This window comes from Phacochoerus africanus, chromosome 3 (genome assembly GCF_016906955.1).
Source record: "Phacochoerus africanus isolate WHEZ1 chromosome 3, ROS_Pafr_v1, whole genome shotgun sequence".
NCBI classification, from domain to species: domain Eukaryota; kingdom Metazoa; phylum Chordata; class Mammalia; order Artiodactyla; family Suidae; genus Phacochoerus; species Phacochoerus africanus.
In genome coordinates, this window is record NC_062546.1 from 191,047,167 (window position 1) to 191,169,062 (window position 121,896).

The 121,896-nt window shown below is 41.3% G+C and overlaps 1 protein-coding gene and 1 pseudogene across 2 annotated transcripts; both read right to left on the minus strand.

The window, feature by feature from the left end:
* Positions 1 to 8,453: 8,453 nt before the first annotated feature.
* On the minus strand, positions 8,454 to 9,178 carry LOC125121997 (proteasome subunit alpha type-2-like; annotated as a pseudogene).
* Positions 9,179 to 42,266: 33,088 nt separating this feature from the next.
* AP1S3 (adaptor related protein complex 1 subunit sigma 3) lies at positions 42,267 to 120,159 on the minus strand. 2 transcript variants are annotated; one of them, XM_047773633.1, is made up of 5 exons: positions 119,990 to 120,159; positions 61,983 to 62,161; positions 59,838 to 59,946; positions 50,288 to 50,425; positions 42,267 to 44,574 (listed from the first exon to the last, which is right to left on the minus strand). In XM_047773633.1, the coding sequence occupies exons 1-5, from the start codon at positions 119,990 to 119,992 to the stop codon at positions 44,539 to 44,541; spliced, it is 465 nt and encodes a 154-aa protein (XP_047629589.1). In that variant the 5' UTR covers positions 119,993 to 120,159; the 3' UTR covers positions 42,267 to 44,538. The 2 variants fall into 2 exon arrangements, with proteins under 2 accessions (XP_047629589.1, XP_047629590.1); XM_047773634.1 differs by lacking the exon at positions 42,267 to 44,574 and adding an exon at positions 55,154 to 55,285 and having other exon boundaries at positions 50,363 to 50,425.
* Positions 120,160 to 121,896: the final 1,737 nt, after the last annotated feature.

The window sequence follows — 121,896 nt, forward strand, 5'->3', positions numbered from 1 at the left end:
GCCATTTGTTATATATTTATTTGAAATATTTGATCTGGAGTTCTTATCATGGCTCAGTGGTAATAAACCTGACTAGTATCCTTCGCCTCACTCAATGGGGTTAAGGATTCAGTTTGCTGTGCACTGTGGTATAGGTTGCAGACATGGCTCAGAGCCTATGATACTGTGGCTGTGGCATAGGCCAGCAGCTGTAGCTCTGGTTAGACCCCTAGCCTGGGAACCTCCATATGCCATGAGTGTGGCCCTTAAAAAATAAAATAAAAAATAAAATAAAATAAAATATTTGATTGATCATTATTACCTAAAAGTGTTGGGAGGATGTAAAAATTACTTTTGATAGATAGAAAATCAAATAGCTGCTCAAGATTTTTATTTTCCATTCATGATATACATGCCTTGATATCTCAGAAAAGTAACCTCATCTGGTGTAGAAAAAAAGTGATAATTACCTAAGGACTTACTAATTTTTACACTAAATATTCACAACTGCTAAAGTATTATAGCATTTCTTTAAATCAGGAATTGGTAAATTGGCATTTTCTATAAGAGATCAGATAGTAAATATATTGAGTTTAGTGAGTCATTACAGACTGTCATAACTACTCAGTTCTGTTATCATAATACTAAAGCAGCGATAGACTGTATTGAAGAGAAAGGACTTAGCTGTATCTCAATAAAACTTTATTTACAAAAACATGCGGTAGACCAGAGATGGCCCATAGACATAGTTTTCTGATTCCCCTCATCTAAACTATTACAGGTGATCTTACATGTACTATCTTTCATTAATCAGGTAGTAATGAGAAAATGAAAATATAAAACAGTAAAATTTAGGTATGAGAATAATCCATAGGACTTTAGTTCTCAGAGAATAACATGTCAAAAATTTTCTCCTTCATAGTACTGTCTTGAACTAGCAGACGGATTCAAGGTAAATTTTGGCAGAGAACCAAGAGCCAATAGGACACACTAATCTAAGAGAGGAATCCATGATGACTTCAAACTTTTCAGCATAAGTCAATGGTGATGATATTTATTAAAATAAAAAGACTAAGTAGGAATATATTTGTGGCCAGGGATAGAATTAAAAGTCCTAGATTGGAATGTTGATCTTGAAATGTCTATAAAATATCAAAAAAGAACTGCCAGGAAGGCTGCTGAATGTACTGAGATAAAAGGTTTTGACGAAAAAGATAAATTTGGAAATCATCAGCTCATAGATGGCATTTAAAGCAATAGAAATGGATGAGAATACATAGGCAGAGAATGTAGAAAGAGAAAGCAAGACAAGAAAAGATCTCGATGTACTCTCTGAATCATCCAAGAAAGAACTATTCATGTTCAGAATAGTTAACCAGCTCTAAGAGGACTTTATTGTACTCCCAACCTTGATAAATCTATAATTCATAAGAGGCAGTAAACCCAAATTTCTATTCTTCTTTTCAAATTTATTGAATCACATGGCCTTTTCCCCAAGAGCTATCTTGGGGTACATGGTCATCTAAACAAAATTTGGAAAATGCTGATAATTGTGATTCATGTAATGTATTTAATATAACATTTTTTATAAATTAATATTCTTATACTTATCACCTATGGTCTTCCAGTCAAAAAGTTAATTGTAACCTTCCCAGTATAAATAAATTCAGCCAATTTCAAATAATCTCTGCCATTCAGACTTGCACTGCCATTTACTTCTATCTACCTAACATAATCAATGCCCTCCCTTTTGAGGTGTTACTTGCCAGTATGTAGGTAAATTTCCTGCAGTTTAATAATGTGGAGAAAAGACAAAAAGAAGTGATACTTTCTTTTCATCTTCTCAAGGGTTTTATTCTTCACTTGTACAAGAGCACTCTTGTCAAAAAGAGAGACAGAGATCCTGCCACGGCTCAGCAGAAACAAATCTGACTGGTATCCATGAGGATGCAGGTTCAATCCCTGGCCTTACTCAGTGGGTTAAGGATCTGGTGTTGTATGAGCTGCGGTGTAAGTCGCAGATGCGACTCGGATCTGGTGTTGCTGTGGCTATGTGTGGCATAGGCTGGCAGCTCTAGCTCCAATTTGCCCCCTAGCTTGGGAACCTCCATATGCCACAGGTGCAGCCCTAAAAGGCAAAAAAAGAGAGAGAGAGAGAGAGAAATATCATATAATATCACTTATATGGGGAATCTAAAATACAACACAAATGAACCTATCTATGAAACAAAAACAAACTCACATAGAGAAGAGACTTGTGGTTGCCAAGGGGGAGGGGTGTTGGGGAGGGATGGATTGGGAGTTTGGGATTAGGAGATGCAAACTATTATACATAGGATGGATAGACAGGGTCCTACTGTAAAGCACAGGGAATTATAGTCAATATCATGTACTAAAACATAATGAAAAAGAATATGTATGTACATATACAAATGAATCACTTTGTGATATAGCAGAAATTAACACAACATTGTAAATCAACTATAGTTGAACAAAATTAAGGGAAAAAAACATTCTCTACTTTCAGGAAGGCAATAGAAAAAGGAAAAGGGAATATTGGGAAGAACAACAGTGCTCCAACAATGAATTTATTGCAAACAGCCATTCCATTTTCTGGACAATGGGGAAAGAAATAGTGTAGTTCTACTTTTGGTAAAACTGAGTGGCTCCTGTCAGACAAACTCTCCAATAAATAACAACTACAAATTCTGGACAAGGTATAAAACACAATTAACTGGAGGTACTGAAGAGTGAACAAAAGCAGGCAGAAAAAATGAAGTAAATCAATATTTGCAGATAGAAAATTACACTGGATAAAATTCCAATTTTTATAGCTTTCTGTAGGATAGCAGTCTCAGGGATAAAGGAATTGAATTGAAATTTGAGCTGCCACCTACTGTGGGAGAGATAAAAATGTTCAATTTCAATTCAACCAAGTTACCAACTTGATTTTTTAAAAAATCAATATTCTTCAAAAGAACATAATAGAATCAAGCATTTCTATAAATGTCCGGGAAACAATACAAAATTGCTCAACATACAAATAAATAGAAAAACAGCCCATTCTCAAAAGAAAAGACAATATAGCCTGGTCCTAAGATGACCCAGATGTTGGCATTAGCTGACTAGGTTTTTAAAGCAACTATTATAATTATGCCCAAGGATATAAAGGAAAATATTGTCATAGTGTGTGAAAATTAGGATATCTCAGAAAATAAACTATAAAAAGGACTCAAATACAATTGCTACACCTATAACATGTTATATCTGAAATTTAAATGTTATTGGATGGGCTTAGCATCAGAGTGGAGATAAGAGAGGAAAGATCAACCAACTTGAAAACAGATCAAGGGACGTGATCCTACCTAAAGATGAGTAGAAAAAAAGATGGAAAATAACAAAAGCCTCCGGGAATTGTGGGGCAATATAAAAATGTCTATTAAATGTGTAATGGAAGTCCCAGAATGAAAGGAGAGATAGCATGGGATAGAAAATATTTTTGGAAAAAAAAGTTTAAATTGTTTTCCAATTTGGTAAGGGTAATAAACTTACAGTGGACACTAAGCAGAATTAATACCAAAAGAACTATTTCTAGACCCATTATAGCTGATCTGGTGAAAATCAAAGAGAAAATCTTACCAGTAGACAAAGAAAAATAACACATTGCACGCAAAGGAACAAGAATCAATGACTCCTTATCAGACACAATTATCTTTAAAGTGCTAAAATTGGAGGGAGTTCCTGCTATGGCACAATGGCTGCAATGTCTTGGGTTGCTGCAGAGGCAAGTATTCTATACCTGGCCCAGCACAGTGGGTTAAAGGATCCAGCTGTTGCTGCAGCTGCCACATAGGTCTCAACTAGGATTCAATCCCTGACCCGGGAACTTCTGTATGCTACAGATATAGCCATAAAACTTTAAAAAAAAAATGCTGACTTTTTTTAATAGTGGATGCAAAATTCCAGCAAAATTATCCTTCAGAAACCAACAAAACTAAGATTTCATGTCCTGTAGACCAGCACTGAAAAAATGTTAATGGAAGTTCTTTGGCCTGAAGAGATGGAAATCTAAATCTTCAGGAAGTAAAAAGACTGTTAAAACTGAAAAACATATGTTAATAAATATTACAGATATTAATATATTATTTTCTCTTATTTAAAAATACATATGACTATGTAAAGAAACACACTGATCCAAATATCTGAAGAGAGACTGAAATTTTCATTTTTCATCTAAAGTTTATCAAGCTTAGATCTTAAAAGTTCATCACGTTTGTCCTGGCATGAACCTGACATTTGGATATAATGCAATTATTATTTTCTGACATTAAATATATTTTCTATGATTTACCTGTCACATTCATTCTATTTGCATTTTTTTTCTTCGCCTTTGTAGAGAAATGTGTCTAGCGTTAATAAGCTTAGCAAGTTTCTAGACTAATAGGATTATTCTTAGAACATCTCTTTTGAAACGGAGTCATTTTCCAAATGGACTTCCATTTAGATAAATGTCTGAGTTGTGACTCAATGAGGCAGTAAGCAATGAACACAATCTTGGGTAGTGAGAACTCCACAAAGTATTCTAGAAAGTGTACTCTCTTCATGAACTCTTCTGATATTTAAGTTAAAATAAAATAATGATAAAAACATATTCAGATAAGGATTAATTCTTAGAGGAAAAAACACACAATGTTCCAAAAAGAAAAGCATAATTTAAAAATTAAGTGTATTCAAGGGCTGGTGGACGGAAGGAAATCATATACTATTTAAAATCTTGAGCAAAAATATCAAAAATAAAGTCACCGAAATCACATCATACTCAGAATCTTTCCATAATTTCTAGAGGAAAACAAAAAAAAAATTATTTTCCCAATTCTTGAATTGGCCTGCTGGAGAAATTCTGGTGCTTTACCAATGCCTCAGCACGTATATACCAGCAATTAAACTTGTCTCCTGTCTCAAAATGTTTTTCACTCCTAATTTCCCACTCCCCAGTATTACCATCTTCTTTGTCTCTGATACCAAAACTAAAAATGACTTTAGTTTCCTCTCATCTCTCATAAAAGGACTGACCTTGTTCTATTTTTAAATTACAAAGTTCCTGAAAACTATCCTTCGCTTTCCTTTGCCCCTGCCTCCAATCTAATTCAGGCAATAAAATATCACTTTGGACCAAGAAGCCTGGATTTGGGGATAATGAATACAGAGGGGGGAAAAATTGTCTAGGGTCTAAATTAACTGGTGTGTATCAAGCATTTGAATTAACTCATCTCATCTTATTACATGTCTATGAGGGAAACGTTATTACCCTAACTTTAGAGAGAAGACTAACACAGAGAGAAATTAACTTGCCCAGGTCACACATCTATGTAGAGTAGGGCATAGGCTGAAATCAAACTAAGGTATATGTCTTAACCAATATGACTGTTGCCTTCCAGGGCAGAAGGTAACCTCATGCATCATCATGCCTTTATTCCTGGGCAGGTCCTCTCCCACCAACTAAGTTCAAGATGCAAAAACATGCTAGTCATAGAAATTCGTTCCCTAGATCAATACTTGGTTTATTCTGGTATCCCCTCCTTCACCCTCATCTTTGGAGGAAAGATAGAGATACAACCTATCTGGCTAACTGGCAATACTTTCTTGTGGAAGGGGGTAATCTATTCTGTATCCCAGTAAGTCAGCTTCTGCTGGATTGGCCCTATTTTTATTGTTTCCCTGCCCTCGGTTGCTAACATCACTCCGATCCAGATGAAGAAGTTTAATATGCAAATTTTTTTAAGCAGCTGGAATTTAAAAATGACCCGCTAGACCTGGAGGAAGATAGAAGAGTTGCTATTGAAAACACCACTACCACCAATAGAAAGGTATTCCTGTGTGAGCCTAAGGATGCAGAAAGAGGATAGCTGAACAGGGGGGGTTTATGGAGCTGCCAATGATGCCTTCATAACAGAAATATTTTGCATTGATTTTTGGAGTGAACCTTCTTAGTGTGAAGTTCATTTTCAAGTGTGTTGTGGATGACCTTATAAATCTGATAATCCTCTTAGCACAGATTGGGAAGGGGGTCCCAGAGAATGGGCTGGGATAGCCTGAAGGACAAGGAGGATTTGTCCCATCTGGAGCCCAGGAATGGAACGTTTTGTCCAACCATCTAGTCATCATCTCAGCAACCAGTGTCTGCAAGCAGCTTTAGCCAGATTCACAGCTTAAGGGGCCATACTCCTGGGTGACATTGGCAGTTTCTGAGCTTTTAGCCTGTCAAAATCCATACTGGCTGGCACAAGAACAGAGATTCCTTTTAAAATTGAACATGTCAGCCAAATTAATCCTATTAAACTCAAAATGACCCTCCATTGAGAAAAGTGCATTAAGATTGTTGCTATATTGCAATTCCTTCTCTACTATAGAAATCATCTAAGGAAAACAGAAGGGGGTTTTTTAAATGTCATAGAATGCCAGAGGTAAGGTAATCTTCAAAGACTATAGGCTGCCTTAGTAACCATCTCATCCAACCATTTTATTTTATAAATGCTTGGCATAAGGAGAAGAAAATTCATCCAAATGTGTGAAAACTACCCAAGGTTTTTTTCCTTAGTTGAAACATAAAATACATGTAATATATTATACTACAATTTGGTTTACAAAGTAAAATAAAATAATCAATAAATGTGGATAATTTTTAGCCCCTTAAAATAAATCTCAATGTAATCTAATCTAAAGCCTCTTCTAAGTATAACTTGAAATAATTCTTTAGGTAAAGCCCTTTTTTTATTTTTTATTTTTTTTTTTTCAATTTTCTTTTTTTAACTTTTTATTATAGTTGATTACAACATCTATCAATTTCTGCTGTACAGCAAAGTGACCCAGTTACACACTTACACATGTTCTTTTTTTCACATTATCCTCCACCATGTTCCATCACAAGTGATTAGATATGGTTCCCTGTGTTTACAGCAGGATCTCATTGCTTATCCATTTCAAATGCAATAGTTTGCATCTAATACCACTCCTGCATTGATGCAAATGTCACCTCCAGCCAAACTGATCTTCTCACCTTCATCAGAATAAACCTAATAAAGGATTTTCTTTCTGACCTCTAACCCATTCTTGATATTTTTTTCAGGGTTCAGTCCACTACATTCCACCCTATGTCAAGATATATATCTTGACTTCCTTCTCTCTGTGTACTTAACAATAGGTTGAACTTTTAACATAATAGCAAGTTCTTGTACTTCAGGTTTGGGGCTTCCAATATGAATCATACTTAAGGAAAAACAAGCCAAGTCCAGCATAAGATACTCTGTTGCTAACTGTAACCAAACAGGACCCTATGGGGCTTTCCCAGGGCAGGCCCTTACCCCATATCCTCTGCTTAACTCCTCTCTGAGGTACCTAGGTAACAGTATCTGATGCACATTTTCCAAGTTGTTTTACAGATAGTAAAACTATCACCAAATGGAAGAACTTAACTACTTGATGATCATGAGCATGATAGCCCCCAGTCCTACTGGCACCTAAGGATTGATACTTAACCTGTGTGACACAACCCTGTTACCTTACCATCAACCAATCAGAGATTGCACATGAGCTCATCATTCACCCTGACAACCCCCCTCCCTCACTTGACTTTTAAAGTGTTTTACAATTTTGGGTTTGGGGAGTTTGGGCTCTTTGGGGGCACCAGCCACCTGTCTCCTTGCATGGCCAGCAATAAACCCTTCTCTGCTCCAAACTCTGACATTTCAATTTGTTTGGCCTCACTGTGCAGTTGGCACATGAACTTGTGCTAACATAACTACCACTAATAATAACAGCTAATACATAGTGCTTAGTAAGTTTGAGGCAACTTACTAAGTAAATTAGCTCATGTTATCATGACACCTGATTTTATCCAGAGGGTGGTAATATTAAAACATCCATATTGCCTACAAAAAAAGAGGCTCAGAGTTAGGAAATTTGCCAAGATCACATAATAAGAAATAATAGAACCAGAATTTTAATCCTAGCAGTCCCTTATCAGAGTCCTCTTTTTAACTACTATGCAAACCTGCTTATAAGGGTATGGTGGACCATAGTGAGAGACGAAGCTGGAAAGTAATTTGCAACCAAATGTATTGGGAACAGCTACATGGCTTAATATAAGAGGGACATCTCCCCCAGGCCAGGGGCTCAAGGAAAAATTTATAAATGTGTTGCCTTCAGGGCTGAGATAGACTATGGCAGAGTTGTTCTCCAATCAGTTGGAAGACCATAGGGGAGAGAATAGAGGTATAAGAGGGTGTGGGGCACTTTTATCCAACAATTAAATAAAATTTAACAATTTACTGATTTATAAACATCTTTTTAAAAACATCAGTCTGTTAAACTATGTAGAAATAAGGATGCAAAAAAGCTGGCAAAACAAAGTATATTTTATATATCTTTAAGTAGATAGATTATCTAAAATTCTGGGTTTTTCAGTCACTTTATTACTATGCTATGGCAGCCAACTCGTCCTTTACTTCAGCTAGAGCAAATGTTATAAGCCTGGCTATACTGCAGATCCTGACTTCTACGTAATCTGTCGTTGGCCCTCCAAAGATTGCCATGAGGGTTAATTTGGCTGAGTTGCATCTTTAAGTTCCAGATTTTTGCTCTATCTTTTCTCAAGGAAAATTTCCCTGTTCACATAATTCTTGCCCACTGATACGACTTTCCAGGCAAAGTCAGGTCCAGATGGATCTGACTGAAATAAATAGGGCTGTCTGTCAGTCCAACCACAAATAAGTTTAAAAAAAAAACTCTGAGTAGAGGAACACCACCTGACTGGGTATATTCTTGCATCACAGAAGTTACACTCTGTTCCAGCAGAGCTGTGACAACGGGTTCTTGGTTAACAAGGTAGCATTGTTGAGCTAGTTTTCCAGCTCTGTGCACCAGCACTCGGCAATCTGGTCTCATGCCCCCCACACCAAATCTCTATGCTTTGTTATCAGTTCCACTTTGTGTACACCTCACTCATCCTACAGAATGGATTTCTGTTTCTTCAGTTTTCTTATACCACACATTTCTCAGCTGCTTATACCACACCATTTGCAGCTATGATTCCCACTGCAGGGGTTTCTCCTGCTATAGCAGCCAAAGCATATTCAATCTGGACAAGTTTAGCAGACAGGCTGAAAGCAGCCAACACAGAGCTGTAACTGCGCTCCACCATCTTTACCTAGAGACTCCTTTTCGTTGTTTGTAATAGCTTTATTTATAATTGCCAAAAGCTAGAACTAACTCACTTGTCCTCTAATCAGCAAGGAGAACAGAGTGAGTTCACTGATTGGCGAGTAGGCAATCCCTGGGTATCACAGCATACCATTAAAATCTCACACACCAGGAGATCCCTTCATGGCTCAGCAGTTAATGAACCTGATTAGGCTCCATGAGGATGCGGACATGGCCAAAAAGAAGAATAATTCTCTCTGATGACAATGTAATAAAATTAGTAATTATCAATATTTTTAAAAAGCTAAAAGGCCTTTCCTCCTAGAAATCTGAAAGCCACTGTTTAACTGCCATAGGCCAGAGCAGACTAAGAAGATATGACAACTAAATGTAATGGGACACCCTGGATTGGATCTTGGAACAGAAAGAGAACATTAATGGAAAAACTGAAAAAGCCAAGTAAAGCATACAGTATAGTTCACAGTATAGCACAGCAACGTCAGTTCTTAGTTTTGACAGATACACTATGATAACCTAAGGTAATAACAATAGGGGAAACTAATTGAAGACTATACAGGAACTCTGTACTATCTTTACAGTTGTTCTGTAAATAAGAGCTCACTCCAAAATAAAAAGGTTGTTTTAAAAACTTTGAATTGAAAAACACTTCTACCAAGTAGATATAAGGAACTATACAGCTGAAACAAAAGAACTTCTAAAAAATATTATTTTTGACTCAGACATTTATTACTCTTTAAATTATGACCAAATGGGCCTATATATCATTCATAAATCTCTAGAAATCTATTAAGCTCCCTAGCATCTGTATATTTAAATCAACACTGCAAGCCATATTATTAAAGAATTATGGTCACAAAACTGAGTCCTTGAGTCTTCCTCGGCGCTGTCTTGCGGAGGTGGCAGCCATCTTCCACCTGGCATCATGGCCCCTCTCAGACCCCTTGTGAAGCCCAAGATCCCAAGATCATCTGGCACCAGTCAGACTGATATGTCAAAATTAAGTGGAAGTTCCCATTGTGGCTCAGCAGGTTAAGCACCCAACTAGTATCCATGAAGATGCTGGTTTGATCCCTGGCCTCAGTGAATTAAGGATCCAGTGTTGCAACAAGCTGTGGCAGACGCGGCTTAGACCCCAAGTTGAAATGAATAGTGGGCTCGTGTGCACACTGTATCTGTGTTAATAAAACCACGAAACTTATCCAGTTTAAAACAAAACACAAAAAACTGAGTGCTTGAGAGATTTTTATATAGAGCCAAAAATATGGGTAAGGGAAGCCAAAAGAAGAATTACTGTCCCTTATTAATCTTTATAACTGGTCGAAACACTATGATTCAGAATCTGTAGGATACGTTTAGAGGTGCTAGTAGAGGAAAATTTGAAGCCTTAAACATTTTATCAATACAAAAAAAGAATTTAAAAAAAGCTAAATTCTCAACTACTGATAAAAGACCAAAAAAAAAAAAAGAAAAAAAAAACCATTGCCTCTACAGCAAAGTAAACCAAAATGTAACACCACAAGTAATATAAAAACAGAAATTAATGAGGGAGGCAACAGAAAAACAGCATATCTAATCAGTAAAACAAGATATTAATTTTTTCAAACATCAGCAGTATTAGCAAAGCACTAACAATTGAGGGAGAAAGGTCAAACATATAAAATGAATGATATTGGGGAGAACAATCATTGAAATAGAAGAATTTTTAAAATAGAACTATTTTGCCGACCTCTATCCAATACATTTGAAAAACTAGATGAAATGGGAATGTCTGCTGTGGCCCAGTGGGTTAATAATCCAACTGCAATGGCTCCATTCCCTGCAGAGGTGATTCAATCCCAGGCCTAGCACAGTGGGTTACGGATCCGGCATTGCCATACGTCGCAGCTGTGGCTCAGATTCCATCCCTGACTCAGATGCAGCCAAAAAAAAAAAAAAAAAAAAAAAGCAAAAAACAAACAAACAAAAAAACCTGAATGAAATAGATAATTGTGAGGGGAGAAGAATATATTTTCCATAGAGAGTTCAAAAAGCTCTCTATAGAAGAAATAAAGTTTCAAAGTTGCTTGTGTAAATTAAAATAAAATAAATGTTAAAAAAGGAACTTTAAAAAAATTAAAAATATGAATTCTAGATTCCCCTCCTATCTGAAGTTCTTCATTTTTTCATTTTTTTTCCTGTTCTCTTCTACCATTTCCCTCCTTTCTGCCATTTCCCTCCCATCATATAAGTCCATGTTTTTCAGGTTGAACACTGGTTCAGAAAGAATTTTCTTACGTAAACTTCTCTTACTGGCTCCAATTCATATTCAGAGATCTCCCAGTAACTTCATCAATAATGTAATTTCAGTTTATTGTTCTTACATCTAATCCCAAATGGCAAATATATTTTTCATACACACTTCTGAAAATCTTATCCCTGCTTGAAACATTAATTTGTTAAAACCTAGGAAAAATTCAAATTCCAGACAAGAGATTTGGCTTTACATTTGAAATAGGCCTCTGCACAATCAGACTCAATCACATCTTACAAACAGTCTTTGAATTCACACCTTTCATGTTTCCTTCTGAACTTGTCCAGAGGTGGAGGATGGGATTAAGATGGTGGAATAGAAGGACTGGAGCTCAACTTCTCTCCTAAAAACACCAAAATTTACAACCAAATGCTGAGCAATCTTCACCCAAATGGACTAGAAACTTTCAAAAAGATGTCCTACTCTGGAAGACAAAGAGGAGGCCACATCAAGAGGTAGGAGGGGCGATTATGCAATATAAGCAACCCCGTACTTCCCGGGTGGAAAGCCCCACAGACTGGAAAGTAACTGGTTGACAGAGACTCACCTACAGAAGTGAGAGTTCTGAGACCTACATCAAACTCCCACGTGTGGGGATCTGGAACTGGGAGAAAGAGCCCCCGGAGCATCTGGCATTGAAGGCCAGTGGGGCTTGTGTGCAGGAGCTCCACGGGACTGGGGGAAACAGAGACCCCATTCTTAAAAGGTGCACACAGACTTTCACGTGCACTGGGTCCCAGGGCAAAGCAAAATCTCCATAGGAAGCTGGGTCAAACCTGACTGCAGTTCTTGGAGGACATCCTGGGAAAACAGGGGTGAATGTGGGTTGTTGTGGGGAAGGACATTGGAAGCAAAGTTCTTGGGAATATTCATTAGCATGCATTTCTCTGGAGGGGGCCATTTTGGGAAAATATGGCGCCACCCATCATCACTGAGAAGCCCCAGGCCAAACAACAATCCAAGTGGTGACACAGCCCCACCCATCAGTAAATAGGCTGCCTGAAGTCCCTCCAAGCACACAGCTGCCTCTAATGTCACCCAGAGACAAAGCCCCACCCCCAGAGGGATAGGAAGCAGCTCCACCCTCCAGTGGGCAGGCATCAGCCCCTCCCACCAGGAAGCCTACAGCAAGCCCCCTCATACCAAATTCATCCACAAGGGGGAAGACACCAGAAGTAAGAGAGGCTACAACTCTATTATCTGGAAAAAGGTCACAACACCAAAAACCTATAAAAATGAAAAGACAGAGAACTATAACTCGAATGAGGGAGAAAGAAAAAACCCCAGAAAATCAGCTAAGTGATCAGGAGATTCTCAGCCTCCAGGAAAAAGACTTTAGATTGTTGATGCTGAAGATGATGCAAGACATTGGAAACAAACTGGAGGCAAAGATGGATAACTTACAGGAAACACTGAGCAAAGAGATACAAGATATAAAACTTAAACAAGAAAAGATGCAAAATACAATAACTGAAATAAAAAATTCACTAGAAGCAGCTAACAGCAGAATACAGGAGGTAGAAGATCAAATAAGTGAGGTGGAGGACAGATTAGTGGAAATTATGGATGCAGAACAGAAAAGAGAAAAAAGATTGAAAACAAATGAAGAGAGTCTCAGAGAATTCTTGGACAATGTTAAATGCACAAACATCCGTATTATAGGGGTGCCAGAAGGAGAAGAGAGAGAGAAGGGGACAGAAAAAATAGTCCAAGAGATAGTAGCCGAAAACTTCCCTAACATGGTAAAGGAACCACTCACTCAAATCCAGGAAGTGCAATTATTACCATATAAAATATACCCAAGGAGGAATACCCCAAGACACATATTAATCAAACTGAACTTGTCCAGAGGTACCATCTCAGTGTTTTGATCTCTCCCCTCCGAAGCATTTCTCCTTTCCATAAACTATCACTTGAGTGAGTAAACAAGTTTCTATGGATCATTTCTTCACTTTTTGCCATCTCTAGTGATATTATCATCATTGTGATACTGCAGTTTTCCTCTGAGTTTCATCAGGCTTCCAGCTAGTTTCGTAATATGTCCTAGTGGAAATCACTGCCATGAATGATCAAAACCATTTGTGTGGTTCATGATGAATTAAAGTCATTCTTACTTTAACAGGAATAATAAAGTACTGAATGACCTTTGTTATCAAATGATAAGTAAAAAATATTAAAATATTGCTATTTGACGATTCCTTTTGAATTTCCTTGGTTTTTTGTTGTTGTTGTTGTTGTTAAGCTGGACTCAAGAAATAATGTTAATTGGAGGGGTACTATTTTTCATTTATGACAGTTTCATGCTGTCAGCAGAACCTCTCTTTGCTGCCATTTAAAATTTTAAAGAATATCAAGCTTTTCTTCTAAAGGGTTCTTATGAATGCACAGATAATTCTGTACAGGAGTCAGAAGAGACTGTGTCTGTTTAGTTTCAAAGAGGAAAATATAATTATTTATATTTTTCTTAAATATTCTCAATAGAATAAAAGTTTAAAGATGCTAGAAAGTGTCCTAGTTTAATTTTTCACTTCTCAGTGCTATCTCTTTTCAATTTCCTTCCTTCTATGACTTCTCTTTGTTTCTAGAGCTTAAGACAAATTTTGTTTTTCACCATTGTCTAGGGTGAAAATCAGTTGTGAAGGAAATGAGAAGTGTGGGAGTTGACAAATACAAAAATTCAATTCAAATAAAACTGGCTTTTGTATTTTTCAGAGTCCAAAGAAGAGTCATAGTTAGGTTTGGGGAGAATTTCATTCTGCTGCAGTATTGACATCCACTTTTTCAGTAGGTATTTCCTGCATGCCAACCATTGGGAAGGAGTGTGGCTGGGCTCTGGGATTACAATGGTGGGGAAAACAAGACAGAAACCTGACCTCATAAGGTATAGAATCTAGTCAGGAAGGCAGATTAGTTAAATAGGCATGTAGATTAATGCAAATTACCATGCATGCAAGAAAGGAAAGATAGGTGATGCCATGACCACATATCACAGAGAGATCTGGAGGATTCCATGAGGGTCGGAGGAGGCTTCCCTAAGGAAATGCCATTGTGGTTGAGAGGTGACGATGCAGTAACTAAGCACGGGGTAGAGGATGAGAAGTGGGTTCAAGTAGGAAAATGGACTGTACACAGCTTCTGTCATCTGAGGAATCATAAGATGTGCGTCATAATATAACTTCCCAGTCATGCATCAGTCATTTTGTGGGGAAAAATAGAAAAATGGGTCACAGTACTTAGCACAGAATAAGTCCTAAATAAACATGAGTTTCTATTATTACCACTTTCCATTTCAACACACTGCCTCCCACCTCTCTCCACAGCTGTAGCTCTCCCAGACAGCTTCCACACCACTTCCGAGAATGACAGAATTTACCCTCAGCCCCCAGGAAGGAACCCCTGTCAATGTGCACTTTAAGGGTTGCTCTCTGACGCAGCAGAAGTCTTCTGGAATACACAAAATTAGCATATTGGTCACTTAACGAGTACATGTGAAGCAGGTATGTAGTTAACAACAGGGACAACTAGTAATTACTGAGTACGTACCATTGTGCCAGGAATGTCTTATGAGTAGTGAGCTCTTCGCAATAATTTTATGAAGCAGATACTTCTGTGGCCATCATTTTGGCAATGGGGGACAGAGAATAGAGGTAGAAATTTAAAGTCTTGCTCATGAATCGGGCGTAGAGAATGAGAACGGGGAAACCAAAGATGATTTATGGAGGTCCTTCCTCAAGGCGAAGACGGAAACACAAGTTTGGGAGGGAAAAGTCATGAGTCCCACTTTGTTTTTGTTTGTTTTTGTTTTTGAATCTTAGCATTTTTGTTGAAGTAAATTTGATTTACAATGTTGTGCAAATTATAAGTTCTACTTTGACTATGAGGGTTAGAATACCTCTCAGATTGTCACATACAGGTGTAAAGCACAATGTTATATATACAGTTGGACCCTAGAGCTAGAGAAAAAAATGTAAGAGTCATCAACATGTATAGTATATAAAGCCATGGAGAGTCCCCCAAGAGGGTAAAGAAGAAAAGAAGGCTTAGACTATAGTTCCTAGGCATCCCTGGCTAATTTTCCATGCTTCTCTGGGTCTCAGATTCCCTACCAGTTACATGGGAGCAAAGCAATCATGCTATATCCTGTCTCAGGATGGAGGAATCTAGGACTAACACTCTTTCCTTTTATTCATTCTTGATCATTCCTCTACATTGCTTGCAAGTAAGGAGATATTTTTATTCTTTTCCCTAACAGGTTCTCAAGTAGGTTGAAAGATTGATGAGAGCTTTGGAGCAAAACAAAGAATCATCCTTAGAACACAATTCACTTTTCCTTCTATTGAATGTGGCCTGCAGATAAAGTTCCAGAAAGGTCCTTATTCATTTTCCTTTCAGAATGTTCATAATAACGGGGCCAGTAATGTTACTAACTTCTTTATGTAAATCCAATGAATCTAAGTGACATTCCATGGCTCCGAGGAATAAATAAACACAAACCGCTGTATTCCAACCACATAATCATATCTGAAAATTCAGTTTCAACACCCAGATTTACAAGGACCCAGCAGATGCTTTTGTCAATCAACAAGCATTTACTGTGTGCCCGTAGGGTGCCTGGGAGTGGATGAGGCTGCTTTTGTGAGTAAGCTAGCGGCTTCTCTGCTTTGAAAATAGAAATTTAATCACTTGTTCATCCAAACATTTCCCTTCAGCTTTTCCAACGCACTTTTTGTGAATGACAAACAGAATAGCTCCTGCAAAGGCAGCCTGCAAATCCCATCCGGAGGCCCTGAGAGGAAAGATGACTCATCTGCACCTGACGTCAAAGCCTCTGTTCCTTTCAGAGCAGGAGAAAGAGAATGGCAATGGCCTGGGCAGAGTGACCCAGATGCCCTCCTGAGTCTGTGTGGGTCACAATGGCTTCTTCCCCTGCCTGACAACGAGGATTTCAACCCAAAGAAAGCTGAAAGTGTGAAAGCTCCAATTTCATTGTCAAATCGACTGGAAAACTAAAAACAGGAGTTTTTCTTCCTGTCAAGCCATAGCCAGTCTTTATTGTGAGTTTTTTTGCCTTTGGAAAATGTTGAAGGAATGCAGTCTCTTTCATAGTGTGTTTGGTATTGATTTGTGTTGTAGTTTAGGCTATTATAACAAATACCACCAACAGGATGGCTTAAATGACAGACATTTATTTCTCACAGTTCTGGAAGCTGGGAAATCCAAGATCAAAGTGCCAGCAGATTCGGTATCTGACATGACCCTTTTCCTGGTTTTGCAGATGGCTGGCTTCTTGCTGTGCCCCCACCAGATGGGGAGAAGGCGGGGGGAGCTCTAGTCTCTTTCCCTTCTTATAAGCATACTAATCCCACCATGGGAGCTCCGTCATCATGACCTCATCTAAACCTAATTTCCTTCCAAGGGCATCCCCTCCAAGCACCATCACCTTGGGGTGTTGGTTCATATTGAAATATGAATTTGAGAGGGACACAAACATGCCATAAATAACAATTTACTTACAACATATTAAACATGATTGTTTCCAGTTTGCCTTTTACTTCGTGATTTCCAAAGACTTTACCAGGTAATGTATAGGGGGTCTTTCCGCTACTTACACACACTTTACTCAAATAGAGGTTCAAGTGCACCAAGTAACTTCAGGTCACAGTTCAACAAAGCTCTGACGGTAGTCAAATAGTCAAACAAATGCTCCTTGGAAACTTTCTGGCTATGTCACAGTTCAGCCTTCTTTGGTACTGGTCTTAGGGCCTTCCACCCACACTTATCTCATTGTTTAGCCCCCTGGGCCATCCCATCTATCCCATATCCTTCTCTTCTTTCCAGGGAAACTGGATATCTAATTAATAGATCAAGCCTAAATTGCTGATGATGACTAATGGATTACTCGCTCTTCTTCTGAAGTCTCAATTCAAGTCACTGTCTTCTCCCATATCCACGGACCCCTTGATTCTCTGAATTTCTATTTCATAAAGGTTTTTATCATTCCTTTCAGCATTTTCTAACATACTATTAACTTTTCACTGTATCTTACATTTTGTTTCGTGGCTCTTGAGAGAGGTTAGCTCACTTTATCATCATCCAAATCTCTGTTTTGTTCCTTTACTCAGAGCAATGCTTTGCACTAAAGACTTATCCAATAAGAATTTGTGAGTTTGAATAGAGTTCACCTGATGGTAACTTCTGGAACTACAGTCTAAAGGCATAAATCGAATTGCAGCATTTCAGGTATTATAAAAGGTGGGTAAGAAAGATAATTTGGGGTTAGAAGGACTTTGGGGATCCCCTAACATATCCATATACATGCTATGGATATGGGAAACTAGCCCTAATAAATTTGATGCTAGTCCTGCCCTAGTTTAAGCCTCAGTATGACATCATCAGCTGAATTCATACAAAACTGATTAGTAACAGGAGGTTCTGTTGTGGCACAGTGGAACAAATCTTACTAGTATCCAGGAGGATGCATGTTCGATCCCTAGCCTTACTCAGTGAGTTGGGCATCCAGCATTGCCGTGAGTTGTGGTGTGGGTTGCAGACACAGCTAGGCTCCTACATGGCTATGGCTGTGGCTGTGGTGTAGTAGACTGGCAGCTGTCGTTCCAATTTGACCCCTAGCCTGTGAACTTCCATATGTTGTGGGTGTGGCCCTACAAAGCAAAAAAAAAAAAATAGTAACAGGAAACCAATTGTTTATTTACTAAACTATAAAGCAAGAAGGATCTAGTCTATGACCTACGACACTAGTAGAGGGCATTTTCTTTCTAGAGCACAAGTCTGCTAAGGAAAGCAAATTATTTAAAAAATTAGATGCCTGATGAGTATCGGATAAGAGTTAAACAGATATTCTCAAAAGGCTTTGGAAAGCTGATGAATTGCCCTATCCTTCTCTAAAAGGATAAAATTTTGGTCTCTTTAAATTGGAATCCTAATCCTTTGGTAAATCCCCAGAGTCACCAAGACAAATTCTTATTCTCTGACTCCTTTTCCTAAAGTTTAAGTAAATCTGTATCTTCTGAATTCCATATCTTCATCTTATTTCTTTTGTTATTGTTGTTGTTTTTTGTTTTTGTTTTTGTTTTTTTTTTTAGGGTCTCACCCGTGGTCTATGGAGGCACCCAGGCTAGGGGTCAAATCAGAGCTGTAATCACTGGCCTACACCACAGCCACAGCAATGCCAGATCCAAGCTGTGTCTGTGACCTACACCATAGCTTACCAGAATGCCAGATCTTTAACCCAACTGGGAAAGACCAGGGATCAAACCTGCATCTTCATACATACTAGTCAGATTCATTTCTGCTGGGCCACAACAAGAACTCTTCATCTGATTTCAAAACTCTTTGCCTTCTCTCCTGTCTTTAGGGGGTCACTTCTGTGCTGGTTGTTATTATTGCCACTCTTATTGAGACTCTGCCTATTGGACTCCTGGAGGACATCTGCTTGGCATCCTCTAACCCTTTATATTCAATATTCGATGTAGAATTCCTAAATTCATGTGTGTGTCAAGAAAGTGAAGTAGTTCCAGGAGTTCACCCTAAACAGATCCAAACTCTCAGCTGGAGAAAAAAAAAAAAAAAAGGGAGCATCATAAATAATTATTAGAGATCAGAAAAAGGCAGGTGGGTCATAGTTATGAATCCCCTTTAGAGGAAGAGCAGACCCACAATGAACCACATAATAAGTGCTGGAGGTTCAATAGCATTTTGTTTTAACTCTTTAGAGTTCAATGTGTAATAGTATAATAATGACCACAATTATGAAAAAGCTAAAGCACGAGGAGGCTTAATAATGTGAGTAATGCCACTCCTTGTGATAAAGATGAGATTCAAACTAAGGTCTTGCCTGGCCCAGATGCTTCTCCATACTTCCCACCATGGACTGGACTCAAGATTTGCGGTCTCTCAGCTCTAGAAATCAGTCATTGCATTTCTGTTGACTTTCTACTTGTTTTCAGTAGGCATTTCATCTCTGCCAATATTATTATTATTTTTTTTTTGGTCCTTTTAGGGTTACACCCACGGCATGTGGGGTTTCCCAGGCTAGGGGTCCAATTGGAGCTGTAGCCACTGGCCTACATCACAGCCACAGCAACACCAGATCCAAGCCATATCTGTGACCTACCCCAGAGCTTATGGCAATGCTGGATTCTTAACCCACTGAGCATACTAGTTAGATTCATTTCCACTGAACCACGACAGGAACTCCTGCCAATATTGATTTTTTAAATGGAATGAAAGTGAGAGATTGCATGAAATATAGCCTATGTTTTATTAACTATTACCTCATCTTATATATTTACTTCCTTATCCCATCCCTGAAATACGTCAAGTCAAATAAATTTCCCAACAGGGGAAGTATAAATTGACGTTCCAACAACCTTGAATGAACCTTCATTTTCTGGTCTCACAATCTGTCCAACATCGTTCCTAGTATTATTTCTCTCATTCTTCCCTCAATTGGAGGTTTGAATATCGCTAACTAAGCAAGGCCTTCCCCCAAGTCCTGAAGTTTGTCAGAGGCCAGGGCCAGGCCCAGCACAAGGAGATTCCTCCACTAAGATTCTAGATTCCAATAACTCCAATCTCTTTCCTCTGTTCCCTAAGTCAGGGCACTACCTCCTACAGTTACTACCTCTGTGATATAGAGGATTCCCTTTGAGCCTTTTCAACTTTCCCTCCTGTCTAACCAATGCTTTATATTAAATTGTCTCTGCTAAAATGACGGATAACTATTGTCATGATTGAATCCTAACTGACACAGTTACTGATATCAGACATTGGAGTTCTTTCCCACCCACTGGCTCACATGTGTCTTGAGTAGTTGGTATTTCCTGTTCTTCTAAGTCCAATGGGCCCAGCAGCACCAGTGTTGTAGATTAGTGTGTGAGTCTCTGGGATATCAAGATGATCAACATCCCTGCATATTCCACTGTGACAGAGAGTGGGAGGGTTAACACAGCCCTGAGCCTACACTGAGATATACTCTTGGCCCTGTCAGTTAAAAGCAAACTGCTTCCATGAGTTCTTGCAAATTGGGATAGTTACAAAAGCATTTGTGTGGTCAGTCACTACATACCAAGTGCCAGGGGCTATGTGATTTGCTTCGGTAAAGCTAGTACCTCTGGGGTCACCTTCTGATTAAGTTTATGACAATCTACAGGCATTCTGTAACATCTCTCTTCCTTCTGCACAAGCAAGATAGGCAAGAAAAAATGGGGATATAATAGATTTTACCACCCCTGCATTTTCCATGTCTTTGAGGTCATTTTGTGAAAGACTTAGAGGAAAACTTTGAGCATATAGTTGTGATTCTGTCTGTGTGTATTTAAATCTTTTCTGAGCACCTACTATGTAGCAGGTACTGAGCAAAGGATGAAAAGATAATGTGACAAGAGGGCTGCCCATAAGGAGTGTTTTTTCTGGAAGAGCTAGTCCAGTAGAAGTAAATAGACATAGATAAGCTGTAACTCATTCATTAAGTGGTAGGATGATGTACAAAGTTATGTGGTATAGGAGTATTTTCTATATGAAAAAAGCTGACTTTTATTGGAAATATCTTTGAAAAGGCACTAAATACATTCTTTTGGAATTTGTTTGAAGCCAGCATTAGGATAATCCAAGTCTTCTTGTTAGAGTAAGTTAGCTGGGGGGGGGGGTCATTTTCTTTTTTTAAGTCAATTTTTTTTTAATTTTCCAAATTCTCTCTAATAAACTTAAACATGTGTTATAATTTGAATAAAGCTTATTTTAAAATCCTCTCACCCAAAATCCCTATCCTATATAATAGCTATGCAATAATCCCCAAGGCCGGTGTAAGTAATGATGGCAATAACAGTGCTTGTGGGAGTTCCCGTCGTGGCGCAGTGGTTAACGAATCTGACTAGGAAACATGAGGTCGCGGGTTTGATCCCTGGCCTTGCTCAGTGGGTTAAGGATCTGGCATTGTCATGAGCTGTGGTGTAGTTTGCAGACGCGGCTCACATCCCGCGTTGCTGTGGCTCTGGCGTAGGCCGGCGGCTGCAACTCCAATTCGACCCCTAGCCTGGGAACCTCCATATGCCGCGGGAAGCAGCCCAAGAAATGGCAAAAAGACAAAAAAATAATAATAATAATAGTGCTTGTGGCGTTCCCTGATGGTGCAGTGGGTTAAGGATCTGGCATTGTCACTGCCTGTGGCTGGGGCTACAGCTGTGGCACAGGTTCGATCCCTAGCCTAGGAACTTCCACATGCCCTAGGGAAACAAATAATAATAAGAATAATAATAATGTTTGTGATGATGTGACTTCACCACTTACCTACCTGCTGTGTGATCATCCACTGTCTGTCTCAGTTTCCTCAAATGTAAAACGGAAGTGCTAAGACTATCTACTTAAGGAGCTCCCACTGTGGTGCAGTGGATTAAAAATCCAACTGACTAGGATCCCTGCAGAGGCATGGGTTTGATCCCTAGGCTGGCACAGTAGGTTAAAGGATCCAGAATTGCCACAGTTGTGGTGTAGGTTACAGCTGCAGCTTGGACTCAATCCCTGGCCCAGGAACTTCCATGTGCTGTGGGTGTGGCTGCTAAAAAAAAAAAAAAAGAAAGAAAAAGAAAGAAAGAAAGAAGGAAGGAAAGAAAGAATGCCTACTTAATAAGAATGTTATAAGAATAAAGGGCATGAAGAAATACAAAGCTCTTAACAGAGCATCTAGCACATAGTAAGAACTCAGTAAATAGTAGCAATAATAACAAAATCATTGCAGCTAGCATCTAGCACATAGTAAGAACTGAGTAAATAGTAGCAATAATAACAAAATCATTGCAGCTAGCATCTAGCACATAGTAAGAACTGAGTAAATAGTAGCAATAATAACAAAATCATTGCAGCTAGCATCTAGCACATAGTAAGAACTGAGTAAATAGTAGCAATAATAACAAAATCATTGCAGCTAGCATCTAGCACATAGTAAGAACTGAGTAAATAGTAGCAATAATAACAAAATCATTGCAGCTAGCATCTATCAAGCACTCACTGAGTATCAGCACTATGCTAACTATCTCAATCAATTATGTCATCCACTCTCCCAGCCAGATGTAAGGAGGTTGGATTTTAACTTCAACTGCTTCAATTACCCACACTCATCAGAAAAGTAATTGCGCACGAATATGAATAATCCATCACTCCATTAGCTACTCATGTCTTCTTTTGGGTCTTTCTACTTAGAAAACAAAGGGACAGATCACATCTTCACATCATGAGCTTGGACCTTTTCCCAAAGCTGAATAAAAGCTTTGAACTCTTGCAAGGCATCCCAGACTTGCTTTTACAACTTACCCTTTGGAAGAGGAACTTACTTCAGACAGCAATCTCACTAGCAAGTGATCTAATTACTGTCGTGGATGTATTTCCACACTTTTAACAACGCTTCAGTTTTCCATGAAGAAGGAGGAGGAGAGACAGAGAAACAGAAAGAGGGGTGGGGGTGGGGGGGATAAAGAGAGAGACAGAGAAGGCAAGGAGAAAGGCAGAAAGGGAGGGAGGAAAATGACAGAAAAAAACAGTTTTGAATATATTCTGCACTATAAGTCACAGGTGGCGGTACTTTTTAACCTTAAATAAGGATATCTTTAATAAAATATTTCTTGCTCCTGGTTTTATCCAGATAAAACCAGATTAAAAAGATCAGGCTCAAATGGGAACTTGATGGAAACCATGAGATAAACATTTGGCAATGTCTCCGATAAACTGCCTGGGCTCTTGAAGCTATATTTAGTCTTCTGAATTCAAGTCCACATCGTAAATACAGTAACTAAGAGGAGCCTGATGTAACTGATATGCAAGTTGCTGAGTGTCATTGAGGAGTATCATTCACACATCCACACCAGTTATTCTTGTTTTTCTGCGTCATTCCCTCTTCAGGGACAATTTTAAATCAGCTGTGGGCAGACAGTTCAGCCAACTACAAGTAAAATTTTCAATTGTCATAAAATAGATCCTATACCGATAAAAGAAATGAACATAAGGACATCTTATTTTCCTTTTGGGGATATTTTTGTCTCTATCTGCTTCCTCCCTTAGCTCAATAGACAAACTCATTCATCCCAGAATGGACTGCGTGCTAAGTATATACTCACACTTCAGAAAATATTTAGCAACTATTACCATGTATGAAGCCTTTATGCTAAGCTCTAGGGAATAAAAGGACAACCAACACAGATCCTCTGGTCTCTAGGAAATTTTATAGTCTAGAGATGGATACAGATAAATATTCAAGCAGCATGAAAGTGCTAAGACAGGGAAGAACTACTGAATAAGAGAAGTACCAAGCCCAAGTGTATTATCTTTTGAGTAGGGGTGTTAGAGAAGGCCCCCTGACGGTGACGTCTAGACTGAAATAGAAGGATTTAAAACCAGTCCTGGAGTTCCCACTGTGGTGCAGTGGGTTAAGAATCCAGCATTGCCACAGCTGTGGCGTAGGTCACGGCTGCAGCGCTGGGATTTGATCCCTGGCCCATGAATTTCCATATGCTGTGGGTGCAGCTGAAAAAGAAAAAAATAAAACAAATAAATAAAATAAAACCAGTCATTTATTCAACAAATAGTTATTGAGCCTCTGACCCGCACAAGCATTGTTACGGCGCCTGGGGACACAGTAATGAATAAGACAAAACCCTTGCTCTCTGGTCGCTTGTTGAGAGAGACCGATAATAAATAAGTAGATAATGAATATATACTATCGCTTTAGGTACTGATAACTGCTAAAAGAAACTGAAGCAAAGTAAGTAAATAGAATTGCTGGAGAAATTTATAAACAATATAGATAAAATAAACAATAAATCAAGTAAAATTTATTTATTAAAAAATAAAATAATAGGAGCTCCTGTCGTGGTTCAGCAGTTCAGCAGTTAACAAACCCAACTAGCATCCATGAAGACATAGATTCAATCTCTGGCCTTGCTCATTGGGTTTAAGGATCTGGCGTTTCTGTGAGCTGTGGTGTAGGTCACAGACACAGCTCAGATCCTGTGTTGCTGTGGCTGTGGCATAGGCCAGTGGCTACACTCTGAATGGACCCCTGGTCTGGGAACCTCCATATGCTGCAGATGCAACCCTAAAAGACAAAAAGACAAAAATTAATTAATTAATTAATTAATAATAAATTAATTAAATTAAAAGGCAAAAAATAAATAAAAATTATTTATTAAAAAATATAATAATAAAAAAGAAATGGACCGTGCCAGAACTCTTCAGAACAGCCACTTTGAATAGGAGGCATTCAAACATAAATGAGTGAAGTAGGAAGCCAGACAACTAGTTCTTTTTTTACATTCTTTTTTTTTTTTATTGAAGTATAGTCAATGTAAAACAGTATGTAAATTACAGGTGTCTAATAGAGAGATTTCCAACTTCTAAAGGTTATACTCCACTGATAGTTATTCTAAAATGTTGGATTTATTCTCTGTGTTGTACAGTAATAGACAATAGGCTCTTTCTTGCCAAATGGTGCCTATAACATGCATGAAACCTCCCTGGAATATAGCACTGAGCTTGTGCTGCTCACGTGTCCTGGGGGCTTAGCTAGGTGGCTCTGCTGACCTTGGCTGGGCTTGCTCACAAATTGGGGGGAAAACCAAGATGGCCCCAGTAAACCCCAGGGAAAGTAATATGAAAGTAGAGATGTTGGCAGGGGCCAGATTCGTGTAGATGAGGATAAAAACTTTGAACTTGATTCAATGTGTGATGGGAAACTTTTGGAGGTTTTTTGAGAAAATAAGTGCTATGATGTGATTTTTATCACAAAAAGATAACTCTTATTGTTACCGTATGGACTGTAGTAAAGTAAGAATGGAAGTGACCAGCTAAAGGACTTTATGATATCTTGGCAATCAAATTTGTTGGCTTGACAGATTCATAGATAGAACAAATTAGTGGTTACTGGGGAGGGGGAGAAACCTGGGCTTGGGGAAGAGGGAGGTACAAAGTTTAAAACTGAGCTAGGACAGTAAAGACAGAGTTGACAAAAATAGTCTGAATTTTCAAAACCTCTTGAAGAAACACCTGACGTGTATTAGAGGTGGGCTGCAGGTGGTCAGGGAAGGAGAGGGAAGAGCAAACTCTAGAAGTAGATTCTGCAGACTGGACTCACAGGTCAACCCCATAATAGCATAGGGGGGGTTCCCTTCTTAGCCCCATATAGTCATCCAGAGAGGTGACATTGCCCCTTCCCTGTTATTCTGCCATGGAGCACCAGCAGATTAGACATAAGATGGCATGGTCCTCACTGCTAATTGTCAGTAGGAACACCTGAGTCCACACCCAAAGGGATGTCAGCAGGCTCAGGATTAAACCCAGTCTCTCCAATAGCAGAACCAGGACCTCTCCAAAACTACTTCACCACCCTGAGTCTCAACGTCCTCTTCACAATGGAACTAAGAACTAACAGCCTCAAGTGCTGGAAAGGACGTGGAGCAACAGGAACATCTCATTCAATGCCAAATGGTACAACCACTTTAGAAGACAGTCTGATGGTGTCTCTAAAAACTACTCTTGCCACATGATCCAGCAGTCTCACTCCTTGATGTGTACTCAAAGGAGTGGAAAATTTATGGCCATACAAAAAACCTGTACACAGTTGTTTCTTGCATACTTATTCATCTGCCAAAATTGAAAGTAATCAAAATGTCCTTCTGCAGGTGAATAGATAAACTGCAGTACATCCAGACAATGCAGTGTTATTCAGTGCTAAAAAGAAATGAGCTATCGAGTCACAAGGTCATACAGAAAATTTAAATGCATATGACTAAGTGAAAGAAGCCAACTTGAAAAGCTACATATTGTACAAGTCTAAGTACATGACATTCTGGAAAAGACAAATCTATAAAGATGGTAAAGAGATTACTGGTTGCCAGAAGCAGGGTGGAGAGAGAGATGAAAAAGCAGAGCCCAGAGGATGTCTCTGGCAATGAAAATACTCTGTATGATATGCTAATGATGGATGTATGTCTTTATAAATTTGTCCAAACCCACAGATTGTACAAAATCAAGAGTAAGCCCTGAGTAAATCATGGACTTTGGCCATGATGTGTTAATATGGGTTCCTCCCTGTTTAAAAATAATGTATCTTTCTGGTGAGTGATGTAAATAATGGGGGAACTTCTATGTGCGATAGGGTAGGGAGTAAATGGAAAATGACTGTACATCCTTCAAAAGTGGGGACACTGTGTGGACAGGCATCTGCCGTGGTGCCACCCTCGCCCCACTGGAACATCAGCTTATTCTCCATAAAGCATTAGTTCTCTGGGTTGTTAATAAGCACTTTCCGGAAAAATGTTTCTCTCACTCAAGCACAACTAGGAAATACCACATTAAAAGGTGTCTTCACAATAGAAGTTTCCAAAGCCTGCAATAGGCTGAAATGCACGGTGACTCTGCATGAGGGAGGAGAGAATGTGCAAAATTTCTAAATGTTTCTAAAGCACTTTTCATCTTGGGATCTTATTTTCTTGAATATCTTCTGCAGTGATTTGGATGTTTTGTACCTTGGGGAGTTCTGGGGTAAAAGCAATGTTTTCCAAGGACCCCTAGTAAACACTGCACAGAAATAACCTTCAACCCACTCACCTTCTCTGCAGGGAAATGGGTGTGACGAGGTCCAGTTTTATTCTTCAAGCTGTTAGGTGTGATCAGAGGAGTGAATTCTGAGGCCAAGTCCAAGAGGTTGAATACACAGAACTGAAAGGAGCATGCAAGCATTGAGTCAGAGGTCAGAGGTGGAAAGCCCTACCTCTATGAGCCCCAAAGCTAGGGGATAACAAAGAGAAAAGGGAATACAAAGGGAGGGTTGGGCACAGGTTGACAGAGAAGGAGAGACATTCAGTCTTGGCTCAGGCAAATCCTGTGATTATGTGTGGCCCTGTGCCCCTCCCCCAAACTCTGGGTTGCATGTTTTGTTCGAAATGGGGCAGGGCCTTTTAAAGGCAAGGACAAAACTTTCATTCAAAGAGATACAGGCACTTGTATGTCCATAGACAGATAAATGGATTAGAATGTGATACATATATACAATGGAATACTACTCAGCCATAAAAAAAGAACAAAATAATACCATTTGCAACATCATGGATGGAATTAGAGATTCTCATACTAAGTGAAGTAAGTCAGACAAAGACAAATACCATATGATACCACTTATATGTGGAATATAAAATATGACACAAACGAGTCAATCCACAGAACACAAACAAACTCATGGACATTGAGAATAGACTTGTGGTTGCCAAGGGGGAGGGAGTGGGATGAACTGGGAGTTTGGTGGTTGGTAGATGCAAACTATTGTATCTGGAGTGGATAAGCAATGAGATTCCTCTGTATGGCACAGGGACCTATGTCCAATCTCTTGTGATGGAGCATGATGGAAGATAATATGAGAAAAAGAATGTATATATATGTATAACTGGGTCATTTTGCTGTACAGCAGAAATTAATAGACATTGTAATCAACTATAATAAAAAGTTAAAATATGAGGAGCTCCTGTCTTGGCGCAGCAGAAAAGAATCTGACCAGGAATCATGAGGCTGCAGGTTTGATACCTGGACTTGCTCAGTGGGTTAAGGATCTAGCGTTGCTGTGAGCTGTGGTGTAGGTCACAGATGTGGCTCCAATCCTGCGTTCCTGTGGCTGTGGAGCAGGCAAGCAGCTGCAGCTCTGATATGACCCCTAGCCTGGGAACCTCCATATGCCACGGGTGTGTCCCTAAAAAGCAAAAAAAAAAAAAAAAAAAGAAAAGAAAAGAAAGAAAGAAAGGTAAGGACTGATTAGATGATTGAGATGCTTATGTGTATTTTCCAACAGGACAGAAGTGGGTGCCTGTGTACCAAAGCAGAGTGCCTGTGCTGGAGCAGGGAACACGGAGAGGCCTTTGGCGAAGAAACCTGGGGACGGGGAGGGGCTCCAAGCAGGAGTCTGCAGAGAGGAGTGGTGATTCTCAATGTTGCACAGACTTGGCTTAAACTTTTAACGATTTCTCTCCCTCTGCGTCATGAGTCCACAGAGAAGCTCAGTGTAGGATCCTGCGTTATCTCCAAGAACATCCAGAACTTCAAAGCACCTGAAAGACAACAGCCACCTTCTTCTCGTGCCCTCCCAGTCGTGGCGAACTTCCATTCTTCCATTTTGAGCACATTCTTGGCCAACTTAGGAATATGCAGAAGTCCATTTTTAAAAACTCTGTGAGCCAAGAACTTAGCCTTTTATTCAGCTGTTTCTTTGGCAAAGTTCCTCAACGCATTTATTATCTACCCACTCACGAGAATCCCAAATCAACTCCCTTTCTGATTATGGCGTGGATGTCTCAGAAGAATGCCTGTCACCACAACAGCTCAATTCCACTCATTCAGGCACCCATAACTGGATTTAGCTGACATTTATTGAGTAGTTTCTAATCGTCAGGCATCAAACCAAGCTCTTACAAGTTTTACTTAATTTAATTCCCAGAGCAACCTTCAATAAAAAGGGATTCCTCTGCTCCTGCTCAGTTTCACTCATGAAAAAAAAAAAAGAGAGAAAGAGAGAGAGAAGTTAGCCAAAACCCAGGGTCCCATAGAGAATAAGCGGCAGAGCCGGGACTCAAACCCAGCTCCAATTCAATATTAAATGTGTGACGCATGACATTGAAAAGGCATTCTGGTCTAACTTCAGCGCTGAACTAGGCATCTGGAGAAGTGGGTTCCAGCTCCTGTTCTGCAATATTCTATCCAGTAGGAAAGTCACTTGCTGAAAATAAATGCATTTAAAATGTATTTAAGGAGTTCTCATTGTGGCTCAGCAGGTTAAGAACCTAACTAGTATACATGAGGATGTGGGTTTGATCCCTAGCCTAGCTGAATGGGTTAAGGATCCAGAGTTGCCGCAAGCTGCAGCTCAGGTCGCAAATGTGGCTGGGATCTGGCATTACTGTGGGTGTGGTGTAGGCCGGTGGCTGTGGTGTAGGCTGGCTGCTGCAGCTCTCATTCAGCCCCTATCCTGGGAACTTCCATATGCTGCAGGTGTGGCCCTAAAAAGTAAAAAAAAAAAAAAAAATTTAATAAAAACGAAAAAATAAAGAATAATGAAAACATTTAAAAGCTTTCCAATTATAATAAAGAAGTGGAATATAGGAGAAAAAGTACTGGGGGTGAGAAAAATAGATTGCTACTTAACCAGATCAACAAAGGACTCTCACAGGAAGTGACAAACATGCAAAATTGCAGAAGAAAGCAAGGGTATATCGCGTGTTGGGGGCACATCACTGAGGCAGAGAGACTGGGACAAGACCTAGCTCCATGCAGTGGAGTTTGGACATTATATTCCAGGCACCAGGGGACCATGGCAGGGTTTAGAGTGACAGATGGGATAGATCTTATCAAGATCTTTGCTGTGTCTCGCTCGATCCCAAAGAAATCACTGGTGCCAGGCATGGGTTAGAAAATTCCTCTCAAGGTCCTCATTGGAAAGACTGAAATGATTAAGGTTATCTTTTCCCCAAGCAATATAAACTCCAGCTGATGTTTTTCAACGAAACAAAAAGGTGACCCCGATTACATTCCTCAGCAAGGCTCTGAGGCCAGACGTTTACAGAAATAACCATGAAAGCCTCAGAAATGAGATATACGTATAACATGCCTCACAGCATCCAGGTTCAGAGAGACATATAAATCAAGTAAGGAGCACGTGAATCCCACCCACCTACACCATACTCAGCAGAGGCCAAAGGAAAGTGGTCCTGCAGGCTGCCAGAAAAAAGGGAAAGCTTCCTTAAGAGAGAAGGAATAGAACATCTCCCTCATAAGCAGTGCAACCCTGGGTCACCTCCCTGCTACAAAAAGCCAGAGCACAAGTATCGGGAGCTGTCAGGGTCTCTTCCTTAAGTTCAAGGCAGAACATCATCAAATTTTGTCATGTGCGCTTTATCCAACATCTGCATTTAGCACTTAGGAAGGAGAAGGACGTCTGTGAGCCGTGGAGGTCCGTGAGGTCTTCCTAGGGTGGGCAAAATTCACATCATGAACCGGTGACCTTTACAAGCCATCGCTTTATCGGTGATCAAATATCCTCAGGTGATTACTTAGTAGTTTCCTAACTATTCCTGTCTCCTGGGCATTTAAATTCATCCTAATCTTTTGAACTATTGCAAAACTTACTGCAAAGATCATCCTTGTTCGTGTAGATATTCCATGTTTTGGATTATTCCTTAAGGAAGATCTGGTATAGACAAATATGTAGAAAGGGCAAGAACGAGAGAGCAAAAATGTTAGACTTTGTGAGCCATGCAGTCTTCTTCTTCTTCCTCCCCCATTTTCTTCACCTTCCTCTTTTAATAACTGGTTAAAATTTGCTATTCGCATCGTGGCTCAGCAAGTTAAGGACCTGATGTTTTCTATGTGAGAATGCAGGTTTGATCCCCAGTCTGGCTCAGTGGGTTAAGGATCCAGCATTGCCACAAGCTGCAACATAGGTTGCAGATGTGGCTTATATCCAGTGTTGCCATGGCTGTGGCATAGGCTTGCAGCTGCAGCTCTGATTTGACTCCTGGCCCAGGAACTTCCATGTGCTGCAGGTGTGGCTGTAAAAAGAAAAAAAAAAAAAACCTGTACATCCATCCTTATCTGGCTGGTCATACCAAAACATCTGGATTTGACCCCTGGACCACTTTGCCAACCCCTGTATTAGAGTTTCAGAATTCCCAGGGTCAAAGGATATAATCATTATAATGTGATTTACATGGACTTCCACATGCTTCTTCTGCAATGTATGCTATTTGCCTGTGTCATCCAACATTGGGTGTTATTTTGTTTTCAATTTTTTTTTTTTTTGCGGAATATCATTTGAATTTTCCTTAAAGAAATTTTGCTGGGAATTATCATTTCAATTTTACTATAACTTGTAAGAGTTTGGAAATGGAGCCTATGGCCCCAGAGAAATAAAATGCCTCCTTATGCCTTTCTTTTAACTGTACCATGGAGAGGCCGCCTAGCCCCTTCATAAACGTAGCCGTGTCACATCAGACCCTCATCCCACTAAGGATGCTGCAGTCCATGGCTAACCTGTGGCCGTTTCCATCTGTGTAAAAATTAGCTTTCCTTTTGGGGGTTATTCTGAACATGTTAAAGGAAGAGACTCTTTGAAACCTGGAGTTTGCCTATGATTAAAGTTCATCTTGTGTCAATTTGTTCTCTTGGTCTCGGGGGTGACATTAGTCTCACCCTTGCTTGTCCATTGAAGCAAGAAATTCATCCAGGCCAGCGGCAGGCCTGCAGCCCCTATCACAGCTTCAGGCAAGAGTCCAGAAAGGACCCCGCGGGGAAGGAAGAAAGGGAAAAATCACCATGTTTGCCTTAAAGAAATTCTCCTCCTTGAATTGCATATGTTAGAACTAGTATCCAAGTGAAATTTCTGTAATAGACTTACACAGTGCAGACCCAGTATATCCAGTTCCCTTTCTCTCTTTTATTTCCATGAAGCTATTTTAGGCAAAATAAACCCTTTTCCCATCATCACAGCTAGGATAGCTCATCAGCTGCTGATCAGATGATCCAGAAGAGAACCCAACATGAGCACTGACTGAGCAATTACAAGCTTCCAGATCCTGCTCTGAACACACAAGGAAACTGAGGCCAGTGGAATAGACCTGCCAAAATCACACAGCTGTAAGTAGCAGCATCGGGATCTGAACCCTGAAGTCCCAGGTGTAAAATCCACCTTATTAGTCATCTCAGAGATTCTAGGTGCTAATTTCACTTGTTTATAAAATGGAATATGTAAAGAGATTCCTCTGGTCTTAGGAGATGAGAAAGGCCCAGCTCTTGCCTTGTTTCCATGCAGGTCTGCTTTTCCTGATCCCCAGAGGGACCAGTCCCAGCAAGGCTGATGGACAAGTTGCCTCGGGCAGGGTTAGAACCCCAAATCTGCAAAACTGTCAGTTTTACATACTTACCTCTTTTACCTCATCCCCTCCCCTTGGGAACATGGAGAGACATTTAGCCTCAGAAGACAAGTATCTTTCCCCAGCCAACTCTGGCTCTAACCATCTCTAATCTCAGTAAAGAGGAAAGACGCAACCTTCTCCCAGAACCTACTGCCCAAACTTGGCCTCTGTCCACCAGGGCCAAATAGAAAGGTGGAGACAGTTTGCGGTGAAGGAGAAAAAGACAGCTTTATGCTTTGCCAGGCAATAAAGACTGTGCCCTCCTTTAGAGATTAGGAGGTGGTTTTATAGTCTGGGGAGTGGAAAATAGGACCACAGATAAGGATCAGGGTAGAGGCAAGCCTGTATTGTTTTTCAAAGCTGGTATTTAATGGCCCCAGGGCTGGTTCTAGGTGGTTCTCCTTCTTTCTGGAATGAAAAATGCTTCATCGAGTAGTTAACATCTTTCATTTGTTGGGGGGTTTAGTTCTGCAGAAGAGCTCAAAGATATTGGTGTGTGTGTGTGTGTGTGTGTGTGAATATGTATGTTTGTGTGTGTGTCTTTTTAGGGCGACACCTGAAGCATATGGAAGTTCCCAGGCTAGGAGTCAAAACAGAGCTGTAGCCGCCGGCCTACACCACAGCCACAGCAACACAGGATCTGAGCTGCATCTGCAACCTACACCAAAGCTCTCAGCCATGCTAGATCCTTAACCCACAGAGCAAGGCCAGAGATCAAAGCAAGTCCTCAGGGATCCTAGCCATTAGTTCCTGCTGAGCCACAACTGGAACTCCTTGTTATGCATATTTCTTGAGGAGGAACCAGGACCCTGCCCTAAGGCTGCACCAGTGCCTCTTGACTGCTCCTCACTATTCTCTGCATGCCCTCCCTCCCTTGATTAGCAACACTTCCAACCTGCCCTTTGGAACACAGGAAGGTCAAGGCTGAAGCTTATTCCCTAAAAATAAGAAATGGGGACACAAGAAAGGCTTGGGTGTCCAGGAGCCCCACAGGGCTCTGCTTGGTTTCAAACCCACTGCACTCTGCCCCTGAAACACCTTCACAGGCTCTGGTCTCCATAATTGTTTGTTTTCAAGACCAATACTTCTAAATGATTGCATCTGAGTTGGGTTTCGGTTTTGGGTCCCCAAAACCACCCTCAGCCCTAGGACTCACAGGGCTCAGAAGCTATTACAGCATTAGTTACAGTTTATGGCAACAGAAGGATAGAAAACAGAATCAGCAAAGGGAAAGGCATGTGGGGTAAAGTCCAGGAGAAACCAGGCTCAAGCTTCCACCTGTCCCCTCTTGGTGGTGTCACAAGGGAATACACTTAATTCTCCAGTAACAATGTGCACAATGCAGGCTACGTGCTGCCATCCAGGGATGCTCAGCAGCCTCTGTATCCAGGGATGTTACTGGGGATGCATCCTGGAGGTGTGCGGGGGCCCATGGGACTAACCTCAGGCATTCACACACCAGCCCCAACCCAGAGTGAAAAAATGGGTGTTTACTATCCATCACATCAGGATAAACTTATCTGGTCACACGGTATGGCCCAGCCCTTAGGCTTGGAGGAGAAAAAAAAAAAAAAAAAAAGGCTCTTATCAGGCAGAACATTCCAGGAGCTCAGAGGTCATCTCCCTGGAGCCAGCCAGCTCTGGACACAGGTTTTTGCTTAGAATGTTCAGGGTGTGAGCCATCCAGACCTGCTGAGTTAACCCTTTCCTGTACAAGTTGTGGTCACAGAAAAAGATATAACCTCTTAAATGTGTCTATCTACAACATTAGGAAGAAAAACAGATTGTGGGACCCTGAATCTCCATGAGTTCAGGAGGAACCCCAAGGTTTTAACCTTCTTAACTTCCACCTGACGTTCAAAAGAATATACTGATGTGGAGTTCCCCTCGTGGTGCAGCGGAAATGAGTCCAACTAGGAGCTATGAGGTTGCAAGTTCAATCCCTGGTCTTGCTCAGGGGGTTAAGGCTCTGGCATTGCCATGAGCTGTGGTGTAGGTGGCAGATATGGCTCAAATCCCAAGTTGCTGTGGCTGTGGCATTGGGTGGTGGCTACAGCTCTGATTAGACCCCTAACCTGGGAACCTCTATATGCCATGGGTGCAGCCCTAAAAGACAAAAAAAAATGTATATACTGATGTAACAAACATGAAGTGGCTATCTGGGCCTCTGCCCTGAAGACACTCGCAATCTTGAGGTAGAGGCACCCTGCTGTCAATGTACGGTGCCCTATCTCTGAGCTGCAATGTTCTCTGCTCCTGTAGCATCTGATGTCATCCATTAATCCTGAGGACAGGTAAGGGGGCCAGTTTCACAGGAGCTGACACCTGAACTGAGGCCTGGATGGTGACCAAGAACCACCAGGTCAACCGTGAGCAGTGTACTCTCAAGGCAAGAAAAGAAAAGGTAGGATTTTCAGGCCAAGGGTTCAGTACATGCATTAGAGACAGGCAAGCTCCATGCATTGGAGGTTTCTGGGCCGCCTATTAATGAGGTCACTTTTCTAAGACCTCTCTACAAGATCAAGTCTGTAAGGTTAGTTTCTACTGGGTAGTTTATGGCACTTTCCAAAACTTTTTATGCCATGGCACTCATTAAAAAAAAATCCAGGAGTTCCTGTTGTGGCTCAGTGGGTTACAAACCTGATTAGTATACATGAAGATATGTGTTCGATCCCAGGCCTTGCTCCAGTTAAGGATCCAGCATTGTTGTGAGTTGTGGTGTAGGTCACAGATATGGCTTGGATCGGGCACTGCTGTGGCTGTGGTGTGGGTTGGCAGCTGCAGCTCTGATTCAACCCCTACCCTGGGAACTCCCATATGACCCAAGTGCAGCCATAAAAAGCAAACAATAGAAAGGAAGAAAGGAAGAGAGGAAGGAAGGAAGGAAGGAAGGAAGGAAGGAAGGAAGGAAGGAAGGAAGGAAGGAAGGAAGGAAGAAAAGAGAAAGAAAGAGCCAATTTGGTTCTTGGGCCTCCTTTACAATGCAGCTTTTTCTAAATTCTTATTTTACTACTTTTCCATCTGTTAGCAGGAGCATGAGATGAGAGAACCAACAAATGGAGAACTCTTATATTTACCAATATGAAATAATCCATTCTCCTTGATGCTGTCTGTCCTTCCTTACCTGTTCATCTGTCCTAAATTTTAAGGGAAACTGTCTTTCCTGTTCTTTATGAGTAGCACCTTAGCTAGGTCTAGGGTGAAAGGTAATTTATTGGTAGTTACCGTTCCACTGGCAAATGCCACATTCTTCTACAGAAAGCTTCTTTGAAAGGTGTTTTTCCATTTCCGCTTACCAATGTGCCTTCACAGCTTTGTTTTCACATCACTTGCATTTGTACAGTTCTCACACGCCACCTATAAAGCAAGTCAACGCATTTTTGTAACAGAGGACAAAGGAAGGCTGAAGAGGCAGAGAGCAATTAGCATATCACTGTTTTCTACTCCATGAATTAGGAAAAATAATCGGAAAGGGAGCTTCCTTTCTAGCAAAAATTCATGCCTTGGAATAATCACATAGCAGAGTCATACATAGTCCATACGACACAATTAAAAACACAAAACATGGAGTTCCCGTCGTGGCACAGTGGTTAATGAATCCGACTAGGAACCATGAGGTTGCAGGTTCGATCCCTGGCCTTGCTCAGTGGGTTGGGGATCCAGCGTTGCTGTGAGCTGTGGTGTAGTTCGAAGACGAGGCTCGGATCCCACGTTGCTGTGGCTCTGGCGTAGGCCGGTGGCTACAGCTCCGATTCAACCCCTAGCCTGGGAACCTCCATATGCCGTGGGAGCAGCCCTAGAAAAGGCAAAAAGACCAAAAAAAAAAAAAAAGCACAAAATATGCATCATTGGGTAAAATTTGCTTTTTGTAGAACTACATCAACAAACTATTGGGCTCTCTTTCATCTTGCTAGTAAGAGCTGATAATGGGTTTGCCGCCAAATGAATGGCTTCACCATAAAAGCGTAGTGTTGCTTACATAAAAGGTACTCAATGCTGGCCTAAAATGTGATAGCTTAACTTCCGGTCCCAACTCTCTTGTGTTCTTGTTCATCCTTTCACAAGAAACAAAACGTATCCCTATGCACCACCACAAAGTGTTCAGTTTTAATTTTGGTCACTTTACTACTATCAGAGGAACAACTGCAGCCAATTAGTTGCCATATTGAATTTCGTTTTCCATCACCCAGTTTCATTTAGCAGACATTTATTGATATTTTACTGTGTCAGGCACTGATATGGGTCCTGGGAACCCAGCTGAAGACAAAACCGAAAACCGCAGCATCACCTGAAGTTTTGGGACCCTGTCATGCTTCAGAAATACAAGATTTTAATGCCATTTCTAAACTCGAGACAATACAAGAGGTAGTATAGATCTCCTTGGCCACAAATAAACTCTTCCAGTGATATACTCTAGAAATGAGCAGACTTCTTGCTGGTCTAATGAATGTCTTAATGTTCTTCATAAAGTTTCCACTGAGGGTGTAGAGGAAAAAATACCTTTTTAAAGGGGAGGTTTTCTGGTTCCAGTCTAATAAGTTTCTTCCAATATCTGAAAGCGGAATGTCCTGTGAAACCGTTTGTAAGCCAAAATGGCATAAAGTGGAGAAGAAATTACTTAAGGGCACATCTTGCTCACAGATGCAGAAATAAATGGAGATAAAGCATAGATGCTCCTAGACACAGTTCAAAATAATGGAGGCCGGATGCTGAGATGCTGAGTGCAGTTCCCACAGAAGGAGCCGGGTGGCGCCACTGTCTCTGTTAAGGCTCCCTGCAAAACAAACGCTGATCCCTACTTTCGTTTTTTTGCCTTTTTTTGTAAAATCAAAAATCCTCTTCAGGTTTCTTTCAGTTATCAAAAACAGGTACTAATGCAGGTCTTTGATAAAAATGAAGTGGCGTAAAGTGAACTTTTGAAAAGTAAGGGACACCTGTATGAGAAATTGTGTCAGTGTATGTAAGACTTTAACAGGCCTTTTAGTAAAGAGATTCGGAAAAGCAATCCTTCTCTCTCTCTCTCACATACACACACACACACACACACACACACACATCCTTCTCTCAAGGAGTTTTCAGGTCAGCCAGAGATAGGGCATGTACATATTTATAATATAATATTAAAAATGACAAGTACCCTGGGAGGTACAATGTAAACAAAGGGGTTTTAGAGGAAGAAGGAAGGCTGCACTAAGAGAAGAGTCATGAAGGTAACACTTGAGTCGGGTATTAGAGAATCTGGACATGGGGAGATGGAGAAAAAACATTCCAGGTAAAAGGAAAAAGGAGAACAAGCAACAGCCAAAAAGAGTCGTACATCGACCCAGCCCAGGAAAGGGTGAGATGTATGACTTGGAAGTCTGATCATGGAAGGTCTTAAAAGTCAGACTAAGACGCTGCATCAGAGTGCACACTTAGCACAAGGTGGGACGTATATAAATTGGTGAGGTGGGCGGGTGTTGTGGTGGGCACTGTAGAAATCAGCAGTATACAGCCCTCCAGCGTCAGCTGAATCCTGCCTCCAGATGTGCAGGCCCTAAAGGGCCAGTTCTTAGAATGTTCCCAGCAAAGCAAACCAAAAAATCTAATTTTTATATGAAATCATACAATTGATTCCCCTTTTCATAAGTGCGGGCCAAACAAAAGCTGTATGCAGGCTCAGGGGAGCCTGTGGCACCCAATTCATCTCTCTACAAAAGTGACACGATGGGTGGATGGTAAAATTATCTTTCTACTTCTCGGGCAGCCTACTTCCCCAATCTGATTATCTTTTTTAGATAGACAGTTGTGTGTATTAACTCTAAAGGGTGCTATATTTTTCCACTTCTGAAGATAACCTTGACTATTCATATCCTGACGCTGCTGAGAGTCGCTGACATCTGTGTCATGTATCCCGGCACGCTCACCACTGCAACAAACAAGTTCAGGGACTTAAAAACATTGATGTTTATTTTTGTCACACGTAGGAGTCCAGTGTGACTGATCCATCAATCTCATAGCTATGCTTTCTCTGGACCCTGGAATATTTTCCTTCAGCTATGAACCAGGAAGGACAGAAAATGGAGGGTCACATGTGGGGGTGTTTGAGAGCCAGACCTGCTGTTGGGCACACGTTACTTGGACCCACATACCACTGGCTGTGATTCCATTATGGATAAACCAACCTTCAAGAGAGGCTGGGAGAGGAGTTCCCATCATGGCTTAGCAGTTAACGAACCCGACTAGCATCCACGAGGACATGGGTTCAAGCCTGGCCTCACTCAGTGGGTTAAGGCTGTGGCGTTGCCATAGGTCACAGATGCAGCTCAGATCCTGTGTTGCTTCAGCCCTGGTGTAGGCCAATGGCTACAGCTCCAATTAGACCCCTAGCCTGGGAACCTCCATATGCCACTGGTGTGGCCCTAGGAAGACAAAAAGACAAAAATAAAATTAAGAAAGAGGGTCTGGGAAAAGAAGGAAATGATTTGGTAAATGGACATCTGGTCTACCGCATTTTTCAAGCAGTGTTTTTGGTTTCATCCAGCACTCGCTCCTTGACTCACAACCAAACACGAAGGTACAAACTAGGTTGAAATGATAAGCTTTAGCTAAATGCAGAAAATGTCTCTGAATTCAATGATTTTTTTCAAGACTATTAGTCCCTTTTATTCAACATTAACCAAAAAAATGTATTGCTTTTCTGTTCATATGACACCTCCAAAATTCACGAGCACAGCCTTGGTGATTCACTCTCCATCTGTATTCCAAGAGTAGCTCTCCTTTCTACTCCCCTAATGTACCCTTCATCTAAAGCGCACTCATCATACATCACTGGTATCATTTGAAAGGGTGAAAAACACGCTTGAATAGCATTAGGCTCTTATCTCAAGCCAGGAAACGAGCTCATCAAATACTTTCACTAGGTAACACCTTTGATCAAGACAAGGTTTAATTAAGAAAATGATCAGCACTGGAACCCGATCAAAGCACAAGTGGGAATGTTCTCATTATGCTTTCCTCTTCTTGCATAATGAATGATTTCGCTAGCCCACTTCCATGATCCCATCTGACTCCGGCATTCGATCCATTCCAAAGAGCAAGTTCATGAACCTTCTCAGTGGTACATTCAGGGCAAGTGTGAAGGCTCCCAATTTCTAATCCATTCTGAAGCTCTAAACACAATTATGACACTTAGTCTTAGCTTTCAGAACGTCTATACCAGTGAGCTATGGCCCACTTACTTGCTCTGAGTCACTGTTGGCTGAAAATCATATATAGAAAATTTTTAAATAATAATAAGCAATTACTTTCCACTGATACAAAAGTTTGCAAGAGTTGAATTATATTCGAATAGCATTCAGATGGCTGCCTCAGAAAAATTCCTAACTTCAGTAATTACGTAATTTGGCCCATAAAATTCTGCATACGGAATGCATAGAGAGCAGAGAGGGTAAATAAACTATACATATATGTAACACCGCCTCAATGAGTAAGTCTGATTTTTATTTTGTGATTTATCGCTCTTTAGCTTCTTTGTGGATAGGTTAAAAATTCAAATTTTCTTCCAACATAATTTGCTCTCTGCTCTTACATTTTTAATGAGGTGTTCAACAAATAGAGGAAGAACATACACATTGCTTTCTTTACAACTATTACTATTACTATATGAAATTAGTTATTTTAAGTAGAATGTAATTGATTTTATTCATTTTTCTTATTACGTGCCTTGATTTTTCACTCATCTATCATTTCTGTTTTGGCTTTTAATATTATAATTAGACAAATTCTGTCTTGATAAAATATCATTCAAATTTTGTTTCCAGAAATAAAAATGCTTGGATTTCCCATCCTGGCTCAACTGGTTAAGAACCCAACTAGGGAGTTCCTGTCATGGCTCAGTGGTTAACAAATCCAACTAGGAACCATGAGGTTGCGGGTTCCATCCCCAGCCTCGCTCAGTGGGTTAAGGATCCGGCATTGCTGTGAGCTGAGGTGTAGGTCACAGATGCGGCTTAGATCCTGCTTTGCTCTGGCTGTGGTGTATTATTTATAAATAAAAGAGTTTTCAAATCACTACTGAAGTTGGAATTCTCGTTGTGGCTAGGCAGTAATGAACCCAACTAGCATCCATGAGGATGTGGGTTCAATCCCTGGCCGTGCTCAGTGGGTTGAGGATCCAGCATTACTGTGGCAGTGGCATAGGCCTGCAGCTGCAGCTTTGATTCAACCCCTCGCCTGGCAATTTCCAAATGCTGCAGGTATGGCCCTAAAAAGACATACACACACACAGACACACATATATACATATATATCACTATCGAGGCAGTATGAAAATTATCTCACTTTTGAATCAAGTGTTGTTCCTCTTCTGTCTAAATGTTTTATTTACTTCAAAATATTATCAAGTAAACTATGCCGTATCTTTCTACTATATATCCTCTTTACACAGGATTAACTAACATTGTAAACATGCACAAGTATAAAATAAGAAGCTCTCATAAATTATAACCATATCAGGTGTAGTTCATAAAGTTATAGTTATAAGGTCATGCTAATGATAGGAAAATCCCAAAAAACACATACAATTGCATAAATGCTCATTTTACCAGCCTCCATGGAAATGTTCAACATTTTCCAAAGGAATGAGGAAAAATTACCACTTTTGAATAATACTATTAGTTAAACAAATAGAGGGAAAAAGTCCTCTTGGTATTTTCACAAAGATGTGAAAACAATACCATCTAATCTAGATGATAGTTAAGTCTAGATTAGATGATACATAAATGTATATATGTATGTACATAAATGTATCATCTCACATTGATCCGTCCTTGTTAGGAACTATGCTGTTAAGCCTTGAAGAGGCCTGTTTATTCTGTAAAGTAGCAAAACAAACTAGTCCACAAAATAGTAAATTAACACTGAAACCAGTAAGTTATGATGGAAACATTGAATAATTATGTACTGATGGCACAGATGCAAGGAGACAACCCTGGATTCAGTCGATATGTGAGTTTATTCACAAAGAACTTATCAAACAGAAATGCACATTTGAATTCCATGTTAAATAGTAGGGCTGGATTCCATACCAAATAGTAGTTGCAAAAAGTGAATCTAATGCAGCCTTTTCTGATTTTAGCTTTATGTGACAAAATAGATTATCACTGTTGAGTACCATACTACATTATCTATGGGCAAAGTTTTTTAAGAGTTTGTCAAGAGTTAAAATAAAAATTGAAAAAAAAAACTTAATGACCCTCCCTTTGCAAATTATTGAAAAAGTTATTGTATATTTCAGAGCATCTACTGAACTTAACCCAAAATTGCAGGGACCATGTGAAAAAAAATATATTAACATTTGCCCATTAAGTGTATTGATTAGACCTTAGAAAAGTAACATTAAATGCATTCATGAGTGATGTTTCATGGGTATTATAATACAAATCCTAAGGAACTGTTAGGTGTAGAAGAATCTGCATATGTTTGATGGAAAAGCTTTATCATTATTTCATGAGACTTGAAATGGAAAGAAGTCCAAAATAAAAATTCACTTTATTTATCATAAGAAATGTCAACTTGGAGTTCCAGTCATGTCTCAGCGGTAATGAACCCAACCAGTATCCAAGAAGATGTGGGTTCAATCCCTGGCCTTGTTTAGTGGGTTAGGGATTCAGTGTTGCCATGAGCTGTGGTGTAGTTCGAAGACGAGGGTCAGATCCCACGTTGCTGTGGCTGTGGTGTAGACTAGCAGCTACAGCTCTGATTCAACCCCTAGCCTAGGAACTTCCATATGCTGTGGGTCTGGCCTTAAAAAGACAAAAAAAAAAAAGTCACCTTACATTTGTTAAAATGAAAGCAAAAGAGTTAGTAGATTTGAAGAATGATCAAGTCATTAACCACATGTAAAGAGATCAGTTTATCAAAATGTGGGTGAATGGTGAGAAAGAAGACAATAGGAGCAAAGCACTATATTCTGTTCTCTCATTTGCTGTCACCTGCTTATGAAGTTTCTCCTGAATGGTAATTGCCACGAAAATGAAAAGTTATATTACTGTGAATTCACCAGGAATTACGAGTAACAACGCCAAGCATAACATCTGATTTTTTTAAAGGCAATTCTTTTCATAAAAACACACTCAAGTTCCTCATTTAAAAACTTTAAAATTTTTTATTTGGAAGTTTTGTACAAATTAAATATTTATTATCTTTCACTTGACAGTTTTGCTACAATTATATGATATAATGATTATTTTCACCAATGTCCATGTAAGGTGTCCCCCAAATCCCTCAAATGTACGTCTGACTGCCATATTGTTTGTTATGTTTCTGTTCTAAGTGTGCTGCTGACAAGAATTCCGAGAAGCCCTGTCTCTAGCTAGACAGGGTCTGATATGGAATTCCCCAGAATGTGTGTTGAGTACCTCTGAATGAGGTTCAGTCAATAACTTCCTCCAAAAATGATGGAGAACTCCAAAAGAACAAGAAAAACTGAGATCAATTTACCCAAAGTTTACCTTGATGAAATGTTTTTTTAAAATAAAGAGCTCTGCCATATTTAAAAAAAAAAAAAAAAGGCTAAAGCACAAAAGAAGATCTAAAGTCAACCAAGTGCTAAAAATGACAAACTTTAATCTGATGCCATAATTATAAATACATGATTAATTTGAGGAAATATAGCTATTAAGCCCCATAATTCCTTCATATACTAATGAGTTGTTTCCTTTTAATAATGGTTATATTGAAGAGCTGGTCAACTTTTTCCTCATGTTCTTCTGCTCTTGTCTTGCTATTTTTTCCCTAAATATGTCTGGCGAAGTAAATCAGAGAGATCATTTGCCCCTCGTGTTGAAGTCTCCAACAGCAACCACATTCCTCTTAGGAAGAACACTAGACGGTCCCTAACCACGGCAACACGATGATATGAGACCTCAAAACTAACATTGAAAACACACAGGTAAGACATCAAAAGCAGGGCACCAAGACAGAACAGAATAAGCCATTTCCCTAGAAGTTCTGATCACTTTCACTCTTTGGTTATATAGAACTTTCACTCCAGAAAGCATATATGTGACATAGTCACAATAATAACAGTCAACAGCAAATATTTTCTTTGGGAGATGAAGAGAGAAAAAAGGAGGAAAGGCACTTGCTACAGAAGCTGCAATAATATTAAATGCTCCAAATAAGCCTAAAAAACAATGTCTTCAAATATATTGTATATACATGAAAACATATTGGAAACTAAATCTCTCAAGCAACTAAGTGCTTATAACATAAAAGATTATTAAAACAGTAGTAGTAATTATTATTGCTACTGTTATTAATCTTTATTATACTATTTTTATAATAAGGTAAGTTACAGACATATCTCCAGATATCTCAAAATCTAAATAAATACAGTATGTAGAAAACACAACCTTACTGAAACACCTGTTATAGTTAATTAAAAGGTAAAATTAAAACCAGCCTAGATAGCAGCTTCCAAGACATAAAAAACACTTACATCCTATATTATCTTTGGTCATTTCCCTTAATTCCAGCCCTGAAATAATTAACAAACTCAGGACATTAAAATCAGATACACTGTATCTGGATTGAAATTACAGTATTAAAATTTTTAAAGTGTATTAAAAATGTCTAGCATTGTGTATGAACTCTGAACTACCAAGGTAATTTTGATTATACAATTTAAGAAACTAAACATTTAGAAAAAGTATCACTGAAACAAGAGATATTTTACTTTCAAAATCATGGATTATTACAAGACATTTTTTTCATCCTATCAGTAGCAGATCAAACATATTGCAACAAATTTTAAAGTAGCTCCAAAATGTGACTTGGAGTTAAAACACTGCTAACAAATACACAGTCTATTGAGTTATGAAAGCAGTTATTTTAACTTTGAAATAGTCATATACAGTATAATACAGACATGTAATAATGATAAATATATTATGTTAACAACTTTAATTTTTACTAGGTAACAAAAAAATAATCCCTTTTAAGTTATTTTTGGCATGGTGCCAGAGGCTCTGTCAAATAACTCCATGCAAGGCACTGCTTATTTACAAGTTCGCAACATGTAGCACTTGGAGTCTTCAAGTAGTTGTATGGTTAAAATGCAGGCTTGTTCATGTATTCTTCCATTGTCTGAAAGAGAATAGCAGATTAAGTAATTTCCCCTTAAACCACATCCTTTAGCAGACAGTGAAAACTTATTCTTTTTTTTCTTTCTTTTTTTTTTTTTTTTTTTTTTTTTTGCCACTGCATACGGGTGATTGATGTGGGATCTCATTTCTCAGACCAGGGACTGAACCCAGGCTGCAGCACTGAAAGTGCCGAGTCCTAACCACTAGACGACCAGGGAACTCCCTGGACTGTGGAAACTTCTTCATTCTTTATTTTGCCCTTAGTGAAAAGAAGTTTTTGAAAGTGTATATGGGCACAAATCTTTGCATTCTAATCAAGAAAGGTGGCTCAAAGTTTGAATATAATTTGTATACAAATCCGTAGGGCTGGAATTAAATAACTTTCAACAGAGAAAAACTTAAGCTTGACCACAAAATGAATATCTGAAAAGAGAAATGCTAAAGTAACAGCTGCCAAACTATGACGCTGACTTCAGAAATATGTGCCTGCTACAATGGTCATGAGGACTACCTCTGGGCACAGGTACTGAAGAAATCTGAATTGTATTTGTATAACATGTATCTTTACATACATATATTTATAACATACGTATTATTACAACAGATACAGAACATCTTATTGCTAAGACATAAAGGATAAACACACCGTAATTCTTAAGAATTTCTTCCATGTATTTTGTAAAGGCCTTCCTCCAAAGAATACAAATTATATTTCTTCATCCTCCTCATCACTTACCAAGTTTGCTAATATGTCACGAGGCTGTAATTTTTTCTCAGAACTTTAAAAAAATGTTTAAATGAATTACCAGTTATAGGAAGAAGGAAAATCACAGTGATGTTGCAAGCCCTTAATGATGCATGATGGATGGACTTGCTCTTCCACTCTGTTCTGTTGTAAACATACATTTGTGTAACCCAGTGGCCACTGGGTTGAATCAATAAGAGAACTTAAGGGGAGTTCCCATCGTGGCTCAGTGGAAAGGAATCTGACTAGCATCCTTGAGGACGCAGGTTCGATCCCAGGCCTCAATCGGTAGTTCAGAATCCAGTGTTGCTGTGAGCTGTGGTGTAGGTCACAGACACGGCTCAGATCCTGCATTGCTGTGGCTGTGGCACAGGCAAGTGGCTACAGCTCTGATTAGACCCCTAGCCTGGGAACCTCCATATGCCATAGGTGCAGCCCTAAAAAGACAAAAAAGAAAAAGGGGAGTTCAAGGGCCCAGCCTTGGGTAACACCCCTACCTCATCCATGTAAGTCAAAGCCAGTGCAGTCGGCAATGCTCAACCTGTTCTAACGCTTGCCCCCGGGGGGCTGATTCACATGAACCTGCCAGGGAAGATGTCAACCAGCATGGGCCAAAGAGACCAAGATCATACCTAGGCAAAATTGCTCAGAGGATACTAAGGTTCAAAGTCAGGTTTTCTAACTGTTTTCATCAGCTCTATTTAAAATTTCAGTCCTCATACTTGTGCTCCATCATCCATACTTTCTTATAAAGCTCTTATGCTTCCTGGATGAGCACTGGCCAAGAGAAGCCCACACCTTAAGACTTTTGCCCTGTACCTCCTCTTACAGATATTGCCCATGTCTTTAAACTTGGCAGGGGTAACACATGGGCCAGGGGCCCATGACTGTCTCATGGTACCTAGAGTTTATACTATTTTAAAAGGAATGCAAAATTACAAATACCAAATTGGGCATAAAGTTTATTTAGAATGGGAAAAGAGGAATTCCTGTCGTGGCTCAGCAGAAACAAATCTGACTAGCATGTGTGAGGATACAGGCTCAATCCCTGGCCTCGTTCAGTGGGTTAAGGATCCAGCATTGGCATGAGCTGTGGTAAAGGTCACAGGCGCAGCTTGGAACTGGCATTACTGTAGCTGTGGCTTAGGCCAGTGGCTACAGCTCCGATTTGACACCTAACCTGGGAACTGCCACATGCTTCGGGTGCTGCCCTAAAAAAAGAAAAAAAAAAAAAAAAGAATGGGAAAAGAAATGAGAGTACATTATCAATTTTGTTTTAAAGACAAATATCACAAAATCCAGAATAATAGCATATGGGTTTCATTCATTAAATGCCTGACACCTTTCTACAATATTTTGTATATTCATTACATGGCCACAAATTCTTTGCAGTTAAGATAGCTTACCTTTGCAAATTTGACAATATGAGCCCGCAGCCTTGGAAGGGGCCTGGACTAGAGATAGCCCTGGAGTTGTCAACTTCGCTGGCTTCACAGGTCATTGGCCTCAAGTCATTGGCACTGCTTCACCCCATTGGAAAATTCATTGTGCTAAAGACTGCACTGGCTGCCCTTTATGAGCTGGGCTGTTACTCAAATTTACATAAGCCAATGACACATGAGGTCGGTACTTTCTTCAGCTTTCCACTTTAAAGGCGGAACAGACTTTTTTTTTTTTTCTTTTTATGGTCGCACCTGCAGCATGTGGAAGTTCCTAGGCTAGGGATCGAATCAGAGCTGGAACTGCACCTGCCAGCCTACAGCACAGCCCCAGCAACGCTGGATCTGAGCTGCATCTGTGAACCTACACCACAGCTTGCAGCAATGCCAGATCCTTAACCCACTGAGCAAGGCCAGGGATTGAACTTGCATCCTCATAGAACACTATGTCAGGTTCTTAACCCACAGAGCCACAATGGGAACTCCAGGACCAGACTTTTAGGGCTGGCACAAACTTAAAGGGCTCTTCCCTGGCCCTCCGCCAACAGGACTAGGGTATCTCAGGACCCCTCCAGGTATTCATTCAGCACAGTGGTGTTTCCTGTGCATTCAGCACTCTGCATGCCACAACTTTTTACAGCACTATGGTTTGGCTCAGCTGTCTAATGTAGTTTGTGCTTTTAAGGGTAACAGTGTTGAGGAGCACCTAGCCATTTCTCACGAATCTGCACACACACGTACACGGTGTCCCATCTATCCCATCGCTTGACCTAATGAGGTACCATTTGACCCTCCCTTCTTAACTGGCTTTCTTACTCAGTGGTCAGAACAGCTTCTGTTTCTCGCCCCCAACTGGTGACCCCAAGAATCGCAACCTCTTTCATTGAAGGTCGCTATCGTCTCCTTTTAGCATTTCTTTTTCCTTCCAATCCTTCTGCACCATTGTCCACAGGTACTTTCAAAAGAAGGTGCCTCTTAAAATCATCCCCAACCAATTAATTGTTCCTTTCTTTCCTTATTATCAGTGCCGGGCCTCAGTACACTCAGAATAAGCTCAGAGCATTTAGAGCTTTAAGACTATGTATCTTCTTACTAAATATGTGGAGACAGTCTTTTTATTCTGAAAACCTTTTACTGGGTAGGGGTCAGAGAAAAGTCCAGGGCCACTTTGAGATTTTCAGTTGTGCACAAAGGAAAAGCAATATTACAAAGGCCTCCCTTAAACTTTGGCAAGTACAAATATGTGCTTAGGAGCAAAGGACAAGAGGGAAAAAAAGAAAGCAGTCATTTTTTTTCTCTTTATACAATTACACTGCTTGTGCCTTTTCATGCTGAACTTCTCCAACCAGATATACAAAGTCAATTTTTTAACCAGCTCTGCAAATGTTCTTCAACCCAGCTGAAATACCAGCTCCCAAGGGAAAACTGGTAACAGTGTTTCTCTTTGGCAGATGCTGTTAATTAAATGATAGCTTTAGAGAGCAGTCATGACACTCTGCCTACTCACTTTGGGGATGTGGGGGCTGAATGGAGGGTCCCCTGAGACCTACCTATCAAGACCCTTCACTCAATCACCAGGGACATGAATGACCAATTAATGTTTAAGTGTGAAAAACCTCACTCCTGAGAACAAACTTGTGATTGCCAAGGGGGAGGGGGACGGAGCGGGATGGACTGGAAATCCGGGGTTAATGGATGCAAACTATTGCATTTGGAATGGATAAGCAATGAGATCCTGCTGTACAGCACCAGGAACTACATCTAGTCACTTGTGATGGAGCATGATGGAGGATAATGTGACAAAAAGAATGTATATATATATATATATATATATATATATATATATATATATATACACACACACACATATGTGTGTGTGTGTGTGTGTGACTGGGTCAATTTGCTGTACAATAGAAAACTGACAGAACGCAGTAAACCAACTACAATGGAAAAAATAAAAATCATTAAATAAAAAAAACCCTCACTCTTGAAATAGCAGGCGATACCTGCTTCCCAGACTTAAATGGAACTAGAAGCACCAGATACCCTGCAAGCTCTTTAAAGCTCTTATTTCCTACAGAGAATTCAAAATAGCCCAGATGTGTCTTGGCCCCAATTCAAGGAGCTTTCATTATGGAAGTGTCAAAGACCCTGGTAAAGGTTTGTTTCTCCTAGAAGGTGATTCCACAGTAAGGACCCTGAGGACAGAATTATAAAGAACCCCCTGGCATATTTTATGAGAAATTCCAAACCACTGATTTCTCAAGTACTTTGTAAAATTCCCTTCCCGTGGCCTTTGGAGGGAGCCAAGTAAACATCAAAAGTTTAAATGCATTTTTTTTTGAGGTAATAACACCTCTGGAAATAAACACATCAGCTTCCTAGGAGCCAGACACAAGGCTCGGGGGTACCCTGCTTCTTTCTCTGTGTCCATTTACCTAAGGGCTGGTTCCCTAGATGGGCAGGAGCAAGTCATCAGCTCAAAAATTTACCAAAACAGTTGCTGGGAAATCATACCAGTTAATTATTAACTGAGGCAGGCTCTTATTTCAGGGCAACAGCAAGAACGGCTTTAATGCCAATTTTTTAAAAGACAATTTATAATGCTCTGGAATCTTCTGATCTGCTCTCATGAAAATAGAAAGATAGAAAGGCCCAACGATGCTGTGAGAAGAAGAATCTAGAGATGGCAGAGGTAGGACAGGATCCAGGCCCTCAAAGGCATGCTTGTGCAGGGGGCCGGTCGCATCATCTCATTGGGGAGGGCAAAGGTCAGTGGGGTGAAGCCCCTGAGAGGAATGAAGGGGCTAATGTAGGTAAGTTTCTTTCTTAGGGACAGTGCAAACTGGACCGTATCTCGGAGAAAAACCCCAGTGTATTTTATATAAGTATCACAGAGTCAGGAGTGTGAGCGAATGGATGGATGCTTCCGAGTCCATTTATCCCTTGGCAAGCAAGCCACAGAATTCCTGAATTTATTCATGCAAATAGGAATACACAGACAGCCTCTCCAGGAAGGCACGAAATTTTAATTAAAATGATAAATGCCATCTTCAAGAATAAAGCCCTAGAATCCCAGGCAAATGAAATAACAAGACACTGCTAGTCTGCTTTCCCAGGGCAGCACAGATATTTTAATGAAAGTCCTTTTACACCTCCCATAAAATTATCCTTGAAAAGAATAGCACCAAATATTTAATACTCTTTTGACAGGGAAGGATCCTCACTGAAAAGCTCAAAGATGAAGAGCAAAGACTCCGAAGCCCAATTCCTGTGTTCAAATCTCTATTCCCCACTTACTGGGTGACCTTGAGCAGTCATTAAACTTCTCTGGGTCTCAGTTTACTCATCCTTAAAAGGAGGGTAACAATACACCTATCTCTTAGAGTTGCTACCATAACTAAGTCAATGCATGTAACTTAGAAACTGTACCTGACACAGAGTAACCACACAAGTGTCAATTAATATATTATCACCACCACCACCACCAACAATATCTTCTCGAAGAGCAGGAGAAACTATGTACTGACCTCCTGTAACATATCGGAATCCTCAATGGCTTTGACAGCAGATTTCTTGGATGTTTCTTGAATTTCTCCACCCATTATAAATTCATCCAGGATAAAATAAGCCTTTTCAAAATTAAAGATAATATCCAGTTCGCAGACCTGGTAAGGCAAAAACAAATGTTTTGATAAACTTGCAGGAGGATCAGGGGAAACACTGGCCAGTGTTTCAGGCTTTTTCAACAGTGACAATCATATGGCACCCCAAAGATAAGAATATCAGATGGTATTTTAAGGCCAGGAAAGTAGAACTAGGAAAGTCCAGGCCCTGAATAAAAGTCAAACCACATTCTATTAAAGCAGAGCATGTCCTCTGATAATACTGTTTAATGTCACAACAGGAAATTTGAGACTCAGTAGCATGCAGCAGCCCAGCTCATCTTTCCACCTGCACAGATAAAAGCTGAGCCCGCGTTGCATTTCAGGCCTGAGGACAGTGCTTCATTGCTCCAGATCTCTGGTTTGCAAATTTGGCTCCCAGATTTCGAACTCGCAGAATCTCCCTCTTTAGAGGCATATTAGCTCAGTTGTGCTAATTTTTCTCAAAATTATGTCACAGACCAGTGATTCTCAAACTTCCGACTGTACCTTAATCACCCAGAAAGTTTGTTACCACACACCCCAGTGACATATTAAAGGTTTTTGATATATACACTCAAATTGCTTTCTGAAAAAAAATGTATAAATTTGTACACCTACCATTTCACTGCATCTTTACTAATTTAAAGAGTTATCATTAATATAAAAACATGCTGATTTTGACCCCACCCTAAGATAAATAAATAAATAAAAACAATGTTAGCCATTATTGTTAACTAATTGAAGTAACAGCTCTTTAAATTAGGTACTATAATTATTACCATTTTATAAATGATAAAATGAGGCCCAGTACACTGAAATAACTTGATGAAATGTACACAGCTGGCTGTGGCTATACCAGCACTGCAAGCCTTGGGACAGCAACGTGGAAAAGGCAATTAAACACAGCATAAATGAATGCTGGGCAGAGTCACTGTAGAAGGGATGCTTCAGTGAAGGAGAATATAGCAAACGACCTCCAACATCTTAAAAAAAAAAAAAAAACCAGACCTACTGAGTCTCTGATAATGGGTTCTCAGGTGATGCTAATGATGCTGGTATGGGGACCACATATGGAGAACCACGGCCACTGTCACAGCTAAAGCAGAGACTGTAGATTTGGTTACGGGTAGCAAGTGCCAAGTCCACTCCCCATAATCCACATGAGGCTCAATTCCAATGCCTCCACCAGACAACCACTCGGGAACTTTCCTTGCTACTTCCTTCTCATATATTCCCCAGAGCTCCCTTTCCATACACTGTGGAAGGTCTGCTCAATCAAGGTTTTCAGTCCCCTCCCACCTTTCCTGCTCAACAGCATCAGATACGCTTCACCAATCCCTTGCTTAAAAATCTCCTCTCTTTTGCTCCCTGCTGTTGGCAATATCACTCAGAGCCTGGTTTCCTCCTTCACCTCTGATGATTCTTCTCAGGCTCCTTGGGTGATTTATCGCCCCCCCCTGACCATGCATTCATTTAAGAAGTATTTACAAAATGCTTGGGACACATCAATCAGCAAAGCAAACATCTCGGCTGCAGGATGCTTACATTCTACAGACCCACGTTCTTCCTAAAGACGGGTGTTTCTCAAAAATGCAAATCAAAACCACAGTAAGGTATCACCTCATGCCAGTCAGAATGGCAATCGTCAAAGAGTCTACAAACCAACAAATGCTGGAGAGGGTGTGGAGAAAAGGGAACCCTCCTACACTGTTGGCAGGAATGTAAATCAGTACAACCACTATGGAGAACAGATTGGAGGTTCCTTAAAAATCTAAATATAGAACTACCATATCATCCAGCTGTCCCACTCCTGGGCATACATCATCATCTGGAGAAAACCATAATTTGAAAAGATACATGCACCCCCATGTTCACTGCAGCCCTATTTACAATTGCAAAGACATGGAAGCAGTCTAAATGTCCATCGACAGAAGAAAAGCTACAGAAGACGTAGTACATATAAACAATGAACTATTATTCAGCCATAAAAAATGCATGAAATGCCATTTGGAGCGACATGGATGGACCTAGAAATTATCACATTAAGTGAAATAAGTCAGACAGAGGGAGCCAAATATGATATGAGATTACTAATATGTGGAATCTAATAAAAGTGATACAACGGAACTTACAAAACAGAAACAGACTAAAAGATTTCAAAACTAAACTTATGTTTACCAAAGGGGAAATGTGGGTGGAGGGATAAATTAGGGGGCTGGAAGTGACATCTACACACTACTATATATAAAATAGATGGGCAAAAGGAACCTGCTGCATAGCACAGAGAAATTTACTCAGTACTGTGTAACAACCTATATGAGAAAAGAATCTGAAAAGAAATGTATATATGTATACGTACAACTGATTAACTTGGCTGTACACCTGAAATTAACACAACTTGGTAAGTCAACTATATTCCAAGAAATTTTTTTTAAAAAAAGACTGGTGTTTCTCAGGAGAGCCTCTTCTCTTTGCAACACATGCTTTTCCTAGATAACCTCCTTTTCTTCCTAGAGCTGACTCTTGCATGCAGGTGGCTTAACCAACTGAGATGTCTGGGCCTGAACCCCCTCTGCAGCACTAATTCAATATTTTCATCCACTAATCAGACATCTCTGCCTGCATATCCCTTAATCCATGGGCCCATGTACCAAACTGAAGTCAGGCATATTCTTTTCCCTTTAGTTCTGGCTTTGCTTAGTAGCTGAAACCTCTATCTAGTGGTTCCATCTAATTCATTCTCCAGTTACTTTCCCCCTAGCTCTTATTCCTCTTCTTCCTCAGCCACATCCCTCTCAATCCTACGGATTTCGTCCTTGCAAACCCCTAACCCTTTTCCTCTTGTCCATTTTCACTGCCACTGCTCAGGCCTAAAATATCTCTTGCTTAGGGCATATCCGTGACCTTCTAGGTGGTGTCTGTGCCCACACAAAGCCAATGACCATGAATGCTTTGTTAAAATGCTGATCTGGTTCCTTTCTTGTATAAGGTCTTCTGTTCAAGATAGTTTTAACTCCTCAGCATGGCATGCAGGAAACTTTGCAGCCTAGCCCGGAGCCTCCCTCTGGCTTCCCGTGCCAGCGCCCCCTCCACACTACAGCTACACATTCCACAAACTCACCCCCATGCTTTTACGCCTTTGCCCTTTGCACATCCCAGAAGTTCCTGGAATGTTGCCCAAATGTCCTTTCCTTTATTCTGCTGGCAAAATCAAGCTCATTTTTCAAGGCCAAAGTCAAAAGTTATGAGCCCAATGATTCCCGGAAATCCTCTCTCCTCCCGTTGAGATTCTGCATCACTTCCTGTGTTCTCTTTCATCCTGTTGTATGCTTACTTACAGCCACTCCACCTTGCCCTGTGAGCTCAGGCGAAGCCCATGTCTTAGTCATCCTTATATCTCTGGTACCTGGCACACAGTAGGATGCAGTAAATGTGTGCAGGATAAATGAATGAGTCAGCTACCACCACAGAGTCTTTATTGTTACGATCCTGGGGACTAATGGCTTCCCAGATCAATAATCCTCTGATCCTACTGAATCCTATGACTTGACATAAAATGGATGTCAATATTTTAACAAATTGCTCCATATATTTAGGATTTAGGAAAATAAACTTGAAGACTCTCCAAGGAAAATGGTTTATATTGACAGATCCAACTGAATCTAGAAGCATAAGCATAACCACTATAATAAATGGCCAACTCAGAAAAATTAATCTAACTTGCAAAGCATATGGTCTCTTCATTCATTAGAAGACAACATCAAATCAATAAGCATGTATATTTGTGTGTGTGTTTGTGTGTGCCTGTACCTCTAATTTCTCCCTCCCTAGAGAGCCTGACCCATATATATATATATGTATAAAACCAGTCATAGAGTCTATTCACTGGGAAATGCCACTATAATCTAGGACTTTCCCAGACCTTTAGGGTTCCTTCTTAAAAATAACCATCAGGAAAAGGATGACATCATAAAAGGACATGTTCTCAGCTTATAAATCCTTAAAATATTTATGAACCTGACTACTATCCAGGAGGATGTGGGTTCAATCCCTGGCCTTGCTCAGTGGGTTAAAGACCCAGCATTGCCACAAGCTGTGGCATAGGTGTCAGACATGCCTTGGAACTAGTGTTGCTGTGGGCTGTGGCATAGACCTGCAGCTGAAGTTCAGATTTGACCCCTAGCCCGGGAAATTCCACATGCTACAGGTGCAGCCTAAAAGGAAAAAAAAAAAAAGTTGGAGGATAATATGCATAATACAATCCCATTTTTTAATTAAAAAAAAAAAAAACTGTAGGAGTTCCCATTGTGGCTCAGCGGAAATGAATCTGACTAGCATCCATGAGGATGCAGATTCAATCCCTGGCCTCACTCAGTGGGTTAAGGACCAGGAGGTGCCATGAGCTGTGGTGTAGGTTGCAGATTTGGCTCGAATCTGGCGTTGCTGTGGCTGTGGTGCAGGCCAGTGGCTACAGCTCCGATTTGACCCCTAGCCTGGGAACATCCATATGATGCAGGTACAGCCCTAAAAAAAAGGCAAAAAAAAACCTGTATATATCTTCTAGATAAGACATAAAACATATTCAGTTTCTTTAATAAAAAAAGTGGGATTGTATTATGCATATTATTATGTGTGAGAATGTATCATGCATTATTTTGCAATTGTAAAACAATATAGATAAACAGAAAGAAAGCACAGTAGATCAGACATTCGTGCACATCAAAGAAGGTACAAGAAGTAAGCAGTTACCAGAGATCAGAAGAGGCAGGAAGTCAGGAGTTAAAGCAGTAACAGCCGGGGAACCCCAGAGTTCAAGGCAGGTGTAGACCAGGAATCCAGGACAGACAGGAATCTCATTAAGTGAAACCAGCAACCAGAATCCTGCAAAGTGAACTTGACAGATACTAACTCAAGTTCTCTGGGAACTTCTCATACCCCACTGTCTGAGCAGCAACCCATCCTCAAGCCTAGAGGGCTTGCCAGCAGCCACGGGGCAATTAATTTACTGCTTCTAGTTTCAAGGGATAGATATGCAAAGCCACAGAGAACATACACGCACACACCTTGATTATACAGTTACTATTTCCAGATCATAAGGGAGAAGGATGCTCAAGTTCAATCAGCATTATAGAGAATGTTACAAAAGAGCAACTCTTTCATACTCCAAAATGATACTCCACTGGCTATTCTCAGAGTCTAACACCAAGAGGCTATTGGATCTGAAAGTAAGAAGACAAAACATTGCAGAACATGAGACCTGATTTCTTCAGCTATTGTCTAATTACTCAAATATTACTTCTAATTCTACCTTTAGAGCACTGCCCCAATATATCAGAAATGTACCTTGATGCTCAAATGCCTGCACTCCGTCTAGTTACACAAAAGCACATAGTTTCTGTGTTAATAAACACATGAGCCTCTTTCCTTATTGTTTTCTCATTTTCTAATGTCTCTGTATTCTGGAAGAAAGCTTGTAATAGGAAGAAACAGGGGTAATTTAACATTATCTTTGATCCCCTAGCCTTGTGCTTTATCATTTGGCTTGAGGGACTTCTGTTATAGCAGAATACATGCTGTAGTGAGATTATTTCCGACATGTCAATAACTAAACCCTTTTGGATAGAATCTAAGGAGGACCTTCCATTACTGAATTTTGTTCTAAAGTAAACACAAAAAAGCTCAAGTTATAGCAAATATATAAAACTATATCTAAAATAATAATGCAAAGTACAATTGCATGGCAATTGAAAGTTATAAAGTATTGTCAATTATACTATCTCCTGGATCCTCACAACAGCCCCCATGAGACTGGCAAAGTAAATTACACTTTGAGTGCAATTTTTCTTATCTGTGAAATAAAGGTCTATGAGGAGCCAAATCATGGGTCTATTGAGTGAGTGAGCCGACACTGGGATCCAGCAGGAGCCGGAGGACCCCCTCCTCTGACAACAACAAAACCCCCTAAATCAAGATCAAACCTCTCTGGAACAGCAACTTCCACTCCCTCTGAGTGCATCAGTAAAAACTTAACAGGCTAGCCTGCAATGGGACAATATGGCAGGCGTCTAAATCCTCAGACTGCGCCTGATCTACTGTGAGACTCTGAGGTACTGCCTCTTACCCTCTATGAACGGGGCTTAATGCTACTTACTGAAGACTGAAAGAGTAACACATTAATCCAGGTAAATCTCCTGGGAATTGAAAAGTGCTAAAAAAAAAAAAAACAAAAAATAAAAAAAAATTAAAACATACATTAAGAGCCAGAGATTTTGATTTATCTGTCATTGGACGGTAATACTTTCTAGCGTTATGAAAAGCTCAGTCCAGAGGGTTTTTTTCCCTGGGATAATCTAAGGGCAAAAATCCAAGAAAATGCTCAGTATTAACACAGGAGGAAAAGAAAACCAAAGAGAAGGATGCTATTCCTGAGACGATGTCATGAATTGCTGGGTTTACTCATCAGTTAATTAATAAGAACTGAACACCTACTGGGCACAGAGCCTTGAATTGCTCTTAAGCTGCTCTTAGCTTAATGAAAGATTCATTGAATTTTTTTAGTGAATTAAATTTTGGTCCATGATAAAGACAGAGCTTCTAAAGCTATGCCAAAAGAGGATGAAAAATTAATGTTCGAGAAATAGAAATATGTTCCAGGTCTGCTTATACTCTAACTGGGCTTAGCATTGGTGAAGGGGATTCAAATTCTCTTGAGAAAGCAACGTATGTTCAGAAACATCTGACATGCGGTCAGAGAAGGTTGGGATCAAAATTCAAACCCAATTCATATGACCCTCATTGCATAAATCTAAGAAAACACAACAGGTCAAACCAGAGTGAAGAAATGAGGGGGAGAAGGTAGGTTATAGGAAAACCTGGGCCTCTGGAGAATTCCTTCTGGGCTTTGAAAAAAACCACATCTGCAGTTTATTTCAAATGAAAGTACCGCCATGTCGGAATTCATTTGAATAATTGAAAGCATAAAATGGAATAATCTCAGGTCTGAAAACACGCCATTATATATTTGCAAATCTCTTGTTAAAAAATGAAAATAAACTTAGTGAATGGGGAGAGCGTGAAAGAAAATTGGTCTGTCTTATTACTTCTATGCACTGACCTACAACCTGAAATCCCTGAAGCAACATTTAGGTCTTATAACATTTACGAAGGAAGAAAAAAAAAAAGAAGAATCAAAGAGGGAGAGGGAGAAAGGGAGGGAAAATTATTTCAAAGAAGAATCAAAGAGGGAAAGGGAGGAAGGGAGGGAAAACTATTTCAAAAACCTTTAAGGTACTCATTCATGTGAAAACTGTTGCAACAAACTGGATAAAACCTTAATCAATATCTCAAATGCTGCTCCTTCCACTAAATAAAACACTGTACAGAAAACTATTCTGAAAGCAAATTCTCCAAACAGCACTTACTAAAAATCTTCAGTGAGCATGGAAACAGGGAAGAGAATATTACTATGAAGAAAACATTTTCCAAATCCACTAATTTTTTTTTTTTTTTGGCCACACCCATGGCATGTGGAATTTCCTGGGCCAGGTACTGAACTTGAGCCACGGCAGTGACGATGCCAAATCTTTAACTGCTAGGCTCATCAGGGAACGCCTTCACTGATTTATTTCTTGAGACTGTGAACTAGATGAAATATTTCTGGAACATTTGCTAAAGTCTAGCCCAGCGCTGGTTCCAAGTGCTGAAAAAACAAAACTAAGAAGTCCCAGGTCATGATCTCAAGAGACTTGCAATTTGGTTGTCAAGCAAATCCTGCACAAGTTAAGGATGATACAAGGCTGCTCCGTGTCGCTGGAGCACTGGGTGTGTCAGGGATAAAAAGAAAGCAAAGCGAGAAGGTTGAAGAAGTGGTATGCGACCAACGTTTAGAAAGCATAAATGCCAGACAAAGAAATTTCTTTGAGTTTTCTTCATTAAGGACGGAGGAGAGCAACTGAGGGAGGAATGTCACCTGAGATCTGTGCATTGGAAGGAAGATGCTAACAAATAGGCCAGGAAAGGGGAGCAGAGACAAGCCCAGAGGCGGGAAGGGGCAGAGACGAGGTTTAAAAGAAAAGCCAAACTGTAATCCCAAGTAAGCTTACACTAGTGAGAGAGAAAGAAGGACATGAATTTGAGTCCAATTTGAAGAGACGGAGGCAAACCTAAGCAAAGGGTGGGGAAAGATATCAGAAACACTGTCCTTTGGCACTGAAGGACCTTGGGACATCATAATTTCCATCATAAGACAGAGAAGGTTCTAGGGAGGTGATTTTAGTTCTTGTCAGGTGAACGTTGAGATGACCATGAGAAGCCCAGCGGAGTGAAGAAGAGTCATCCGGTGATGGGTTTCCAGGAGAGAAAGTCCAGTAGTCATGCAGGAGAGCAGAAAGAGAAGGAGGGCATTTGGAGGGCAGGGGGAGGGAGGAAGCAGGAGAAGAAGCCACGTGGGAGCCTTTAGAAACACAGGATGAGAAGCAGCAGAACTCAGTGTCAGGGCGAAATAAAAGGAGCAGATTTAAAGACAGGATTTTGATAAGCAAGAGTCCAGGGCTGCAGAGAGGTTAAGGCAGGTGAAGATTTAAGAAGCATCCCTGGGAATTCCCATTGTGGCCAGTGGTTAGTGAACCCAACTAGCATCCATGAGGACAAGCGTTCAACCCCTGGCCTTGCTCAGCAGGTTAAGATCCGGCTATGGTGTAGGTCACAGATGAGGCTTGGATCCCAGGTTGCTGCGGCTCCGACGTAGGCGGGTGGCTACAGCTCCCATTGGACCCCTAGCCTGGGAACTTCCATATGCTGTGGGTTCGGTCCTAAAAAGACAAAAAGACCAAATAAATAAATAAAGACCTAAATGTGAAAGGTAAAACTAATTAAAAAGCAGCAGCAGCATCCCTGATATGGACCACGATGATTTCCTTGGAACAGTCAAGGTGAAGCCAAGCTGCAAGATGCCACAGAGTGAATGAGTTCTGGGGCTCAGGGCACCTTGAAGACTGTACTTCTTGGCAGTAACTGCATAGAGATTGAACAGCAACATGAAGGAAAGAGATTTTTGTTGCATTTGTCGGATGTTTGATTTCTCTTATGTATAAATAATATGCAAGAACGCTCAGAGCTTAGTAAAAGAAACCAGAGAGGGGATAAGACAGATCAGGAGGAGTAAGAGACAAAATATCATCGAATCTTTTAGGATTAAATTTCCAGTTCATTGAAACAAGGTGTCTAGCATGGCTGTGATCTGGAGACACACACCTGCCTCCTGAAAGCGTTAGATCTCCCATTTACTAAGGAGAAAGCCTTGCATTCTGATCCTCGGTGCAAAGGCTGTTCCTATTTTGGACTTGAGAGGGAGAAAGAATGTGACGACAGACAGAACGGAAGTCAGAGCCGGCCTGGAGACAGACTAATTCTAAGAAACCAGGGCGCCACTTACATTTCCAAAGTATTTGTCCAGCAACTCCACGTAACGATGCACAATCTCTAGTGTTAAGAGCTCATTGTCCTGATTTTCTACTGCACAGCAAAAATATAAACTAGCATACCTTGAAAAGAAAAAAAAAGAAAACGTAAAATATGGTGACATGTTACACGACCTGAAGATGGCTTTTTTTGGGGGGAACAAGCAGTTACCCCTCCTCCCTAGAGACTCTCCCTGGTCACCTCCGAGAGAGAAATCATTATTCATCACATCCAACATCCTCCCAAAATGTAAAATAGAATACGCAGAAACTATGGTGGTGATGGGAGTATTTCGGTTAATTAGGTGAAAAGGTCCTCCACAAAACTTTACCAGGAGGTGCTCTTATCGGGGAACAGAGTCCTTGGGCCTGGGGTGCCTATTCATGCTCCTCCCTGGATTACAAACTGTGCTTTCTAAACTACAGACCCCTGACCAGGGCTCCCATGCTGCCCACCTTCTCCCTTTACACTGCACTGCGCTGTTTCCTACCCTCAGCTTGTCAAGTCCTCCCCTCCCCTGTGTGTTCCTCTGCCTAAAATACTCCTCCCCACCCGATTCTCCTGCTCCTCCAGTGGCTCTGAGCTTGAATGCCGTTTCCTCCAGGAAATTTCCATCCTTTCTCACTGCATCAGATGCCCCGGCTTTGCATTCCTGTATCTCCCCTGCAAAGCGCCCTGTGCTCTTCACCCCATATCACTTGGCCTGTCTCTCCTCCACCAGACCAGCCACTTCCCAAAGGCAGGGACTGAGGCTGCCCTGTCCACCAGTGTGTACCCAGAAGCTGTAAGTATCTGTTGAAAGAACTGTTGAAGCCTATTCTTCATGCACTCGTTTAAATTACAAATGAGCTCAAAGTTCTAGACACCAACAAGCAGAGAAGAGGGACAAGCTTTTTGTCACCAAGCTTTTCCTGGGACTTTGCCTTTACATTCCTGAGATGCTTATGAAGGGGCCTTTGCTGACATCTCTCATGATGCTAAAACAAAAAGCTCTGACCTTGGACCCAGCAAAAGAAGCTTTGCCCAGGCACTTCCTGGTAATTTACTCCATTGCATATAGCCTGCGGATGCTACCTCCTTCTTCTTCCAGTTTGTTAAACACCCCTTGCAAGAAGCCTTTTTTAAAAAAATTTTATGGTGACATCCATGGCATATGGAAGTTCCTGGGCCAAGGACTGAATCCGAGCCACAGCTATGGCAATACCAGATCCTTTAACCCAGTGCATCAGGCCAGGGATTGAACCTAATCCTCAGCAGAGACCTGAGCTGCGGCAGTCAGATTCTTAACCCACTGCGCCATTTTGGGAACTCCGAAAGACCCTTTCTAGTGTGTGTTTTTACCCTCTAAAAGCTGCAGTGTGATGTTGGATGCAGGGTCAGATTGGCTGTGTTCTGGTCCTGGCTTAGGCATCAGTTATCTGGATCTTCATGGGCAAAACGACTTCATCTCTCAGGGCCTCAGCTTCCTCATCTATAATCTGAGGTCCTCTTCCAGTATGGTCTTACCATGGGAAGCTGGTGCAGTAAAGAGAGGATATACAGGCTTTAAAGTCAAAAATCTGTATTTGAATGCTGGCTCCACCAATTACCACTCAAATATTGTTACTGGGACTAATTTCTTAAACTCTCAGCGGCTTCCGTTTGCTCATTTGCAAACATGAGTGATAATAACCATAATAAAGAGATGCCCACCTCTGCATCATGTTAAGCTGCAATTTTTTCCACAGCATTTGTTACTAACTGAAAAATGCTTTGTTTAATAAGTTCCATGAGAGAAGGGATGTTCTGTGTCTTATTCAGACTGTGTCTGATGTCAGTTCTGGGTCTAATGGCTACTGTATCCATAGCCATTAGAACAGTGCTGGAAACATAACAGGTGCTCATAAGACATTTCTTGAATGCATGTGTGCATTATTGGCACAAAAATTAAGTATCTAGAAGCCACTCTGGCACACGGAGGGCCTTTCAATAAATGAGCATCCTCTTCTATTTAGTCTACTCGGGCTCCAGTCTCCTAAGATTTCAATAAATGATGAAATGGGTGTTGCAATCTAAAATGTTCACGATGGAACAAACCAAACAATAATGAGAAATTCAGTTCTCATAAAGTTACTCACACCTTTTATAAACAAGTTTTAGCTCCTTCCAGTCAATAAAACTGCTTGTCCTCTGACCACGAGACAGAATAATCTGAACAATTTCCCGGGTGATCTTTTTCCTTTCCTTGTCAGGGAGAGTCGTGTACCATTTCTGCAGCCGTAATTTCCCTTGTCGACTGAAGAGCAATATGAAATGTATCTAGAACAAATAAAGGACAGAAAGAAAATGGAATTTGGTCAACCAAATCATTCTACCTTAGACACTGAAATTCAGAAGCAGGGTTTAAAAAGGATCATAATTCTGAACAGATGAAAAATACTTAGCAGTACGAAAACCTAGCTTATCTGGGTTATATTACGTTTAACCCATCAAAGAACAAAGAAATGTATACATCACACACACAGCTTATTTATACTAGAGGAGAGAGGTAAGTTCTTCTTTTAATTCTTTTCATGAGTCACGAACTCATTATAGAGAGAAAAATATATCAAGGAAGAATATAACTCTGGAGAAAACCATTAAATTCTTCCTTCACAAGCCAAAAAAAAAAAAAAAACATTAAAAACAGTGGAAGGGTTTACTTTAAAAATTATACTCCTGCTCTGTATCACAACCATAGAAACAAAATGATAAATAGTAAGAAAGGAAAGAAGAATGCAAAGGAAAGGAGCATGAAGCAAGGGGGGGGTAGGAGGAAACTAGAAGGGGACCATATCTAATGTTTCAATAAAAATTATATATCTTTAAGGTGCACAACACGAGGATTTGATATGCATACACAGAGTGATGTGTTTATGACAATCAAGCTAATTAACGCATTATCTCCTCACACAGTTATCTGTTTTTGTGTGTGATGACAGACCGGAAATATACTCTCTTTGCAAAGTTCGGGTATTCCATAGAGTATTATTAGCTACGGTCACCAGGTCACCACGCTCTACACTAGATCTCTAGACTTATTCTTCCCACATGAATGCAAGTTTGCCCCCACTGACCAACATCGCCCCGTTTCCTCCACCCCCCACTCCTGGTAACCACTGTTCTACTCTTGGTTTCTACGAGTCTGGTGCTTTTAGATTCTACATATAAGTCAGATCAGGCAGTGTTTGTCTTTCTATGCCTGGCTTATTGCATTTGGCATGATATCTTCTAGGTTCACCCATGTTACTACAAATTACAGGATTTCCTTCTTTTTAAGGCTGAATAATATTCCATCGTTTGTGTATATGTGTATACTTAACTACATACACACATCATCCTCTTTCGGTTTGGCTGCGCCCACAACATGCAGAAGTTCCCAGGCCAGGGATCAAACCCACGCCACAGCTGTAACCAGAGTCACAGCAGTGACAACGCCAGATCCTTAACCCACTGAGCCATGAGGGAACTCCACACACCATACTGTCTGTATCCATTCAGCTCTCAGTGGGACACTTAGGTTGATTCCCTATCCTGGCTATTGCGAATAACGCTGCAGTGAACATGGAAGTGTAGTTGTCTCTTTGAGAAACTGATTTCATCTCCTTTGGAAATAGTCCCAGAAGTGCTATCATATAGTAGTTCTAGTTTTTTGTTTGGTTTTTTTGCCCTTTTTTAATTAAAGAACAGTTGCTTTACAATGGTGTGTTTTCTTTTTTTTTTTCTGGACACGAATTTCTTTGTTGAATTCATGTAATTTTTCTATTTTATTGAAGCATAATTGATTTCCAATGTGCTAATTTTTGCTGTACAGCTAAGTGACTCAGTTATACATATATATATTCTTTTTCATATTCTTTTCCATGTTGGGCTATCACAGGACATTGAATATAGTTCCCTGTACTATACAGTAGAACCTTGTTGTTTATTCATCCAGGATATACTAGTTTACATAGTAGTTCTTTTTTTTAATTTTTGAGGGGCCTCCTTACCGTTTTCCATAATGGTTGTACCAATTTACATTCCTACCAACAGTGTGCAAGGGTTCGCTTTTCTTCACACCCTCACTAACACCTCCTATCTCTTGTCTTTTTGATAATAGGTGTTCTAGCAGGTATAAGGTGATATCTCATTGCGCTTTTGATTTGCATTTCTTTGCTGACTAGTAATATTGAGCATATTTTCATATACCTGTTGGCCATCTGTATGTCTTCTTTGGAGGAATGTCAATTTAGGTCCTTTGCCCACTTTTAATTGGGTTGCATTCTTGCTACTGACCTGTTTGAATTCTTTACATATTTTGGATATTAACCCATTAGCGAATGTATGGTTTGCAAATATTTTCTTCCATTTCATCAGTTGTCTCTTCAACTCTGTTGTTTCCTTTGCTGGGCAGAAGCTTTTTGGTTAGATGCAATCTCATTTGTATACTTTTGCTTTCATTGCTTTATTTGTTTATTTATTTATTTTGGCTGTGGTTGTGGCATGTGGAAGTTCCTGGGCCTGGAACTGAACCCATGCCACAGAAAAAACCTTGGCTGCCAAAGTGACAATGCCAGATCCTTAACCCGCTGTGCCTCAAGGGAACTCTGACTGTTGCCTGTGCTTTTAGAGTCATATCCAAAATATCGTTGCCCAGACTAATGTCAAGAAGTATTTTCCGTATGTTTTCTTCTAATAGTTTTACAGTTTCAGGCCTGAGAGTTTAATCCATTCTGAGTTAATTTTTGCATGTGAAGAGAAGCAAGGATTCAATTTCATTCCTCTGAATGTGGTTGTTAGTTTTCCTAACACCATTTATTAAGGAGACAGTCCTTTTCCTATGGTGTGTTCTTGGCACCTCCCTCAAAGATCAAACTAGTCTTAAATGTAAGATCTTTACTCCACTTTGTGGGTTACTTGGCTGAGAGATGTAGAATCAACCATCTCAAAACACAATTATCTTTGGCATCATAATTAATGTTTAACAATTTAGATAGTGCATGGGCCACATTAGCTGAACACCTGATCTCATTTTCAATTAAGTTTCAAAATGTGTATCTAAAATGCATGTTCATATTTCAATGAACTTTAAAAGCTTTCAATGACGAGAAGACACCATGACATGCAAAATTTATGGCAGAACCTGGGAGGTATGGAAGATTTGTTTTTCAGAAATTGTCAGATTGTCTAATATTTATAAGAGATTTTTTTCTCAATCCACAGAATGAGAAGGTAAAGTTTAGAATCACAAATTATTTGTTGTTTTTTTCTTTTGTTTTTAATTTATTTTATTGAAGTATAATCCATTTACAATGTGTTAATTTCTGCTGTACAGCAAAGTGAAACAGTTACACACATATATACACATTGTTTTTCATATTCTTTTCCATTACCGTTATCACAAGATATTGAATATAGTTCCCTATGCTATACAATTCTTAGTTTTTGTTTTCATTTTTGTTTTGTCTTTTTTCCTTTTCTAGGACCGCTCCCTGCAGCATATGGAGGTTCCCAGGCTAGGGGTCTAATTGGAGCTGTAGATGCCCGCCTATGCCAGAGCCACAGCAACACAGGATCCAAGCTGCATCTGCGACTTACACCACAGCTCATGGCAACATGGATCCTTAACCCACTGAGCAAGGCAAGGGATCGAGCCCGCAGCCTTATGGCTCCTAGTCGGATTCATTAACCACTGTGCCACAACGGGAACTCCTACAATTGCTTTATTTTAAAAAATAATAATAAAATTAATTATTGAGGTTAATTGTGCCACGGAGGGGACAATATATACTAGGACTAAAATAATCACAATTTTTAAACTTTTTAGGAATTCCCTGGTGGCTAAGTGGGTTAAGGACCTGTCATTGTCAGTGATGTGGCAAGGGTTTAATTCCCTGGCCCAGGAAGTTCCACATGCAGCAAAAAAAAAAAAAAAGAACTATTTACAAATAAAATATTCAACTCTTTACTGAAGAGCTTTGGCTCTAAATGTCACAACATGAGTCATTTAAACCCACTAGGTGGTGGTATCTGAGGACCAAGAGAAACTAGGCTCCTTCCTCAGAGAGTCCCCTCCCACCAACATATAGAATTTGAAGTTTTCTTAATAAGTTATATTCTGTCTTAGAAAGGAAACATCTGTTATAACAGGGACTTGAAAACCAAGACACAGCAAGTGAAAAGAAAGCAAATTAAAAAGCCCTGCTCATCTAGTAGCTTTAAGAAGTCACCCTCAATCTGGAATTTTAAGCATCTGCTTAGAATATAGCATTTTCTTAAATACCCATTTCACTATCAGCATAGGTACAGATAATGCAATAAGGAACACAGCTACCACTTTTTAAGAATCACACGAATCACACGGAGAAAGGCATTTATGTTTCCAGGAAGAGATCTTAAAAGTGACATTCTAAAGGTACAAAATTGAATGGTGACAGAATGATAAAACCTCAGGATCTTGAGAACAAAGCTCAGCTTTGGATCACAATCAGTGGATAAAACTATACAAACCAATGTCTAGCGAATGGTCAGATCTTTATTGGAGAAATGCAATCCACGTGTTTTCTGGGTGTTCGCTTTGCATTCTAACCTAAACTCTTCTGTCACAATTGAAACTGATTTTCCCTGGTTTTATCTACAGAACATCTTAAAAGATAATATATCACCATCTTTGGAATAATAACTAACTCTTCACGTATTTGAAGACAGGCATTAAAGGTTACCTTCCAAAAGAAAGTCTTTTCCTTACAGAACAAACAACCCTGGTTTCATGTCTTCTTATAGAACCCTATTATCAGATTTCAAAACATTATCATTGCAACTCCCCCAGTATTACTTCATAGATAAATATCACTTTTAATTTAAGATCATATCAATGCCCAAAGTTCTAGGTGGAACAATTGCTGTGTTTAACTGTGGATTACTTTCTAACTCTATTGCAACCTTCTCTCAAGATCAAGTGCCTGCCTTCTTAAACATGGATCAACAAGGTAGAAAATAAACAAAGAGCTCTTTTTCATTCTAACAATGAGTTCAAAGAGAAAGGATGAACATAATACACGCATCCATAAAGCAATTTAAAATATAAAATGTATTTCAAATTCAAAAGAAGCAAAAAAACAGGTTCAAGTTTATCCAGTAACTGCATTTCATAAGACAGTGTTGAAAGAGTTTTTCAAGTTCTGCTCTGGGAGAGCACAGTAGCTAGTGTTGTGGTACCTGGTATCTGTTCCATCTCCACAGTTAACAATGTAGCATGAGAAAACTGGCAGAATAAATTGCAATGATTCACAGGAATTCGTAACCTCTAGCAATTAATTTTATCCAATTTATCAGCTTAGTCATTCAAGGCGTATTTGGAGAATGTGTTTCAAGAGGTTAATCAAATACCATTTTTGATTAGCATTAGCTTGAGAGTACAAAAAAAAAAAAAAGACTATTGGAAGGGGTTTTTTTTTTTCCAATATTTAAAAAGAGCCAACTTAAATTCCTCATAAAGAAACTACATCTGCTACTATAAAATTCTTAGAGGAAAACATAGGCCAAACACTCTCCAACATAAATGACAGCAACATCTTCTCAGATCCACCTTTAGAGTAATGACAATAAAAACAAAAATAAACAAATGGGACTTAATTAAACTTAAAAGTTTCTGCACAGCAAAGGAAACCCTAAACAAAACGAAAAGACAACCCACAGAATGGGAGAAAATATTTGCAAAAGAATCAACTGACAAGGGATTAATCTCCAAAATTTATAAACACCTTCTTCAGCTCCATACCAAAAAAATGAATAACCCCATCGAAAAATGGGCAGAAGATCTAAACAGACAATTCTCCAAAGAAGACATAGAGATGGCTAAAAATCATATGAAAGGATGTTCAACATCACTCATTATTAGAGAGATGCAAATCAAAACCACTATGAGGTACCACCTTACACCGGCCAGAATGGCCATCATCAAAAAGTCTACAAACAATAAGTGCTGGAGAGGGTGTGGAGAAAAAGGAACCCTAGCACACTGTTGGTGGGAATGTAAATTGGTGCAACCACTGTGGAAACCAGTATGGAGATTCCTCAGAAAACTAAACATAGAATTACCATTTGATCCAGCAGTCCCACTCCTGGGCATCTATCCAGAGAATAGACACATTGACTCACGTACTCCAATGTCCATTGCAGCACTATATACAACAGCCAAGACATGGAAACAACCTAAATGTCCATCGACAGAGGAGTGGATCAAGAAGATGTGGTACTTATACACAATGGAATATTACTCAGCTATTGAAAGGAAAGAAAGAACGGCATTTGCTGCAACGTGGATGAACCTAGAAATTATCATGCTAGGTGAAGTCAGTCAGACAATGAGACATCAACATCAAGTGCTATCACTTACATGTGGAATCTAAAAAAAAGGACACAATGAACTTCTCTGCAGAACAGATACTGACTCACAGACTTTGAAAAACTTATGATTTCCAAATGAGACAGGTTGGAGGGTGGGGGGGATGCACTGAGGGTTGGGGATGGAAATCTATAAAATTTGGTTGTGATGATTGTTATACAACTATAAATGTAATAAAATTCATTGAGTAATTAAAAAAGAAAGAAAGAATATATAAAACAAAGGAATATATATACAAATAAATAAAAGAATATGAATTTAAAAATAAAAGAATATATACATAAAAAAAGAAAATAAACTACATCTGACTTCAGAAAACAATGCCCAGGCATTTTGTTTCAATAATATTGCTGAGAAGAAAGGCATATGGAGAGGCTGACGGTAACACTCTTCTGGAAAATGCCAACTCCAGAAATAACCATAAAATCCAATGAAGTATGATGAGCAAGCTTGGCTTCTTACATTTGCTCCGAGGTGGGCATCTGGCTTCACCGAGATCCCCCCTCCCTCATTCAAGGTTAGCTTGAGATGATCCGGAGAAAATACCACATTGGCAGCTAAATTATCTGAATTTCAGAGAGACCTTAAAGCAGAGGTCATTTATTCACTTAATCCATATTTACTAAGTGCACTAAGAACCCTGCAAACATAATACTTGGTTCTTTACCTTGAGGAGCTTTTAGTCATGATAAAGAATTTAAAAATATATATATATATATATTGAATTCAACCACAGTCTTTTATCTACTCTACCTTCCGAAACACCACTAAAATGAGAAGAGTAGAATTTTCAAAAATGCCTTAGCTCCAAGGGCATGTGATAGCAGCCCAGAGATTTCAACAAATCTTTGGAAGATGGAAGGAGACAGAGAGTGACAACTAACTTAGCAAAATAAGGACGGCTGTAGTGTAAGAGGCAGATTTCAAAGAGAAACCAGGAGTTCCTGTCGTGGTGCAGTGGAAACGAATCCAACTAGAAACCACGAGGTTGCCGGTTCGATCTCTGGCCTCGCTTGGATCTGATGTTGCTGTGGCAATGGCTGTGGTGTAGGCCAGCAGCTGTAGCTCTGATTAGACCCCTAGCCTGGGAATCTCCAAATGCCGTCCAGGTGCGGCCCTAAAAAGCATAAATAAATAAATAAAACAAAGGAAACCAGCCAATTCTCCCCAGAGAAAGCCCAAGAGCAGCACTTGGGGGTAACATGCTGCCCGCCCCCCCACCAATTGTGAAGGTCTACCTACAGAGCTGTTGACATTTCCAGGGGACTGCAGCTGAGAACGCACACATACGGCCACCCTCCACAGTAAGTCCCCAGGTGCTTTATTCCAGGGTACAGAAATTCAGGGGAAGCCTTATAGTCAGAGCCTCTTAGTGTTGCAGGAAGGTGGACCCCTCCCCAGGCCCGACTGTCTAACACTCAGAAATGAATTGTCTGAGGACACACACATGCTGACAAAGCAAAAGATTTTATTGAGAAGGGGCACTTGGGCAGAGATTGCCAGGGTAAGGGAACCTAGGAGAACTGCAGTCTCCAGTTTTATGGTAAAGGGATTAGTTTCCAGGTAGTCTCTGCCAATCATCTTGTTCGGCCCTTACTTGATCTGACTCAGGGTCCTTCTTGGTGGCAGGTGCACCTCTCAGCCAAGATGGATTCCAGAGCCAAGGATCCTGGGAGGCTGGTCCTCTCCACCCTCCTACTGGCCCCTCCCACATCCTCCTGGTTAGTCTTCAGGGCAGTATCATGTTCCGTATCAGGGCCTCCTGCTTGAGACAACTCACGTGAGCAGCTATTGTGCTTGGCCAAGGTGGGCAGTTTCAGTCAATGGTCCCCTAACATTAGCACAGCTTCCTCTGGACCTTGGTCAGTAATGGGTAACAAGCAGCTGCCAACATGCTGCTGTCCACAGGAGTCACAGGTTTACCCAACCTGAGAAGCTCAAATTTGTGCAATACCATGTTTCTCTACTTAAGACTTACATTACCTCTCAAAGCACTTAACACAAGTAATTGATGCCCTTAAGAAGAAATATTTATAAACAACTGCAGCCCTCCTGGATCTTAAGTGCAATTCTGAGTCTGCAAAGCCACAGATATATAGATATAGACCTTCACTAAGAGAGAAAAGTGTTCCTGCACCTCTATCACCAACTTTGTTGTCCGAAAAAAACATCTTTTTTTTTTTGCGGGGGGGTGGGGGGGGTCTTTTTAGGGCCTCACCTGCAGCACATGGAGGTTCGCAGGCAAGGGGGTGAATCAGAGCTGTTGCCGCCAGCCTACAGCAATGAGGGATTTGAGCAGCATCTGCAACCTACACCACAGCTCACGGCAACACCAGATCCTTAACCTACTGAGCGAGGCCAGGGATCAAACCTACATCCTCATGGATCCTCAGATTCCTTTCTGCTGAGCCATGAAGGGAACTCCAAAAAACCCATCTCTTCATCAGGAGACTGAATGATTCCCCTGGAAACACTAAATGGTAGAGGAAAGACCTCTAGGTACTAACAATGGAGGCTTTCAGGCCACCTGACTCTGCCCCCCAGAACTGACTGTTAACATTTAGCACTCTATTATATTAAATTTTTTTCATTTTTTAAAATTTTATTGAAGTATAGTTGATTTACAATGTTGCGAGAATTTCTGCTGTACAACAAAGTGATTCAGTTATACATACACACACATGCACTCTCTTTCAGATTCTTTTCCCCATATAGATTATCGCAGAATATTGGGTAGAGTTCTCTGTGCCATTAGCCAATCTAGCATCTGCTTTTAAATATGAGTGGAAACCAAGGTTACCAGACATTTGAGAATAGCCTCTAATGCCAAAGAACAAGGCCGAAAAGGACAAAGAGAAAAAAGTAAGCACTGGATACAGTAAGAAAGCAAGGAGCAGGACAAACTGTTACACATACACACACACACACACACACACACACACGAAATGAATGTACTCAGAGAGTTCAAAGACGATGGAATTCCTATGTCAATAAGACAAAAACAGAATTCTATGAGGGGAAAAAAGAGACAAGAAAAAAACCCTGCATACTAAAAAGTACAATAGACACAATGAAGTCAAAGGAATCATCAAGAGATCATCACAAACCAAAAAACAGACGGAAAATTCGTGGAAAAGATAAAACCATTAAGGGGTCAATCCAGAAGGTGCAACATCCAGGAAGCTGAAACAGAGATAATGGAGAGGAAGAAAATCTCTAAGAAAGAATTCAACAAATGTCCCAGGGCGAACAAGATGAAGCTCCAGATTAGAAAGGCTCATCAAGTGCCCAGAACAATGAACTCTAAAAGTACAGCGCAGGACACTTCAGAACACTTAAGATAAGGAGAGTAGCCTAAGAGATTCTAGGACAAGAAGTTCCCACTCAATGGATCGGCAATCAAAAGAGCATCGGACTCCTCACCTGCAACGCCAGCTGTGGAGAAGCACTAGCTGTTGGAAGACTGGACATCTACTTGCAGCCAAATGATCAATCAATAAAAGAGGGGACGAGACGTTTGAGTTTTCATACTCGCAAAGACAAAAAATAAAAAGAGAAAAATAAAAAAAAGAAATTTGCATCCAGTATGTATTTCTCAGGAAGCCACTGGAAGACATCTCTCAGCAAAGTGTCGGAAAGCATTAGATATGGTCACCTAGGGCACAGGGAACCCAAAGTGAAATGGTGATGAAGAGAAAAGCCAGAGCGACAGCCACACGGGAGACCAAGAAAGCAACCATTGCAGATGGAAGTGGTGGGGGCTGGGGAGGGGGGAGGGGAAGGGAGAAACACAATTTGTAGATCATTTTATTCCTTTGTATAGTTGGAGAAAATATTGATAGCCATCTAAAAGATATCGGCTAAGATATCCCATTGAGTGGGATAAACAATGATAGATAAGGAGAAAGCCAGGTGAGTACAAAAAAAATTTATAAACTCCAGAAAAGAGAAATGATACAAACAAAAAATCTTAATCCCAGTTCTTTTTTTTCTTTATTTTTTATTTTTATATTTTTACCGCCGCACCTATGGCATATGGAAGTTCCTGGGCTAGGGGTTGAATCAGAGCTGCAGCTGCAGGCCTACACCACAGCAACACTGGATCCTAGTGCATCTCTGACTTATGCTGCAGGTTGTGGCAACGCTGGATCCTTAACCCACTGAGCAAGGGACCAGGGAGCAAACCAAATCCTCAGGGATGCTATGTCAGGTTCTCAACCTGCTGAGCCCCCAACTGGAATCCTAGTTCTGAAAATGACTTTGGGAGAAAAAGAGAAGAGGAAGTATGTGGGTGAGCTGAAGAGAAGTAAATGCCCAATTCCAAAAACAGGAAGTCAGGAAATAATATAAAGAATGCGGAGTGAGAAACTGCCAGGATAAGCATATTATTTAGAAATATAGACATAAATACGGGAAGAAAAGGCTACATGGGACAGGCGAAATGTTGCTCCATTCCATTACAAATTGTAGAACCCATGCAATTTTTTTAAACTATGTACATATATCTGACTTAGATTTAAAATTTTTTAAGGAATTAAAAACGAATAAAAAAAGGATAGTGGATTACTCTATTTGACGGTGACATTAACAACATAGTCTGAGATATTTCCCCCTCTTCTTCCCAATATTAAGCTCTAAAGTTTAGAGGGGAAATCTCTACATGCATTGTGACCTCTCATTTGATTTTATCTGATGCCATTTTATTTTTCAACCTGTACGAGTTCATGAATAAGAGTGCCTTTAGTTTACTGGCTTCCAGGTGGAATAATACATTTTAATATATGTCCCGATTTCATTTCAAGGCATATAGCACAAGACCAGAATTCTACTGTTCCTAGTATCATTTTTCAAAAGAGAGGACTGATAAAAGGTTTTGCAGAGTCTGTATCTATCTTTCATATACTAACAATTCGCTATAATTTAAAAAATGTTAAAAACAAAAACAATCCACTATACATCCCCCTGCGCTTTCACCTGTGCAGCAAAGAAGTTCATCTCTGAAGCTTCTTTTCACACCATGACTTTCTCAACCCCCTTGTCATTTTGCATGTTTCTTCCTGAATCGTGTCTAAGTCCACTCTTTGCTAATAACAGGGACTCGGGGAGTTCCCCTTGTGGTGCAGCAGAACCCGACTAGTATCCATGAGGAATGTGGTTTTGATCCCTGGCCTCGCTCAGTGGGTTAAGGATCCGACGTTGAGGTGAGCTGTGGTTGCAGGTTGCAGACGCGGCTCGGATCCTGTGTTGCTGTGGCTGCAGCGTAGACCCTTAGCCTGGGAATTTCCACATGCAGGTTCAGCCCTAAAAAGCAAAAAACAAAACAAAACAGGGGCTCAGTAAACATTGGTGGAACTGAAGAACTTTGAGAAATAGCAACTAGCCCTGTATTAGTATTCCGAGTAGAGAACTGAGTTTTCCACAGAGGTCAGAGAACACCATGGCCTGGGCTGTTATTGGGCATCATAAACTTGTAACTGGGATTACTTTTCTCCAGATGCAATAAACTCAACTATCACTTGTATTTGCCAGATCTTCTGGCAGCTTATCCTGACCAGAGTAACAGTTCTCCAGCCAGAAGAGCTTAACAGCATTTACAAACCAAGAGCTCCAGCTGCACCATTCTCTCTGCTAGATCAATTATGAAAATGTGACGCTTGCCTCCTCCAGGCACTCATTTCTTCAGGGCCCTACAGTTTATACTTGAGCATACGAATGATCCCTTTCGCCACTGTCCTGATTTCCTTCCTCTAAGTCTGCTCCAAAAGTGGTAAGACTACCCTTCCAGGGTTGCTCCTCTCAAGCATCTCCCTTTGGTCTGAACCCCTATTAGAGGGGCTTCCAGGAAGCAGAAAGAAGGGCTTCCCCCTGCTTGTCACCAGCCTCATGCATTCACCTTCTCGTGGGCCTCCAGTTCCTCTTCCACAAGCCAAGTTGCCCTCCCTCTGAAAAGGTAATTTGCTTAAGCTGCCAGGGATCTACCTTTATTATAGATATTACCAGCGTGCCCCAGGTGGAACTAAGATGTGTCAGACTAAAGTTGCCCAAGTTATGTACTCATGTTCTCAGGACAAAGATTCATTGACAATTGCCCGCTCCTCAAACTAGTTGCATGCAGGGAATGCACATTTTTGGTTTTTGGATATGCCACCCAGTCCAAATGGTGTATCTCAAGCACCGTGTGAGATTTGGTGCAGAACATGCTGTGCATTTACCACTAGGACAACCTAAATTGGATTTGGGACTCTCAGGGCATTTATCACTTGGCCAGACCACATCCTTGGCCAGGACTCAGGGCCAATAGAGCCGGTTGGGTGTTAAGTGGGAAGACTCTGGGGATAGGCAGCTTGAGAATTTGCCTTTGAATCCTGGTTCTGTCATCTGTGAGCTAAGTGAACTTGGAAAAGTTACTCGATCTCCCCGGTGCTCAGTCTGCCCATCTATAAAAGAGGGAGGGACAATAGGAATGACATGAGTAATGTTAGACGCGACGATATCACACATGTCTACCTTTTAGGGCAGAGTCTAGCACAGAGTGAGCCCTCAACAAATACCAGCCATGGCTAATAGGTCCTCTGGGAGTCAGCCCCACCCATTTATAGTCCAATTTACCTTCATCGAGACAAAGTAAAAGTTCCCTGCTTCCACTTTGGCATCACGCCATGTCTACTCCATCACTTTTCCACCAGCTAGTCCCCACGTTCTGTTGGAAAGTGTTTATAGGTCCCCAGGAAGACATTCTGCTGTTTCTGTGGATAATAATAAACCATCCAATTTCTAAGTGACTTGCCACCTTGCCTTCTCAACTACCAGCCTCATCAATTGCCATCCCAATGCTTGAATAATGAGTTTACCCCAGAGACAGCCTAAACATACAGGTAAGTTGGTTAGGGTTACTTTCTTTCTTTTGACTGCTGACCAGTGGTGCTCTGATCATGTATTTATTAATTCTCTCCAAGTTCCCCAAAAGGTGTTTACTTTAGGGCTTCCCATTTTTCATGAATGTGCGTGCATGGTTCTAGTTTCTGTTTTCTATAACTGAGAAACAGCGGTTAAGATTTCCCCCTGACACTTTGCTTGAACTGCATCACCCATGAGGGATGGGTCACTCTTATCTTTCCCCACCAGTTTCTATTTCCCAGAGGAAGCAGCTCTTAGTGGGAATTCCAGGGTAGGTGTGGCACTGAACCAGCTGTCCGCTCCCCTCTCTGGACTTCATTCTTTATCTAAAAAGCAGGAGAGCAGGATTGCTTATTCAAATACTTTCCATGGGCTGGGCAGAGGCAGAGGCAGGTAACATTTTAAATGAGGGTAAATGTTCAGCATAATACAAGGCAGGGGAGGGGCGAGACAAAGTCAAAACCATACATCACGAATTCCAACTATAAAGGGATAGTTGGAATCAACTCAGCCAGAGCCAGCCAAGAAAAACATTCAGCTGGTACTGCCGAGCCTTCAGATTCTTTTTCTCAAAAGAAGCCTGAAATCTGAATGCATATGTGAAATATTGGAATAATTTTCATATTGGCAATGAATAATGAAATATAAGAACAAACCCCTGTGCAAGTTAAACAAAGCACACTGCAAGCAGTAGTTATTCGTAAGCTGCACTGGGGCTACAGGCTCATATGAAATGGCTGAATTAAGTGACAACGGAAGCCCCTCGTTTCACTAATGCCTTTCCTAGCTTTACTGTGCTCAACAGATTTCCCCTTTTTTGTGGTTTCTGAATCTACCTGTTTGAGGAAGTGGCCCTCAAACCCGAGAATCTTGCTTCTACTTCTCAGCCTAATGTTACTGTGGAAGCTATGCCGACATCAGTGTCTTGTATTAACTCTTAGCCATCACAGGTTTTAAGTTTTCTTTTCCTCAAGATTTCCAGCTCAGGTTTCTGTTTCCACAATCCAGGAAGAGCAAAAGTACCTGGAGAAGTAAAATCTATACAAACTCAGGATCTCGTTTTTGGCCTGTTAGGTCAACTTTCTTCCCGAAACAAAATGTTGACAGGCTGCCACATTGGCCAGTGTGTTTCAAATCCTTTCCCAATGCTTGCACACCATCTGGTGGCAGAACTATCTATTTATAACGGTGAAATGCTCAGTGGAGAAGGAAAATAAGCTGAATTGGGTGAGACGGAAAAAGGAAGAATAGAGTAAGAGAGACAGTAAGGGGGGGGAGAAAAGAAAATGAGATGGAAACAAAAGTCATAAGTAATCCACAAATTAAAAGGTCAACTGCTGAGAATTAGCTAGTAGCCATTTATGTAAAACTTTAAACATTCTCCTGTAAATAAAATTCCTTATTAAAGTGTCTGTTATTCATCCACCTGTATTGCACAATAATGTTTCCTGAGCAGAAGGAAGGAAGGGGAGGGGAGGGGAGAGAGGGAGGGAGGGAGAAAGGATGCAGAGGTGGATAGTTACCTGAAAAAGACGAGATAAGGAGTTCCCGGCCCAGCCCGTGGCTCAGCGATAAGCAAACCCAACCAGTATCCATGAGGATGCAGGTTCGATCCCTGGCCTCACTCAGTGGGTTTAGGATCCGGCGTTGCTGTGAGCTGTGGTGTAGGTCACAGACGTAGCTCTGATCCCGTGTTGCTGTGGCTGTGGTGTAAACAGGCAGGTGTAGCTTCGATTGGTCCCTTAGCCTGGGAACCTCCATATGCCAACAGTGTGGCCCTAAAAAGACAGGGAAGAAAAAAAAAAAAAAAAAAAGACAAGATAAGCAGCCTGTTATGGGTTGAACTGCCTCACTCAAAAATTTATATGTTGAAGTCCTAACCCCAGTATCTCAAAATAGAACCCTGGTGCTGAAGATGTAATAGGTTAAGATGAGATCATACCAGAGTAGGGTGGGCCTGTGATCCAGTATGAAGATATCGTCATAAAAGGGGGCAATGTGGGCTCAGACACACACCCTGAAAGAACACCACGTGGAGATAAAGGCAGAGACTGAAACGATGCAGCCAGCAGAGACCAAGGCATACCAAAGGTTGGCACCGAAGCCCCAGATGCTAGGAGACAAGCATGGAACACAGTGTCTCTCAGAAGCTCCAGAAGGAACCAGCCCTACCAAAAGCCTTGATTTCTGTTGCTGTTGTTTTTTCGGGCCACACCCATGGCATATAGAGGTTTCCGGGCTGGGAGTCGAATCAGAAGGAGCCTGTGCCACAGCCACAGCAAGGCCAGATCGGAGCCACATCTGTGACCTACACCACAGCTCACAGCAATGCCAGATCCTTAACCCACTGAGCGAGGCCAGGGATCAAACCCAAGTCCTCATGAATACTAGTCAGATTCATTTCTACTGAGCCATGATGGGAACTCCAAAACCTTGGTTTTGGACTTCCAGCCTCCCAAACTGTAAAACTATACATTTCTGTTGTTTAAGCCATTCAGTGTGTGGTATTTCATTACAACAGCCCTAATACACAGCTTGTCTCTGGCTTTTAATTTTATGTCTTTTTTTTTTTTTTTTCTTTTAAGGGCCACACCCGTGGCATACAGAGGTTGCTAGGCTAGGGGTCTAATCAGAGCTACAGCTGCCAGCCTACACCACAGCCACAGTAACTCTAGATCCAAGCCGTGTCTGTGCCCTCTACCACAGCTCACAACAATGCCGGATCTTTAACCTACTGAGCGAGGCCTGGGATTGAACCCAAAACCTCATGGTTCCTAGTTGGATTTGTTTCTGCTGAACCACGACAGGAACTCCTCTTTTTTTTTTTTTTTTTTTAAATCTCAAAATCACCACCATTGTTTTCTGTGTCATTACAATTCAATATCATGAAACCAAATCATCTACATTCCAGAGATACAGTCAGCAGATTCCATTCACCTAAGCAAATATTGATTCAGTGTCTACCCCAGTGAGGTATTGAAAATGAAATAACCACTCATTCCTGGACTCGCAGCACACTGCTAGGAACATTAGAAAGGACAGCAGAACTGATTTGGTGCAAACCTCAGCTTCAAAACAGAGAGCTGGTGACTAGCCCCTTGGTAGTTAACAAGTGGCAGAGTTAAGACTATTTCCTGGCTCCTAGCCCAAGGCTCTTTGCACCTTTTTCTGGCAAAGCTAAAACTACTACTTTCTTTTCCTATTTATGGAAATAATTATAATCAGGCAAGTCTTATGCTAATGCCAGAAACCTACTTATAATGACTGGCATGTGCTGAACAGGTTCCAACACCATGCTAAGCACTTTATATGCAGTACCTCATATAACCTTCATTAAAACCATAAGACAGAAATACTATTATTATCCTCATTTGATTGATAGGAAACTGGGGCCCAAAAAAGCTAAGTGCCTTGCTCTGGGCCAATCAGCAAGAAGGTTCCAGAGCTGGGTTTTAATTCTGGAGTCCACTTTTTAAGGGCTGTGCACCATCACCCTGTGGGGAGACAGCAAAGACAGACACCAATGATGCTGGATTTACCTGCTTTTAAACTCAATATGCTATTGCTCATCTTTATAACTAGAAGGTAGTCCTTGAAGCTCGCCCTGCCTTAGCCAATACCATGAATTTCCATGCCAATCTTAAAGATGAGCAGAGAGGGCCAAAGGCCTGTGCTTATAGAAATTAAAATAAGAGAAATAAACATTCAACTGAAGATAATAATGACATTAGTACTGAATCACTCTGACTCACTACTATGAAACATATCACAGCCGTGGTATCAAGATGGGTGGAGAAAAAACACTGCCACCATGTCCTGTCTGCTGGCCACCACACAGAGTGGAGTGTCACTCCGGGACCCTGCTTCCGATGTGTAAGATCCCTTACTCATTAAATTATTGATGTCTCTGTCGGGGACGCCAGGCTCTTTCTTCGGTCCTGAAGCTAGCCAAGCATAGGCCTTGCAGGGCTGTGGGGTCCAGCCCAGCACCATACTTACTGCATGCTGTGACTCACTGATTCTCATATGAGCTTTCTATTACAGCTGTCTCTCTAGACACATTTTTAAAAACTGGGCTCTGCTTCTGTTATCTCCTTTTTAATCTAAGCTATAATCTCCTCAAGATCAGACTTCTGCATGAGTTTCCTAGCTGGTGGTCGGTCTGCTGCTGTTTCGCCTGCTCAGCCCCAGTCTGAGCCCCCGTCACTTATGTTCTATGAAACCAACAGAAGAATCTTTCTGAACCAATGTTTCTTCTTTGCCTATATGCCTTTACCACCTCCTACTGCTGGAAGATTTATGTTCAAACACATTCAACTGTTTTTCAAGGCTCTCTGCAAGTTACTCCTCTTGGGTTGCCTGATTTCCTACCAAAGGAGTGTTTTGGCACATTTGGTCCTCAGATTCCCTCCCTCAGAATCACACTGGCATCTGCTCAGGAATACAGCTGTCTTGTTACCAGTAAATCAGTTTCTTATGCTGCATCTGAAAAATCAAAAAGCAGTCACTGATATCCAGAACGTAGCCCGGCCTTCACAGCTAGGTCACAGCGTTCTCTTGCCGAACAATTTCACAGAATACCAATGTCAGACAAGACCACACAGTGACAGTGACAACAAACCAGCAACCCAGTATCAGCACAGACAAAAACAGGAACATTGTCCAAACCACAAAAACAGCCAATTATCCCTTATCCTGGGTAGTATGATTGATTTCTGCTTCTTTACTAATTACAGTGATAACCAGTTGGTTCTTTCCATCTTCCAGGTAGAAAATTATTAAGATACACAAGAATTACCCTTTGCTTCTTGATAGCATTTAATCCAGAGCAAAGCCCTGCTTCTTTGGACGTTCCCCCAAATCATTAGCACAAACCCAAATATTCTAAGTCCTTTTTCAAACCCTCCTACGGAGACACTCCATGGTTCTCCATGCTGTGTCATCTCCTTCTTTTCAATAAGTCAATAAACCCAACCTCCTTTTAAAAAAGTAAAATTGAAAAAAGATGGGTGGAAAAAGTTTTAAGCAAAGATTATTGGAATAGAATAGCTTGTCCACAGGAAAAGATCATCTGAAGCCACCTATGCAGTTTAGCTAGATTAAACATGGGCCCTTGTCACTTTTCATATAAATGAGAGCAATGAGGAATGTGAAGTTGGGGTGGGGGGCATTACTTGGGGAGCTCCACCAAAGGTCTATAAGTTGAGAGGAGAGGCCGTTACTTCTTTTGAGGTTATAACTAAAACGGGACCTGTGTTGGTAGGGAAGTCCCTGCTTCTAACAGAAATGGAGTGGGAGGTAAGAGGAGGATAGCAGGAAAGGAAAGCACAGCCACTGCCTGCTGGACTTGTTTTCTTACTGAAAATGCATAGAGGAGTTCCTCTTGGGCATCAGTGGGCTAAGACTCCAATATCCATGAGGATGCAGGTTTGATCCCTGGCCTTGCTCAGTGGGTTAAGAATGTGGTGTTGCTCCGATCCCGAGTTGCCGTGGCTCTGATTCGACCCTCAGCCCAGGAATTTCCATATGCCGTGGGTGCAGCCGTAAAAAGAAAAAAGAAAAAGAAAATGCACAGAATGTTACCTTTCTTCCTTTCTTTCCTTCTTTCATGTATTCATTCAACAAGTATTTATTGAATTTCTACGTGCCAGGCACTGTGCCAAGAGCTGAGGATACCACCAAGAACAGGACAGAAACGTTCCTACCCTCATGGAGCACATCTTCTAACAGAAGGAGACAGACAGTTAAACAGTATACACTCCATCGGAGCCTGATGCATTAAAGTACAAGTAGCACCAAGAGCTATGGGAAAATAAAATAACCTTGTCTAGCAGTCAGGGAACCTTCAGGAAGTGACTTTCAAGATAGGACCTGAAAAGATGAAGAGGATTAGCCAAATGGAAACAGTTTAAGAAAGGAGAGGGTAAGGCTAAGTAAGAATGATCGGGCAGAGTGAACTGTGAATAAGGAAGCCACGGGGAAGAAAAGGATATGGCATCTTCTGCAAACTGAGAACGGCACATGTGGCTGGTTGACTGGAGAGGCAGAGCAGGGAGAGATGGCAAAGGCAAAGAGAAGAAGATGAAGAGCACGATGAAGAGTTTGGACTTCAGCCTAAGGGAAATGGGAATAAAGAAACCCAAGAATGGAGCAATACATGCAGAGATGACACCTGTGGCTTCCATCAGTGTAGCAGTGAGGATGGAGAGAAGTTGAAGGGGTCCATGCTATTTAAGTAGTTGAACCAATGGCACTTGGCTAGTGGTCAGTGTGAGGACAGAAGGGTCAACAGTAACTCCCAAGAGTGGTGGTAAATGTTCTGACTCAAGGAACCCAGGAGGATAAGGAGATAAGCCACCAAAGAAGGGGAGCCAGTTATGGTGGTGGCATAACTCCAACAGGCTTGGAGACTCAACCAGGTCATGTTTCAAGATCCTCTGGAATGCAGAGAGGACCCAACAGAGGCTTAAAGAGAATGAAGCTGTAAGAACCTTTCTCAATCATCTGTTCTACTCCCATGCTTTTAAATAAAGAAACTGAGGCACAGAGACAGGAAATGACTCACCAAGACCACAAGGAAGTGGGTAAAATCATCTGTAGTATTCAGCCCACGTTCACTACCCTACAGTGCCTCTCAAGAAGCAAGAGTCAAACTTTTTACCCCTTCCTATCACCTCCCTCCAACAAATCTATCCAACTTGGTGAGAAAGACAACATTAGTTACATCCTGTGTTGCTTGTCTATTTTTTTTTTTTAATTTTGGATTTGCTTAAGAGCATTTCAAAATGTCTCAGTATAAAATAATAATACTATCTCTATTGGGGGTATCTCAATATTTTGCAATAACGAACCACTTTCCAATAATAAACCATGTAATCAGTGATGCTTTATGGAGTGTCCCAATTAATGTTATTTTAACATGTAAAAAATTAATAGTAATTTTTGCAGTTCCCTTATAGTGCAGCAGGCTAAGGATCCCATGTTGTCACTAAAGCGGCCCAGATCACTGCTATGGCGTGGGTTCAATCCCTGGCCCAGGAACTTCTACATGCCATAGGCATGGCCAAAAAAAAAAAAAAAAAATTAATAGCAATTTTGCTAGGTTGTTTTAACCACCTCAAAGCTTTTCAACATAAGGATAAAAGTATTTTCTTATAAAACACAAAGTAAAAATTACTAATGGTCTTTTGCCTTTTTGATTCCTAGTAATGAATTCTATTTTTAAAAAATAATTCCTGGAGTTCCCGTGGCGCAGTGGTTAACGAATCCGACTAGGAACCATGAGGTTGCGGGTTCGGTCCCTGCCCTTGCTCAGTGGGTTAACGATCCGGCGTTGCCGTGAGCTGTGGTGTAGGTTGCAGATGCGGCTCGGATCCCGCGTTGCTGTGGCTCTGGCGTAGGCCGGAGGCTACAGCTCCGATTCGACCCCTAGCCTGGGAACCTCCATATGCCGCGGGAGCAGCCCAAGAAATAGCAAAAAAAAGACAAAAATAATAATAATAATAATAATAATAATAATAATAATTCCTGGTGTTTTCTTACGGTACAAGAGGTTAAGGATCCGGTGTTGTCACTACAATGGCTTGGGTCGCTATTGCAGCACAGGTTTGATCCTTGGCCCAGGAACTTCCATATACCATGGGTTTGGCCAAAAAAATTAAACAAAAATAAAAATAATTCCCAAAATTACAAATCACATTCTTAGGCAATACATAAACTATACAAAAGAAAAGTAGCTCTTAAACAATTTTAGTCAAAAAAAAACCCTCACAACTCCCAAATGCAGCAAAGGCCAACTGTTTTACTCTATTCAACCTCAGTGTGAAGGAAATTGTTAAGAGTTTCATCACTGGTTTCAGTAAGGAGCATTTCTTCTGAAGTTTTGAATCTTCACTATCGACGGCTCAGAAAACACATGAATAAAAATCTGCGGTGTATTATACAATTTTATAAATTGCCTTTGTTGCCAAGTGTTATTTTTCATAGCAGTAGATCAACCCATGATTATTCTTTTAGTCAAATAAAAGAAAAAATATTCTTGGGAGAGGAAGGAAGTAGGAGGGATGGGGAGCTTGGGCTTATCAGACACAACTTAGAATAGATTTACAAGGAGATCCTGCTGAGTAGCATTGAGAACTATGTCTAGATACTCATGCTGCAACAGAACAAAGGGTGGGGGAAAAAAATGTAACTGTAATGTATACATGTAAGGATAACTTGATCCCCTTGCTGTACAGTGGGAAAATTTAAAAAAATAATAGAAAGAAAGAAAGAAAGAAAGAAAAGAAAGAAAGAAAGAAAGAAAGAAAGAAAGAAAGAAAGAAAGAAAGAAAGAAAGAAAGAAAGAAAGAAAGAAAGAAAAAGAAAGAAAAAGAAAGAAAGAAAAAGAAAGAAAAAAAGAAATAAACATCTTTCTTCAAACTACTTTGTCTAGGAATATTTTTGAACAGTCAAGCATTTTTTATAGATAAAACTGCAGTAAACAAGCATCTACATCCTTGGCTATATAAACCAGTATGCGCTAGAACCAAAATAAGATAGCTTTCCAATTACTACAATCTCCTTAACTGTGTTAACAGTCTGAACATTTTTATCAATCGAAATTTGTATTGGTTGATAACTCAGACCAAACTTTTTCTATGATTGCTTTAACCCTGCTTAGAGTCACTTTATTTTATTTTATTTTACTTTTTATTTATTTATTTATTTATTTATTTATTTATTTATTTATTTATTTTTGTCTTTTTTGCCATTTCTTGGGCCGCTCCCGCGGCATATGGAGGTTCCCAGGCTAGGGGTTGAATCGGAGCTGTAGCTGCCAGCCTACGCCAGAGCCACAGCAATGCAGGATCCGAGCCGCGTCTGCGACCTACACCACAGCTCACGTCAACGCCGGATCATTAACCCACTGAGCAAGGGCAGGGACTGAACCCACAACCTCATGGTTCCTAGTCGGATTCGTTAACCACTGTGCCACGACGGGAACTCCCTATTTTATTTTATTTTGCTTTTCAGGGCCACACCAGAGGCATATGGAAGTTTCCAGGCTAGGGGTTGAATTGGAGCTGGAGATGCCAGCCTACACCACAGCCACTGTGATGCCAGATCCAAGCCGCGTCTGCAACCTACGCCACAGCTCACAGATCCTTTAATTCACTGAGATCATGCATAGATCAAACCTGAGACTCACACAGGGATCAAACCTGCATCCTCATGGACCCCAGTTGGGTCGGTTACGGCTGAGCCACAACCAGAACGTCCTTGAGTCACTTTAAACTGCAATGATGTTATCAAATGCAAATGCAGCTATTAGCAGCCAAGTTCATTCTTCCTGCAAATCTCTGATACTCACTGAAAACAATCCACTCCAACTCCAAGATCTCCTATCCTCAAATAGATTATAAATTCACTTATCTGTCTTCCTCTTTCAGAAAGTTAAAGCTTTATTCAAAGTTGAATGCCACCAGGTAATTTTTTAATTTACATCCAAGGTCATCAAAAGGAGCCAAAATGGCAGGGGAGACTGTTAGAGGTTTATAACATCCCATTTCCTGATGCAAGTTTAGTGTCACTAAGTGTTACCGCTCAGATTTCCATACATAAGTGCTTTCACCTCTTTCAATAATTAATTGGTTTTATCCTAATACTACGGCATCTTGCTTGAGGGTAAAGGTGGTAGGTCAGACTCAAAGACAATTATTCTTCGAAGTTCCAGGATGACAGGTCACTGATTATCTTTGGCATGAAAATTAAGCATGCAAAAGATACTTAATAATGAGTACAAGTTTCATGACCTCTGAAAGGTGGGATGGACAGCACAAATGCAGAGTGTAACTATGCCTTTAGACAAACTTCAGTAGAATGTTAAATTTTGACCCAACTTACTCCGCATCTCTCTTTTCCATAGGCTGAACAATTGGCCCTTTAAATAAAAAATAATAATAATATAATTTAAAAAACAATGCGTGGTAAGATCCAGGTAAATAGAACCTCCCAATTGATGCCTAGGTTCACGCTCCTGAATTTAGATCCCGCCCTTGGCTCTAGCGTGGAAAAGCAGCCGTCAGGCAGGGACTGAGCACACATCCCAAACCTTCCAAAGCTACAGATTTCTGCTGCCAACACGGAGGTGGAAATGCTAACTAATTCCCCAATGCACACCAAATAAGCATGCCCACCTTGCCAGTGCCATCATCTCCTTTCTTTCAGTTTTCAGGTCACTGATTCCAAACTAGGGAAGTTAGAAAAGACTAGGATCAGAGTTCTCGTTGTGGCTCAGCAGTAACAAACCCAACTAGTATCCACGAGGATATAGGTTTGACCCCTGGCCTTGCTCAGTGGTTTAAGAGTCTAGCGTAGCTGTGAGCTGTGGTGTAGGCCAGGAGCTATAGCTCCGATTCTACCCCTAGCCTGGAAACTTTCATATGCTGTGAGTGTGGCCCTAAAAAGACAAAAAAAGACAAGAAGAAGAAGAAGAAAACACTAGTATTTTCTGGATCGAATGAAAGGAAGGGGAGTTTCTAAAGTATCAATGGTAAAATTCACAAGTTGTGCTTGTATGTCCATCTTGAATCCTGACTCTCAGGAAGACACTAACTTTTGCAGCAGGGTTTTAAGGAATGGGCACTTCATTTCTAGTTAGTTCAAAACCACCTTAAACTATCAGCTGAAGTCATGTAGGCTTGAAGCTCATGTGTGTACAACAGTGAGTCAGATAAAACGAACCTGTGAGAAAACATTCCTGGAGAAACAAGTGGAGAAAGAACTTGCCTGTGAATGGCCAGCAGAGAAAAGGCCAACATTGAACAGAAGCCTTTAAACCCATCGGTGGGCATAGGGAGTAGGAAAGTGACCACTGAAGCTTTAGCATATACTGATGTACATTTCCCCAAAATAACTTCTGAAGATTATGCTTTCATGTTTACAATATATGGTACGGAGTTCCCGTCGTGGCGCAGTGGTTAACGAATCCGACTAGGAACCATGAGGTTGTAGGTTCGATCCCTGCCCTTGCTCAGTGGGTTAACGATCCGGCATTGCCGTGAGCTGTGGCGTAGGTTGCAGACGTGGCTCGGATCCCGCGTTGCTGTGGCTCTGGCGTAGGCTGGCGGTTACAGCTCCGATTCGACCCCTAGCCTGGGAACCTCCATATGCCACGGGAGCAGCCCAAAGAAATAGCAAAAAGACAAAAAAAAAAAATACAATATATAGTGCGTACACTTCTGGTGCCAAGACAAAATTATTTGATCTCAGAGTTTACTCGGCTTGGTAAGTGGTCCACTGGATACATTAGATAAGTGTCCAATACATTCTGAATTACTTTAACAAATATATGCTAGTATCTCATTGTCATTCAGAACTACATCTAACTTCTAATATTAAAAAATGTATTTTGGTTTCTCACAGGCTGCTCCTCAATCGATTTTGCTTTGAAGTTTCAAAGAGGTTTTTTTTTTCCTTTTGTTTTATTTGTTTTACCCCAGTAGTACGCATAATTTAGTTGTAATTTTTTTCACAACTTTTGCAAGTGATGATGCATCTGAGGTTAAATGTGAATACTTTCTGTGCCTTCACTAGTCTAAGGATACCATAAACCTCCATTTCTCACCCTGATTGATCAAGTACAGAATCGAATGTTACAGGAGAGTCTAAATACTCTCTAGTACTTAGTACAAGTACTCCCTCAGTACTTAGTCTGTACTAAGTAAAGCTTTTACCAAATCAAGGACAGAGAAAGAATGTAAAACTTTTAACTTCTGGAAAAACAAAAATACAGACAGACTTGAGTACAAATACTAGAAGAACTGCATAGCTCTCTAGCTGGCATGCTCATTAAGTTAAAAAGAAACCAGACAGGTTCCAATTGAGTGGATGATCACACACTTTCACTCTTAAAAGTGCCAAACCCAAATAACCCTCCCAGTAATCACACCAGCAAGTGCAAAACGCACACCCTGTGAAATTCATGGTCACATTTCAGCTTTCCATATACACGAAGAATTATTTTAATATTATTTTAGCTGTATATATTTTCATATCATTTAGCTGATGATTTTTATATCATTTAGCACTATTTTACATCATTTGAGCTGCATATCATTTTATATCATTTTAGGTTCTCCCTTTTACTTTTCTTACTTTTGGCAGTTAACTTTAAACTTTCAGTATTTAGAACATATATAAATACATATATATATACTTATACCCTAACCCTAACACATACATATACTTTTGTGTGTGTGTGTGTGTGTGTGCGCGCGCGTGCGTGTGCATGAGTTATAATTTTTAAAAATTTAAGGGAATTCCCTGGTGGTTCAGTGGGTTAAGGATCCGGCATTGTCACTGCTGTGGCTCAGGTAGTCACTGTGGTGCAGGTTCGATCCCTGGCCCAGGAACTTACACATGCCATGGGCACAACCTAAAAACTGCAACAAAAAACTCCAACATTTAAGTTACATTTCCTAGGGAAACAGAACACAGTAGCTACTCAAACACAGGAAGGGAAGCACTGGGCTTGGTGGAATACCAGACAGCTGGAGGCAGAGCATGGACTCTGCCATACACCCTACCCGATGCCCTAACACATGCCACCCAAGAAAATATGGCCCTGCTGGTGTTTGGTTTAGGTCAAGAAAGAGCCCAGTACTTGTAAGCATTTCCTTAATCAGAAGTGAAAAAATAGGTAACAAATTCTTCCCCATGGCAAGGTAAGACCTGAGAACATACGAAAGGGACAGAGGTGGAACAGAGCTTCAAGGATGCAGAGAGCCCCTCCTTGTCACCATGTTCTCATTGGCAGCTGTTGGCCAACAGTACCTTTGAGGCCCCAGAGAGGCCAGGCTGAGGACTGCTCTGCTCCTCCCTGTGCAGTTCCCTTCCTTCAGATGAGTTCTAAATTCTTGGCCAATTAACGAGAATTTAATGCTACATGGAAGGGAAGTGGTTTTTTGTTTGTTTGTTTGGGGTTTTTTTTTGGGGGGGGGGTTCATCCTGTAGGCTGCCAGAAACATTACAGAAGGAAGGACTCTTTTCAAACATTTTTCACTGGAGAGCTATATGATGTTATAAGTTCTCATTTTAAATGACTCATCTTTTCATTACGGCAGACCTAAATAAGCCCCTGAATTTTGATCCTTCGATGGCAAATGAACTAGAATGTACTAGACTAGACAACAATGCAATTAAATTTCCTTAGAAATACTCAAGATGTTCTTTTCTCTAAATTTTGACAGGCTGGTGAGGTTTTAGGAGACCTCATTAGGAATCATAACAAGGATTCCAACCATTGTTCCCTGACTATTTGTTCTTAACACAGCAGCCAGATCTGCTGCAGGTCAGAGCAGGTCATTCCCCTGCTCAAAGCCCTCTCTCTAAGAAGAGAAGAGCCAAGCCCTTACCACGACCTAAAAGGCCTTACCCAACATGCACTGCTCTGCTTCTGATGTCATCACCTTCTGTGGCCCTCTGGTCAAGGCACTCTTACCCCCAAATATCTGCTTGGATCACTCCCACACCTCCATCAAGTCTATTTAAAAAATCTGGCCACAGCAATTAGACAAACAAAAGAAATAAAAGGCATCCATATAGGAAGAGAAGAGATCAAACTGTCACTGTATGCAGATGACATGATACTATACATAGAAAACCCTAAGGACTCAACCCCAAAACTCCTTGAACTGATTCATAAATTCAGCAAAGTAGCAGGATAGAAGATTAACATTCAGAAGTCAGTTGCATTTCTGTATACCAGCAATGAAATATTAGAAAAGGAATACAAAAATACGATACCTTTTAAAATTGCACCTCACAAAATCAAATACCTCGGAATACACCTGACCAAGGAGGGAAAGGACCTATATGCCGAGAACTATAAAACTATAATCAAAGAAATCAAAGAAGATGTAAAGAAATGGAAAGATATTCCATGTTCCTGCACTGGGAAAATCAATATTGGAAAAATGGCCATACTACCCAAAGCAATCTACACATTCAATGCAATCCCTATCAAATTACCCAGGACATTTTTCACAGAACTAGAACAAACAATCCAAACATTTATATGGAACCACAAAAGACCCAGAATCGCCAAAGCAATCCTGAGAAACAAAAACCAAGCAGGAGGCATAACTCTCCCAGACTTCAAGAAATACTACAAAGCCACAGTCATCAAAACAGTGTGGTACTGGTATCAAAACAGACAGACAGACCAATGGAACAGAATAGAGAACCCGGAAATAAACCCTGACACCTATGGTCAATTCATCTTTGACAAGGGAGGCAAGAACATCAAATGGGAAAAAGAAAGTCTATTCAGCAAGCATTGCTGGGAAACCTGGACAGCTGCATGCAAAGCAATGAAACTAGAACACACCCTCACACCATGCACACAAATAAACTCCAAATGGCTGAAAGACTTAAATAGACGACAGGACACCATCAAACTCCTAGAAGAAAACATAGGCAAAACACTCTCTGACATCAACATCATGAATATTTTCTCAGGTCAGTCTCCCAAAGCAATAGAAATCAGAGCAAAAATAAACCCATGGGACCTCATCAAACTGAAAAGCTTTTGCACAGCAAAGGAAACCCAAAAGAAAACAAAAAGACAACTTACAGAATGGGAGAAAAGAGTTTCAAATGATGCAACCTACAAGGGCCTAATCTCTAGAATATATAAACAACTTATACAACCCAACAGCAAAAAAGCCAATCAATCAATGGAAAAATGGGCAAAAGACCTGAATAGACATTTCTCCAAAGAAGATATACAGATGGCCAACAAACACATGAAAAAATGCTCAACATCGCTGGTTATAAGAGAAATGCAAATCAAAACTACCATGAGATACCATCTCACACCAGTCAGAATGGCCATCATTAATAAATCCACAAATAACAAGTGCTGGAGGGGCTGTGGAGAAAAGGGAACCCTCCTGCACTGTTGGTGGGAATGTCAACTGGTACAGCCACTATGGAGAACAGTCTGGAGATACCTTAGAAATCTATATATAGAACTTCCATATGACCCCACAATCCCACTCTTGGGCATCTATCCGGACAAAACTCTACTTAAAAGAGGCACGTGCACCCGCATGTTCATTGCAGCACTATTCACAATAGCCAGGACATGGAAACAACCCATATGTCCATCGACAGAGGATTGGATTCGGAAGAGGTGGTATATATACACAATGGAATACTACTCAGCCATAAAAAAGAATGACATCATGCCATTTGCAGCAACATGGATGGAGTGAAATGAGCCAGAAAGACAAAGACAAATACCATATGATATCACTTATAACTGGAATCTAATATCCAGCACAAATGAACATCTCCTCAGAAAAGAAAATCATGGACTTGGAGAAGAGACTTGTGGCTGCCTGATGGGAGGGGGAGGGGGTGGGAGGGATCGGGAGCTTGGGCTTATCAGACACAACTTAGAATAGATTTACAAGGAGATCCTGCTGAATAGCATTGAGAACTTTGTCTAGATACTCATGTTGCAACAGAAGAAAGGGTGGGGGAAAAATGTAACTGTAATGTATACATGTAAGGATAACCTGATTCCCTTGCTGTACAGTGGGAAAATTTAAAAAAAAATATTTAAAATAAAAAAAAAATAAAAAATAAAATAAAATAAATAAATAAAAAATCTGCCACTCCGTAGACCAGCAGCTACAGCTCCAATTAGACCCCTAGCCTGGGAACCACCATAGGCCTCGGGTGCAGCCCTAAAAAAACAAACAAAAATCTGCTTCTCAGTAAGGCCTCCCCTGCACATTCTATATAAAATTTGCCACTAGCTCCACCCTAGCCCAACACTCCCAATACTAAGCCCCACTCCACGATTTTTCAAAATATTTATGACATATTATTTTACTTTATTATCTTGTCATTATTCCACATTCTACAATGCAAGCTCTAGAGGCAATAATTATGCTTTTGGTTCATTTGATGCATCCCAAATTTCCAGGAGAGTGCTCAGCACATTACAGTTCCTCAACAAACACTTTCCAAATAAACAGATGAAATACTACGGCAGATCAACTCTTGTGTGAAGACAATAAAGCAATGATTTGCTGAATAGTAGCCCCAAAAATACAAAAAAGAAAATATAGTCTGTAAAATGTAATTACTTGGTTAACTTACAATAGAACTGTGAGAATTTAGAAGATTATGGTTCAGAATATTGATGGGTTTCAAATTATGTCTAACTCCATCACTGCTTCACATTTTAATGGTAGATTTTGCTTGGTGGAGAAGAGATAAATTAATTTTTCTGGAAATTACTGATGTATTATCAGCCTACAAGTATATCTGATGTCTATCTCTGATGGCTAAGTCTAGGACAACACACTACAAGCAACATGAGAACATTATGAATTTTTCTTTCTGTAAACGTCACTGTAGAAAAAGAAAAAAAAATGTGGTAAATTCATTTGAGTAATAAAAAAATTAAAAAATAAAAATAAATAAAAAATTTAAAAAAAAGAAAAAGATATAATGATCCATCAGAGAAAAATCAAAGATTACCTCCCTTAGATCATTTATTGGTGAGACTAACAATCATGAAGTGATTGCCATGAGGACTTCACATTTAATTGAACTCCAAAGGAAGATGTGAACATTTAAATTTTCACCTGGCTACCAAATATCTGTTCCTTCAATGCACTCAACATGAACATCTCTCGGGAAATGAGACAGTGACTATAAACAATGAGAAAACAAATAATGGCCGAAAGCAATGGTTTTTGGTTGTTTTTTGTTTTTTTGTCTTTTTCCCTTTTCTAGGGCTGCTCCTACAGCATATGGAGGTTCCCAGGCTAGGGGTCGAATCGGAGCTGTAGCCACCAGCCTATACCACGGCCACTGCAACTCGGGACCTGAGTCGCGTCTGCAACCTACACCACAGCTCACGGCAACACCAAATCCTTAACCCACTGAGCAAGGCCAGGGATCGAACCCGCAACCTCATGGTTCCTAGTCGAATTCGTTAACCACTGCACCACAACGGGAACTCCCAAAAGCACTGTTTTGACAACATATACACAGACTGGGCTGTACATCTAAGATGCACCTAGATTATGAGAATTACTGTGGCACAATAAGCAGCAAACAAGCTTCTCACTAAGGACACTTGAAAGTGTAGGTAAGTACGAAATTGAGTTTTCTTAAAGCCATTATTAGAGGTAGCCGTTTTCCTTTTTGTTTTCCTAGAAAAACTTAAGTTTTCATTTCCAAGCCACCGCATTCAGAATGCAGATCCAAGACTTTGTCATCACCCTTCCCTTTCTGTTCTTAGAATTTTTCCTGGCATCCTCCAAGGGCAGAACGTCAGCAGAGTCCACCAGCTGCGGAACTCTAAAGTGAGTGAATAACTGATTCCGCCAGCACCAGCATGAAGGGATTCACGACAGTTTCCCCAATACTACTTCTATAAATGACGCTTCTAAAAATGATGTAATAGAACATCTAAAATCAAGATACCTTTATATTTTTGACCATGGCCCTTCTCAAGTCAGGGGTATTAACTGAGTCGACTGGGTTTCTATAATTCATTGGAAATCCATTTTGGAGGAGTTTTTTGGGCTTAGAAGTTAGAAAGAGCTATATAAGTCAAGAGCAGAGAGCAATATGTTTTAAAATCTGTGTATGCATTAAAAATCCCAATGCAATAGACTAAAGAGTTCCCAAAGGGCTAAAGCTGGACAGAATCTTGGATAGAATCTAATGGAAATTCAGTTAAAGAGGAAAAGCCTCAGCCCAAAATCACACGGTTGTTAAGCTGTTGAGAGCCTGAGGATCTTGAACTCAAATACAGTTGTCTTTTGACCAAAGCAAAATGCAACTGAGCCAGTGAAATTTTAGATTAAATAACATGACAGAGGAAAAGTAAATGATACTTGACCATATCTCAATCTCCTCTCTCTTTTCTCTCTTTTCTAGTGTTTTGTTTTGTTCTGGTTGGGGCGGGGGCGGGGCGGGGCGGGGGGTGGGGGAGTTGGCCACGCCCACATCATGTAGAAGCTCCCGAACCAGGGATCCAACCTGCACCACAGGAGCGACCCAAGGTTCTGCAGTGACCACACCAGATCCTTAACCCGCTGCACCACAAGAGAATACTCTCTTTTTTAGTTTACTAAATGCACTAGTCTTTTTTAAATTGTTTTGCTTTTTTTTTTTTCTTTAGGGCTGCACCTGCGGCATTTGGAAGTTCCCAGGCTAGGAGACAAATCGGAGCTTCTCGCCATAGCCCGTAGCAACACCACATCTGAGCCATGTCTGCAACCTACACTGCAGCTCACTGGATCCTTAATCCACTGAGTGGGGCCAGGGATGGAACCTGCATCCTCATGGATACTAGTCAGGTTCGTTACTGATGAGCCACAATAGAAACTCCTAAATGTACTACTCTTAAGTTTACACCTGGCCCAAAGAAGCAGTATCACTTCCTTTCTTGAAACAATACATCAAGTAATGCCTACTTACCTAAATGTAAAGGTATTCAGTTCTCTAGGCAGAAGATGCTCAACAAATCCTTTGTGATGGGTAGAAAACTCCCAGTAATTAAGGAGTCATTATTTGTATTACAAGAGACCACTTAGGATTCCTCTTACAGACCTATTTGCTACAATATTCTTTCAAGCAGTGTATTATCTTTTTACTGTAGTTTAAATTTTGGCTCCATTTTTAAGGGGTTTTTTAAGGTTTTCATTGTAAACAATACACATAACATGGAATTGTCACCACAACCATTTTTAAGTGTACAGTTCAGTATTATTAAATGCACCCATAATATTGTGGAACCATCACCACCATCCAGCTCTAGGACTTTTTTCATCTTCCCAAAATATAACTCTGTACCCATTAAACAATAACTCCCCCCTCTTTCCTTAACCCCTGGCAACCACCATTCCACTTTCTGTCTCTATCAATTTGATTACTCTAGGCACTTCATATAACTGGAATCATACATTATTTGCTCTTTGGTGACTGGCTTATTTCACTTTACATAATGTCTTCAAGGTTCATCCATGCTGTAGCATTGCAGAATTTCCTTCATTTTTGGAGTGTGAGTAGTATTCCACTTCATGTAAATAGCATGATTTGTTTATGGTAAATCCACCAATGGGAACCCGGATTGTTTCCACATTTTGGCTATTGTGAATAATGTTGTTATGTATATCGGTGTACAAATATCTCTCTTTTTTTCAAGTTCTTGCTTTCAATTCCTTTTTTTTTTTTTTTTTTGCTTTTTTAGGGCCACACCCATGGCATATGGAAATTCCCAGGCTACGGGTTGAATCAGAGCTACAGCTACCAGCCTACGTCACAGCCACAGCAATGCAGGATCCAAGCCACGTCTGCGACCTACATCACAGCTCACATGGCAACGAGGGATCCTTAACCCACTGAATGAGACCAGGGATCAAACCTGCAACCTCATGGTTCCTAGTCGGATTCATTTCCACTGCGCCACAACAGGAACTCCCCCTACTTTCAGTTCTTTAGGGTGCATACCCAGAAATGGAATTGTTGGATCACATGGTAATTCTATGTTTAATTTGTTGAGGATGTGCCATACTATTTTTCATAGAGGCTGCACCATTTTACATTCTCACAGACAGTCTACAAGGGTTCCAATTTCTCCAAATCCTCACCTACACCTGTTATTTTCTGGGGTTTTTTTTTTTTTTTTTTAACAGCAGCCATTCTAACTTTTAAACTTTTCTGGACTCCACCCTTTTCCAATAACTCTCCCCTTAGCAAACTTTGGACCTTCTGTGCAGCTTTGTTGGCCTTTGAAGTTCCTTTAAAATAGGGTAGCATGGGCGTTCCCATTGTGGTGCAGCAGAAATGAATCTGACTAGGAACCATGAAGTTGCAGGTTTGATTCCTGGCCTTGCTCAGTGGGTTAAGGATCTGGAGTTATCATGAGCTGTGGTGTAGGTCGCAGATGCAGCTCACATCCTGCATTGCTGTCGCTGTAGTGTAGGCTGGTGGCTACAGCTCCTATTTGACACCTAGCCTGGGAACCTCCATAGACAGCAGGTGTGGCCCTAAAAAGCCAAACAATAACTAAATAAATTAAATTAAATAAAAAATAGGGTAGCACGTTCAGAAATTTTTCATTGCCCATTTGAAGTGTATGAGGGCTAAGTCCCCTGACTGGTAAATCCTGGGGATTACCTGTGTGCACAATTCCACCTGTTCAATGATTTCTTCTATCTATTTCAATACAATCCATCATTGGGTTAAAAAAAAAAAAATGTGCCATTCTAATGGGAGTGAAATACTAACTCATTGTGATTGGGATTTGCATTTCCCTAATGAAATCTCATTTGGAGATCTTCTTTGAAGAAACATCTATTCAAGCTCTTTGTCCATTTTCCCATCAAGCCATTTTGGCCCTATGTTTTAACACTTCCACTTATATACAATTGTAGATGCTGCGGGTATTCTGGATTAATGGTTATTTGGGATTTGGGAATTATATTTATGTCTCATATGCATGTTCATAAGGTGTAGAAATTAGAATATGTGATCTGGTAGTGTTCAGGTGTCCTATAAATAGTTTAAGTTCTGTTTATCCTCTGCCTACTTACTATTAATCCAATAAAATAATAACTTTAGGAAAAATAAGATGGCATTGTGCATAAAATGTGGTTATAAATCCAGATTTTTGCCAAGAATCAGTCCCACGTGACTTAGGAAAGTCAGTTCTACGCTGCAAGCTTACAAGCATCCCTGGGATGCCTGACTGAAATCATTGCCAAGGTGTTTTTCCGCTCTGATACTAGACATCTATCCCATAAGGAAATGATAATCACACATCCTCTAAAATAATGGGATACAGAGAGTAATTCTCAGATCATCAGTCATAAAGCATCCTTTACATATTTGTCTGAAACCAAATACAAAATAACATATATATCACATATGTAGGTGTGGGGGCCATTGTTTGCCTGGTGGAAGGTAGGTGCAGGAACTTTTGGTTCCCTTTCTCATCCCTTGCCCTGAGAGAAATGAGAGATCTTTGTTAAACACGGAAACTCTAGATCTAAATGAAAGTTAATTACAAAGAGGGAAAAGTAAGATCTCAGCAGCTCTGGTTAAAGAGAGTTGGGGGTTGGGGGGCTTCAGAGAACTCCACAGAGCCTGGCTTGAACACCTTATCATTCAGTTAGCAGAGGGAGGAGACAGAGTAAAATCAGGAATGTGCAATAAAGTCACAAAAACAATAACCTAAACTCAAAACTGTCAATAAGAACAATGAAAAAAATCACTTTTCTTCTACTATGGCTTTATGTAGGATCTTTTGGCCTCAGAATGCATATTAGAAAAGCTCAGTGAGTAATTTTTCTACAACTTCCAAAGCCTGTCTTTTGGAATCGGTGCCTAGAGATGGAGTACAGCATCTCCATGCAGTATACTCATGGGCCGTCATCACCAGCCAGAGCACAAGAACAAGAGAAAAAAAAAATAGATTAAAATCTTAGGGAGAAGAATAAATAGTACAACATACACTAGAAACTTATTACTCTTGTCCATTATTTGGAATATCATTTGCTACCTGTCAGGCCCTGTGCTAAGTACTTTGCATCATTTAATTCCCACAGTGAACACATAAAATGGAGAATAGCTACTCTCCATCTCTTAAGTGAGGGTAAACTGAGGGACAGAGAAGTTAAGTAACTTGTCTAAGGCCACACAGCTGCAGGTGGTGGAACCAGGCTTAGAAGCCAGGCAGGTTGGGAACAGATTCCCAACTCTGAATATTTTTTTTACCAACTATAGCCCTGTTTGGAGGACAGTCTAGCTAAGCCTACTCTCACAAAGCCTCTGCATCCTTCCTATAAAACATTTTCCAAAATATGGACACTACGAGTGCCAATTCGTGGGAGAGCAAAAACAGACAAATCAGCCTCAGAATCAGAGGTAGCCCCACTCAATGAAAGGGGTAAGAAGGAAGAGGCAGGCTCATGTCTGCAAAGGATCTCAAATCTAGTACCATGCATTACTCAGACTGTCACAGAAAAACCCCAATGAGGCTAAAAGGGAGAGATGGTCTTTATATGGCTATAAAATTGTGTCCCATTGCAAGTTCAAGATTCTGGCACACACAGTGAACCAACATATTTTTATAAATCCTTAAAATATTTTGACAAAGTCAAAATAAAAGTACATAGAATTTTATGAATACTGCATGTAAGACCTTGCTAAGCATAAGGCTTGAAAAGGTGCCACAATATTTATAGCCTTGTTTTTTGTTCTTTTTTTTTTTTTTTTTAAGAGCCGCACCCATGGCATATGGAGATTCCCAGGCTAGGGGTCAAGTAAGAGCTGTAGCTGCCGGCCTACACCACAGCCACAGTAACGTGGGATCCAAGCCACATCTTCGACCTACACCACAGCTCATGGCAACGCCGGATCCTTAACCCACTAAGTGAGGCCAGGGATCGAACCCTCATCCTCATGGATCCTAGTCAGGCTCCTTAACTGCTGAGCCAGGAAGGGAACTCCTTTATAGCCTTGTTTTGGTCACTTCATCTTGTCACGTGCCAGTGGCTTTAGAATATGGACGTGGCCTAGGCTTTGCCCCTCCTACACCCCCCACCCCAGGCTCTGACCCCCTGTGACCCTCACTGGAAAGATTGCACTGAGCAAATCAGAGAAAGAAATATCACGGGGAAGAGGCTACAGGAGACATGGCTGGCATGGTTGAGTATCTCACACACTTTCTTATTTTGTCCATTAACAATGGGAACTAGCTGTTCCCTGCCTTTCATTTTCTGTTCTGCTCCGTCTAGTTCACAGCCTGGGAGACCACACCCATCAGTACTGAGCTTAACAAAAAGGCAAAAATGACAAAGGGCGGGCCTTTCTGCTTCTCAGACATCACCTAATTCTGAAATTAAATGTGCTCAAAAGGTAACATTTAAACCACACCTGGCCGCTCTCTAGGCCACAATAATCAGGGGCATTTGGCCAGGACTGGTTTTCCACTGACCCTATCAAACGTTGCAAACACGATTCTCACTGACCATAGGCTCATTCACCATTTGCAAAATATGTAGTCTGATGTTTCAAATGTGGTTGTACTTTGACCAAAACGAAGCTTGTGGAGCTCCGACTGGGGCGCAACGGGATCAGCAGTGTCTCTGCAGCACCAGGACGCAGGTTCTATCCCTGGCCTAGCACAGTGGATTAAAGGATCTAGCATTACTGCTGATGCTGCATAGGTCGCAACTGTGGCTTGGATCTGACCCCTGGCCTGAGAACTCCATATGCCGTGGGGCAGCAGCGCCCCCCCCATTCCTCCCCCTGAAATGAGGCTTATACATTAAACTAAAAAATTAAGAGTTCTAAGACTGTACAGATTTCAGGCTGACAATAATAACAAAGACCCGAACTTTATTTTAAATGAATGTGATTTAGTTTTGACTTGGCTTTGTAATTCATTCCACCAATAGGATGGATAGAGTTAGTAAAACAACGCCACTGAAAGTATACATCAATGCTCCATAAACTACACTGGAAAACCTTTGAGAATCTTTTGCTATAAAACTAAGAACAGTCATTGGTCTTCCTTGGTTAGTAAACTCCAGACATGACCTCCAGTGTAGGGCATATTTTCTTTGAGAGGAAGAGTCTGGAAGAACTAATTCTGGTTTGGTTTGGTTTGGTTTGTTTTTTTGGGGGGGGTGGAGGGGATTTGGGTTTGGGATTTTTTTGTTTGTTTGTTTGTTTGTTTTTTGCTTTTTTAGGACCACACCTGCGGCATATGGAAGTTCCCAGGGTAGGGGTCAAATTGGAGCTCCAGCGCAGGCCTATACCACAGCCACAGCCACAGCCACAGCCACGCAGGATCCCAGCCGTATCTGTGACCCACACCACAGTTTTCAGCAACACCAGATCCTTAACCCACTGAGTGGGGCCAGGAATCAAACCCGCATCCTCATGGATCCTAGTCAGGTTCTTAACCCACTGAGCCACAACAGGAACTCCTGGGGGAACTAATTCTGGGAGAAACCATCCAGGGTTGATTTTGGGTACAATCCAAGGAAAGCAAAGAGACTGGGTTAAATTCCAGACAGACCCGAGTAATGATTCTTTAGATTCTAAACCAACTCCACATAAAAATCACTTTCCCTCATAACCTTAAGAACTAGTGGCAAATTCCTAAAAACTGTGGTAGAAATGAACCTAAGAAGATGTTGCAGAGATCTGGAAAACCAACCCAACATGTGAACCTTGTCAGAAAAACTAAGGCAATGAGTCCGAGTTGACTAAAATCTAAACTTCTTAAAAATTCCAAAGCAAATAATCCAAGCAAAAAAAACCATCCTTATTTATACATTACCCCACATTCCATAGAACACATACTTCAGCATGAACTTTGTTATCAGCCAGATCGATTGGTTAAATGAGGAATGTGAGTAACATACTCAGTGATAAACCTCCAAGACAGATAGTAGATGATTCTTTTTTTCCATCCATGCATCTGAGAAAACCGGTCACTTATCAAGAACAAATCAACAGATGTTCCTTTGGAGGCAAAGATGGGGTTCCAGGCCACAAACACGCAGCATGGCGAAGGGAAGAAGGAAATGTGAATAGCACAAGCCATCATCATCACGATAATCACTAGTAAGGAACGGATAGTGCATGTTCATTTGAGGCCATGGATAGGTGCACAGTAATATCTACACTGATGACTGAGCTGAAAGGCTGGTAAGTGGCAGAGAGGGATTCCAACACAGATCTGACTGTAAAGCCAGGGGTCCTCACTCCATCCACACATCAGTCCTTCTCACAATCAAAGGCAGTCTTCATATGTGCACAGGGTAGATGCGATGCCTGGTTACACAACACAAGTCTTTTGAGTCTGTTAAACAGGGGCACAACACTAGGCTCAACAATACTGCAGACTGTAGTACTGTACAAAAGACTACCAGTCGGAGTTCCTGCCCTGGCACAGTGGAAAGGAACCTGGCTAGGAGCCACGAGGTTGCGGGTTCGATCCCTGGCCTCAATCAATGGGTTAAGGATCTGGAGTTGTTGTGAGCTGTGGCATAGGTCACAGACGAGGCTTGGATCTGATGTGGCTGTGGCTGTGGTGTAGGCTGGCAGCTGTAGCTGTGACTGGACCCCTGGCTGGGAACCTGCATATGCCGTGGGTATGGCCCTAAAAAGCTAAAAAGCAAAAAAAAGACTACCAATCATCCCATAATTTGGCAATCAAAATCAAAAAGCCCATAAGCAGCATGATTAACCCTCCATAGAAGACATGGTCGAATCAACACAACCAGGCGTGGGCTGGAATGACAACCAGCAAGGGGCCCCAGGATCTACTCTACAGTAGCCAGTCTGAAGAAAGCTGTGTTAACAGCCGTGGCCTGCTTAGATCCTTGAAGAAGACAATTTGGAAGAATTTGCCAACACACCTCCAGGGAGAAAGGTGCCCCATCTGGTCTCTTTGAGTACCTGCTGTTGGCAAGTGCAGAGAGATGCAACAGCTATGAGTTAGATGAATGTAGAGACATTATTGGCCCACTAACTCTCACTACTCTGGTCCTGAGCTCTCCTAAGAATCTTCTGATCATTATCTAACTTCTCAGGGGGCCTTTCCTCCAGGAAGTCTTGAGTCTGCTGACCAACTAATATGAATGAAGTGTTCTACATGACAATTATATTTGCCAGTAAAAATGGCCCACTGCACAGCAGGCACAATGCTGGGAACATTTAAATGCATTATATTGTTTAATCTACAAACGAATGTGGGTGATGTACCAACACTGAAGAAAAAAAACCATAATAATTATTCATTAAGGAGTTCCAGTCATGGCGCAGTGGTTAATGAATCCAACTAGGAACCACGAGGTTGTGGGTTCAATCCCTGACCTTGCTCAGTAGGTTAAGGATCTGGTGTTGCAGTGGGCTGTGGTGTAGGTCACAGACGCAGCTTGGATCTGGCATTGCTGTGGCTCTGGCGTAGGCCAGCAGCAACAGCTCCAATTAGACCCCTAGCCTGGGAACCTCCATATGCCTTGGGTGCGGCACTATAAAAAAAAAGACAAAAAAATAATTATTATTATTATTATTAATTAAGTTGCTCACATTTAAAAGACTTTCCCAGAGTCATCAAGCTATATTGGTGGGAGGGCAAGGTATATTGCATTCAAGCAGGATTCCATAGCTTTTATAAGAAATGTCCAAGGTTTAAGGATAATCTGGAAGAGAAAGGGGTGTCAGTAGAATAACTAAAAGTATATTTAGGACTTATAAGTATTGCTCTAAGGAAAAAAAAATCCAGAAATTTTAGCAGATTTTTGAAAGGGTTCTTATCCCAGAAAACTTTAAGTACTACCAGCTACTTTGAAGAGGTCATAATTTAATTGTCATAGATTTAAGCTTCAGTCATGGGGGAATAGTTTAATTCTATTTTAACGGCCATTAAAGTAATTCTGGGGCTAAATTACTTGATAATGAATCTGGCCTCCTGCTCAAATCTTATTATAGAATTCTTTTCTGGGCCCTTTCTACTCTTATAATGTGATGTGATTAAGAGTGGGCAGTAAATAACCATGCATTGGCTAGAGGACAGCTGTTCCTTATCTGGTAAGCTCCAGCTCCCTGCTGAGCAGTAGAACAGGAAACACTAGACCACGCCCAGCAATGGCTTGTTTCTTTTTTCATTAGACCAGCCTAAGAGCATGACTTTTTTTTGTCCACACCCATGACGTGGGAGTTCCCAGGCCAAGGACAAAACACACACCACAGCAATGACCTAAGCCACAGCAGTGAAAATGCTGCATCATTAACCACTAAGCTGCCAGGAAACTCCAACATGCCAATGAATAAATAAATGAATAAATAAATGAATAAATAAATAAATGACACTTCTGATATTAATTTTACAAATAAAAATAGGTCAACATCAGTTAATCAGACAAGTCCATTATTACAAGAAAATAACTTTAAAAAGGTTTTTCCAGAGTTCCCCAGTGGCACAGCACATTAAGGACCCAGAATCATCACTACTGTGGCCCTGGCCCAGGAACCACCGCATGTGGTAAGTGCAGCCAAAAAGAAAAAAAAAAAAGCTTTTTTCTCAGACCAAAAGTTTTCTGTCTTGCAATTGACATAGGATATAAATCTTTTTACAAACGCTTTATACAAAGAGCCAGAGTTGAAATTTTCATATTTGGTTCCTTATATTTTAAAATGTTTTATTCTTCAGGAAACATAATGGTTCAGATTTTAATAAGAAATGACATATAGCTGCTAACAAATAAATACATATTGCCTGAATTTCATTAAAAAATGATCATGGATGTTAACTAGACTTATTGCAGTAACCATTTCACAATCTACACATATATTGAATTATTATGTTATACACCTGAGAGTCACATAACGTTATGTTAGCTATATCTCAAAAAAAATGTTTATAGCAATTTGGCATTGCCCCAACAGCCAAACTCATGACCAGCAGGTACATCTCAATAAAGAGGAAGTAAAAAACAAAATTACCAAAGATAGATTCAAGTTTTTCTGAGAAATGGGTGTGGTTGTTCAACTTATCTAATATAAAAGGAAAAGAATGTAAACCTGTAAATTTCAATTTAAAGCCTTTCTAAACAGAAAACAACCAGGCCAGACTTTCCTGAATTATCCCCCAGACAAATGGCAAGAAGAAACTCTCAGGCATTCAACATCCTCCACCAAACAACTCCACTTTTTCTGGGAGGTTTTTGTGGGTGTGTATATATGTGTGTGTGTTTTCCAAAGTCATTTCCACAACTCTATGTCCCACATTCTTGAAAGAAACCCTCAGTTTAGGGCAGGACAAGAGTTATTCTATGATCCACCCCCCCACCACCACCAGCCATGGGATCAGAAGCATAATCATTTCTGTCTCCTCTACATCTCTTAATCATCTCCAATCCTGGGTATAGACCACAGTCAGTATTCGGTCAATGTGTCCCTATAGCAAAACAAGATTGCTGTGCTTCCTAAAGACCCCCCAGGCACACAGCCACCTCTAATCTCATCCAGAGACAAAGCCCCACCCACCAGAGGGATAGGAATCAGCTCCACCAACCAGTGGGCAGGCATCAGTCCCTCCCATCAAGAAGGCTACAGCAAGCCCCCCATACCAACTTCAGCCACAAGGGGGGCAGACACCAGAAGTAAGAGAGGCTACAACTCTATTATCTGGAAAAAGGTCACAACACCAAAAACCTATAAAAATGAAAAGACAGAGAACTATAACTCAGATGAGGGAGAAAGAAAAAACCCCAGAAAATCAGCTAAGTGATCAGGAGATTCTCAGCCTCCAGGAAAAAGACTTTAGATTGTTGATGCTGAAGATGATGCAAGACATTGGAAACAAACTGGAGGCAAAGATAGATAACTTACAGGAAACACTGAGCAAAGAGATACAAGATATAAAACTTAAGCAAGAAGAGAGGCAAAATACAGTAACAAATAAAAAAAATTTATTAGAAGCAGCCAACAGCACAATACAGGAGGCAGAAGAACAAATAAGTAAGGTGGAAGACACATTAGTGGAAATCATGGATGCAGAAAAAAAAAGAGAAAAAAGATTGAAAACAAATGAAGAGAGTCTCAGAGAACTCTGGGACAATGTTAAATGCACCAACATCCATACTACAGGGGTGCCAGAAGGAGAAGAGAGAGAGAAAGGCACAGAAAAAATATTCAAAGAGATAACAGCCAAAAACTTCCTTAACATGGGAAAGGAAGCACTCACTCAAATCCAGGAAGTGCAATGAGTACCATATAAAATAAACCCAAGGAGGAATACCCGGAGACAAATATTAATCGAACTGACTGAAATTAAAGACAAAGAGAAAATCTTGAAAGCAGCTAGGGAAAAGAAACAAATAACATACAAGGGAACCCTGATAAGGTTAGCAGCAGATTTCTCAGCAGAAACTCTGCAGGCCAGAAGGAAGTGGCATGATATACTTAACATGATGAAAGGAAAAAACCTCCAACCAAGATTACTTTACCCAGCAAGGCTCTCATTCAGATTTGAAGGAGAAATCAAAAGCTTCACAGACAAGCAAAAGCTAAGAGAATTCAGCAACACTAAACCAGCTTTATAACAAATACTAAAGGAACTTCTCTAGGCAGAAAAGAAAAGGCTGCAACCAGAATCCAAAATACCACAAATGAAAAGGCTCACCAGTAAAGGTATATATACAGTAAAGATGTATTTTCAGCTTTGTATTTGCAACTTCTGGAATGTCACATGGTCCATAAAAAAATAACCCCAAAAAATGTGTGGAATTTCTACAACTGAATGATAAAAAGACAAATAAATCCAATTAATGGCAGGGAATTGAAGAGCCAATTCTCCAAAGAATGTCCAAATGGGGAGTTCCTGTGGTGGCGCCGTGGAAATGAATCCGACTAGGAACCACGAGGATGTGGGTTCGATCCCTGGCCTCGCTCAGTGGGATGAAGATACAGCATTGCCATGAGCTGTGACGTAGGTCACAGATGAGGCTCAGATCTGGCGTTTCTGTGGCTGTGGCATAGGCCGGTGGCTACAGCTCGGATTAGACCCCTAGCCTGGGAACCTCCATATGCCGTGGGTGCAGCCCTAGAAAAGGCAAAAAATAAAATAAAAAATAAAAAAAAGAATGTCCAAATGGTCAATAAGAACACGAAAAGATGCTCAACATCATTAATCATTAAAGAAAGGCAAGCCAACACCATAATGTGAAACCACCTCACACTTAATGGCCATAATCAAAAGGCTGGATAAAAATAAAAACAAGTGTTGAAGAGGATGAGAATATAAATGGGAACATTTTACATTGCTGGCAAAAATGGAAAATGGTGTAGTCATTTTGAAAAATAGTTTGTCAGTTGCTCAAAACTTTAAACATAGAATTAGCATATGATCCAGTATTTCTACTCCTTAGCAGAAACCCAAGGGAATTGAAAATATGTATTCACACAGACTCATTCATGAATATTCATAGCAACATATTCATAATCGCTGAAAAGGGAAACAACCTAAATGCCCATCAGTTGAAGAATGGATAAACGAAATGTGACAGACGCGTTGCAATGTTATTTGGCTTCCACAAAGAAATAAAGGGCAGGGAGTTCCTGTTGTGGCTCAGTAGTAACAATCCCAACTAGTATCCATGAGGATGAGGGTTCTATATCTGGCCCCCCTCAGGGGTTTAAGAATCTGGTGTCGCCATGAGCTGCAATGCAGTTCACAGACTCGGCTCGGATCTGGCATTGCTGTGGCTGTGGTGTAGGCCAGCAACTGCAAGTCCAATTCGACCCTTAGCCTGGGAATTTCCATATATCAAGGTTGCAGCCCTAAAAAGACAAAAAAAAGAAAGAAAGAAAAAAAAGAAAACAGAAGAAAAGGATATGGGGGTTGTTTTATGGATGATTATTCTGGAATTAGAGTGATGATTGCAAAACCTTGAGAATCTACTAAAAATACTGAATTGTACATTTTTAAATGATATGTTTTATATCTCAATAGTGGAATAAAGTCAAAGATAATAATTGCCAAAAGAAAAAAAAAAGAAAAAAAGATTGCTGTGCTGCTTTTACATGTGACTTGACTGAAGCCAAAACTGCACTCCCTCCTGTGCCTAAACGCACACTCAAAGGGACATGCAAGGCATGCAGTGACCTGATATATAGTGACATGAGCACTGGGGGTCTGGCCACCATGCATTCATGCTACATGACAAGGCCACCTGCAGGCTGCACTTAGGAGCCCAGCGCCCGGTCACAGCAACACAGGGTCAGAGGGTTCAACAGTTTAGCATCAGGCCTTCCCTGCTTCTGAACCTGACACATTCGGGAAATAATGTATACGCGGTTTGGAGAGGTATATGATTTTCTTGCAGCTGATCACAAACTGTGAGAAGTGGAAAGGATCTTTAAGGAGTTCCCGGTGTGGCTTAGGGGTCAAGAACCTGATATAATGTCTGTGAGGATGAGAGCTCGATCCCTGGCCTCACTCAGAGGGCTAAGGATCCGGTGTTGCCATGAGCTGCAGTGTAGGTGCAGATACAGCTCAGATCCCATGTTGCTGTTGCTGTGGCTGTGGTGTAGGCTGGCAGCTGCAGCTCTGATTCAACCCCTAGCCTGGAAACCTCCATACGCCACAGGTGCGGCCCTAAAAAGACAAACAAAAAGGATTTTTAAGATTCTCCCAGGCTCAAGCAAGCTTACCTCATGTGACAGCTGAGGACAGGCCCCAGGAAGTTAGGTCACCTAGGAAGCAAAGGTCACAGCAATTGGCATAGCTGGGTGCAAGACCCAAATCTCATCTTCCAGTCCAGTCATCCTTCCGGGCCTCATGTTCTCCTATCTTTCCGGTGATGTCTGCCTTATGTGCTGCTATTAAAACAAGCTTTTCTTTTCAAAGCATGCATTAAAGTGGTGGGGGAAGATAACAGCAGAAGGTTTCTTAGAGATACACAAGGAAACTAACCCACTCAGAGACTAAATACACACACACACACACACACACACCCCCTCAACACACCTGCAACTTCGGTCATATCGTTTCTTGGCTGCTAAGAAGGCCACCCATCTCCAAAACCATGCAGCTGAGTGAAGTGAGGCTCCACCAGATGCTGGATGAGTCTCAAACACTTAAGGAAGGTATTCAATTTGTTTAAACTCTAAAATAAAGAAAAAAAATCTGGTCCTTTTTAGTTATCTGGAAAGTGCACACGTGAGAAATGTCATTCCCCAATTATACTGGATAAAGAATGTTTTGGTTTTTTTTTTTTTTTTTTTTTTTTTTTTGCTTTTTAGGGCTACACCTGCAGCATATGGAAGTTCCCAGGCTAGGGGTCAAATCTGAGCTACAGCCGCTGGCCTTCACCAGAGCCACAGCAACACAGGATCCGAGCAGCATCTGCAACCTACACCACAGCTCACCACAGCTCACAGCCAGATCCTTAACCCACTGAGCGAGACCAGGGATCAAATCCACATCCTCATGGATACCAGTTGGGTTTGTTAAGGGCTGGGCCACAAAGGGAACTCCAGTGGATGAAGAATTTCTGGGTGTGGCTGACCAGAGGGCAGAGTTAGAGACGGGAGAATCAGCAAGACACAAGTTTGTCATGGCAGGCCTTCCACAGGACGTCCTCCAGGATTCACATTTCCTGAATGTCACCTTTCTGTGTCATCTGCTTATTAACCCCTTCGCCCTCACATACACACCAGACATACACACGCATGCTTATTTCTGAAAAGCTGAAGGCAGGCTCCCCTGCCCTTCTGGACTCAGCCCCACGCCTATCTTTCCCATGAGCCCCGCCCATCTCCACAGAATTCCTATGGTAACTATATATTTCAAAAAACATACTTCAGAGTTTAATGGTGCACGCTCACACTCATCGAGGTGTCTATGCACGTGAGAAATTTCTTCCCAACAGCATAGGTTTCTTGTAATCAAGCAACAAATCGTATTTGTGGGGTCTTCTTTTCTAGTAACCTCTCTGGTTAAGAACACAAAAATAGAGAATGGACTTATGGTTGCCAAGGGTGAGATGGATGAAGAGTTTGGGATTGGTAGATGCAAACCATAACATCCATTTAGAAGGAACAAGGAATGAGGTCCTACTGTACAGCACAGGGAACTCTATCCAATCTCTTGGGATAGAATACGATGGAAGAGAGTATGAAAAAAGAGTGTGTACATATATATATATATATATATATATATATATATATATATATATGACTGGGTCACTATGCTATACTGCAGAAATTGACACAACACTGTAAATCAACTGTATTTAATAAAAAGAAAAGAAAAAGTATGGCACCAGTAATAGACATTTAATAAATGAGAATATCATGTTATTTTTTCCGGGAAAAAAAAACAATAACACAGGATTAACAAATTAAAAAAAAAAGAGAGAGATTCACATATTATTTCTCCATTTATCCTTTCCTCTGGATGGAATAATCAACTTAGGGTATATCAACAGTATCTGTGGGTGGTTTACTTTTGTCAGTATGTCCCTAATTAGAGTTTTCGTTTGCTTGTTTTTGGGGTCTTGTTTTTTAGGGCTGCACCTGTGGCATGTGGATGTTCACAGGCTAGGGGTCAAATCAGAGCTGCAGCTGCTGGCCTACTCCACAGCCACACTAGATCCGAGCCTCATCTGTGATCTACACGGCATCTCAATGCCAGATCCTTAACCCATTGAGCGAGGCCAAGGATTGAACTGCATTCTCACTGACACTAGTTGGGTTCTTAAGACACTGAGCCACAATGGGAACTCCCTCTCCTGAAGTCTTTTCAGAGGCAGAGTAGCATTTGGTTCTGTTTCAAATCATCCCAGGAGGAAAAGGATTCTAGAAATAGGGAGCTGAATTTTCAAGCAATTTTCAATATGACTTTGAAGTTGAATGAAACATTAATCACTTGGGACTCTATTCATATTTCATAGTTGTGCTTATTTGATCTTTCTTAATGTGAATTTTTGTGGTCAGGAATAATTTTGTTCAGGAGGCCATGATTTCTGTGCTAAACTCAGCACCCTGCATGGTAATGACCACTTAAACATTTATTAAGAACCTTCCTTTTTCCTCCTACTGCAGCCTACCCAAAACTCATTACAAGTCTGTCCCCAGGGCCTTTATACCTTGACAACCAAGGCTACAGTTGTGAAGAAAATTTACGAGGCAAGAGATGGGAGTTCCCTTGTGATACAGCAGGTTAAGGATCAGGCGTTGTTACTATAGCAGTTGGGTCACTGCTGTGGTGTGGGCTGGATCCCTGGCCCGGGAACGTCTGCAAGCCATGGGCGCAGTCTACCCACCCCATCCCCCCGACCCCACTGCCCTGCCCCCAACACCACCACCCCCCAAAAAAGAAAGATATAGGAGATGGCACATCCACTATATATATATATATATATATATATATATACACACACACACACACACATATATATATATACACACACACACATATATATACACACACACACACATATATATATATACACACACACACATATATATACACACACACATATATACACACACACACACACATATATATATATATATATATATATATATATTTTTTTTTTTTTTTGGCCATGCCTGTGGCATGTGGGATCCAACCCGTGCCAAAGCAGCAACCTGAGCCAACACCAGATCCTTAACCCCTGGCCACAAAGGAGTTCCTCATACCCTGTTTCAAAATTCACGTTTAATCTGAGACCTGCCTTGTTATATAGTTAGGTTTCTTCTTTTCCTGTATTTTTTTGCAAAGATTGTCAACACAGACTAGATTTTCTGAATTATTTTTTAATTTAAGTACAGTTGATTAACAACCTTGTATTAGTTTCAGGTATACAGCAAAGTGATTCCGTTATACATATACATATATCAATTCTTTTTCAGAGTCTTTTCCATTTCAGGTTATTAAAAAATACTAACTATAGTTCCCTGTGCTATACAGTAGGTCTTTGTTGGTAATCTACTTTATATATAGTAGTGTGTATATGTTAATCCCAAACTCGCAGTCCATCCTTATCCTAACCTTTCCCCTTTGGGAACCATAAATTTGTTTTCTATGTCTGTAGGTCTACTTCTGTCTTGTATCTTTTTTGTTTTCAGATTCCACATGTAAATGATATCATTTGTCTTCATCTGGCTTACTTTACTCAGTATGAGAGTCTCTAGCTCCATCCATGTTATTGCAAATGACATTATTTCATTCTTTTTATGGCTGAGTAATGAATAGTCCATTAGTCCATTGTATAGTATATATGTATATAGGTATAGGTGTGTGTATGTGTGAGAAATACATATATGTTATATATATATATATATACACACACACATATATATATCTTCTTTATCCATTCATCTGTCGATGGACAGTTAAGATTTAAGTTTCTGCCATGTCTTGGCTATTGTAAATAGAGCTGCAATGCACATTGGGGTGCATGTATCTTTTGGAATTTTGGTTTTCTCCAGATATATGAATTCTTCAAGTGTCTATATCATGAAGCCAGACAGACTTAGAAAGGTAGGGCAACTAACCAAGGCAGTCAGAATTAAGGACTTAACTTCTCATGAAGAAACTAAAGGCAAGCCATTGTTCAGGAAATAAAAGGAAAACCCTCTATACATCCACTGAATTTGCAATCACATTCCAAAAAACTGGGATATTACAATAACCCTTATCTTCTCCCACCTCCCCAATCTCGGCAGCATGTGATATTTTATTTCTTTATTTCATCTGTTCAAATAAATTTCTCCCTTAAAAAACAAAACTTTAGAACTACTTTTCAGTTTTTCATTCCACTTTTCCTATTTCCCTTAAAACTGGCCTGGCTAATGTTTATGCAACACCTGCCAGGGGCCAGGTCCCAAGCTAAGGGTCAAAGTAGATTAGCTCATTCAACCTTCAAGGAAACTCAGGAAGGGGCCCAGGTGACAAGAGCAGAGAGCAGAGCGTCCCAAATCACGGAGCCTGCACGCAAGGGCCCGGGGCTGTCTGCCTCACCGCATTCTCCACCTGCCAGGATACACCCATACCCCACACCTGTCTTCAGAAGTAAGCACGGGAAGAAGGCTTCCTGAAATGCTGTAGGTATGTCACTTCCACAGGGAACGTGTGGCTCAACACTTAGGCCACAGAGATGTCTCCTCCAACAGCACGTCCTGCCACCTGATGAAACTCTGACACGTCTCTTACAAGAAACAAGACATTTTTTTCAGGTCTCTGATAGCTCCACCTGCATAGCAAAAAGTTGCTGCCCTGATTTTTTTTTTTTTTTCTTGCAGGGAAGCCAAGGAGAGCTGTGGTTGGACAGCAGACACTGAAACTGAGCAGAACTAGTCAGTCATAATCTGAATCTGATACTGGGCTTGACGTCCTTCCTGACTCAGGGACAGAACTTCTCAATCTTACTAGAATGTTCCGCAACACAGTGAGACCGGCCCCAGATCATCTAACAAACATCTCTGTGCTTTAACGGCTCTATCCCGTGAAGCAACTAGAAATATTATTTTACCTCATAAGTTTTCAGAGTCACTGAAGTGAGAAAGATGGATCACATTTTTCCCCCTCAGCTACTCTCAATTCTCCTTCAAAAGCAAGGAACAATCAGGCATCCTGGGAGCCTGGCCAACAGCCCAAGTTAAAGAGAGAAAAAGAGAAAGTGCCTGTGTGTATAGGCATGTGTGTACATCTAAGTGTGTACACACGCATGTGTGTGTCTGTGTGAGTGTGTATTTTCAGGAAACATCTGCTTCCATCCCAATTCCAGACACATCGAAGCTTAAGAAGTTACAAAATATAGGGAAAAACAAAACAGAGTTCCGCTGGAGAAGTAATATAAGTGGAAATATTCTTAATGTCATTTTTCATATCATTTAAAAGGTATTACATTCAAATAGAAAAACCGAAGGATCTAATAGAACATACAATAAAAAGTGAATCTTGGAAGTTCCCATTGTGGCTCAGCAGTAATGAATCCAACTACTATCCATGGGGATGCAGGTTCCATCCCTGGCCTCGCTCAGTGGGTTAAGGATCCGGCACTGCCATGAGCTGTGGTGTAAGTCAGAGATGCAGCTCGGATCCCTCATTGCTGTGGCTGCAGCATAAGCCAGGAGCTGTAGCTCAGATTCAACCCCAGCCTGGGAATTTCCATGTGCTTCAGGTGTGGCCCTAAAAAGCAAAAAGAAAAAAGAAAGAAAGAAAGTGAATCTTTTGGGATTTCCCACTGTGGCTCAGTGGGTTTTACAAGCCCAACTAGTATCCATGAGGATGGGGGTTTGATCCCTAGCCTCAATCAGTAGGTTAAGGATCCAGCATTGCACTGAGTTGTGTTGTAGGTCACAGACACGACTTGGATCCTGCATTGCTGCGGCTGTGGTGTAGGCCGGCAACTGCGGCTCTGATGTGACCCTTCGCCTGGGAGTTTCCACATGCCACGGACGAGGCCATAAAAAGAAAAAAAAAAAAGTGAACCTTTTATCACACTGGATGCTTAGAGCCCTGGGAAGGCCCAGAAATAATCACTGTCTCTAGCACATCCTTCTAGAAGTTTTCTGTTTACATGTAGGCTTATCTATCTCCTTATGTTACACACATGGGGACATAATGTACAGGGTCTAAGCTGACAAATTACACCACACCTGACAATTAGGGCAGACCCAGGAGGGCCTAGGGAAGCCACGGCATCATGTGCCCAGTGCTCCATGGGTACAGGGACAAAGGCAATGCCAGCAGCAGAAGCATTAATCTAAGGATCTGATCTAAAGCACACGCGGGGAGGCGGATATGGCTCTGAACTCTCCGTCCAGTCAGAACTGGTTCAAGAAGTGACCGAGGGCAGGCTGAGCCAGCCAGAGGAATGGCCCCACCACTTCAGGGCAGAAAGGGACGGCGTGGTGGGACTTGAGGTAGCCACCAAGGCCAGGACTGCTAGGGTCCCCATGGCACCTGCTAGGAAACATCTACAACTTCCATGAAGTGAAAATGAGATGACTAATCAATGGCTTTACAGTATAATCCTCTTCTGTGGGCTTGATACAAAATACATATTAAGAAAGTTGAAAGAATGTCCTCCCCAGAATGTGGACTCCAGGAGCACAGGAGAGCTTCTGGCTTATTCAACACAATCCCTGAGGCCTAGACCTCCGGCTGGGTTCTGTGCACACTCAGGCTCCGGGTTCAGAAGGGCACCACCCTTGAGTTAACACTCCGCTGCCATCATTAGAAAATTCTCAATAAATTCTGAATGAGGGAATCCTACGTTTTCATTTTGCACAGGGCGCCACAAATTATGCAGTCCTGCCTAGAATACTGCCTGTCTTAGGGCAGGTGTCTGATTTATTTGTCAAATACACACATTAGTGAATTAATGGAAGCTGCCTTGGAACAGGGGTCTACAGAGCAAACTACAGCCTCCAGGCCAATCCTAGCCCTCCATGTGTTCTGGTAAATAAAGTTTTATTAAAACACAGCCAGAGCCATTTGCATCCTGTCTGTGGCTGCCTTTGCATTACAATAGAAGGATTGAGTAATAGTGACAGAGACTATAGGGCTAGGAAGCTTAAAATATCTATAATCCAGGAGTTCTTCTGTGGCACAGCTGGTAAAGGATCTGGTGTTGTCACTGCAGCCGCTTGGGTCACCGCTGTGGCACGGGTTCATTCCCTGGCCAGGGAACTTCCACATGCCTCAGGCAAGGCCAAAAAAAAAATATTTACAATCCGGCCCTTTGCAGGAAAATGTTTCTGACACCTGCCTTAGAACACTGTCTCAAATTTTTCTACCCAAAAGAGCAGAAATGACAGGCAGTCTTGGGAAACCTGGTGGGTTAGCCTTCAGCAACTAGCCATAAACAAGCTATTTCTTAGGTTTCTGTCTTTAAAGGTAATGTGGATTTTGCATCTTGTACGCAAATAAAAGTGTTTTTTATTGCAAATAAAAGTGTTTTTAATCTACAATGATCTGGATGACCACTTTTAATCCCTGGAGGTCCCCCTCGCCAAGGATGAGTATGCAAAGAGCACAAGCACCACAGTTTGCAAACTGAGGCCCTCATTCCTCCTCCTTAAAAGACCCAGTGGAGAAGGAAGGCTCTGGTATCATTTCAGTGGCCCCAGAACCACACCACATAGCCATCATTTCTTCCCAGCCCAGAAGTCTTGCTCTGAGAAGATTCAAAAGGACATTCACAGTGGAATCCTGAATGCCCTTGCTCTTGACTGAATGCGATACAAGTCTACCCCCCACTGCCCTGAGAGACTAGAAAGGGATTAGATTATTTTTCCCCAGGCAGATTTCAGAAACTATGTAGAGAGAGCTATTTCAGAAGCCAGCTCTACCTGTTGGAAAGTTTTCAGCCTTGGGACTTGATTGAAGAATTTTTGGAAGGCCAGCTTCCTCACAATGGTCCGGTGATGGCAGGCCAGTTCAGCGCATAGCCGAGAGGACTTTAGAGGCCTTTGCCTCTGATATCTGCATACATTCTTTTCTTTTCCTTCTTTTCTTTTTTTTTTTTTGTCTTTTGTCTTTTTAGGTCCACACCCGCAGCATATGGAGATTCCCAAGCTAGGGGTCGAATTGACTACAGCTGCTGGCCTACGCCACAGCCACAGCAACACCAGATCTGAGCCATGTCTGCAACTTACACCACAGCTCACAGCAACGCCAGATCTTTAACCCACTGAGCAAGGCCAGGGATCGAACTCACAACCTCATGGTTCCTAGTCGGATTCCTTTCTGCTGCACCACGACGGGAACTCCTATACATTTTCTTCCTAGCCACAGGATCTGGGGGCTTCGAACGGTGGAGAGGGAGTCTCTCCTGAGGAACTGGCTACAGTAAGTTCAGGGAAAACACATAATCCCATCAGAGAAAAATACAATATATCAGAAAGGGAGGCAAGGAAGGCCCCAGGAGAGAAGGAACCCCAGTGAAGTCTCAGCCCCCTGGGAGAATCTCTAGAGTAACAGCAAATTAAAATTGAAGGATGATTCCTAGAGATATCAAGAAATGCTTAACTTTGGGGACTCTTACAGGAGGTTTGCTTATTTACTTATTTACTTGTTTTGTCTTTTTAGGGCCACACCCGAGGCATATGGAGGTTCCCAGGCTAGGGGCAGAATCGGAGCGGTAGCTGCCAGCATACACCACAGCCACAGCAATGCCTGACCCAAGCCACAACATTGACTTACACCGGAGCTCACAGCAACTCGGGATCCTTAACCCACTGAGTGAGGCCAGGGATCGAACCCGTGTCCTTATGGATACTAGTCTGGTTCCTTACCGCTGAGCCACAATGGGAACTCCTGCTTCCTTTATTTGTGTTGAGGGAGGGGTAACTTTATGTCTTCGTCTGTGATAAAATAATTCATGGGACCCAAAAGGACAGACATTGAAAACACAGTGTGGCAAAGGCACTGTCGGCTGACCATTTCCTTCCAGCGGTTGTCAGTAAAATATCACACAAAAATGGGAAGCTGTTGACAGTATCTGTCACAAAAACCAGTGATGGGAAGAACTGGAAAGGTACAGTCCTGGCGAGGGGTAAATGCAGATCTCACTGGTGTTGTTGGGAGACCCACGGAAAGGGCCTGTAGGGGGTGAACCCTCTTGGGAGAACTGAACGCCTCGGAGGGTCATTTCCCAACCATACTCCCAACCCCTCCATCCTTAACTGCTGGTCAGCAGCCCAGCCCACACCTCAGAGGAGGAAAACACTCGCTGCTGTGATAGGCTTCTTCACCCTCAAACCGGAATTCAAACCACCACCGCGGTAACTACACACTTATTACAATTTACCTACGCCTCAGACAATAAAACTGCTACACTGGATGGAGAAAGGGGGTCACAGCAGGATCTCCAGATTCAGTATTAGATATCTCACCTTCAGCAACTCCCTCTCCCCTTTCCTCTGCCTCTGTAATACAATGAGATTATGATGAACCTGGGAAACTTGGAATTATGCTATTGCCATCCCAAACATGAATTTACTTATTTATTTTTATTTTTATTTTTATTTTGCCTTTTCTCGGGCCGCTCCTGCAGCATATGGAGGTTCCCAGGCTAGGGGTCTAATGGGAGCCATAGCTGCAGTTCCTAGCCCCAACGGGAACTCCCCAAACATGAATTTAGATAAAGAAAGAACTTCGGGAGTTCCCATCCTGGAGCAGCGGTTAACGAATCCGACTAGGAACCATGAGGTTGCGGGTTCGGTCCCTGCCCTTGCTCAGTGGGTTAACGATCTGGCGTTGCCGTGAGCTGTGGTGTAGCTTGCAGATGCGGCTCGGATCCCGCGTTGCTGTGGCTCTGGTGTAGGCTGGCAGCTACAGCTCGGATGAGACCCCTAGCCTGGGAACCTCCATATGCCGCGGGAGTGGCCCAAGAAATGGCAAAAAGACAAAAAAAAAGAAAAAAAAAAGAAAGAACTTCGCAGTTCAGCTTGGGAAGATATCTGTCTCAGTCTCTCTCAAGTCAAATGTCAAATCACATCCAAAAATCCCTGATTTTTTTTTCAGCCTAAGTCCATTTTAGTTTAGATAAATAACATACATTATGAGAACTAGACGTGCAACACAAGGCGATGCTTACTCATATTTAAAATGGGTCACTTTGTGAGTTTCTTTCAGTGGATAATTTCCCTATTTTGTTCACATCGTGGTTTTAAAAGTCACCTCAACTTCCCAGAAGCATATGGGCTGCATAAAGCAAAGTCCACTTGCATTTTTATTCAGGGTGTTCCCAAAGCCTTTCAAACTTCACCCTATAAATCCTCACTGCTATCTTCTTACAGGTAAAATAAACAAATAAATACCAGAACACATTTTAAAAATACTCCTTCAGAGTTTCTGTACTGGCTCAGTGGTTAATGAATCTGACTAGCATCCATGAGGATGCAGATTCGATCACTGAGGCCTTGCTCAGTGGGTTAAGGATCCCGCGTTGCCGTGACCTGGGGTGCAGGTCACAGACACAGCTCAGATCCTGCGTTGCTGTGGCTGTGGCGTAGGCCAGCACTTACAGCTCCGATTCGACCCCCTAGCCTGGGAACCTTCATATGTCATGGGTACAGCCCTAAAAAGCAAAAAAAAAAAAAATCCTCCTTCTTCCATCAACATTGTCAACCATGGAAAGGTAAATTCATCCCAGTGAAATGTTTAAGCACCCTGAGCTCAGAGACTATGGGGATCCCTGAAACACAACAGACTTAGTATTGTTTTCAAGAGAGAGATTTCTAAAACAAAGGTGGGGTGCAGAAGTACAGAGTTGATGCAAACAGTACTATTCAGATATAAATGAAGATGCGCAGTGCATGAAGTCTCTGAACCAGAAACCAGGATCACTGGCCCAGTGGAACCAAGGACCATTTTTTGCGTGTAGGTACCCAGTGGGAGGCTGCGAGCATCTTCCATTCTCCTAGCTTAAGAGGCAGGGACAAAGCAGCAGAACAACAGGGAGTCACAGAGTGGCCCTCTCCAAAGAGCCTAGAGGTGCTGGCAAGAGGGAGGGCCACTTATTCTTCTCCACCAGTAATAACAGACAAGAGGTGACAGTCACTGAGCACCTACAGTGGGCAAAACTGGTCTACACACTTTCACCTGTATTCACCTGTCTGTGACTCCTTCTCACTCTTAAAAATTCAGCTCCAAATAATAAAAATAAATTAAAAAGCAAAACAAACTATATATATATATTTATAAACTCCACCTCAAAGACCTTTTGTATATATAGGTTGTATTGATGTTTACTGTATTAGGAATTTAAATAGAGAAAAAAATTAGATACTTATTAATGCACTGAAAAATTATAATCAACCTGTTGGAGTTCCCTGGTAGCTCAGCAGGTTAAGGATCTGGCGTTGTCACTGCAGCTGCTCAGGTCAATGCTGTTATACAGGTCCAACCCCTGGCCCAGGAACTTCTGCATGACTTGGGCATGACCAAAGAAAAAAAAAATTATAATCAACCTATTACACATTAACGGAAACATCTTTTTAATGAACAGCAACAGTATTTTCCAAAGCAAAAAAGAAAATTAGTGAAAAGAATGGCATTGTTTTACATTTTGGCAAATTTCCACAAATTTGTACTCTCCTAACTGCTTTGGCATTCAATCTGTCACACCCTCCCAGGTCCCAGGAGCATGGAGAAAACTCCATATACAGTCAAACAGGAATGAATGTGCAAACGGCAAATAAGAAAGTTCCCATCATGGTTAAGCAGAAACGAATCTGACTAGCATCCATGAGGACACAGGTTCGACTCCTGGCCTCACTCAGTGGGTTAAGGATCCAGCATTGCCGTGAGCTGTGCTGTATGTAGGCCACAGACGTGGCTCGGATCCCACGTTGCTGTGGCTGTGGTGTAGGCCGGCCGCTACAGCTCCGATTTGACCCCTAGCCTGGGAACCTCCCTGTGCCGTGGGTACAGCCCTAAAAAAAAAAAAAAAAAAAAGGCAAATAATATCTTTGAGCTATTATGAAAACAGTTTTGACCTTGTGGACCTCTGAAAACTCTTGGGGACTCCTAAGGGTACCCAGACCACAATTATTATCTCCATTTCACAAATGAGCAAAGTGGCATAGAGAAGTCAAGGCGCGATCCAAGGACACATTGCTGGGACAGGTCAGAGCAGGCGAAGTGAAAGAGCATAATACCCTCTTTTGGTTGTTTGTTACAAGGACTGACTGGGATCATGAAGGTAAAGAGCTGAGTGTCCTGCTTGGTTATCACAAGCCTTCAGTAAGTAACATCAATATTTCCCAGTGGGTAAGTTCTAGTAAAGAAGTTAGGGAAGCACGGCACATTTCTCATCAACTAATTATTTGACACCAGCAAGAAAAAATAAAACTCGAAGGTGTTGTCCAGAACATAGAGTCTGCATGGGCTCTCAGGATGGAAGTTTTTTGCTACTCAGAAACTCCAGGGCCTTATTCCACCCTCTATTAGGCAAATGATATGGCGGGCTGCACACATGTCGCCTTGTCCCTTGGGAAACCTGAGCAAGCCAAGAGAACTGCTCCATTATTTACAGCCTCCTTTTTGCATCACGCTGTATTTACAAGCAATCCTCCACAAACAACAATGGCGAGTCCGGTCTGTGCAGCCAAACCTTTCCTAGGAACTAGTATCTGTGGTCTCCCCATCCAGAGGCTCAGCACTCCACTGCTCTCCTTGTCCATCAACTTTCTTAACCCACATGGTCCTCCTGCTCCTGCCTGTGGCCAGTACTCAAGTTGAGAATGCAGTCACTTTTGTCCCACCTCAATTGGAGAAGTGAGCTCACCTGGGGAAGTGAACTGGGGCAGTTCAGGCCACTGCACTCTCAAAATACCACCCTAAACAGAAAGCAAGAACAAGAGGCGCCTAAAGCTACTGCTTCAATGCAAGTGCAGGCAACCAGCATCTCTCAACAGGAGCACTGCAAACTGGTCTCTCTGTCTCCACTTTGACATCCTCCGCTCACACATACCCCAGCCTACTCTCTACCAACAGCCAAAGCGATCTTTCAAAAGCATAGAAGGGATAAAGTCAGTTCTCTTGCTTAAAACACTTCCAAAGCTCCACCACTCAGTTGGAATAAAATTCACGCTCCTCATTTTGGTTTATAAGGACCTACCTCATCTGGCCCCTGTCCATCTTTCTCGCTACAAGCAGGGGTTCCTCCTCTCTGGCCTTTGCTCTCTCTGCTCCCACTACTTGCCCTACTCCCCTAGGATCTCCAATAGCTCAGATGTCACCTTCTGGAAGAGGCCTTCTCTGCATGCCCTCTGTAGAGTTCCATCTCGATCCCTCCACACAGTTCCACTGGAGACTTCAGAACACTTACTCTCAGAACTTATCCTAATTTTACTGACATATTCCTCATCTCCCCCTTCCACATCCTCCTCCTGGAAGGTAAGCCCCTAAAAGCAAGGGCTCCACTTGGTCCCCCCAAGACACCTCCAGAGCCTGGCACCGTGCCTGGCACAGAATAAGCACTCAGCAAACCCGTCGAATGAATGAAGCAGCGGCGCCCAGAGTCTCGACCTGGCGTCCACGGTGCCCGGGGCGCATCCGCACCGTCCGGCCGCCCCGCCGGGACCACTGGGCGTGCCGCCGGCCGTGGGACGGGTTGGGGGGTGGTGGGGCGGGATGCGATTACTACCCCACCCGACCGCGCGCCCGGCCCGGCGCAGCAGGTGCCTCCCGGGAACGTGCACACAGGCTGTCCCCGCCCCGGGTCGGCGCCACCGCCCTGCTCACCCGGACTCACCATGGTGGCCCGGCCGCCGGTATCCCCGGCGGGTGAGAGGCGAGCGCGGTGGACGCGAGGAGGAGAAGCGAGCGCTGGAGCCGGCGCGGCTGACAGGTGCGGTGCCCGCCTCAGACCATGGCTGCTTCCCACAATGCCCTCGAAGTGAAAGTTTGCAGACTCCTCCCTGCGCCGCTGCCCTCCCTCCCCTCCTGCCCCTCCCATCTCACTCCCTACCCCCTCCCTCCTCCCACCTCCCTCCTTCCCCTCCTCCTCTCCTCTTCCTCCTTCTCCTCTTCCTTGTCTCCATCTTCCCCTTTTCTCCTCCCCCTTCTCCCCTCTCGGTCTCTCTCCTCCCTCCTCCCCCTCCCTTCTCTCCCTCCTCCCCCTTCCTCCCTCCTCCCACTGTGCTTCGCGTTCTTCCCCCTCCTCCCGCCCCGCGCCCGCCCGGCGCCCGCATCGGGCCCCGCCCCGCGCTGTCCTTGCTGCCTTAGGTGCGAATATACCTGTGCGCGCCTCTGCAACCTGGCCTGCCCTGCTCGGCGTTGGTGGATCTGCGCGGGGAAACCGGAGCGGGGCTGCTTTCCTGATTCTGCCGAGCGAGTGTGTCATTCATTATCAGACCTAGCGAAGAGATTTCCGGAGACGCGTTCGGGAAGGGTCACTGGTTTTGTAGTCCTAAACCGCGTAAGGGAGGGAGCCTTTGGCGGAGCTAGAATTAGAAGCGATTTCTTGCCTCCGATTTCTTTCTTCTCACGTGTATGTATAATATACATATGGCTGCAGTACAAGGATGTGGGTCATTTCAGATAGGCCGGGTTTTAAGAGGTATCTCCTAAAACTGTAGCGTCCAGTATCTAATCTTACTCCTCCCCTTGGATTTTCTTAAGATTGGAGTTTCCACCTGGGGCCTTAGGAGTTTCCAAACCCCCAAATTGTAAGCAGAGCTTGGAGTGCATTTTATGTTCGTTTGGGAGAGTCGGTTGGTTTTATCAACTACCTAAAGACATGTGAGACCCCAAAAAGGTTAAGAAACTTTGCCTGAGTTTCTGGAACCAAAATTGGTGAAAGTCCTTCTCAGGATGTGCCTTCTGCGCGGCGCAGGGGGCGGGGGCATCCACCCTTTTGATAACGCCACATTCATCAGCGCTTTCTCTGTGCCCAGCCCTTCAGAAGGAGCGCAGGGATCCAGCTGGGAACAAACAAGCTGCTCTCTTCTGAAGCTTATAGTTTCTTGTGGCTCAGCGAATAATAACCAAAATAAATAATTACAAAGTAACGAGTGCTAAGTAGGTGAGAAGATTACCACAGAAAATGCCTACAGGTTGCTAGAACCTGCACAGCGGAAGCTGCATTTATTTAGCGGGAGCGTCAGGGAGGGCTGGTCCCTGAGGAGGTGACATGAGATGTGGAGGTGAGGAGCTAGGGCTCTGAAGGGGAAAAAAAAAGAGTCATCCTTCTCAAAAGACTCCAAAGAGGGCCTCTGGGGCTGGAGTTAAATTAGAGGAGGTCAGAGGGTGGGCAGGAGGCAATGGGTCTTCCCTACCTTAAGGCAACCTGTGTACTAAAAGCCCCCAAGACAACTGCAGCCTTCCTCCTGCAAATTCTCAGTAAGCTCAAGTGTCTCCTGGTCCTGGATTTTTCAATGCCGCAGGCCTTTGATAGATTCCCAGGGGGATCAGACAGGACCCCCCCCCCAACCCTCAGATGTGACTGTTCACCCTGGAGATCTGCTGTGGACACCCTCTCCCGGAATGTGGAGGTTCAAGTTGGGCAGCAAGAAACAGTGGCCTGCGGAAAACATCCACACCTCTTTACGGTCAGAGCTGGCGCTATTTTGAGCTCAGCCTGTGCTCCTCTGATGCCTTAATAAATCTCCTTTGTTCTGCTAACTTGGCCTTGAGCGATCCTCCCTCCGCAAACCTAAC

Bases quoted from the DNA above. Each gene is read 5' to 3' on its own strand.
- AP1S3 (XM_047773633.1), bottom strand. The intron at 59,947-61,982 runs GTGTGAGTAACT...TTTCTTTTCAAG, and splicing joins CTAAAACTTGTTTATAAAAG to GTATGCTAGTTTATATTTTT. The intron at 44,575-50,287 runs GTCAGTACATAG...ATTCTCTTTCAG, and splicing joins ATTCCGATATGTTACAGGAG to ACAATGGAAGAATACATGAA.